Raw genomic sequence first — 103,790 nt, 5'->3', positions numbered from 1 at the left:
CGACCCCCACCTCGCTACAGCCTCCTTTCAGGTAGTTGTAGAGAGCGAGAAGGTCTCCCCTCAGCCTCCTCTTCTCCAAACTAAACAACCCGAGGTTGGACAACTCTGAGGGTGTGTTGGTATAAGCTATATTAAAACCACTGTGTGCAAACACTGTGGGATTCGCAAGCTTTCAGATTGTCCTTCACGTATAAGCAGCGGGACCTTTATGAATGAATTACCAGTGCTTTCTACCCAAGCTGCGTATGACCCCTCATGTGCTGCCGCCGCTGTGCCGGGGCGGGCAGACCCTCAGCCCACCTCCCCGCTCGGGGGCCCATCCTCCGGCGTCGCTGCCGGCGGGCGGGCAGGGCGGCCGCCACCGCGCCTCATGGCCTCCACCGCCAGCGGGCGGGCGGCAGCCAATGAATGGTGTCTTTCTTCTCCCGGAAGTAGAGGAGCGCCCTCCCGAAGAACTTCCGGCGGCGGTTGCCAGGGTGACGCGGTTGCCAGGGAGGCCGCGCCGGGCCCGTGGCGCCGCGCCGCCCTGAGGAGCGCTGTGGGCCGGCGCCCCTCGCCCGCCCGCCGCTCCGCGATGTTCATCTACCTGTGCAAGAAGGTGCTTCGGGGGCACGGAGGGAAGTCGGGGCGGCGGGGGCCCTCGGGGCTCCCTCCCGCTGCGTGCGGCTCTGCTGGCGCTGGTGGTGCGGCCGCGGGCTTGGTCCCTGCCCGGAGTGCTGCCCTGCTCTGTCCTGCCCGCCGCCTCTCGGCCTGGGCTCGGCCTTGGGGTTTCTTTGCTCTTCAGCTGTCTCCTAACCAACTGCTCCCCCGGGAGGGTTTGGACGTGGCTCTTCAGCTGGAGACCAGCTCCTGGCAAAGCCCATGCACTGCGTGATCCCGCTCGCCTCTTTTGGTGCTCATGGCGCCTTCTCTGCACACCTGTGAAGATGTCCTGTTATTATTTACTGCATATGTTAGATTTCCCTTTTCTCAGCTGTTGTGTTGCGCAGTTTCACTAGTGCCTGTAACTCTAATTGTCCTCCCTCTCTTTTTGCATGTACTGATCTGTTGATAGAAGTAAGTTTATCTTGTGTGCTATCACAGGTGTCTTTGAGGTGTTCAAATAGAGCATTTTAAAATAAAACATGATTCTTAGAACTATGTGGAGATACAAAATATTTCTTTTTCAGATTGCAATTCCTGGTAATGTTCGATTAAGATGTATTTCCTGGAATAAGGATCAAGGTTTCATAGCCTGTGGTGGAGAGGATGGATTACTGAAAGTTTTAAAATTAGAAACACAGACAGGTAAATGAGACTTTTTTTTTTTAAAGAACAAAATGCACCACGCTGTAGAATTCTGAAAGCATAACTCCTTTCACAAGTTACTTGACAATATTGCGTATGTTTTAAATCTGTACATAGATACTTATGTATTTGCATAAACATGAAATGTGCTGTCACTTTCTTTTGAACACTGTTTTCTTCCAGCTTGTCGTACATGGCACACATGTAATTTGTCTATCTGTTATACCTGCCGAAGTTTTCTTCAGTGCTGCTTTCTTTTCAGGACATACGTTTCATTCTTGTTCTTTTTGTACAGGCTTCCAGTTTATTTTGGAACTTATTTCATTATTTCTTGATTTTGTTTGAATGTTCTCTGCCATCTTTATTATTTTAGGGAGAAAGCTGTGTATTTTTTTTTAAATAAATAGGTTCCAAGAAAAGTAAAGTTTTCTGACTGTAAAGAAATGTGATAGCCATGTTTTTTGTTGTTGTTGTTGTGGGGTTTTGTTTGTTTTGTTGGTTTTTTTCCTGATAAACTGCTAGACAATAAAGAGTATGTGAATTTGGATGACAGATGTGAATAGCAAACACATTGCACCGAGGGGTGGAAAATCCACCCTGCAGTTACAATTTACATACTTTTAGGTGAAGTAATTTTATCTATGTAAATAGTGATCAGAGCTGCAGTATTGATAGAGACACAGTGTATGCTTTATTAGGTTTATTTTATAGCTATTTTTGTTGGTTTTAGATGAAGCAAAAATAAAGGGACTTGCAGCTCCAAGCAATCTTTCTGTGAATCAAACTCTTGAAGGTCATAGTGGTAAGTCTCTTTGGACATTTAATGTACTTTTGATTAGAATAAAAAAAAAAAATCACAAGATTTCATGAAGTTGATAGAATAATTTTGCCATAACTTTTTATTAAAAGCCTGAAATAAAGATTATCAGTATTCATCTCAGGTATGTAACAGCTTGGCTATCTATTTTTACCAAGTTATCTGATGAAAGACCTGCAGTCAATCTTTCATGATCTGTGAGTGAATTACTGGGTTGAGAATCAAACTGATCTAGCCTTACCTCAATTCTCCTGGCCGATACGGTCTGCGTGATGCAGAATGCATGCTGCACAAACCAAGCTCTGCTCTCCCTGTTATGATTTAAAGTTTGCTTATGGATTTTGCAAGGTTAAGTCTTTGACATTACAGCCTAGCTTGTGTTTTGTATTACATCAGGTTTTGCTTTTTCAAAATTGTTTGGTCCCCATTCATTATCCTGAGAAGGAAGTACTGATTTCTATTTAAGTGGATGATACTATTTTATGTGTTCTATTACAGAGGGATTTTTTTTTTTCTTTTTTGAAATTGTGCAGTGCTGCTGGTATAGGACTTGTTATCTCCGACTTTAACCTGGTTAATCTGGAAGTGCTAATTAGTTGCATGGGGCTGGAATGTGCTTTTAGGTATTTACATTTTTTACATTTGCTCCCATACATTTGTTCACATACTGCCTTGACAGAAAACAGACAAAGAATGCTTTATAGCAGAAGAGAAAAGCTAAATTGATGGGCAGTTGATACTGGAATTGCTAAGTTAAAGAAACAATTATGTTCTACTGTGGTTTAAAAAAAAAAAAAAAAACAACAATTTTCTTTTACACGGCATATATAAAGTTTTAACCTCTGTACGATAAGCTAAAATGAGAAATGAGACTAAAAGCCTTCTTAAGCATTTTTTCTAGCGACACACGTGGATAAGCCTGGTTTGTTTGATAGTGTCTATGAGATTTGCTTATGTGTTATGGTAGCTTTACATTATCTTCTGAAGAAATAGAAGTTAGTTCAGTAAACCTGATCTCTGTCTTAAATGTATCTTTATTTTCTCTTTATTGATAAACTGCAGAATGTGTACATATGTAGTCTGCAGTATAGAATACAGATGAAGTTTAGAGAGGTTAGAAAACAGGCTAGGGAACAATAGTGTGTGAAAGTGAAAATTGAATGTAGGGAAATTAGGCAGGGAGGAATTAAACTCTCATGTGATAAATGCTACATGGTCATCATCTGTGGACAACGGGATATGAAGAGAATGCTAAAATCCTCACATTATTTAAAGAAATGGTCTTTTTTATGAGGATTTGCAGTAGAAACCTGCCAACAGTCAGGTTATTTTAGGGGCCTGCTTAAATATGATAAAAAAATGAATTGTGAGGAATTGATACTGTTACCTTAAAAAATCGCTAACATTCAGGATATCTTTGATTGCATCTGTTGATAAAGTTCATGACTGAAATGCTGAAAAATGGAAAGGATACAGAGGAAACAGATGACTAGCAGTGAGGCCATGAAAGAGTGTGATGCCTGAATCGGCCAAGTTCATATCCAGTGTTGAACTGATGAAATAAGATGCTGCTTAGAAACAGTTTGAAAATGTTTCAAGTCAAGTCAAATATTTATGAGTAGGATCCCATGTGAGACTTGAGGGTCTGAAGGAATTGTGTGTAGTGTGCTCTTTTTGGTAATCGAGAGGGAGATTTTGTTTTAAAAGTGCAGCAGTACTGACGATCAAACTATTAGTTTGGAAAAAAAAGCGCAAAACTTCTTGTGACAGTCAAGTTTTGTCAGCCTCCCAGACTAACATGTCAGAGGCAGTCAGAAACCGCAAAACTATGATTTGGGTTTTGCATATTGAAGCAATATTCTGAGCAGACTTTGGAGAGGATGTTACTCAAGTGGGTGAATACAGAAGCAAAAAGAGCTGTTTAGCAGAATTTTGAAAGAGGAAATGAGAAAGAATGCCTAAATGAGAAAGAATGCCTAAAACTAAATCAAAGTCAGCAATGCAAATTTCTGAAAGGCTCCAGGTTGATTAAGTTGGATGTGGTGGTTTTTATTAACTTCTTTATATGGTGTAAATAAAAAAATTGTATAATTTTATAGGTTCTGTGCAAGTGGTGACATGGAATGAACAGTATCAAAAACTGACTACCAGTGATCAAAATGGACTCATCATTGTGTGGATGCTGTATAAAGGTATTCTACAGGACAAATTTGAGATGGGATAATATTCTGTGTTGTGAGAAATCTTTTTTTCTTGTCTTTTTTTTTTCCAGCAATTTTTACAATCCTTTTTCAGACTTTTTATTTTTTATTTTGCAGACTGTAAAGCTCAAAATAGATTTAAAACAATTTCCAAGTTTTTATTGTAATACTTGTCTACACTTTTCGTAGTGTAGTCATGTATAAAAAGGCATTTGTCCTGTAGAGCTACCTTAGGAGAAGAACTGTTAAGTTCTGATAGAACTGATAGTTCTTAGCCATATGCTTGGTAAACTGCTGTAAATTTCTTATTTTCTTATCTCTGTTACTTTATTCCCTTGGAGGAAAATAGTATATTGAACAAAAAAAAAAAGAAGCAGTGCTTCTTTGTGTAGGCTCTGTTCTGGGTGTCATTGTAATATTTAAATAGTTCCGCAAAGTACATCAAGCACAGACATACTGGTAGAACTACAAGAACTTAGCAACCCTGCTTAGAACATCAATTAAATACTTTCATAAAAACAATCTTTAGAAATGTTTAATTAAGGCAGTGAACTAATATGACTAACCAGTGTATTGCTGTAATTGGCTTTTATTGTTCTTGACCTTTTCACACATACATGTACTTCCCTGGTACACCTAAATTCATTTGAAAGCCAGCAAACCTCTCAGTCAAATTAACCACTTTCCAACACATGTGGGAAGGAAAAAGAAAATAAAGGGTTTTCTTTTTCTCTTGGGATTTTTGTTTAATGAAAAATGGAAAAAAAAATCTCAGCTCAGCTTCTCATTTCAGGAATAAAGAATATAACTTGATTAGTCTTTCTGCCTGATATGTGGTGGCTACTGTCACATAAATCATCTCTTAGTTTTGGAAATAAACAGTAAAATTCCTTAATACATGTTCCTATCAAAGGTGGTTGCTCCCTCCATTTATGGTTCCTTGTGTACTCTTGTCAGTTCTGAAGTTAGGTGAGCACAGATCTCTTCCTGTAGGGCCCCTCTTGGACTTTTGCTCCCCTCTCCAATTCCTCATTTGTCAGGTTCTTTTTGGGAATAAGTAGCTCACATCTGAACACTGGGTTTTGCAATAATTATGTCTGTGTAGTCTGGGGGACCCTATAGCGTAGTCTTTCTAGACTTTTACAGAAAGGGCAGAACAACTTTGTTTTTAATTCCTTTCCAAAATTCATTGCTTCTGTATTGTTTTGTTGTATATTATATTGCAGAGTCATATGTAACCTACTGTCTCATGTTTACTTATAAGCAGACCATTCTCAGGTTTCTCCATTTCATTGAACACTTAATTTGATTGTTTGGTAACTTTTATAAACTTTTTGTGTGTCTGTATTATGTGTTTTTTTTTTTTTTTGTTTTTTTTTTTTTTTTAACAACTTCAGGAATTCATATTGCTAAGAAATGTCATTATCATCCTGTTTGCACACCTTTTGAATTGAGAGTAATTTTACTCTTTGAATTCAGTGATTAGCGTGTATCTTGAATCCACTAGAGGATTACAAAATCAGAAGTATAACTCAGTTTTTCATTCACTGCTAATAGGTGCTTGGTATGAAGAGATGATTAACAATAGAAATAAATCTGTTGTTCGAAGTATGAGCTGGAATGCTGACGGACAAAAGATTTGTATTGTATATGAAGATGGAGCTGTGATTGTTGGATCAGTGGATGGTAAAATTTAAGCTCTACTAATTGTAGCTTTTGTTTTCAGTATTAGGTACATAGTGGCTCTGTTTCTCTAGATAAATACAATTAATAGTTACTTTCGAATTGTTGCATTGACTTTCTTGAGCTGTTTCAATTTTTACATTGGTAACTTGCATCCTGGTTTTGATTTTGTGGCATGTTTATTAAGTACAATCAATGTTCTGTTACAGGCAATCGCATTTGGGGAAAAGACTTGAAAGGTACCCACCTGTGCCACGTGGCCTGGTCCTCTGATAGCAAAGTTTTACTCTTTGGAATGGCAAATGGAGAGATTCACATTTATGACAATCAGGGAAATTTTATTGTAAGTTCATGGTGGTATAATAAAGGCATTAACTTCAACAGGCATGAAAACTTACTTCCTCTTAATTTATTTTGTGTTTGTTTGTTTAGTTGGTGGACTTCAGTACTGAGAACTGGACAAGGTCTTGTGCACAAAGTTTTTACTCAAGATTTATGCAGCTGTGGCTTTCTAATATAAATATGTCTTTCTTGCTAGCTAAATGAGTATCACATCAACTAATGGCATTTTGCCTTGCAATAGTTATTGAAAATGTAAAAATATGTATGGTAATACTAATTACATTAAATGAAGCTCATGTTAAAAGTACTAGCATGCTTTTGGAATAACACAGTAGTTTATTTTCCTATTGCTCCTGTCATTCTTTATTACATAAGGAATGCTACATGCTTCAGAGAAAACCTGGTAATAAGTGGAAAAATTAAAGGAAGTAACTATAATATTGCTGCATTCCTACAGCTTAGGTTTACTTATTTTTTTACTTATTTGGAATATTTGACTATGACAAAACGCTAAACAGAAGTAAAACACTGGCTTTGAAAAGAGCAATGTATTTGGAAGCATGTTCTTGACTTTTAGATGCCTATTATGGTGAATTTTCCCCTCCTTCCCTTTCCTTTTCTTCCCTAAGAAAGTATCTCTTACCCTTTCCATTTTCTTTTCTTTAACCCTCCACTGTATCTTTCTTTCTTCCCACTGTGTGAGTCATGGTGTTTCCAGCGTGTGCTGTAAATTACTGAAATTCTTTTAAATAAGTTGTTGTTGCTCCCCCTGCCCCCGTCCTTCCCCGACCTTTTATCAGCAGTGTGTGTGGTTGTGTGCACTCTCTCTTCCTCCCTCTCTCCTCCTCTCTCCCTCCCTCCTTTCCATAATTTACCTGGTAGCCCTCCTTGACGTGATGCAGGTGCATCTTTCAGAAGAAGCTTTTACCTGTGTTACCAGATGTACAGGGCTAATTATTACAAAAGTATACTTATCTTAATTGGTGTTCTAATTTGGACACATATTTTTTGCCATTATTTTTATATATTTTTCAAGAGAATTTTATCAAGAAAAAGCTGACAAAAGGTTTCTTTTTTAAAAAAAAAAAATCTTGTGGCCAGGAATGGTTTGAAATTATTTTTATTTTTTGCAAAGTTCCAGTGGGGCTCCTTGTGTGTGTGTGTCTTTCTCTGTGGTGTTTTTTTTTTTTCCTTTCTTTTTTTTCTTTTTTTCCTTTGTTTTTAAGTTACTTTTCAAACAATGAAAATGCCAACATTAAAGTACTTCTTTGTAGTTAAAATGTATGTGTTCATATGTCTGATCTGGCTTTGAATAAGGAAGTTTTTCAAACTCTTAAAATTTTGCAAATGTGAAAATTTTTCTTGGGACAGGAAAAAGAATTGCATAGACATCTGGTCTTTTGCAAGGTATCAGTAGAGATACAAGTTGTTCTTCTAAATAGCGTGTTGTATATGACTTTAAATAATTAACCATTCTTGTCTAGGTGAAAATGAAACTGAGTTGTTTGGTGAACTTAACTGGAGCATTCAGTATTGCTGGAATACATTGGTATCATGGTACAGAAGGCTACATCGAACCAGACTGTCCTTGTCTTGCTGTCTGTTATGACAATGGAAGATGCCAGATAATGAGAGATGAGAATGACCACAGTAGGTACAAAATGTGGGGTGCTAATTACTGAGCTACTCTTGACCCAAAACCTGTGTTTATATTCTTAATGTTTATTTCTTAAAAACTAGATCCTGTTTTGATTGACACTGGTATGAATGTAGTATGTATTCAGTGGAACCACTGTGGAAGCGTATTGGCGGTGGCAGGCTCCCTAAAAGCAACTACTCAAGAAAAAGATGTAAACATTGTGCAGTTCTATACTCCGTTTGGTGAGGTAAAAATATTTAATATAATTATATAACTTAAATATTTTTTAATCTTAGTATGTTTTGTCTATGTGGTCATTACTGGTGGAATTTGGATGCCAAAATGCAGGTGTTTAGTGCTCTAAGGTATCTAGGACACCCACCTGGATCTGGAAAGATGACGCAGGACCAGGTACCCTTTTAGAACAGCAAGCTAGTGGCCAGCGTGAAAATCCGAGTGCATCTCGTAAAACACTAAATGATGGGATATGTGTAGTGCCTAACTTTGAACACCTAATTCAGATACCTGAGTTCAGGCTGTAGTCAATAAGTGGTTTGGAACACTTACTTAGGCAGCAGTTAAGATGCTCACTTAACATCTGTGTATGAAATCTGGAAGTACTTTTCTTTCTCCACTGGCTGCGTAAGAGACCTAGGCATCTCTATATTAGGAATTCAAAATACGGCAGTGAATGCTCCCCTCTATTTTCATGGAATCAGTAAAACTGAGAAAATGGCATCTGGTTATCAGTAAAAGCAATGGCTCAGAAACCTCAGAAAAGGTAAACTGTTTCTAATCTTCATTTGTCTGTTGGGGATATTGCTTTGTAAATGTTTTTTGTACTTCCTGTCTTTTTTACAAGATGTTCAACTGTTGAGAGACAGCTTTCATATATATTTTTGTTCATGGTGCTACTCTTGCCTTGCAAGGTAATTTCAGGTAATTTCACTTTCCCTCCTAGTAATATATGTGGAAATCAGTAAGTTAGTGTTAGGTATCAGAGGGTGAGGATAGAGCTGTGAGCTGTGCTGTGAAAGGGGTTAAGATCCTACATCATCTGTAGGGGCTTCCTTGGTTGAAAGTATTAAATGGAACCAAAGGTTTTCGCAATAACGTTACATCTCTGGTCGCTGATGTCCTTCAGATTAACTGAAACAGGTGTTCCAGATTCTGTATCTAGTGTTGAGCAGTAAATTCTTTAGATTTTAGAATGGTTTTATACTAGTTCTGACATTCAGGTACAGACTTAACTTTTTGGAAGATGGTATCTTCTGTGAATAATATGTGACCAGTATTTGGACTTGGTATTTGCATTTGATCAAAGGCATGAAATAGGTACTAAGCTGTGTAAGTTCATTGAGAACAGTTTTACGCACAAAGTTATGCCCTCAAAATGATACTTATGCTTAGATCTAAGTTTCCGTGTTCTGCTCAGTAAAAAGTTGTATTTTTTTAAAGCCTAAGATTATTAAAAATCTTACAGTAAATAGTAGATTAATGTATCCTTTATTACATACATCTATATTATTTTCAAACAAAAATCTTCCCACATAAAAGTGATCTGTGGGACTAAGGTTATAGTTCTGAAAACATTTTTTTTCAATTGTTTCCTTCATTCAACTTCAAATTGTACAGTAAAATAAAGATATTAAAAAAAAGATGGAAAGTATATTTCTTTGCTCTCTCTTAAATTGTAAATGGATACATTACTGCCTTTCTTAGACTTTATTTGAAAGGGAATAGAGAAGAGGAGAATGTCCATTGCCTCACTGCAAATTGTGTACATCTGCAGCTGATTCATTGTATGCTCTTGACATAGATTAGCTATATGTTTTTATTTGTTTAAATTATCAGCTGTAGTTAAGGGTGTTGTATATCAACTAACTCATACACTTCCAGCATAAATGAAACTTCTGAGGCATGTCAGCTATCAGTACTATTGTTGTGTTTATTTTCGTAGTGACTGAAATTATAAGTGATTCAAATTATCAACCAAAGAAAAAATGTTTATACTGTCATTCTCCATCTATTATTTATTTTTTCTAAGTTTGAACTATCAGTGAATCCTGGTTTTTCTTTCTCTCTGTCAAAAATAATTGAGGCAAAAGAACACTTTATGGTAATGCGTGTTAAGTATCTCCCCCTTTGTTTGCATGTGTATTATAATTCGGGAGTCATTATGGGGTACTGTAAAGAAGATCTATGCTTGGTTTTTATCAACTATCAGAACTGTTGTTTATGTATTTTAGAGTCATTTTCCTATGATAACTTCAGAATCTTTTTCTTCCTTTGTTTTTAAAAAAGCATTTGCGCACACTGAAAGTTCCTGGCAAACAGATATCTGCCTTGTCTTGGGAGGGAAGTGGGCTGAAAATTGCACTAGCTGTTGATTCTTACATATATTTTGCAAACATTCGTCCAGATTACAAGGTATGTAGTAATGTGGCACTTAGCTGTATTAATAAGTTTCCTGTTACTTATTCTCTTTCTGAATGGATTGAAAAAGTAGATTTCTCTAATATATAAATCAGTGCTTAACATGATTACTGTTTGATCAACACTACTGACTTGAAGTTTTAGTGGAATGTGAGTGTCTGTCTTGATGATGGGATGACTTAGCCTTTGCTTTTATAATGAATTTGTGATTTTATTTTCATAATAAGGGAATGTATGCTTTGTTAATATTAACAGAATTGGGCACGATTCTAAATTTGGTAGTAATTGAAGCTGTCATATAGGTAAGGCTCCAGTGTTTTCACTGCTGTTTGGTTAAACTGAGTGGGCTAAGTGATACAATTGGAACTGTTTGAGCCTTACTTTTACTGTCATTTTTTTTGTTGGTGAGTTATTAGTTTGAACAGGAGAGTTGTGTAGAAACCTGAACAGTAGAAAAGAATGCAACCTGACACGTGTACTTCCTACTTATATTTCAGTTCCCAATATACTTTTTACAAGTGTGTATTCAGCTAATTCTAAATAATGTTTTTACCTTGTCTGCTATATGGGGTTTTTGTTTTTCTGTTTGTTTTAAAGAGTTAGGACTATTTCACTTAAATTCACAGTTCAACAAACAATAGCGATTACTGTCCAGTATGCACTAGTGCATACTTTTTTTTTCCAGCACAGGATATGGTCTTTAATCATCGGTGTGTAACCACTGTGATTAAAGAGAGAGCGAGTGTAATGTGAGGAACATACTGCAGCTATATTGAAATGTATTGTTCCACTCAGTTGTGAAAAATCATTGGTCAGGGGCTTATAAACACAAATCTGCTAGGAAGCAATCTCAAATAGTTTGTTGTAAATCTGCTGGAAAAGACTTTGGAAATTTGATCTGGAAATTAGTCTTGCAGGAAATGCTACCTAATGTTTATTCTGGGAAATGTGTAACAGCTGGAACACAGGCCTCTTGCTTTTTTTTAAACTCATCAGTGTCTATGAGACCATGTGTATTTCAAGATCTGGCACACTTTGGAAATGAATAATATTTTGAAACCTTAGTTTTGGAAACTGCATGTGTAAGCTTTTCTTTTTCTTTTTTTTTGCTTTTGCATATTTAAAGTTGAAAAAGATGTGCTCACATTAATTTATTTCTGCAGCAAATAAACTCCTAACCCATTGGTAGCATACTCGGTTTCACTGTTAAATATTTTTATGGTGAATGATATGTGTTGTCCTTCAGTAAATAATACACATTACTACCACTGTGTTCTTTCTGATTATATCAGTAACTCCGTTTCAGGAACTAGATATTCTAAAAGGTGACAGTAATTAAATGGTAGTGATTCAAAGCTGGCATTAACTTAGGCTGGATTGGAATTAATGACCTGGAGATGAAGTGTTAGTATCACATTAGCAATCTACTGTATTTTTCAGGTATTACCATAATTAGAGAAAGGGGGTTCTAAATTAATAGGACAGTAAAAACTATGAATTGAGCTGATAATTTTTAAACTATTCATAGTTTACATGGTATCTTTTTGGAGTTGTAATACTAATTTAGAATCTCTAGCTCTAGTTACATTTCTTCCGGTGTAGATTACCTTGTTCAAATCTGCATTGGATTTTACTTTATATCCTCTTCATCCAGCATCCTGGGGTCCTTTTCCACTTCTTGAAATCAGTTTTAGATTTGACAAACATGATCTACAGTTTACTGACTTGTTACATCATAACGTACTCCTTTCATATAAATTTTGAATGTTCAGAGTAGTATAAGTTCCAGTTTGCATCTCTGGGAAGGATCCTGTGGGTAGTGCTCTCAGTTGTCAAAAACTACCTTTATTCCAATCCTTTTATTTTTCTTCCTGTATCCAAAATGAGCTTGATTTTCTTGAAAATCCAAGTAGGTCATATCAGTTGAGTTATCTTCATTTGCAAGCCTGTTGCCTCTCTGAAAGACAATAAATAATAAATGAATGAGGTACAACTTCCAGGGCTAAAAACATGACTGTCCAATGTGTTGTATTTATCCATATCCATCTAATTCCGTTATTTATTATATCATTTTTTTTTTTACATCTCTGCCTTGTGTGAAAGCTGTATTTACTGATTTGTGCTTGTGAGAATCATAATGCTTTTTACATCTGCCCACTCCTGTTCCTCTGGCTGTACTCCACAGCATTGTGTTTAAATTCCTGTAGAACACTACTTGAGTGAAAACAATTGGGTTCTGACAATTTGTTACCATTCCTTTTATAGATCTATTCTAAAAGTTCTTTTGCTGATACTTTAGTTTATCATCTCAGTTTCATTCCCTGAGTGTGGGAACCCTTCTGGCCAGCTCTCTAACAAGCTTTCCCTCTCTCTCTCTAGTAAATGCGGTGCAGAGAATTCTATTAGTTTTTCTACAATTGCATCATCATCCTTAAGTGGTTTGCTTTATATCTCATTTGTTTGTCAGCTTCACCTCCTTTCTGAGATATTTTCTGATTCTGCTGTGTTAGAAAGGGTTTTCATTATTAATTTCTATAATTTAAATCAGTTGAATGCAATAAAATATATCTTCATGGCTTTTACAGCATTTGGATATTCTATTTCTTCTTTTGCCTTTCTGCCCTTTCTCCTACTTGTTACGTGAATACTTGTATTCTTCTAGGGGGAAGGGAGGGTTTTTCTCATGTTACTAATATGGAAGAGGTGATGTGAGCTATTATAGTACTCTAATATAATTGCTTATTTTTGTCCGCTTCAGGAATTGCACTGTTTGAGGTGTTTATTGTATTCCCCTTGGGGAATGAACTTTGGATTTCCAAATCAATAGCTATAGATCGAGCATTTTCATGGCAAAACCCATCATCATAGTGGGTATTTTGGTGTACCTGCCGAACAAGGAGGAAACAAGGGGAAGTGAGATCTTGGCACATTTTGAGGTTGATCCTGCAATTCTGGTTATGATAGGTTATTCTGCGTGATAGGAAGGCTTCTTTTGCCAGTTTAATACTATGCAAATAACTTACTATTGGAGCTGTGTTCACATACTTTTAATGAATCAGTTCATACTTGACAGGTAAAGAATATTGAATACTGGTTGTGTATATGAAATAAACACTTTCTTTCATAGCTGTGAACAATTTATTATTGAATTCTTGTAATTTCTGATAGGTCTTATCAAAATTGTCTCTCTTGGCAGTGGGGTTACTGCTCCAACACAGTTGTTTATGCATATACCCGACCTGATCGTCCAGAATACTGTGTAGTCTTTTGGGACACAAAAAACAATGAGAAGTATGTGAAATATGTCAAGAGCTTGATTTCCATAACAACTTATGGAGACTTCTGTGTTTTAGCAACTAAAGCAGATGAAAATCAACCTCAGGTAAAGTCTTTCTTTTAATTTTCACTTGAAATGCTCTGTTCCACACATCAGTGCTTTACAGACAGAATAAGATGAAATGTAAAATTCTGAATCTGTCTCAGAGCATGTTATTCAGTTGTCATTTGACAGAATGGCACTTGAATGGGATCAGTGTTTAAAAACAAAGAACCCCCAAAACCAACGAAGTAATGTGCAGAACTGATTAACTGCCTCTATATTTTAACTCCTTGTAGCCATTAGTAACTTCATGAAAACTGCAGCCTTCAAGATTAATGTTTCTTTAGAAACATCTAGAACAGTTCTCCAAAGAAAAGCTAAAAGCAGGAGAGCATCAGAATGGTAACAAATATTTAATCAGTCAGAAGTGGAAAAAAAGTGGAATTTTTTAGGTGATATAAATCACGTTACTACAAATTGCTTCGTTTGTTTGTTGGTTTATTTTAAATGTAGTGACAAATGATATGGCAAATGTATCCTTTGGTTAATGTATGTTTGGTTAGCGTGATGCTAACTGTTACAGTTTTTCTTACTGCCTTCACTTCTGAATTATTTTCTATATCACTTGTATATTGCTTGCAAAGGAGGAGCATGAGACGGAGTCAATTGGTGCAACGGTAAAAAAAATGCTTTAGTGCTGCTTTGCTTGATTGTGCAATAAATGGTGTACTGTCATATGGACTGAAAATAGGGTATACATGGCCAAAACCATTTTGTGAAATTGAGTGCAATAAAAAGAGATTTTTCTGGGTCGTATTTTTAAAATAGGAAACAAACAATGGAGGGATTTAGTGTAACTTTCTTGAACATAAATGAGAGATTTGATTTTAGCATGTGAAAATTACAGATAATAAGCATCTTTCAATTCTTTGAAACAGCTCCAGTGTAATTATTAACACTGTGGGGGGTCAGCTTTTAGGAAATGAAGTGAACAAAGCTAATCCTTTGGGTAGCCTTTCATTAGAGTTGCTTTCTGAAAAACAGATTTGTTCTGCAATAGATTTGGGTCGTTAGAATTGTGATTTCAAGACTGCAAAATGTACAGCAATAGTTGATGGGGCAAAAAAGACTAATTTCAGCAGGAACCGTTTAAAGGTATTGCAAGTGGATGTGAATATCAGTGAGTTACAAAGAACTTAATGTTGATACCCATAACAAGGCTTGAGCTTTCTGCTTTGATCAACTCAGACAGTGCGAACTCCCTTGTCCTGGCAGCACCCTGTGTAGCTCCTGCAGCCTCTGTCTTGGATACTGCTAGTCCGTCACCCCTTGGCAGTCTCCGAGCTACTGACTTAGAGTCTCAGAAATAAGTAAAAAGGGCATAAAAGCGAAATTGATAAAAGAGTGAATGTTGGAATAATTTACCAGAGAAGAATTAACATAAACTTAATGGAAACAAACAATAAATAGTTTAAAAAGCCAGGTGTGGTTTCCTACAGAGCTGGAGGCTCAACATATTTTTTAGAAAAGAGAAATTTGAGAATGCTGGTGGAAAGTTTAACTCATGAGCAAAAAAATAAAAATACTGGTTTTGAGAGGTGTTTATTGGTGGCAGAACCAGAAGAATAAATTATTTAATGAAAAGAAATCCTTGTTCAGATCTTTTTCTTTGAAAGAATGAAGTTCATACAGTAGCTGAAAACCTAAATTCTGCCATTCTCATGTGATTAATAAGCTATCAATCTGTCAGATTAAAGGGGTAATCTGTACAGTTGCTGTAGTCTGCTACCTCAATTGCATGAATTGTTCAGGAGGTGAAAGAGCTATGAAGAACTATCTTCCATGTCCTGGAGAGTCAGGGTAACAGCTCTTAGGTGATTCAAGTTTTGGCAGCCCTGTATTTTTTTTTTTTTTTTTTTTTTTTTTTCAAATCTCAAGACTTTACAGTAAAAGTTGCTGCTTAATTTCCAGACCTCATTCAAGACATTCTTATTTCCCTGTGCAGTCATCATAAACCTATTTAATGCTTGATTTAGGTCTGGAAAAATAAATATATCAGCAACAACAATGAAGCATTGGTGTCTAGGTCAATTTTTATTTATTTGCACTTCCTGAGTTTAACAGACCAATCTGAGGTATCTGTGCTATCAAAGCCTTCCCGAGCAGGGTTACAAGAAGGGCGAAACTAACAAAACTCATGAGTTATGCAGTATCTGCGATACTGCAGGGCGGAGGAATAGCCTTATTCACAGTTCTTACCACACTGTAGCCCTCTTGGAGGTTCAAGGAGATCGAGGTCTGCAAAGGACAGAACAAGGGTCCTAATTTCTGCGAGCTAGCGAGGGGGTCTGATGCAGTTTATTAGATTATTCCTCGTGTGAACAGCTAGGCGAGAGCCGACTCACTGAGAAACTGCTGGTGGATCATGCTGGTAAATAATCACAGTACGGTGTGTGCCCCACAGAGCAGGGGGTGAGACACTGGCTGTCTTGCCCGCATGTTACCTGTGGACCCTGCTGGTGGTACATCCTGCCTATTGTATTTTGTCTGGTAGATTTGCTCCTCCGCTTAAAACAGCTGTCGTTTTCCTGTTTTGTGCTTGGCTTCGTTTATAGTGCTAATGGGCAAATATCTCATTACTCTCATGCTTATGTTGCTTTATATTTACTGCAGTCATGGTCCCTCTGTTTTCTGTTGCTGATCAGCATTAGATGGTGTGAAATGTGGGTTATGAGATACACCTTCACAGAAAACCTTGTACAGCTTCTTAATTTACAAAAAATGCGGTAGTAATGACACTTGCTTTTATTTCCATACAGTATGTGCTGGTTCTCTGCAATTCTATTGGCACTCCCTTGGACCCAAAATATATTGATATTGGTAAGCAACTTGCAATAGTCTTATTCTGTTGGGTTTTTTTCTAGTCTTTATAATGAATTTCTTATGCAAGTCTGTTGTTCAATGAAATAATCACTGTGTGGTAACACTCCTTGCATCCAAATGTTGTGACCTTCTGTTCTACACATGGTTGTAACTGATTTTATGTTGGATTCTCACTTCTACTTGGACTCTCCCTAAATGTAATAAACATGTAATCAGGGGTTCCCATGTTGTGAACTGTAATTTATGTTGGAAATGACCTATTAATTACTCTGTTAATAAAAACAGTGGCTTATAAAACCAGTCCTATTCCTTGTAAAAATTGGCTATATTTAAACTGATTCTTCCAGTTAATACAAACTATTTACAACAAAATTTAAAAAAAAAATTGTTACTTTTCCTTTTTTTTTTTTTTTTTTTTAAATGGATGTTCTTGGTGATTCAGATTTTCCTTCACAACAGTGGTCATTCAACTCCTTCTTAAGCAAATGTACTTTTTGAAGAGGGTCCTGTTTCGCACAGCAATTGAAATAGTTTAATCTGGATTTCATTTAAAAATAACATGTTGCTGCTTCCCAAATATCTTAAAGATCAGTTTCTTATATTTCAGTGTTGACAATATCTTTTCCTTATCTTCCTCACAATTGTTTTATCTAAAGAGTTTCAGATTATAAATTAAAAATCAAATAAAAAAAATCAGTGGATTATAACAGAAGTACAAAAATACCCTCAAATCCTAAATAGATCTGAATTCCAGACTTTTCCTACTGCTTGTTTACTGCAGGTGTGGTACAGAACATTGCCAAGTAATTGCAAACCACTGTTTTCTGGGAGTTTTGCTAGAGAATAAAGATCATTGATTTTTCCCTTCAAACAGACGAGGGGAGTGTGGACAAACTGACAAATTAATCAGCTTTTTGATTAATTAATCCACTTTTGTTTGTTCTGTTTTTTGCTTTATTTTTGGTTTGTTATCCAAATAGATTTGAATTTGGATTCAGAATAGACACTGTGAACTCCATTTGCAGTTTTCTTTTTGAAGCTTAATTCTTTGATTAACCTTTCTGTTTTATTGAAAGGCTAAATCATTTGTAATGAAGTTTTAGCAAAAATATTTATTCGCGTTTGAATAAGGGAGGAGAGTATAGTTATTTAAATGAAAAGTACATACTTATTTTTAGAACCTCTTAGCTAAAATGATGCTAACTATCAGGTGTATTTGGCAGTAGACATCTAACGTGATTCCATTATGTTAGAAAGGTGGGATATGTTATACAACTGCTGTGCTCAGTGGTATAGCACTTTGAGAACAATAAAATACTTACGAGAAAAAGAATTCCGTGCATGGTTGATACAGCAGAGGAGCAGAGCCATATTGGAACAGGTTATGGATAAAACTAGATTGCTTATTGTAAACCTGGAAGAATTCCTCCCCACTTATTTTATTAATGAAAAGGTGTCTACTTAATTGTGTATAACTTTAGAACTTACATGCTCTGATTCTGCAGAAATTAGGTTTAATTTTTAAACAAACCAAACCAAAATCTTTTCCCTACCTGTGACAAAAAAGAGATGTAGCTATTATGACAAGAAACCTCATGAACTTTTTTCAATGTGAATTGCCTCCTAGAGCCATTGCTTTACCCTCTCTGCAAAGAGTAGCTCTTCTGTCTAAATTAATGTCATTAGAGAAGTTAGTTCCAAGCCATAGTGCTAGTGCTTGGTGTTAGTATTAAACGATAAACAAACAGCCATCCTGTCTGATAAAATAGATGGGAAAAGTATCTAGCAAAGTTTTGGTAAGATAGAAATCATGAGGAAAGTAAGGTGAAGAACTATAAGACTAGGAAGTAACAACAATTCACAGAAGAATATAGGTAGGAAGAAAAAAAACAAGAATAGACATAGTTGAGATCATAAAGATTATTATCCTCAACCAGTGCTACTAAACAGTTTTTTTATATATTAACTCAGTTTGAAAGTGTCATTTTCTAACATTGTTCAGTTTTTCAGTGGTAGCAGAAGGAAATCAGCTGTGAGTCAAATATATATTGTGAAATTCATGCCCTATATTGTAGGTCATAATCAAAATGAAGAGTATCCTGCTCTGATGAATGAGTTTGACTTCTTTGTCCTATGGAATGTGCATGAAATATTGTGGTACTTTTTAGTCTCATAATTTCTCTTTATGTCAATGTGATGCCTTCTTGCCACCTTTTACAACAGGAGTGGCACATCAGAATCTTAAGGAATAAAGTGCCCAGGAAATCCAATACCAAGAATTTTACAACGGATGGAGGGAAAAAAAAACAAAACAAAACCAAACCAAAAACTGAGCACTGAAGTAAGATGATGTGGTGGGTGGTAGTAGTGTGGGTGGGGTGTCTGTTGTGTCCCCTCTGTCCCATCCCTGCTCCTGATCAGATGTCTACACTATATGTGCCCAGTAGTCTCCTGGACTTAATTGACAGGTGGGATTGGGGTGGTGGGAGGAGGATTCAGGGACTTACAGGGAGTAGGTCATCTCATTTCTACAGTTGACATCTAAAATAAGTTCAGTGAATCATTCCTGAAAGGGGTCTTTTTGCTCTCCATTGGGTACAAAGAAGCCCAGGGCAACCAGCTCATCTCTGTCAGAGATGTCTAAAATTAGGTGAGATGAATCCCACTCAAACAGTCAAAATTAGCTTTGCATGTACACCTCTAACTCTGCATTTAAACTCTTTTCTTTGCATTTTTCTAGTGTTTTGTTTATGTGAGCTTTCTAAATCTATCTGTGATAGTTTCTTGATATTATAAACAAAGGTTTAAGTTTCTTTATGGTTCACCCATTACGACCCGTCTCCTACAGCTGTCTGTACACAAGAAAAGAATTTTCTCCAGTGACCGAAAACAGTTAAAGAGAAATGCTATTTAATTGAAAAACGCTGTTGTTGTTCCAACTGTATTTGAATTGTGCTGAAGAGATTAAACAATCTGGAAAAAGTTTCTCTTCCTTTAGCTTAAATAAGCCTTCTACAGTCTGCTTCCGTTCCCTCCAGTGTCAGAGGTTCAATTTAGTGCATAGATTTACAATGCTCTTTCCTACTGTGAGTTCATTTGTGAAAATGTTAGACTTCATAGCCTTTAGCCTCATAGATGGGCAAATACTTGAGGTTTGGAATATTTGCATTTTTGAGTTCTGAAAAATTTCTGTAGTCTCAGTAGTTCAAACATAACAAGCAAGTCTTTCATTGCTGTATAGTAAACACAGCCAAAGATTCAACCTTTTTTTTTTTTTTTTTTTTTTTAAAAATATATGCATCCTCTAAGACTCCTTTAAAGTTAGCCCACCAAACTTACAGAAGGGATTGAAGGTGAAAGTGAAAAGCAAACGCCTATAAATGAAACACTTTTGGAACACATTGCACTGGTTTTATCATAGTTGCTTTCCTTTTTTGTAACCTTTGAAGATACAGCTTTATAGAACAACTTGAAATATTTATAACATAAGGTCAATTTGTGCAAGGTGTAGACGCTTGTACAGAGTCAAGGTCTTAATATACAGTATATCATGCTGTTTATCACAGCTGGAGCTTCTTGGCCCTAGAAAGTATAATTGTTCCAGTTTGACAGGGTGCTGAACTTAAGCAGCTGGCTGGCCTTGCTGAGGTCAATAGAGAGAGAAGACCTTGTAAAACCTTAAAGGCAGAAGACCTTTCTGTAAGTTCTTTTAAGATTCCAGTGGGCGCATCATTTCTAACAAAATCATTATCCTTTTGTCCTGTTTATAATTGCTATAAAGCTGTTTTTTTCATTTATCAGGTGAGAGTAATAATTAATAGTTTAAGATATAAGCAGTACAAAAGTAAAATTAACATATCTCTTACACAAGATAATTGGAGGGGTGTTATTGACTTAGAAAAATATATTATTTGTCTGAAATTCTCTTCTTTCTACAAAAACAGTTTTTTTTTCAGGGTATTCTCTTTTAGTAAAGCGATAAATTGTTGCATTGAGTTCTGTCCAGAAAATAAGTTGCTTAGGTAATTTTTGTTTTGAACTCTTGTTCTTGTTTCAGACTTCTAAGTGCCATCTTTCAGAATGTTTTAAAAACACTTAGGTTGTTACTTTATTTGATTTTCATAAATACTTACAAAAAAAGCCTTCTCATATAGTAGGATGTTCCTCAACAGACCACTTGGTATCTGTGTGCTCCTGCCTATTCTTAAGTGGGCACTCTTGACTGCCATGAGTCTAAACTATATTTTTTGACTGGCTGTAATTACTGCAAATTGAATATCTTTTGTTTTTTTACCAGACTGCCCCTTGTTGGAATAGCAATCACCTGGCACTCTACTGAGCATAAAGATTTTACTCCTCCTTGACTTTGGTGCCCTGCAGGTCTCTTGGGCTTTGACCTGGTAGGAAATTGATAGTGGAGAAAAAAGATTGCTAATCTAGGGATGCTAAGTAGCTGATGGAGCATTTGAATAATGCATCTGAGAACATGTGTTAAGGCACAATTTGTACAAATTGTCAATTTATAACATTTTATAAAATTGTTTCAACAAAGTGCTATTAATCTCTTAATGACAAAGTAATTGTGACGGTGCACAATGTTTTATTCAGCCCCAGGAGATGCAAATCTTGCGTTGTTGGGCTCTAAGCCAATAGTTCAAGAAGGGCTTAAAAAAAAAGTGCTTATTTCCTTTATTCTGTTGAATTTTTAATTGTGTCATTTGTGTTCTAATGCTTGCCTCTGCTAACGATGGCAAAAAAGGATTAATCAGTCATTATCTAGTGAAAGGCCATCACTTCAACTTTCTTTAGACAATCATGGATGGTTACACCTTAAAGCTCTTCCTCATGTTGCTCTTTATTTTGTCCAAGGGCATTTTTCTTCCTGTGCCTTGTTTTTAGGGTCCTTCACAATCGCTAATGTTTGCTAGCCCATAAATTAGTCTTTTCTCCGTTGTCTAGCATTATTATGTTCCATCCTACTAAGGTACAAAAATTAACCCACACAGTTTCTTCTGTGCTCCTTTCACAGGCTTTCTGTCAAAGTCCTGTCATGAATAACTAAATATAAATTACAGAAGGTTAAATATCTTGTTATATAACATCTTTTTAATGGAAACACAACAGATGGTATCTGCTAAGAAAATGTTGCTCAGGATGGATTATATCATCTTCTTACATGCACTTAGGAGCAGTGACATAGTGAAGTGTTGAGTTATCTTTTGCATGTGTGTTAGCGCCCAGTGAAATGAATGCAACAGCCTGGTTAGCATACAGGTGGATTAAAGGCAGAGTGCTGGAGTCGTGCCTAGCTGTCTCGCCTCCCTCCTGGACACCTCAACAAGGATGACTGAACTGTATGTGAAGCAGCACTTGAATTGCTGTTACTTACAGTTGATAATTTTAAAGTAAACTATAACTGATTTTTAGTATTTCTTCGTATTCTGTAAACTGTGGTCATTCATGAGTTGTCCCATGTGCAGTTCAGTTGTCCCTGCTGCTGCCTGACGTTTTTTTCTATTTATGAGCTAACATTTCTAGAAACGTTTGAATCGAGCTCTAAAATTAGGTAGATGTTATTGATCAGACTGAGTTCGTCTCAGTTTCTCAGGGACAGCCTGTAACCGGCTTGTATGAAAACAACAGTTTAGTCTTGTGTCTGTCTGTCAGATTGCTTCCTTTCCATCAGACTTAGATGGGATTACTTGTCTCTCTTGTGTTTGTATATCCTATTTCATATACTAGAAAGTGTCTCAGCTTTTTCTGCAGCGAAGTAATATAGTCATGGATTAAGTTTGTTTTCAATCTACGATTTTTTTAAAGAAGATTAGACATGAAAGCAGGTGTTTTCTAACTGTTTTGAAGTGAGATGGAGTGAGTGTGGATGAAATACAGACATCACAGAAGGTTATTTGAGATTCCTGGATAGCTAAGAAATAAAGTTTCTCTCCTTCAGGGAGGAGGTTTTATGAAGGAACAGCGAAGAGAAATGAGGTGAGAAGAGAAAGAAAGGCCAGTGAAAACTTAAAGGGCAGTTGTTTCACATGTTGGCATTGTTTTGATGGGATGGTGTGTTTAATCCTTTTCAGTATTTGATCACTGAAAAGTAAAGCACCTGTTTAAATGTTTTCCATCCATATTTTCAAGATCTAAAAATTAAGAATGAAGACATTAATACTGAAGTCAGCTATCTGCAAAATCAGTGGGAAGAGCTAGACAATCTAAGAAGTCCACATGTTTAGCATGGAAAGCCGCAATGCAGTGGAAATGCTGAGCAGAGGAGCGTCCAAATCTCTTGCCTCCTTCTGACTTAAGGTGCTTGCTTTTCTGTCTGCTTAATAGTCAGAGAATGAATTCTTTGAAGGGCACTGATTTTACCACTTGCTCCTAAAATCAAGGCCACTGTATAAGATGATAATACTTCCCTACACTAAAGGAAACTAAGTAGTTAAACTAGCTGCCTAGAAAGAGATTCTAGATCTTCCTCAGCCTGAAGGGATTGAAATGAGCATCTTTCCTTTCCCAGGAAAGGACAAATCCCATTCCTTCCTTCTCTGCCCAGCAGCAGCCCAAAGTTGGAGTGGCTGGGGCATCCTTTCCTCGTGTTGAATCTGTCCCGTTACGCAGCCAAGAAGCATTTTAGGAGCCAAAGCATTTTAGGAGCAGAGCGTAGCCCAGTGATTAAGGCTCTGAGGAGAAAAGGGCGGGCAGAACAGAATAGAATATTTCAGTTGGAAGGGACCTACAACGATATCTAGTCCAACTGCCTGGCCACTTCAGGGCTGACCAAAAGTTAAAGCACGTTATTAAGGGCACTGTCCAAATGCCTCTTCAACACTGACAGGCTTGGGGCATCGACCATCTCTATAGGACGCCTGTTCCAGTGTTTGACTACCCTCTCTGTAAATAAATGTTTCCTAATGTCCAGTCGAGACTTGGATTTTAGTTTCTTTTTCCACAGATTTTTGTTTGCATTTTTTTTTGTTTGCTTGTTTAATGACTGTCCAGTATAAAATCCTGAAGCAATTCTAGAAAAAAAATCCCAAATGTCCTACTTTTATGCAATTGTTTAAGTTATACAGGCAATTTTGTAAAAGCATCAGTTTCCACATATAGATACTGCTCTTCCAGATGTGTTTTTGAACGGGTCTGATCCTGATGATTGTGTCTGTGTGCTGTGTATCCCTCTCCCTGCGATTTCATATTTGGCATGAATACAGTCATCGTCTAGCCTGCTGTTGCAAAGAAGGGAAGGCCCTGCCCTCCGTGCTGGCTGCTCATTCCTGCCCTCTCCAACATTTGTGATTTTCTCTTTAATCCAATTTATTTAATTTTGAGCTCAGTTAGATGAATGAACTGATCCTTACTCTGTGGTCAAGCTACTGCTAGAGCTGATATAAAAGAAGTGGCAGGAAAGTGTGTCAGGGGTTGGTGTAGGTTTTTTTTTTTTGACAGCAACAACCAGTTTAAGTCTTAGGCATGTTCATAAAATGCCTAATTGATTGTATTCCTCTGGATAAAGCATAGATGTGTTGCCATCTTGTTTCTGAATCACAACAGAACTTATGTGAACATCCTTTTTTCCCATATTGGGGTACTTTGAGGTGTGCACAAATGAGTAAGTTTAGGCTCCATGGAAGCTGTGGGTCAAATGGGGAGTCACGTGGTGAGTCCGAGGAATGCCCATGGCTTTCAGATGTGGGCTTGGTTTAGCATTGTCTTGGAGTAAAGTGTTTAAATGTTGACTAAACTGAGCCCAAATAGAGGCTTAGTACTAAAATTTTGTGACTTGAGCAAGAGGAAACTTTATTCCCTCACAGGTCAGGAGATTCTTGTGTTTCATTTCTAAAAGATAAAAACATTGATTGTTATGGCATGTCCATCTGCAAGGTAATAAAAACCAAGAGCAAATACATAGAATTTATTAATGTTGTTAATGAAACAGAGGAGACTGTATCCTTCAGCTGTATGTGACTAATTATTGAAATGAATGTGTTATAAGTATATGAAATACACTGAGTTGCATATAACGTAAACAACTGTACTGCTCACCTGTAAAGCGTCATCACTAACCCTTCTTATCCAATATTTACATTTATACTAGAAGGTATTCTAGAGCCATCAGGTAGCTTACATAATCCTCTTGGTTTCAAAGAAATAAAATCTGTTCAGTCTTCCCCCATCTGTCTCTTGTAGCACTGCTCTTCTTTATGGCAGGCTTATAGCTCCCTCCAGAGTTCTGTTCTGTGCTAAAATGCAGAAAAAAAAATGGAGATTCACTGTAAAAGAATCAGATTTTGTGCTCACAGCATGTTATCTGTATGACTCAGTGTTTCATTAACAGGCTGGGTTACACAGTTCTTTTGGATTTGCCTATTTTGTCTGATAGAATACTGATTTACTTGTAGCATTTGAAGACATTGTCGGATTTACTTAATAGGTTTCTACGTTCTTCCATGCCTTTTTATGTGCATTCAGTGGTTTTCAGAAAGATGAAACAAAGGATTGTAAAAGGTAAAAAAGAGCCACAATACAGTCAAGACAGTGTATTATAAAGAATAATGTAATGGTTTGAGTGCATATATATTTTTTTTTTTCTTCTTTGTTCACCGAACATTGACAGCAGGAATACTCAATTTATCCACATATTCTAAATGGGCTTAGGGCTAAAGTAAAGAAAATACTCTGCCATCCTACACTGTGATCTTTGGATGCAATAAAGACTAAGTGCATACTTTGCTAAATATTTAATTTGCTGTCATGCAGATAAAGAGTTGTTATTTGGCCCAGCTATTAACTAAGGTACAAACAGCATTTCTAGGTCTTGTCTAACTCAAAATTTGTTAACTGTTTTTAAGCAGTGCTAATCAAAGAATCTCTTCTAGATTGTCAACTTTTGAGTAGTATTCCTCTTATTTATATTTGAATAATTACAAATATGTCAGATATGGAGGTATTTTATAAATCTTGTTAGAGATTTGAGATATTCCTGAACTGGTCATTAACCTGAAAATTTGTCTATGTGTATTTGATGTCTTCTGCATTAGTGCATGGAAATTTGATGAAATAATAAGGAGAAAAGTGTTAATTTTAACATCAGAACTTGTAAAGAATTTCTCTGTTCTTCTGAACAAGGCCACAAGGCCCCAGTGAAATTTCTTAACAATTAATGAAAACTGCTGCTAGGTTGTGTATGGTGTGGGTTTTGTTTTGGTTTTTTGTTTGTTTTTTTGCTTTTAACCTATGGAGATGTGTTTTCATCCATCTGGGAAAAAGTTTACAAATTAGCAGCTAGTCCAATACTTGCCGCTCTAATTTTACAACCATTTGGGTTTCATAACAGGGCCGTTGTTTGTCACAATGACCAAAACGCATGTGATAGCAGCTTCAAAAGAAGCATTTTACATCTGGCAGTATCGTGTGGCCAAGAAGCTCACAGCAATGGAAATTAATCAGGTAGCACGGACCAGAAAAGAAGGCAGGGAGAGGTTTGTCTTCGGGCTTTGCCATTTTTCTTCCTTTGCATTGTTATCATTGATAAAGGTGGATTCTCCCATGCCTAAAATATGAACTGTCGTCTCATTTTTCTACTCAGACTTGCAGGCATGTGAGATTAAATACTAAAGAATAGTTTTTCGTAATAAATGTGTGTTTGTTGTCCAAATATCTTAGACTTTTGGATTAGTTTCTGTTCAGTGTCTCCATTTGCTGCATGCTTCCCTTACACAGCTGTGTATCTTGATGCTTTTTCCCCCTCCCCTTTTTCTCCTCCATACTCTTAGTTTCTAGGCAGCTATATTCCGTCTGATAACTTTAGCTGCTTCTTGTGTGTCAGTGGCTGTAAGGACATAGTCTATCCAGCTAGTTCTTCTTGTGTCTGATTGTATCTTTGACATCTAATCCTGCATGGACTTTTATCCTCTCGAACCAAACAAGCCAAAGTCAACATCATCGTGCCTCCAAAATATTTTCTTCCCAAGTGCTCGTTAGTGGCATTAACTTTTCTGTCACCTCCACAAGCTTGCAACTTTGTTATGATTTTCTTTTCTGTTATTTTATGTTTTCTTCCATGGAGACGCTATAGCATCTTTCTATAAATCTACCATCTCCTGTCACCATATATCCATAACAATGAGTAATTATTTGTACATGGTGTAATAACTTACATTTTTCTAGTACCTGAATGTCCTAGCCTTGGATAAGACTGTAAATTTGATAGAAATACTGAAAAAGTAAATAGTTGTAATTCAGTATAAACTATGATTTTAGCATCCTAAAATCTTTCCTAATGCTACTTTTTAAGGCCAAAGAGAAGTTATGGTGAAGTATTGAATACAGTAATATATAAGTTTTCTGGATATGAAGGTGTAGCTCTTCATAAGTATGGTGAAGAGCCTGAGGAAATACGAAGTGCACATTTGAAAAGAGACAGTTGGTGTGGTTGGTGGTTTGCAGGAAATTCTTGTTGCAGAATGAAAGTTTATAGATCGTACAGGAATAGACCATCAGGGGCTGTGAAAGTGAAAGCAAGTACTATATCTTTATATCAATACAAAGCAGGGTTATCAAAGGGGATACTACTGGAACATAAGAACAGGCATAGCTTTTATTCTGTTTTCCAATTGCAATGGTTTCTTCTCCAAGGATTGAAGATACCTATATGCTATCAAAAATGATAATTTCTTTGGACTCCCTTTTTCTTCTAACTTTCCTTCTCTACAGGATTTATCATATAGATGACACCCCTTCAGGATCTGCAGATGGACACCTTGATTACAGCAGAGCTATTGAAGTGAGTGATGTTTTTAACTAGTTTATTGTAGTGTCACTGGTGGCTTGAAAAAGAATTAGTATTGCTTTATTTATTTTCATAGATTTTCATTAGTAGAAGTGGTCATACTTAAATTTTCTTTTACCTTTTGTACATAAGTGTTATTTTTCTTCTGTCTGGTTAGTGTGTTGTTACTGTGTCATTATGTATTACTGGAAATATACACCAAACTGTAGGGAACAGAGGAAAAGTATATTCTGGGGTCCAGTAGGTAGATACCTGCTGTCTTCTTGGTGAGAAGCAGCTCCCCTTACTTCAACAAAGTATAAGCTTGTGGAAACTCAATAACTCTTGTAATCTTTTCTAGTATTTTCAGCCTTTTTCACTTTATATATGTGTGTGTTTGCACACTTGTGCTCGTTTTTGTACTTACCAATATACTTGAAGTTAATTACAGGCCCAACAGGTCAGGGATAGTTGCCTTCTTGTGTTTTCTGTTAACCACCTGCTACATTTTGAGTTTCTTATTTTTCTGGAGGAGGGGCGGGAGAAGAAAGGAAACAGTTAATATTATTATTGTCATGATTCCCATAACAAAGGCTACTAATATCATAAACCATCCATTTACTGTATACTGACAAGGTTTGATAGCCCCTTTTCATGTGGATACTTAGCAATGTTCCTGTATATTTAAATAAAACTTCTTTCTTTAGCAGTGCATTCTTACTGTTGCATTAAAACTGATATCAATATCGCTTGTATACTTTCAGGGAACAAGAGATCCAATTTGTGCAATAACAGCATCTGATAAGATACTACTTGTGGTAAGTTACGTGATTAAAATAACTCCTGATTGCCTCTTGTGCTTGTAGGCAGGAGATTCTTCTGCAACATGTTCATAAGCAGTCATAATTTCAAAGCATTTCTGAATTTAGAACTTACAGATGAAATCTCTTCCTAGATGTCCTCAAAGATAACTTTAAGAGGTTCTTCCATTAACCTGGACTCTTTCTTCAGGAGGGCTAATTCACTAAGTGCTTACAATTTAAGTACAGACTAGTTGCCTGAGTTAGTACTTACACATAGGGTTTGGTAAAGTCCAGGTCAGGACTTAATTCTGTAATCTGAGTTCTGGGAAGTCTCTTTGAGGCTGTATATAAATGCACGAAGATTTACAAAGTTTGTCTATTTACTTATTAATGGTATAATGTATGATGATAGATAATATTACTTGTATGTAGTATTCGATATACATATTAATACATTCATGGATTATACATATGTATTACATATGAGGTATTGTATCATGCCAAAGGGTGCATTTTTTTTTCTGATCTAAAAAGAGTGATCTCATTAGTTGAACAGACATATGGGTGGGCTTTAAAACAAACTAACTGAGCAGAACAAAGATAGAAAAAGAACACTGTTTCTTCATTTTATCCACCTTCCCAATAAAGATCTTGATGTTTTCCCATGTTCCTACTCCAGTGCCTTTTTTTTTTTTTTTTTTTTTTTGGTAATATCCTTTGACTGGATTTTACAAAATCAGTGAATCATCGGAAAAAACATGAATGAAAAAAGTGCGATGGTTAGTAGGTGACTATGCATTTCTGTTTGTGCTTGAAGAATAAGAGTGAGAAAATAAAATTAAGGGGATAATTAATCAGTGACTTTGGTTAAAAGGAAGGGAATGAGAGGAAATGCCTTTGAGACTAGATCTGGATAAATGTGCTGAAGATGAATGCATATTACAGGGGTTAGATTTTCTAACACTTCTGACCAAATCTGCTTTTCAGTTTATAGGGTATACAGCTGCGAAAAAGTCAAAGATGAAAGATGATTTATGCTGAGGATCTTAGGGGTGGCTTTGGGGGGAAAAAAAAAAAAAGGAATAAATTTTGGACTACCTTAAAGTCTAATATTGGCTTATTTCCAGCATAAGGGTTAAACAGCAGGTAAAACAAGCTGGATATGCTGTTCAGTGTACAGAAACACCATGAGAAAATAGTGGCAGTGATCATTTCAGTCCAGGGATGTCAAACTCATTTTAGACCGTTGGCCTGATACTGTCTTGACACAGGGCATGGGTGTGTCATTCGACAAAATAAAGACAAACCACACTGGTACTTAGATTTGTTTACTGTTACTCAGGCCTTTGAATAACCAGTGTATTTTAAAGCATTTACTTTTAAAGCTAGCTCAGGTCTTAAAGTAATTGGTGAGACTTGTTAGCATGCAGGCAGCACTACATGAACACAGCTGTACTACTTTCAGACCCAAGCTGGTACTGTCACAGGGCACTGTTTGAGTGGATTTACCAGCGTGGGACAGGGATCTTTTCACTGTTCTCTTTTTTTTTTTTTTTTTTTGTTATGTAGACCATGTCTGAAGGTTCATGGGGAATTGTCGGGCTCCTGAAACTGTTTTGTGGGCTGTATGTGGACTATGGCTGTTCGTTTTAACATCCCTGATTTAAGCAGATCTGTAAACTGTAGCATCCTAAGAAAGTATCTTGTTTAAATAGTAGAATTCAGAGCTTTTAGGGTGATGACATTCCCTCTCTCCACTTCTGCTCTGTCCCTTATCCAAAAACTCTTTTGTCCAGGACAGGATATAAATAAAACTTTTTTAAGGAGTTTATTGATAGAAAAATTCTCTCAATAAGCAAGCATTGCTTTTTTCTAGGGAAGAGAATCTGGCACTATTCAGAGATACAGTCTTCCTAGCGTTGGTATAGTACAGAAGTATACCCTGAACTGTCGTGCATATCAGCTGTCTTTGAATTGCAACTCCAGGTGAGTTACAGATCTGCTTCTAATGCAGGTATCCAATTTTAAAATAAACCACTACAATTTGTGAAAATACTAATTCTATGAGTCTATAATAATTATGTACTAATTTTACTTTAATAGAAACTATTTATTAATTTTAGTTGTTATTAATCATTGCCTAACCATTTATTTATTGCTAATTAATTACATCTGGCCAGTCATCAGATTGCTCTGAGAGACTGCGTTAGTAAAGCTTTCTTATGTTTTAAACTCTTTAGGGGGTATGTGTGGGAAGTTTAAGGAAGCATACATGAAAACATCTTTATTAGGTGAACTAAACATAAGCTTCCTGTGATCCTGACATGAATTGACGAAATTATGTCATAACCTCAAATTTTATATCTCTAAGGCTTCTTTCTATTTCTATGTCCTTCTAATGCCTGGAAACTTTGTTCATACCATGTTCATACCTTGTTAATTTTCCATTGTTACAAGCTGTAGCTGGTGGCAATGCTTCTAGCAAGACTGGTTTTCTGAAGCTTCAGCTGTGCCAATGCTGAAGTTGCTTTCTACTTAACAGCTATTTTTTTTGCAAGAGAGAGCACGAGGGTCCTGGCAGACAATTATAAGACTTAAAAGACAATTTTAATCACTTCAAAATAACTTTATAATTTCAAACAAAATTCATGATGTGTGTGTAAATCGCTCACCTCTTTAGGTATAGACCAAAAATAGATTGATTTGCTTAAAAGGCTATGTGATCTGGTCAGAACTGCATTCATTTTATTTTGACCCCAAGCTGTTTCCTCCCTAAATGACTTTGTGCTAGTGAAAAAGGCTCAGATCCATAAGCGTTTTGAAGTTAATTTTCTAAATTGCTTTTGAAATTTTAATAGGGATTAAGGGTGTCTAAATACCTTTCAATATTTAGAAATGCTTTTAAAATGGCATTGTAGTAAATACAGGCTACTATGATTCACTGAAGACCTATGTAACTGGAAATTTTCAAATGTAACCCCTTAGAAATTGTATTGTTCCCATCTTTTAAATGACTTCAAAGATTAATTGGATTATACTTCATATTGTCTGGAAAAATCCCACAGAATACCCTTTGTAGAAATACAAGAAATCCTGTTTTACAGGTTAACAGTCTGCATTGTCTTTTTAATTTAAGAATCGGTTTCATTGCCTCCTAGTAAATAATGAAAAACAATTCTGTTCAGTTGTTAATTTTGGGCTCTGTCAAGAAAAGTTTGGCAAGGGGCAGAACCTGCAATTTACTCAACTTGGTATCTGAAGTACTAAAGATCTTCAAAATGCTGGATGAAAAATGGGCATATTTCAGAACCTTTGCAGGGCTAGATCCTGTATGAGCAGATGAAAAACTTCTATCCATGTCTTTTATCTCTCTCTGCTGTGCAGATAAATGGAAATCACATGCATCTCACTGAATTATACTGGTATTAGATTAGAGGGGAAATTCGGCTTGAGTGTGCCAGTTTAGGGAACTATTTTAGATTTACGACCTTGAATAGTATTATTTAGCTGTCTTATTGTTTCTTCCTTTGTTTTTCTGTAGTCGTGTAGCTATCATAGACCTTTCAGGTGTTTTGACTTTCTTTGACTTGGATACACGGGTAGTGGACAGTACAGGACAGCAAGTGGTAGGCGAGCAGCTGAAATTGGAACGCAAAGATGTCTGGGATATGAAATGGGCCAAAGATAACCCAGATTTGTTTGCAATGATGGAGAAAACAAGAATGTATGTATTCAGAAACTTGGATCCAGAGGTAAATATTAACATGCGTAAATTACTCATTTTACAAATTTACTTGTAAGTTAATGGCTCTATGTTAACTAGTATTATTTTCGTGCTTACTGTTCAATTAGGCAAGTGTTTATATAAATAAGCTTGCTTCTGAATATCTCAAAATCTTGTCAGCTCTAATGTGGGAGTGTTGTTTAGGAACAAATAAGTAAAATGAACTCTCAGTCCTGGAAAGATAAAAATACTTGTCATATTTTTGTTAAATGTATGAGATATTTTCAGGAGCATATTTTCTGTATGCTTTGGAAAATACAGACACAACTTTACTAAAGATACTTGTAAAGCACAGTTCAGTTGAATCTAAATATTGGCAGATGTTCCTTTATCTCTTTCTCATAATTTAGTTATAGAAAACATGAGGATTTTTAATTATGTCTGTGTATATGGAATTGTCAATAATGTTAATGATTTTAGTATTTGTTTCCTGTTGGAAATGCAATTAAATCCTAGTTTGGAGAAGAAGAAAGTCTCTTTATATATACCTAACAGACTTGGTTAGGCTTTAATCAGACAGAATACAAGTTCATTCCTTTGTAACTTATTTAACTTTAAGGAACCTATACAAACTTCTGGATATATTTGCAACTTTGAAGATTTAGAAATCAAATCTGTTCTTCTGGATGAAATATTAAAGGTAAGTATAATTAATTTTATTTTGTAGGAAAAGTTGGTGTCTGTCTTAATGATTTGAACAGTAGATATCTATATTGGGTGAAAATAAAGATGACATGGAATAAAATTATGTTTCTTTATCTTTTATGCTAGAATCCTGAACATCCTAACAAAGATTACATCATCAATTTTGAGATTCGGTCATTGCGAGACAGTCGAGCATTGATTGAAAAAGTTGGCATTGAGGAATCTTCCCAGTTCATAGAAGACAATCCACATCCCAGACTTTGGTAAAATCTCTTTATAAGCCAACTTTGTTTAAATTTATGTTCTCTTGTATTCTTTTCCTGTTCAGACAGATCTAGCATTAAAGTACAAAACCTCAAATCAAAACCAGCCAAAGCAGTATACACTGTGAACAGAATTATTTAAGAAAAAGAAAAAGAAAAAAAAAAAAAAAAGAAAAAAGGTAACAGTTCTCAGCTGCAATCTGAGGGGCTGCTATTCTAACTGAGAATGTCTCTTCATTGGGCTGAATCACCTCCAAAGGAGTATTGCAGCATTGAGGGAAGGCCCAGAGAGCCTTGCAGTCCCCTGCCAGCCTGGCTCCCCACCTCTTTTGCAGTTGGCGTGTTTGGGCAGTTTCAAGCTGTGTGGCATTATGATTTCCCAGAATGCAAGAAAGTGAGGTTTTTGTTCCTGAGCATTTGAGAGTTCATGTTTCACGAGATGCTGAGCAAGTGTTCAAGACTCCTCAGCAGCTGTCTTGAAAAAGAATTTGGGGCCAGTGCCTCCCCAGGCTCCTAGTTCTTGAACCCCAAAAAGTGGGCTGTTATTAAATTGGAACTCTATGATTTTATGAATGTTGTAGTACCTAGAATGGAAGGCATGCTCTGTGTGTCATGGTAGTGGGTATGGGGTATAGGCTCAGGACACCTTTTTGCTCTATGCTGTGTAAGCCCCAAAATGCAGTGCTCCCTGCTTTTAGGGGCAAATCTAAAGGAAATGAAAAAGCTGGCAGAAAGGTAACTTTAAGTTGGTTAAATTAAAATTAAAATTGGTCATAAGTTGAGAGGGTATTTATTTATTTATATATTTTATATTGAACCTTGATGACAAACAGCTTAAAACCCAGTAAAGGGAACACCTTAGAATGATAACAAGATAAGAGCAGTTGACTAACCTTGTAGCATTTTGGACAGGCCACAAAGGACAGAAGTGAGAAGGGCTGGCTATGTATGTTAATCATGTTATGATGCAGTCTCTCAGAACTAATCTGAGAAAAGGAGATGTTGGCATGTTTAAACTAAACATGGACTTGGCTATTAAACTAAACTTGAAAAGCCTGCACAGCAAACACGTAAGAGTAAACCTGTGAAAACAGGAGTCCTGGAAATCTATTTAATATCCTTTGTTGTAAGGGCTGGAAGAGTAAATGCCTCAGTAATTTTATGAAAAGTCAGTAGCAGAAACTAAAATTTCATTGACAAGTTACTTGTTGAATGATGCCAGTTCTCCTTTACTTTCTGGAGATTGTTTCTCCCTCTGTACCTTTAGTAGTTTTGGCTCTGTTTTGAAGCTAACTGATTTCTTGCAGAATTGGATGTTTGGCTTGCATCAAGGTGGGGTGAGAGTTATCTGTTAATTCTGACAGTTCAGTGGGGAGTTTGGATTTGCTGAAAGACTGGCCAAGACAACTTGCTTTAAAAGTTTGTCCCAAAAAGCATTCCTTTCTATCCCAGTTGTGCTTTCGTCTCCACAATGTACATTCTGAAAAACAGGATTTGATACCTACATGTTGAAAGTTTCTGTAATAGTACTGTCATTTTATTAGTTTGAGTATGTCGGGTAAAATGTTAGTTTTGCAAATCTTCATTTTTACTAGTGTCTTGAACTAGCTGAAGATTTTTGAAGTCATTCGTGCTTTTTGCTAGTACCATCTATTTATTTAATATAAAATGACTATTAGTTTTGAAAGTCTGTGTCTCAGTAAAAATTTTATATCGTAAAATCACAAAATATATGTCAAATGCTGTTCACCTCACTCCAAAATTGCCATAAACTTAATTTTCATTATGCAAGGAAACACAATATGTCACATATTTATACAAAAGAGAGGGATTAGAAGTGCTGGATATAAAGCAAATATATTCTCGATCGGAACGGGACAGTGCCCTTACTGCTAGAACGCAACGAACAGGATGATGTGTGTCGCAGATCGATTAATTTTGCCATACTGTTTTTCTCTTGGTTTCATTGATGTCAGTGATGAGCACCTGAAGTGATACTAACCTTCTAAAATTGATTCAAAAATACTGAGTTGATACTGCCTAAGCATGGCTTAGGTCACTGAATACAGCAATAATATTGGTTTTGTTAGTGCCCTACTGCGCTGACTTTATTTCACAATGTCAATCAGCCGGTCTAAATTTACCTAGCCTTATTTTTGCAGAAAATTCTAGAGCTCATTCAAGCACCTGATGGATGTAGGTTGGCCTGAAGGTAGAAATTCTCTATTTGCCGAACTAGCCAATGGGGCAGTACCAGTACAAGGTTTCCCAGACTGCCCTGCTCTCCCAGACTGCTGTCCTAACTGGACAAAGAACATCCAGATGGATTAGAAGGATAACTTATTCTTCATGGCTAATTTAGTTGGAGGCCTTCAGACTGAGGCTGCCATCAAGGCTTAAAGTTATGATATATGCATAGGTAGAGATATTTAAATGGAACTGCATTGAGACCAGCAACACATTTCACATAGGACAACTGTAATACTCAAACTCTGCCCATTCCTCCCAAGCCAGTGTCCATTTGAACAGCTGAACAAAAGAATATTAGCAATTATTTGAACATCTTTCCCTCAGCAAGTACTGGATAGATCACAGAACGTACTGGGGACAAACATATGTCCTGGTTTCAGCTGGGATAGAGTTAATTTTCTTCTTAGTAGCTGGTAGAGTGCTCTGTTTTGGATTTAGGATGAGAATAATGTTGATAAGACACTGATGTTTTGGTTCTTGCTGAGTAGAGTTTACACCAGTCAAGGACTCTTTAGCTTCTTGTGCTCTGCCAGGTGCATAAGAAGCTGGGAGGGAGCATAGCTAGGACAGCTGACCCAGACTGGCCAAAGGGCTATTCCATACCATATGACATCATGCTCAGTATATAAACTGAGGAGAGCTGGCCGGAGAAAAAGGGGCGATTGCTGTTCAGGAACGGGCTGGGCATCGTCGGTGGGTGGTGAGAAATTGTGTCGTATATCACTTGCTTTACATTATTATTATTGTATTATATTATTATTATTACTACCATTCTATTTCATTTTACTTCAATTATTAAACTGTTATTATCTCAACCCACGAGCTTTTCTGACTTTCACCCTACCAATTTTCTCCCCTACCCCACGGGGGGGGGGGGGGAGTGAGCGAGCGGCTGTGTGGTGCATAGTTGCTGGCTGGGGTTAAACCACGACAGTCCTTTTTGGCGCCCAACGTGGGGCACGAAAGGTTTGAGATAATAACAGATCAATCAGAGTGTATTAAGGAATTTGTATCTGTTAACAGTTGGTCATAATATTGATTCATCTGCACCATGCTCTTGTTTTTGCAGTACGTGTTAAAGTTTGGTGCTGGGTGTTGCAGTTTGCTGTGCTCTGCCGTGATTAGTGGTGTTTTGCCTGGGAGATTTGTTATTAAAACACTGACCTTGAGCGCTATCTGGTATTTGGGTTCTGTACTGAAGCCATTACTGTACTGCGGGTACCACCTCATGGAGACAATTAGCAATTATACCTCTTCCTCTGAGAAGTTTTTTATGGAGGAAATACAGAATGGCACCTTCGCTGCCTTCTTCGATGATGTTTCCTCCTTCATTACAACAACTTTTTTCTATCTTGAACATCCTTGGGTAGTTAAGATATATCTATTGATAGTTCTTGGGAATATTGTTTCAGCTTTGTCTAAGGTTAATGAGCATTTTAAGAATATCATCCAGAGATCTGCCCCAAGGCTGGAAAGTTATGAGTGGCAGGGGGTGTGGGAGAGCATGGGCAAATGCCTAGGACGGTGGGCCCCTCCAGTGTTTTGGAATTTCACCCCTGAACAAGTGCAGAATCCTGAAAAATTAGTAGAACATTTAGAGAAAGTATGTTGTCATCTTGACAGTCCTAGGGAGACACAAATTACTACAATGTGCTGGGGCCTAGCCCATGCCTACCGAGCCCTATTCAACACTATTCAGAACCCTCAAGGGGAAGAGAAGGTCTCTGGATCTGACAACAAAACGACGGGCGCTGTGGTTATGCCAGCCCCAGCGACGAGCACTGCCGATACGCCAGCCCCTGTGACGGGCGCTGTGGTTATGCCAGTCCCGGTAACAGACGCTGTGGCTACACCAGAGAACCAATCTGTACCAGTATCAGTCGCCCCTATACAGAAGAAAAAATACACGAGAAAATCAACTCGTTTAGTAAGGGCTGATGATGAACCAGGGCCATCACAAGAACAGGAGGAGGAAGAGGCAGAACCCACAAATGAGATGGTAACAACCCGATCTCTGTCCCTGAGTGAGCTGCGAGATATGCGAAAGGATTTTAGTCGTCATCCAGGCGAGCACATCATCACTTGGCTGCTCCGATGCTGGGATAATGGGGCCAGTAGCCTGGAATTAGAGGGTAGGGAAGCCAAGCAGCTGGGATCCATTTCTAGGGAAGGGGGCATTGACAAAGCGATTGGAAAAGGGGCAAAAGTCCTCAGCCTCTGGAGGCGACTTCTGGCAGCTGTGAAGGAAAGGTATCCCTTCAAGGAAGATTTTTTATGTCAGCCAGGCAAGTGGACCACCATAGAGAGAGGTATCCAATACCTGAGAGAATTAGCCGTGCTAGAGGTGATGCATAATGACTTAAACAATGAGCAGTTATCCAAAGATCCAGATGAAGCCCAGTGCATACGATCCATGTGGCGGAAGTTTGTACGGGGCGCACCATCATCATATGCAAACTCTCTGGCAGTAATGACCTGGAAAGATGAAGAGGCACCAACAGTGGAAGAAGTGGCTGGCCAACTCCGCCAATACGAAGAAAGTCTCTCTTCCTCCCTACGGTCCTGCATCTCGGCTGTGGAGAAACTGCCTGATGTGATAGCTGAGAAATTATCCCGGGAGCTCCAGCGATTCAAAGAGGACATGTCCTACTCCTCACCTGTACGGACCAGTATCTCAGCCATCAGGAGTAAGCATCCCTCTCTTCAAGAGAGAAGATACAGTGAATACACACCACGGGCCACCCTGTGGTTTATTCTGCGTGACCATGGAGAGGACATGAGGAAGTGGGATGGAAAATCTACCTCGACCTTAGAGGCACGAGTACGTGAGTTGCAAGGAAAAACAATTACAAAAGGTGGTTCTTCCAGGAAAATTGCTGCTCCAGTTTCCAGTGACCAGTTCCCCAGACAGGGTAGAAGGGCTGATTTTGCTTCCGATCTTAATGCAGGGGTTTTTGATTCGCATTTACAAGAAGTGAGTAACGAACGCTATGACCAGGACTAGAGGGGCCCTGCCTCCAGCCAGGTGGAGGAAAGGGATAACCGGGTGTACTGGACTGTGTGGATTCGATGGCCTGGCACATCAGACCCACAGGAGTATAAGGCTTTAGTAGACACCGGTGCACAATGTACCCTAATGCCATCAAGCTATGAAGGGGCAGAACCCATCTGTATTTCTGGAGTGACAGGGGGATCCCAACAGCTGACTGTGTTGGAGGCTGAAGTGAGCTTAACCGGGAAGGAGTGGCAGAAGCACCCCATTGTGACTGGCCCAGAGGCACCGTGCATCCTTGGCATAGACTACCTCAGGAGAGGGTATTTCAAAGACCCAAAAGGGTACCGGTGGGCTTTTGGTATAGCTGCCTTGGAGACAGAGGAAATTAAACAGCTGTCTACCCTGCCTGGTCTCTCGAAAGACCCTTCTGTTGTGGGGTTGCTGAGAGTCAAAGAACAACAAGTGCCAATCGCTACCACAACAGTGCACCGGCGGCAATATCGCACCAGTAGAGACTCCCTGATTCCCATCCATAAGCTGATTTGCCAACTGGAGAGCCAAGGAGTGATCAGCAAGACTCGCTCACCCTTTAACAGTCCCATATGGCCAGTGCGAAAGTCTAATGGAGAGTGGAGACTAACAGTAGACTATCGGGGCCTGAATGAAGTCACGCCGCCACTGAGTGCTGCCGTGCCGGACATGCTAGAACTTCAATATGAACTGGAATCAAAGGCAGCCAAGTGGTATGCCACAATTGACATCGCTAATGCGTTTTTCTCAATCCCTTTGGCGGCCGAGTGCAGGCCACAGTTTGCTTTCACTTGGAGGGGGGTCCAGTACACCTGGAATCGACTGCCCCAGGGGTGGAAACACAGCCCCACCATTTGCCATGGACTGATCCAGACTGCACTGGAACAGGGTGGGGCTCCGGAACATCTGCAATACATTGATGACATCATCGTGTGGGGTAACACAGCAGAAGAGGTTTTTGAGAAAGGGAAGCAAATAGTCCAAATCCTTCTGGAGGCTGGCTTTGCCATAAAACAAAGTAAGGTCAAGGGACCTGCACAGGAGATCCAGTTTTTAGGAATAAAATGGCAAGATGGGCGTCGTCAGATCCCAATGGATGTGATCAACAAAATAACAGCCATGTCCCCACCAACCAGCAAAAAGGAAACACAGGCTTTCTTGGGTGTTGTGGGTTTTTGGAGAATGCATATTCCAAATTACAGTCTCATCGTAAGTCCTCTCTATCAAGTGACCCGGAAGAAGAACGATTTCAAATGGGGCCCTGAGCAACGACAAGCCTTTGAACAAATTAAACAGGAGATAGTCCATGCAGTAGCCCTTGGGCCAGTCCGGGCAGGACAAGATATTAAAAATGTGCTCTACACTGCAGCCGGGGAGAATGGTCCTACCTGGAGCCTCTGGCAGAAAGCACCAGGGGAGATTCGAGGTCGACCCCTAGGGTTTTGGAGTCGGGGATACAGAGGATCCGAGGATGGCTATACTCCAACTGAAAAAGAGATATTAGCAGCCTATGAAGGGGTTCGAGCCGCTTCAGAAGTGGTTGGTACTGAAGCACAGCTCCTCTTGGCACCCCGACTGCCAGTGTTGGGCTGGATGTTCAAAGGGAGAGTCCCCTGTACACATCATGCAACTGATGCTACATGGAGTAAGTGGGTCGCACTGATTACACAACGGGCTCGAATAGGAAACCCCAGTCACCCGGGAATCTTGGAAGTGATCATGGACTGGCCAGAAAGCAAAGATTTCCGAATATCACCAGAGGAGGAGGTGACGCGTGCTGAGGAGGCCCCACCATATAATAAACTATCAGAAAATGAGAAGCAATATGCCCTGTTCACTGATGGGTCCTGTCGTCTTGTGGGGAAACATCGGAGGTGGAAAGCTGCTGTATGGAGTCCTGTACGACAAGTTGCAGAAACTGCTGAAGGAGAAGGTGAATCAAGTCAGTTTGCAGAGGTGAAAGCCATCCAACTGGCTTTAGATATTGCCGAACGAGAAAAGTGGCCAATGCTCTATCTCTATACTGACTCATGGATGGTGGCAAATGCCCTGTGGGGATGGTTACAGCAATGGAAGCAGAGCAACTGGCAGCGCAGAGGCAAACCCATCTGGGCTGCTGCATTGTGGCAAGATATTGCTGCCCGGATAGAGAACCTGGTTGTAAAAGTACGTCATGTAGATGCTCACGTACCCAAGAGTCGGGCCACTGAAGAACATCAAAACAATCAGCAGGTGGATCAGGCTGCTAAGATTGAAGTGGCTCAAGTGGACCTGGACTGGCAACATAAGGGTGAATTATTTCTAGCTCGGTGGGCCCATGACACCTCAGGCCACCAAGGAAGAGATGCAACATATAGATGGGCTCGTGATCGAGGGGTGGACCTGACCATGGACACTATTGCACAGGTTATCCATGAATGCGAAACATGCGCTGCAATCAAGCAAGCCAAGCGGTTCAAGCCTCTCTGGTATGGAGGACGATGGCTGAAATATAAATATGGGGAGGCCTGGCAGATTGATTATATCACACTCCCACAAACCCGCCAAGGCAAGCGCCATGTGCTTACAATGGTGGAAGCAACCACTGGATGGCTGGAAACATATCCCGTGCCCCATGCCACCGCCCGGAACTCTATCCTGGGCCTTGAAAAGCAAGTCCTATGGCGACATGGCACCCCAGAAAGAATTGAGTCAGATAACGGAACTCATTTCCGAAACAGCCTCATAGACACCTGGGCCAAAGAGCATGGCATTGAGTGGGTATATCACATCCCCTATCACGCACCAGCCTCCGGGAAAATCGAACGATACAATGGACTGTTAAAGACTACACTAAAAGCAATGGGTGGTGGGACATTCAAACACTGGGATACACATTTAGCAAAGGCCACTTGGTTAGTCAACACTAGGGGATCTGCCAATCGAGCTGGCCCTGCCCAGTCAAGACTTTTACGTACTGTAGAGGGGGATAAAGTCCCTGTAATCCACCTAAAAAATATGACAGGGAAGACGGTCTGGGTTACTCCTGCTTCAGGCAGAGGTAAGCCCATTCGTGGAATTGCTTTTGCTCAAGGACCTGGATGTACTTGGTGGGTGATGCAGGACGATGGGGAAGTCCGATGTGTACCTCAAGGGCATTTGATTTTGGGTGAAAATAGCCAATGAACTGAATTGTATAATGTCAGTTGCTATATAATACTGGATGTCATCACTACTATGGTTGCTATATGCTATATCAACAGTATACAGTAAGAATCACTCAAATTAATTAAGAATGAACTTTGAGGAAACCGAGCAAAGTACAGCGGTGATGGAATCAGAACTGGCTTCAGCATGCAACAATCTAACACCACACACCATCTCTCCTGCCCTGAAAGACTGTTATGACAGATGAAGCCCAAAGTCACGGACTAAATGAACTCAATGGACATTATGTGGACATTTGTGGATGTTTATGGACATTTTACAGACATTTTACAGGAGTGGTCCATAGAATAAGTGGGGTGGTGGTTAATGAGGATGTATTGGATAATGTGGGACCTGAGCATGACGTAAATGGTATGGAATAAGGGGTGGATACTGTCCTGGTTTCAGCTGGGATAGAGTTAATTTTCTTCTTAGTAGCTGGTAGAGTGCTCTGTTTTGGATTTAGGATGAGAATAATGTTGATAAGACACTGATGTTTTGGTTCTTGCTGAGTAGAGTTTACACCAGTCAAGGACTTTTTAGCTTCTTGTGCTCTGCCAGGTGCATAAGAAGCTGGGAGGGAGCATAGCTAGGACAGCTGACCCAGACTGGCCAAAGGGCTATTCCATACCATATGACATCATGCTCAGTATATAAACTGAGGAGAGCTGGCCGGAGAAAAAGGGGCGATTGCTGTTCAGGAACGGGCTGGGCATCGTCGGTGGGTGGTGAGAAATTGTGTCGTATATCACTTGCTTTACATTATTATTATTGTATTATATTATTATTATTACTACCATTCTATTTCATTTTACTTCAATTATTAAACTGTTATTATCTCAACCCACGAGCTTTTCTGACTTTCACCCTACCAATTTTCTCCCCTACCCCACGGGGGGGGGGGGAGTGAGCGAGCGGCTGTGTGGTGCATAGTTGCTGGCTGGGGTTAAACCACGACAACATACAACTGAATTAAGATCAGTTAGTAAACAATACAATTGCAGTAACTTGAATGTCTTCTTTAAATAACGACTAGTTAAATGGATCCTCATTTAGTTTACTTTATAGCCACTTTTCCATCTATTGTGTTTGTTTTTCACACAGGCGTCTCTTGGCTGAAGCTGCTCTTCAGAAGCTGGATCTGCAGACTGCTGAACAAGCTTTTGTACGTTGCAAAGATTATCAAGGTATTAAATTTGTGAAGCGTCTAGGCAACCTGCAGAGCGAGTCAATGAAGCAAGCGGAAGTGGCAGCCTATTTTAGCAGATTTGAAGAAGCTGAAAGAATGTATCTGGATATGGACAGAAGGTAATTGCATGGAGTCATCTCAGCAGCAAATAAAGAAAAAGAATCTGAAAAAAGAATGCTTGCCTTAATTAAGGAATGGCTGTTTTAGCACTGAAGACTCTTTACCAGTTTCTGGAAAGACAGAAAAGGATCAGATGGAGAGAATTTTGTTGTATCCATAGATAACCAATTCTATATGTAAATCAGCGCATTCCAAACTGTTTGCAAAACCTCAGCTGCTCTAGGTAGTGCTGTGTTTCATAGATGTTTTTTCACAAGTTTTGTCAGTATTTCAACTGGGATTCCAAAAATACAAACAATCAATCTTAACTAATGTTTAATTTATGTACTGTGGCTCTTAGCTAGTAGCCAAGTACACATTCTTTCCAATTGCATATACAGAGTTTTTAATGAGCTGTAATCTCTGGAGAGACAGAAAGGACTCTGGATGAAATTGTGGACCAATCAATGGAATTTTAGCTCAGGAATGAAAAAAAAAAAAAAAAAACCACAAAGCAAAATTACAGTATTACTGGGAAATATAAATTAACGCTAAGTAATTAGCTAGACCACTGTCTTTACTGAAAAAAGATAATGAGAAATAATAAGCAGCAATTGTACGATGTAGCCTGTAGGTGGTGGTCAAACATGAAGAAGCATGAATCACTTATGCACATGTGAAATTTTTAAGCTTTGATTAATGGAGCCATGAAAAAATGTAGGGAATGATGGAGAAAAAACTATTTCTTCTTTCACACTGTAAGAATGAGAAACCTTCCTCTTCCCCGGTAAGGAGTGTGGGGGGACGGCAGGAGCTGGGGAGAGATGCACATTAGAGCCTGGTAAAGGAAAACTTTCTTGCACATAATACATCAGCCGATGGAAGTATGCTGGTTTGGAGAGGTGGATTGCCTCATAAGCACTTCAGCTGCACTCCAACACCGATTTTTAGATATGGCATATTGCTTTCCACGTGGCTGAAAAGAAATTTGGCCATTATAGGATTGCAGAAGTCAAAGACTTACTTTTCTTTACTCGTTTCTTCAACAGTAAAGCATCTTATTCTCCAGCTACAAGAATATGGGAATTCTGTATTGACCTTATGTGTCTCCCCACCACTAGAAATCATAAGGACCTACCATAAATCCGGGTGAAATAAATCTATTTTTCAAATACAATTTTAAATTTTTTAGACAGATGCTCTTATTTAGCTGACTGCATTGACTTGCTATTGCCTTCCTTAACTCACTTGTAAGTTTAGGGCATTTTTAAAAGAAGTGTATAGAACTCTCCCATTTACTTTCTATGCACCTGCAGAATTACTTCTATATGAAGTAATATAGAATTATTCTATATGGTGGAAAAAACGTGCCAGACACGGTGGGTCATATGTACACATGAATAATAAAAAAGACAGACTGCTTCTGAGTCCTTTCTCCTTCATCCAAAGTCATCTTGAATCTGAAAGAGAAGTCTCTGAAATCCATGTTATTACATCTCAGCTTTAGCCTCCGTTATTCATATTCCTTGCTCCTTGTCCCTTCCCCTAATCTCCCTTCTGCTTTTAGCTTTTTGCAGCTGCAGCCATCTATTGTAGCCATCAGCAGTGAAAGATAAAGAATGGTATACAGGATAAGAGGAAACCTGAAGTAGCATCAGCCCAACTGTCTCACCAGCTGCTCATTTAACTCCTCACAATGGAGTATGGCTAATTTGGAAGTGCATACGTGTGATGTAACCTGTGAGCTCTCTGAGTATTTCCTTTTATGGAATACTGTTTAAACTGTAAACAAGCTATCCGGGACCATTGTGATACCTGTGATGTAGGTTATGAACATGAAAGTACTTTTGGATGCTTTTCTCAAGATTTTTGTTAGCTATTTTATTGTCTTTGACTTTTTCCTCCTATTTTCTGTTTATATTAGGGATCTTGCCATTGGACTACGGATAAAACTGGGAGATTGGTTTCGAGTATTGCAGCTATTGAAAACTGGCTCAGGTGATTCAGATGATGCCCTTCTTGAACAAGCACACAATGCTATTGGAGATTATTTTGCAGACCGCCAGAAATGGTAGGTTCTGTAGAGGACCTAGTAAGAAGGAAATTACAAAGAAAATGATAAAACTGATAAAAAGACTTAAGTTATGAGGTGGGACAGATGTCAGGAAAGTCAGGATGCAATACATGGGATAATTTTGGAATGATGAGATTTAGCTCAGACCTTGATGGTTCCATCACTGCATGCACCTTTAAACAGAGCGCTGTTGATCAACTATCTAAAGAATGAAGGTGATAAAAATCTTGGTTTTGCTAGAAGTCTGTTTGCTTCAAAGGAGGGGGGAGAGGGGGGACAGAAATACCTATACAGTTGTATTAGGCTGGATATAGAAAGTATTAAAGAAAACAAAAAAAATCAGTTAAAAAAAAAAAGTAGGAGAGAATAATTAATTATCAGTAAATTTCAAAACTAACCACAAACCTTCTAGAATGCTTAAACCCAGAAATATTTGAAAAGGTCCAGAGTTCTCTCTGACCTGGATCTGTCTTCAGCTATTGCCCAAACTGGGCACCCAAGGAAGATTTTAAGAACAGTGCACGCATACAATGGTGTTTCTCCAGAACACATTTTGCAGTCAGGTACTTACTGAGCCAGAAGTGACGTCTTCATAGTTAATAACTTGAAGAGAAATTTTCTTTCATGAACATTTTTTTTTCTTGCCTTCTAAGCCCATGTAAACTTTCAGCATCCAGAACACTGTCTCATAGAGTTCCACAGCTCCACTATCTATTGCAATTACCCAAACTATATTATCACAAACAACTTGGGTCCCAAGGCAGTTGAAAACTTGTGATTAGATTTTGAAAGCTGATTTTTAGATGCTTCAGGTAACTTTGGAGAATGGTCTTGGAGATCTTAGTGCTTGTGTTTTAAAATACAGAGGCACAACAGTAAAGCCCTTTTCTGAAAGTTTAGCTGTAAGTTGTCCATTATCAGCCACGATCTGTGCAGATGTGGGAATACAGTTTTAAGATTCCTTGACTTCCTAACCTTATGCTAGTCAGAGAATCAATCTTGCTACTACTTCAATATAATTATCTCTAAAAAGTAAAACTTTCAGTGCATTTTAGAAAAACAGTGAAATTGTAGCTACAAAAGCTCTCTCGAGCAAAGGTACCTATTTAAAGTAATGTAATTTTAAATTTACAAATGCAAAAGGCTTACACAATGAGAAGCTTCACTTGTGTTTATGTATCAGAAGCCACCACATTTTTTTTTTTTCTAATTAGGTTAAATGCTGTACAGTATTATGTACAAGGACGAAACCAGGAACGTTTAGCTGAATGTTACTACATGCTAGAGGACTACCAAGGACTGGAGAATCTAGCTAACTCACTTCCGGAGAATAATAAATTGCTCCCTGTAAGCAAAAAGCACCTTTCTTTTTCATTGTCTTATGCTTAACTATTTATTTAAAATTTCCCATCTTGGGAGGGTTAAGACAGACAGAGAGAAAGAATGCAGTATATGGCCTACTCACTTAAGCACAATGGTGTTACTTTGGTATTGATCTCCAATATTACTGTTGTTTTCATACTCCATCATTCTTCCTTTCCTTTATTGTCCAGGTTCCCCGGAAAGACCTGATTATTCATCATGCTTTATGGCCACATGGCTAAGTCATAATTCACTGCTTCCCTCCCCAAATTGTGGCATTTCTCTCTAAAATAGATATGCTTCACTGAGAAGTCACTCCTCATGGCTGGACACTTGCTTTAGCTTTCATTTTGTCGTCTAGTCTACATTGGGATTTTTCTGCCCCAAATTCTTCCTGGTTGCTATTCCTGGTTTAACTTCTTACACGGTATCTCTGGTGGGAATGCTGAAGTACAATGAAAATTGAAGATACTCTGCTGAAAGGAGGGAAAGTAGGTGGCATAGCCTGAAATGACCTACGAAGCAATAGCTAATGTAAAACTATGATATGATTGATTAATCCAAAATGCTTGAAAAATGCAAACCATGCTCATTTAATGCCATTTTCAGTTGTCTGAACAAAGCAAGACATCGCACTTTCTTTTTAACCTCTTTCTAATACTGACATTTCATTAAATACTCTAAATAGCAAGAACACAGTCCTTCTGGTATGATTTGATTTGAAAGAAAAATTTATAAATAGCTTTTTTAATTTAGAAGCAGTGTGTGAAAGTAGCACACTGTTCTGAAGATTTACAACAGTGTGTGTTGTCTTCACAGAATCCATGAAGCAAACAACCCTTTTTCCCTAACTTCTTGCAATTAAACAAGAATATAATAATATTGCTGTTGCTACGCAATGTACTAAAAATCTGGAAGTGAATTTAACACGGTGCTGATGCTTTTTGCAGGACATAGCTTATATGTTTGTAAGAGTGGGAATGTGTGATCAAGCTGTGTCAGCCTTTCTGAAATGTAATCGACCAAAGGATGCGGTAGATACCTGTGTACATCTCAACCAGGTAACACAGCAGTAGATAATCTGCTTTACCGATACCAATTTAACCGTGAGATTTCTATCCTAATGCCCAGTTAAATACAAATCCTTGTTAAGTGTCTGATGATTCATCATGATTTCTGGAAAATTCATACTTCAGTGCTTAAGCCAGTTATCTGAAATTAGGATTAGACTATTGGAGGGACAAACTTCTGCGTGTGTGTGTGGTAAGCATGCTCAGCATACAGACATCTGTGGCCTTTGCAGAGCCAGGCTGTGCTGCCTCCTGATGGAATGGGAGGAAGACTGGAGAGCTTCTGGATGCTCATTTTCCACATCCCCCTCCTTCCTTGTACAGATGCAAATGTATCTGTGGCTGCGTTAGGATGTAGCTGGAAAAGAACTGATCTGAAAAATGATCTGTATGTTTACAGCTAGAGCTGTTCCCCAGTGTGACCTACCTGTGCAAATGTTTGTGTCAATACAAATAAGAGAGACACTGAGGATGCCTATGAGGAACTTGATGTATGGGAATGGCAGGACTGGCTAGCGCTGTCTTTATGTGAACAATTTCCTAGTTTATGGATCTGAAGAGCGGTTAGGTAATGAGATTGAGCTAAGTTTCTCAGTCCTGCCAAACTTTTGATCGGAGGCAAACACAGTAGCCAAACTGTTGGAAGATCAGGAAAATTCACAGACAAAATGAGGCATATAGAAGGATAAGTAAAGTGTTACTGTTTGTGCCTTAAGCTTATCGGCTGAAGTCCTCTTTTAGACATGCTTTTGAAAGTCTGGGTTTTAGTAATAGCAGAAGTGTTGAAATCCACATGTCCGGCTGTGAGCAGCAATGAAGTGATTTTGCAAAGCTTTTACCAAAGCAGAAGCAACTGCTTTGTATGTGGTTTTGGACAGAGGTCCAGCATTTGTTTCACAGGCCTGCCGTATCACATGATTGGCAATGATGTTAGCATTTGTATTCTCTTGCTTTTTACTTTAATTTTATAGTAGCCTGGTTCTAAATGGTGATGAAGTATTGCACAAAAATGCTGCAGACTATTCATGGATAACCAGCTTGTTCTGAGAATGTATGTGAAAAAATGAGGTTGATAATTGTCTGTTTTCATTTCTAGTGGAATAAAGCTGTGGAGCTGGCTAAAAATCACAATATGAAAGAGATTGGATCCTTGTTAGCCAGATATGCAAGTCATTTACTGGAAAAGAATAAAATCCTTGATGCTATAGAACTCTATCGTAAAGCCAATTATTTCTTTGAAGCTGCTAAGCTCATGTTCAAGGTATTGCAGGTTTTATTTTTATGTCAAATAACTGGGGTTATGGGCTAGCTCTTATTATTTCCATGCTACTTTTATTTTCTTGGGGTTATTTCAGTGTTAACAATGTCCAGGCAATAAGCAGATGTCATTATAGAGGATACTGCAGAGATGAATCCAACCCTTAAGTTCAGGTATCTCTATCTGAAATAGTTACCCTGATGTCCTCTGTAGCCACTGGAGAGGAGACTTTCAGGGCACAAGCCATCAGATTTATTTTGAGACTTTCACTTCAGAATGACATGAACTGCACCTCAGAAAAGGTCCTGTTGCCTTGCATTGCCTAGTAAAGGAGTACAGCAGACCGACCTGGGTGCAATGTCCACGTTATTTTATATGTTGGGTGGATTAGTTTTATCTCCTTTATTTTTAAAAATAGCAATGTATGTCATTAACTAGAAGTTAAATTTTGGTATTTCTTCAATTGGTACCTTCAATTACAAACTGCTGTGGTGTGCTTTTAAGACAAAGATGTTGCTTAAGAGTTGGTTTGGCTGCAGAGATTTCTGTACATAGCTTATAAAGTCTGTAAGAGCGATATGTAATTTTTAGAGCAAATATTTGTAGTAAAATATATATATACGTGTATGTATGTATGTATGTTACTTTCAAAAGCCATTCTTTTCTGGGAAAACAACCAGACCTTATTGAAAGCTATGTATTTCTTTAAACTTCAGTGTTTAAAAATCAGTATTTTTTAGTTTATTTTTACATTAAGTCAATAGACTTATACATGGTTACACTGATTTATCGTTTCTGAGAATCTGGCTTTATATACTTGTTAGCTAAATAAATACAGAATAATGTGCATTCTTCACTTCGACGTTTTCATTTATAGTTCTGTTTGCAGTCTAAATTATTACATTTAAATGCAGAATCGTTTTTTGGCATCATTTCCTAGGTTTGTAAAAGCATGCAATTGTCCAAGAGAATGAAGCGACTCTTCTAATTTTTTTTTTTTTTTAATCTACATTAAATTCCTTGGTTTTGTTTTTTAAGATTGCAGATGAAGAGGCAAAGAAAAGGACAAAGCCTTTGCGAGTTAAAAAGCTTTATGTATTATCAGCCTTACTTATAGAACAGTGCCATGAACAAATGCAAAATGCACAAAGGGGAAAAGTTAAAGGAAAAAGTTCAGAGGTAGAGTGTCTTTTTTTTTTTTTTTTTTTTTCTTTCAGAATTCTGGAATGTGCTACCTAGTCAGAATAAATAAAGCTATCTTCATGTGAGGCTATTATGTTCTTTTAATAACGCTTTTTCCTGCTAAGAACAAAGCTTTCCTTAAAGCAAGTCTTCCATGAAAACATACTGTTTAAAGTATTAATTTAAAACATTTAAATCATATGTATTAATAGGTATTTTTCTTCCTAACTTTAATGTGTTTTTCTTAATGTTTTCATTGTAACAATGAAAATCATACTAAGAAACTTCAGATTTTTTTTTTTTTTCCTGCGAGACTCTCACTTTCCTGTTATTTGGAAGTATGTATCAATCCCAAAGAGAGATCTGTGATTAGATTAAGCTATGTTGGCTATAATTTAGCAGGGAGACGGCTCCAGATATGGAAGAAGAAAATGGAAGAATTTTTTTTTTTTCTGCTCACACTTTCATCTTCATATGCACAAATGAAATTGTTTAAACAAAGTTTTAAGAGATCTGGTGTTGAAATGCAATATTAATCCAAACTATGAACCAGTCTGCAGATGTGCACAGAATATGTTTGTACACATGTATATATTTATCTTTGAAAATCTGCACCATATGTTCTGCCTATGCACTGTATAAAATACCTAACAATGTTCACTTTAGGTCCATGTATTTATATTTTCCCTAGTTAACACAGACAGTGGTGTAATCACCAAGTACAGAAAAGTTCTTTTCATATATCCCCATTTCCTGCCGTATCTGTTTCGTATAAAAATTACTTGTGATACTGCTTTGTTTTCAGACTGCTTCAGCTTTGGCTGGTTTGCTAGAAGAAGATGTTCTTTCTTCAACTAATCGCTTCGCAGACAATGCTTGGCGAGGAGCTGAGGCTTACCATTTTTTCATACTTGCACAAAGACAGCTCTATAAAGGTTCTGTAGATGCAGCACTTAAAACAGGTAGGACTTCATTTTTAACCCTGTAAAGAAACTGTTCTAATTTTACAGACCTGCACAGCACATAATTTCATTTACAGTTGGCACATATTTCTATTCTTGCTAGATCCATGGAATTTAAAACAAAACCATATAATGAATTGAATATGGCTGCAGTCAAGATACCTGGAAAGTATTTTCTCGGACACAATGCAAATCTAACTTACAAAATATTACCTGGTTAAATTGGAGAAACTCTGTAGATGTTTTGTTGACTGTTTTGTTTCTTTCTTTAAATTATAAGGCATGCCTGAATTCACATCAGACCTCCCTGTAGAGCTTCATAAAAAATATATGGGAGTTAGAGAAGCAAATAGCGCCCAAGTAATGAAGGTCGATTTCTAATATTTCTAACATGTTTAAAAAAACCGAAGTGTGTCAAGAAGACACTTTAATTTCCCAGCCAAATCCCCTTATTTTTATTTATTTTTAAAAAGTGTCGAACCACAGATGCTTCAGTCATGTCAATGAAAAGACTTTGGTTCATTGTGTCCAATTTGTAAGATTAATACTGCCTACTGGTAGCAAATATTTCATACAGATGCTGGCACTTCTCAGAAGACATGTAGTAATTTCCTTGTTTTTTTTTTTTTTTTCTCATTTCTTAGCTCTTCATTTGCGAGATTATGAAGACATTATCCCTGCAGTTGAAATCTATTCCCTTTTAGCACTCTGTGCATGTGCAAATAGGGCATTTGATATTTGTTCAAAAGCCTTTGTTAAACTAGAATCCTTGGAAACTCTTAAGCCAGAGCAGAGGCAACAGTATGAAGACCTTGCTCTAGAGATATTCACAAGACACTCTCCGAAGTATAACAAAAAATCTGATCTGGATGACGTTCTTGAGAGGTAGGTTTACATTTATATGATACTGCAATAGTAGTACCATTTTTTCCTGCTATTGTCTGTATTTTGGGTTTTAGCAGGTTTTGTGTGACCAAGTGAATTAGGTGCTTTGCTGCTTAAAGCAAATATTGGGCAAGAATGATGCAGGTGTTAGCCACTTTGCAGAAAGAGTAATACAACACTATTTTATTTGGGAGAATAGACACTGACTGTATTCGAAGAACTAGGCATAAAATATAACTTCATCTTAATTTGAAGTGCACGTGGACAGAGCACAGGAGTTTTAGGACCTTTGATAAGGTGTCACATGCCACTGAAGTAATAATGTTACCGTTTGCATCACCATTGTGGTGTGATGCAAATGTCAACATGTGAATGTTTAACCATTATTAACCAGTAAGTCTCCAGTGTTTTGTGAATTACCTAAGTCTCCATGGTGTGAGAAGATGAATACGCCAAGTGAAAGAATTAGAATTTGAAGGGCACGCTTAAAGGGAAAGTCCTTGGAGTGGCTGTACCCACAATGGCGTCTTAGACAGATGTTTTCAGCTAACAGCATGGAATTTGCAAGTATGGAAATTGACTGCGAATCACTTCTATTTATAATGAATAGGGTTTTACCCTGTCTTGTTTGATTTTATTGTGCAGATGTGCTGAATCTCACTAGTGACTTTCATGTTCTCTTCAGAGGAATAAATGTGATAGTAGTGCAGGTGTCTAATTGGACCTTACCTTTACATGGCCTTCACCACTCCTTTTCACTCAATCTTTTGGACCTGCTGGTCCCGATTTGTTGACTGTATGGTTCTGGGGGTGTACATTCTCTTCTGTGAAGATTTACATACTTGGCTATGTTAACGGTGAAGCATTACATGATTTAATAACTTCTAATCAAAAAGTGGTGCACATCTGAGTAGAGAAGCAGTATTTTACAGATGAGCATCAGAAGTTTTGTAACTAGCTGTAGGCACAGCATTAGGTACTTACGCTGTTCTGCAAATTTCTACAAAACAAGTCTTCGTTGCGATTTTAAAACCATGGTTTTATTCTTTCAGCTTTATTTACTCTTCTCTTTCTTTTTTAAATAGTGGAGATGGGAAACTTCCTGTATGTGTTGCAACAGGAGACCCTATCCTGGAGTATCGATTCTGGATGTGCAGTGTATGTAAGCATTGCATGAAAGCCAAAGAAGCAAGCAATTACAACTTCTGTCCTCTGTGCCACAGTACAGCATAGTAGAGGACAAAGGACTGTTTATCTTCATATCTGTTATGTCTCCTAAAAATACTCTCTAAAGGGTTAGCATGTACTATAATGTACTATATTTTAAAATGCAACTCAGGTGCTGTATTGTAATAGATAGTGCCACTATTAGAGAAACATTTAAAAAAACAAAAAACAAAAAACAAAAAAAACCACAAGAGAAACCTTTACTGGTTCCATTTATGTGAAGAAATGACTTGTGTTAATAGACTCAAATTTTTTTGTTAGCATTTTTTTACAAAGGTTTAACGTAAAAGCATTCTTTTCTAACTATAAATTGAGCGTAGTTTCAAAACCACGCGAGTTGAATGTACGTTAATCTTAACACATTTTACTCTGAGCAAGCTCCATTTTTTTTGTTTTTGTAATTACATATGAAATGATTGGGTTTTCTCAAAATTCAGTTTTTTGAAGGAAGTAATTCCTGAGTTGAAATAATGCCAGAGTAGTTGTGATAATATTATTGTATACGTTTTTCTACTGCTGTTTTACTAGAGCGATGGTACCAGCTTAGGCATACATCTGTGCTATTTTCTTTTGCCAAGTGTATTTAAACCCACCATAGCAATAAAGGGCTTGCAAACGTTTCGCCATCGGTGCCATTAGTCCGCGTCTGGGTTCCTGAGCTTTGGTGATGTCTTCAACCAGTTACGGAAACCTCTGTGAGCCTTCAAACTGGAATCTGGTCATGAGCTACTTTTTACATAGCTTGAAGCGAGCTGCTGACATCTGCTGAACAGATTTCAGGAGCTGACTCCTCATCCCTTGGTATGCAGGCAGGGTTACGGGACGCTGCTTTACCTAGAGGTTGTGTTTTATTGCTGGGTTTGAGCCTCCGCTCCGGAAGCGCTGCAGCTCCTCGCTCCGCATGATGAGCTTTCCGCAAGACCAGCCAGCGCCTGGCGGCAGCCGCCAGCCCCGTCGTTCGCGTTGCGCGGGAGGAGAGCGCGAGGCCTCTTCTGCGCCGTCTCCCACGGCAAGTGATGCCTTTTGGTTAAACCTGGGTAAGAACAAACGCTATTTTGTATATAAAATATTAAAGATTACTAAATATTTTTTTTCTGTCCCGCTATTTGAGCTTCTTTTTCCTTCGTAGAAATGTGTACTAGAGGGCTGTGCCAGTTACGTCATTCCGGGCTGTGCCAGTTACGTCATTCCGCGCTGCGCCAGCAGGACCCGCGGGGGGCCGGATACCAGGCCGAGCCCCCCGTCCGCCCCCTTCACGGATCTCCTCCCGGCCGCTGCCGTACGCGTGACGTAAGGGCGCGCCCGCCCCCCCTGACGTCGCCGGCGTGACGTCACGCGGCCGCCGGGCGGAAGCGCCGGCCGGGAGCGGGAGGCGGCGGCGGAGGGGTGCAGCTGCGCCGTTGCCCGGTGCCCCGCCGGTGCGGGCCGGGGCCGGGGCCGGGGCCCGGGCCCGCCGTAACGGCCGCTCTCCCTCTCTCCCCGCCCAGCGCCGGCCGCCGGCTCGCCACGGCCCTCAGCGACCGGCGCCAGACCGGGTGCTTTGGGGTGGAGGTCGCCGCCGCCGTGGAGGACGACACGGCCGCCAGCGAGTGCCAGCCCGACTTCGAGGTGCCCTGCTCCAGCCGGGGCCCGGGGCCCTGCCGGCGGGGTACGGGCCGGGCCGCGGGGCCCCCGCCGCGCAGTCGGTCACGCCAGCGCCGCCTGCCCCGGGGCCGTTCGCCCGGTGACCCGCGGCGGGGCAGGGCGACCCGGGCGTGCGGCCTGCGAGCCGAGCGGCGGTCCCTGACCGGCACGGCCCGCTCACGGCTTCCCGCCCCCGCCGCCCCGGTCCGCGGTGCAGGGGAGGGCAGGGAGCTCTCCCGAGAGCGCTGGTTTATCCCAGGGCTCTCCCGAAGCTGCGGACTGATTCCCGCCGTTTCGCAGACGGAGGGCCCGGCCTGGCAGCGGCAGGGGAAAGGCGTCGCGCCAGAAACAAACGGTGCAGCCGGAGACCCGTTTTTCTCACGTACTCGCAGGGCGTTTCAGCTACCGGTCTGCCCTGTGTATGCAGTTAGATAGCCCTAGCTGCGGGTGGGCTGCTGCGTCATTTGAAATGATACTATTCAGGGAAAAACGGGGGGGAAGTTGCCGTTTCAGTTTAGAAAAAATCTGCGTTGGGGTAAAACTAGCCAATTCCAAACATCACCATTAAACCTAAGACAAAGCACCTCTTAAGCGGGTGCAGCCATAGCGAGCACAGCCTCCTCAGCTTGCAGTGGGCTGTCCGCTCTCTCTGGGCAATTCGCTGCCCAAGTTTTGCATGTGCCATGAGAAAATGAGACCCCTGTGTCTTTTGTTGGAGCTTGGCCGTTGCAAAAGACCTGGAAGCTGAGGGACTGAGAGCACTGGGAGAGCGGAGCCTGACCAAGGGCATCAGCTGGGAAGCAGTATGCCGGTGTTCCAGCTTTAAGGCAGCCTGGCTGTTAGTTGCCTGGGCGTGTGCCTTTGGCTCCTTCTCTTGGAAGAAGCTGAATTAAGCCTTAAACCCATTTTAGGTTCGAAAATACGCACTTGGGTTCTTGCTCTGAAGATCTTTGACTCCCACTGTGTCCAGTAAGTACAGCTACTACTTAGTGAACATATTAGGAGTCGTTCTTCAGTTGTGGTTTGTGAGTTTGAGCGGCTACAGAGAGAGAATTCATTCTTTCTTTCTTTTTTGGAACAGGATGCTTTGATGAGGCCATGAAAGATTTCAGGAAAGCATTAGTTTGAAGATGCTGCATTGAGTCTAAACCAGACTATTCTTGATAAAGAAGACAAAGAAAAGCAGGGCTATTGAAAATGCAGCTAGTGGTGTGAAAATGTTTTGCTAAACGCTTACGTGGTTTTTGTCATTGATGGATGAAACACAAGATCATTTACATCTGTTATGACCTACTGAAGAAACCTCATTCTTGGGCAAATAAGTTAAAAATGGATTATACTTGCAAAAACTATTTTTGGATGTTGTTAGTGTTGAGGAAAAGCATAACATTAGATCTATGTGAGATACTTGCACAGAGTTTGTATAGAAGTACTTCATAAAGATGTTGGAAGCTCAGTAACAGCAAACGAAGTCTGTAGTTCTCTTAATAAAACTGTTGCTGTACTCTTTCCCAGATTGTTTTAAACTGTCTTTCATGGGGAAGAAAAATATCAAACTATATAAAACATTTAAATGCTTAAGATTGGAGCTTGTGAGAAGTACAGTGGTTTCAATAATGATGATGTTTGTCCACATTTAAATGTGAATTCGATTTAAGCTAAAAGTGCAGTGTCGTGGTTTAACCCCAGCCAGCAACTAAGCACCACGCAGCCGCTCGCTCACTCCCCACTGGTGGGACGGGGAGAGAATTGGAAGGGTAAAAGGGAGGAAACTCGTGGGTTGAGATAAGAACAGTTTAATAATTGAAGTAAAATAAATTAGAACAGTTAACAAGCAAAAACCGTGCACGCAAACAAAACAGAACAAGGAATTCATTCACTACTTCCCATCGGCAGGCAGGTGTTCAGCCATCTCCAGGAAAGCAGGGCTCCATCACGCGTAACGGTTACTTGGGAGGACAAACGCCATCTTGCCCCATGTCCCCCTCCTTCCTCCTTCTTCCCCCAGCTTATATACTGAGCATGATGTCATATGGTATGGAATAGCCCTTGGGCCAGCCTGGGTCAGCACTCCCCCTGGCTGTGCCCCCTCCCAGCTCCTTGTGCCCCCGGCAGAGCAGGGGAAGCTGAAAGAGTCCTTGACCGGTGTGAGCGCCACTTAGCACCTATTCAGAGACAGCTTAGCACTACTTAGCAAGAACCAAAGCATCAGTGTATCATCGACATTGTTCTCATCCTAAACCCAAAACACAGCCCCATACCGGCTACCAAGACGAAAATTAACTCTATCCCAGCTGAAACCAGGACATGCAGTTGTTAACTATAAGGTGGTGTCCTTGAGATGCTGTGGTAACTGATTTTCTTTTCGCCTCAGAGTGTTTCTGTATTAAGAAACACTTAATAAAAACAGGAAGATCTTTTTAGGTAACACCGTCTGTACCTTGCAGGAGGAATGTGGTATAAGCATTTAGTCCGTCCTAAGTTCATTCACTCCTAGATGTAGTTTTACATTTTGTAAACAGGTAGGAACAGCGCATGCCTATATTTTGTAATCCCATTGTAAAAGTATTGGACAGATTTAATAATTGAATAAAAACGAACATGTACTTTTTATCTCATGACTGTCTGTAGAGAGCTTATGGTAGAGAATGTAGTTGGGCTATTCACAGTAGGAATTGTGGCATTCTCCTTTTTACTGAAAAGGTTAATTGCTTGAAAAATGTAATGTGAAATCTGTCTGATGGAACTGGCTGTGGATACCCAGGCAGCTTCAGTTCTCCCATGATGGGAGGGACCATTGCTGAAATCTATAAATCATCAATAAGAAACACCCTCGCATGTGTATAGCAATACAGGTTCTAGTAAAAGAAATACCCTTTGACTGCCCGCGTGAGCAGTAGGATTTTTTTTTTAATAAATTATGCTAATGACAGTTCTGCTTCTTACGGTGACTTTCTCTGTGGGTGATCCTGGAGCCTGCACAAGCGCAGGGCTCACTGAAGATGGTGGGACCCTTTGGGGTAAGTCGTGAGGACAGACTGGAGCCTCTGAACATCTCCCCCAGCAGCCTTACTGAGGTCGCGCTCAGCTTTGGGATGAAGCTGCAGCAGCCGCAGTGAGCAGATTTGGAGCACGGGGCTGAGAAAATGCTGCGTTTACCTGTCTTGCTCCATGACGCTTGACAGCAGCAATTTTGAAGTTGCATAAATACGATTCATGGTAGCAGGATGTAACCATTTACAGTTTGGAAAGCAGGCTGTGATGTCATAGCAACGACCATTTTTTTCCAAAGTTTAATTTTGGACTTTTCTGGAAATACTAAGCGCATGCTTTGCTTCTATTTTTATACTGTAATGCTCTGTCTCCAAAACAACATTGATAATTTAAGGATTTGGCACGTTTCGTGCCACCTCGGTCTCAAAAATCAGGAGATCATACCAACTCTTGGTTGATGGTGAGAAGGTGAGCTAGAACTAAGCCTGTTCCTGACTTACCAGGCCAAGAAAATTAAAAAGACAGTATGAACAGTTGAATATGACCTATGAAGTTTTACTTTGCGAGGAGAGACCACAGATGCGGTTCTGCGCAGAATGCTGTTTGAATGACAGGATACAGATAATCCTTTGATTTTTAACAGCAAATAAGTATTTTAGAAAACAAAGATGCGAGTTATAGTATCCCTCTTGCTTCCCAGCTTGTGTTGTTTTGTCAGTGTTGCTCAGTTACTTCTAATGCATTCATTGCTGGCACAAAAATATTTCACTGGACTGGGAGCAATTTTATTACAGTATCACAGTGTTTCCTTCGCTCTCCTGTAAAAAGATGAACTGTTGTGGTGCATTTCGGCATAATTTGGAATTCTTTCAAGGTAATTTTGGCCAGTAATGTTAGCACACGCATCTTCCCCTTTCACGTGCACATGAGTCACTTAGTTCTTTGGCTTGATATCACAAGACTAATTGGGGTTTTCAGTCTGAAATTATGAAATAGTATTTTGTGGTGTTCTTTCACTCAGGCCTGTATAAACCACCATTGTTGATATAAAAAAACTTGAAGAAGAGGATGTGTTTAGTAACTCCTCTTGTCCCTCAAGGTTTCCCGTTCATAATCCTTTAAGAATTAAAAGTCTAACGGAGAGTAGTAAAATTCTTTTTATGTAGTGTTTCCGCATGAAATTCAGACAACCTCTCAGCTTGTAAAAGGAGCAGGGGTTGTGTGCTTTGGATGCCTCGCAATGCAGAGGTACTGTGGCTTTACACCTTCACCGGGCTTTAGGAGCTGTCTCTGCTTGAAAATTATAAACCTCGGTAGAGCGTCTGGGTCGATCCCGTCTGCCCGCCCCAGCGCCCTTGCGAAGCGCTTGCTAGTCAAAGTCGTGGCGCCGTACCAGTAAGTCCAACAGGTGGTTGCTGCTAATGTGCATTGACTGTCTCTTTACTCTGGCCAGAAATATTTCAGACGTGAATAATTCACAGCCATTTTCCCAAGGTTTCCTACCTATAAACGTACTCTCCAAACGCCCTTGACTCTTTCCTTCACACAGCCTTCCCTGGCAGCCCCTCCGCTTAGTTTGTTCCCATAGCTGGGATTAATTTGGCAACGAGTAACAGTGTTCTCACCTGGTGATTTACCTCTAAACTTGTAAAAAATATGTGATTTCCTCAATAATTACAGATTTTTTCTTCAGTATCTGGAACAACAGTGTCTAAGATCTTACTTGCTCAGAGAACAAGGCAAAGAATAACATCATCGCCTTACGCTTTTCCTTAGTACCCTATTTGTCCTACTGAACCACAGGAGGAGGAGTTGTCGCCCCGCTTGCAGTGTTGCAAGGCCTTTCCCTTGCTTTTGCAGAAAGGTAGGAAAAGATGACAAAATCCCAGGTTAGCAGGGCACAGAGCAGTACGAGAAGTGTTTCATATACTTTTAGCGTGAGATGCAGTGTGGGGAACAAGGAGAGCCGTTCCAAAGGGAAAGCTGCGGCACTTTGAGGGGAAAGGGCTGGGTCGTCAAGTGGCCGGAATATGTTCTTCTTCCATGTGCTTTCCCTCCGAGTGGAGAACAGAGGTAAGTCAGCATTAAAAACTTGAAAATCTGGGGCTGTTACAACTGAGGACTGCACTACGCACTGTCCTGTTTAGTAGGTAACCTTGGTAAAAAATAAATTAGTAGTGCAAAGGTGCACTAGTCAAATTTTGTGGGGAATGAATGCCTTTGTATCAATCAAGCTCAGCTATGCAGGTCATACTCTCCCCTGACTATCAGAAAGGGAAAGGTTCAGAAAGAGGCAAAAACAATGTTCAAAACTGAAGGTTGCTAGTAGAAGGATAATATTTTGTATTCTTTCGTGTTAGCAGATTATTGTCGGTCTGCCTGATCATTTTAATAGAGGCAGAGGCTGGAGCAGTAGAACAGATTCAACCTCAACCCATGGCTTTCATGCATGATGCAAGGGTTGGTTGCTTTTTAGGAAAAAAGTTTGCTGTGAGATCCGGTCAAGGTGGAGGCCCACCTAGCAGCATGTTGTGGTCGTTTGAGTTGAACTCTAGTCTGTTTCTGAAGATTAATTGTTTTCAAGATTTTCCTTGTAGGATCCCTGTAGTCGATGAGCAAGGAGGGATTGGATGCAGTCCACAGCATCGCTTCCTACAGCCCATGACCATCAGGTTTTTCATCATTAGTGTCTTTGTGTTGTACAATACGCATGTGAAATGGACCTGAAGGATAACTTCATCTCCCAGCAAGGAACAGCTAGTCCAACTCTGTCATAGACAGTGCAACAGTAGGTTTCGACCTAACTCCTATTGCTATGGAAAAGGCTGATCCAAAGTTTAGTGCTTTCCAGGCTTGTATGGGGACTCCTGTGTGCCTGTATCTGGGCATTTAATGTCTCTCTCGCACCGTCCTAATTCCTTTTCTCTGCATTGGCTGAATAATGAAGGCTTGTTCAACTATAGTGGTATGACCAGAATGGTTCCTGAAAGCCTAAGTCAAGAAAGAGTTTAAGCCCATAGGCCTGAAAACTGCAATCTAGGACATGAGTTAGGTGCTGAAGTTCCAGCTGCAACGCCTGAGAGGAGAGAGTAATCCCAGGAGAACCTAGATGCAGAGCAATACACCATGCAATAGCATGGCTGAATCACAGCTTGGGAAAGACACCCTCGAAGCTAAACAATGAGTGCCTAACCCTAACGCACGTGTGAAAAAACCATCATCTGCCATGAACAGCAGCCGAGGCAGGAGGAGGAAACCAAGGATGTGGAATTTCTCTGGCTTGTCTGTGAGAATGTAGGAACCTGAAATGCCTGTTGAAATGGGAATGCAGCTCTGTCTCACCTCCCTTTCCCTCCCAATGTATCTGGAAGAGAAAGGTCTCCCCATCTGCTGGGTGGTGGGTGGATGGGTATGGAATGCTGCTGGACCCCTTCCTGGCTTTCCAGGGAAAAAGGGAAAGATCTGGGATATCCCACTTGCTGCAGGCAAGTTTACCTGAATCTGCTCTGCAAGACTGCAGAGCGAGTGAACCTTAGCGATGCAACGCCAGACCTGATGCTCATCTGCGTGGAACTAGAGTGTGTCCTGTGAGCACCGGGAAAAGAAGAGCTAGCATTTAGTCATCATTATTTAACCTTGTCGTGGTTTAACCCCAGCCAGCAACTAAGCACCACGCAGCCGCTCGCTCACTCCCCACCAGTGGGATGGGGGAGAGAATCAGAAGGGTAAAAGGGAGGAAACTCGTGGGTTGAGATAAGAACAGTTTAATAATTGAAGTAAAATAAATTAGAACAGTTAAATAGGCAAAGCAAAAACCGTGCACGCAAACAAAACAGAACAAGGAATTCATTCACTACTTCCCATCGGCAGGCAGGTGTCCAGCCATCTCCAGGAAAGCAGGGCTCCATCACGCGTAATGGTTACTTGGGAAGACAAACGCCATCATGCCCAGTGTCCCCCTCCTTCCTTCTTCTTCCCCCAGCTTATATACTGAGCATGACGTCATATGGTATGGAATAGCCCCTTGGCCAGTCTGGGTCAGCTGTCCTGGCTGTGCCCCCTCCCAGCTTCTTGTGCACCTGGCAGAGCATGGGCAGTTGAAAAGTCCTTTACCACTGTGAGCGCCACTTAGCACCTATTCAGAGATAGCTTAGCACTACTTAGCAAGAACCAAAGCACCAGTGTATCATCGACATTGTTCTCATCCTAAACCCAAAACACAGCCCCCATACCGGCTACCAAGACGAAAATTAACTCTATCCCAGCTGAAACCAGGACAAACCTTCATCCCAGTTGGCAAACTTCAAAAGGACTGCTTTTTAGATTAGCAGAAAGTTAACCTAAACTGATGAGTTTGTTGCTGTTAACATTAAAAATGGGGAATGTGCTCTCTTGGAAAACGCGTGGGAGCAGTAAGCTTGCTTGACTCTGCAGTGTCAGCTCCGGACGGTAGAGTGCACTGCTCCTACAGCAGAGGGGAAGGCATCTCCCAGGCTGCTGCTGAAGGGGTCTTGGGATCCCAGAACCCTCCGATTCCTTTTTACAAAACTTAGTCCTTCAGTAGATACAGCTTTAAGACTACATTTATTCAGCAATCAGCACAGGCATGACTGCAGCTTTTGGGAAGCGTGCCACGTATATGCGCTAATCAGCGTGTGTAACCAGCCAGCCTGTGAAGACCGAGGCTGTACGAGCTGTGCAAACCCACTGGAGACTGCACACGTGTGCGCTGTTAGCCGGCATCGGCGCAACTGCCCCCTCTTCACTGCTGTTGAACAGCAGGCACACCTTCAGTTACGGTGTAGGCACCTCCCGAGAGTGATTACAGGTGGTCATGTGTCTGGTTTGTCCTTGATCTCTAGAAAATAATTAAAAAAAAAAAGTTTTCTGTGGGCACAGAAAACAAAATACCAGATAAGTTGTCCTTTTTACTCATGTTAGTATCTGTCTTCTCCCATTTTGTAGTTAGCCTTTTCCACACAGGGGCAGGTGAGAGGAAAGTGAGGAACTAACAGGTTTCCAAGGTGCTCAGGTCAATGCGATGTTATAGACAAAAATCCGCATTAATGGGAAAAAAAAACATATGCTGTTGCGTTGCACGTGGAAGAGGCCCTAAGTAGCAAATTGCTTGGCTCTTTGGAGCCAACATTGGTACACCAGATGGTTGCTGTTGCACATTAGCAAGGAGATGTTCTGCACTTACATTACTTTGAATGCATTTTTATTTGATTTTTCGGATTTGCGCTTTACATTCACATGGGAGGATTGGCAGTCACTTTATGAAATATTACAAGAAGCAGCCGTAATCAGGGCTGGAATAATTTTAGTGATCTGCAAGTCCGTATTTCAACAGCTGGAAGAAACAAGAACTGTTATTTTGCAGCCTTGGGTTATTTTCTGGTAAGTTTTCTTTTGTAGCCACTTCGGAGAGCCACAACAGAGGTTACAACATTTACTAATCCTGTTAGCAGACCCTAGCACTTTCCAGTGTTGTGGTGCTGTCCCGAGTCCCACCATCTGGTCTTTTCCCTTTAAGCAAGGTAGTTCTGGTGGTCACTGAAAGAGGTAGCTCCTGTGTCTGGTTACACCGTTTGGAAAGCAGCCAGGACAGCAGAGCCTTCAGGTGCTGTTGGAGACACACACACAGTGATGTGAGGAGTGAGGCTGGAGCACACGGATGAACAGCTCTGGTTCTCCAAGGGCAGATGAAGCTATAGGGTAAACCCTAACAGTCTGGAGGATTTGGGCCCTTCAAAAGAATTTGGAATATGGCAGTGATTTGTGCCTTAGTGTTTGTTTCTAAAATTTTGGATCCATTTTCTTCTGAACTGGGGGTAGTCCAGTTGAAAATCTGTTGAAATAATATCTGGTTCCAAAACTGCCTGCTACAGCCCAACTCCAACATGCCCTGCTCTACTGCTGGCATCTTCTCCAGAGCTATGCCACCTGTGTTTGGCTTGGCAGGTAGCTCTCCTTCTTCCCTCTCTTATGGGCTCAAGATTAGACCAGGAGACTGCAAACCCTGCCTGTTCCCTTGTTCATGTCCCAGAACTTAGAGTTCTAAGGTCTTGAAGGACAGGCTGTGCACCGCTTGTGCCACAAAGCGTGGTGACCTGTCTAGGTGAGTAAGCAGGGCCTGGTGTTCTTACCAAATTTAGTTTACATGTGTCATCTTAGATCTGGATCAACACTCTGGACTGGTCCAGCAAGTACGTAGCCCTGGAGAATGGCTGAGCAGTGACCTGCAAAGGCTGAGAATGATACACAGTGTATTTGTGTATTTTTTAAAGAATACATACATGCTGCACGTTAAGTGCTAATGTATTAAACTATGAACTAAAGGTAATGTTACACAGTCCATATTCAAGGCACTTCAGATGCCAAAACCAGAGGCCCTAAATCCCTTAAAAACATCAGGTCAGGAGTGCTTTGCAATGGCTCTTTTTCTCCTGAACACCTACCCTTCCTTTCCCTGCTTGTGCTGCTCTGTCCTCTGCAGGGGCTCCCAGGTGGTATGTTGGTGGGACGGCACGCTGCCACCAAACAGTGCACATACACCTGAGAGGAAGAAAAAGTACCACTTGATCCATATCACATCCTGCTTTGCAGATCATCGTTTTGTCTTTTGCAGAAGTTAGAGCTGATTAGACTTAGGCTTGTCTGACCACTTGCATGCAGCACCTTCTAGCTGAACCTGCCTTGAATTTCAAATATGGTGTCAAAGAAGCCCTTGGGCAGTTTGGTAACTGAGAGGCTGAGACAGGAGAAGTTAAAACCTCATGAGCTGCAGTGAGGCTATGCATCAAAGCTAGACAGAAACTCAATCTAGTGCTAGATGCAGCTGCGCACTTAGGCAGCAGCACAAGCCAGAATTGCATCATGTTCATTTCTAGCAAGTTCACGAGTTGAACTGCTTATGAAAGGCCAAGTCAAAAAATTATGTGGTTACTTAAGCTGCCCAGGCAGGGGTACTGCCATGGCTTGTAACAGTACATGTGCTAGAATCCATGCAACTGGGTGCACTAGAAGCAAAGCATCCTCAGGTGACTGTCCTGGGGTTTTCTTTGCTCTTCTTAGACCTGTTAGAGGGGCACAGAACCTCAAAAGTGTAAGACCAGACCCACATGCCTCTGCTTCCCTGCCCATTGGGCTGGCATCGGGGGAGATGGTTGACTGGCTGGGATGGGTGAGAGACAACAGAGCTGAACTTCATGTGGATATTATGGCATCTAACTTGACTTTTCTGTTCTAGACATTCTGAGCTGAAGTGCTATGAATCCGATCCTATAAAAAGTCAGAAACGCCATATAAAAATCATATTTACATACCAAACTCTTGTTTACTCTAGCTAGTCCAATCTCAAGTCACTGAAACTGTGTTGCAGAGCAGATTTGAGAAGAGAACTAAATTAAAGCTGCATACCTATCAGGCTACTTGGGTTGAATGCTGGCTAGGTCTTAAGTCCACAAGGTGTTTAAATTGGCTATTTTTAAACTGGTCTTAAGAAGCGTAGAGGATAGGGTCCATGCGTGGGAGGTGATCCGTTCACTTAATCTTACCTGTTCCGGTCGATGTGCCAGGGTCCTTACTGCTAGCCTTTTAAAATGAGAAGGGTGTCTCACCCTGGGGCTAACAGCTACTGGACAGAACTCTGCAACATACTCTCTGCCGTTAATCTCACACCTATTTGAAAGAACAGGTCAACAGATCTAGAAGAAATTAGGGCTTTGCTGATGAGCGCATTGATCATTCAATAACTACTTGCCCATCCACAGTGATGTTCCATCTTGGGGTGCTGTTGAAGTCCAGAGACCTGGTTACCCAGCAGTTTTCCAGGTATAACTCAGTGTCGGGGCTCTCGTCTTTCAGCTCCACCTCAAGAAACACAGGCTCCACAGGTCGCTTGAGTATTGCCACGTTAGGCTCGTAGAATTCCATGAAAGATTCATCTCGAGAAAACATCAGGGGATTTTATTGTTGTTTAATTTTATTTAAATTAGAACATATTTGGAAATTTTCTGATTTTCGTAGGAGAAGACTTACCTTTGGACACTCTTGAAACTACATTCAAGGCTTGTCTTATCCTTCTGTATACTGCAGAAAAGGAAATGTTGGTGAGGTTCTTTAGTAGGAAGCAGGGCATGTCTTAACAAGCAAACTTACAACTGAAAGAGTCACAGAAGTTTAAAAATGGAGGAAGAGAATTGCCTACCTGCAATATTTGATCTTGGTACCATCGTACCGGAGCCAAAGGGAGGTGATGTGGATGGATCACTAGCAAAGGCACCTAGCACTACGGTCTCTTTTGCTCGATAGTAGCACAAGACTGTTAGTCTATAATAGGAGAAAGGGTAATTTTTGTGTTCACTTTTACTTTCCAGCAGCTGTACCAAAGTGAGCAGTGTCAGTGAGCAGCAGCTCCTACCTGTAGTCTGGATCTCTTGTGATTATTGGTATGCTCTGTCCTGGAAGAGTCTCTTTCTCATAAGAGATTTCATTTTCATAAATAATGTGATCACCTTCAAACTGTGCATATGGGAAGCTCATTAAAAATCGAATCTTCTCAGGAGCTGGGGCAGGGGAACAAAAGAGAAAATGCAGGAGAGACAGAGACTTTCAGCAGATGTATCTGCTCCGGCCATGGGCTTACCCTTACTGAAGTGCCACAGGTAGTGACGTGGAACTTGAAGAAGGCATGTCCTTCATTATACTCTCTAGGCTTGCAAGAGCTATCCCTTAGTTTGGTTTTACTCATATCAATGGCAGGAACTGTCTTCATTTGGGCAGATATTGTTATGGTACCATCTGGGTGGCATACTGAGAAAATCAGAGTTGATTATAAACTCAAGGAAAGAATCACAGATCTTTTTATTGGTTGATCAGTTGTATGACTTACTTACTTATAAATGCTGAAGAATGAAAACTGCAGCTAACGGAGAACATCTGTAAGGTCTCCATAGTTCTCACTTTCCTTAGAGAAACATCAAACCTTGCTTTAATTTTCTGAAAGGACACTTCCTGTGAAAGAGGGGATGGAAGAGGTCTCCTGTTAAGGCACGTGATCCATGTGTACAAAGTTCTGCTCTTTAGTTTGTACTGCTTGAATACTAACAAGTCACAAGTGTTAAGTCAGTGTGAAGACTCAAGCCTGATGCAATACGGGGGCAGAAGTTTTCTTGTATGAATTAATTGGTCACTGTCACAGAGATAAATTTTGGGTGATTGTTGTAGAATAGTTCAGATGTTTATTACAGCATCAATTTTCCCCTGCGATGTCTTAACATTTCTACAAAATGCTCCTTTAAAAGAGCTTCTTTCATAAAAGCCATATTGAAATATTGTTTCTGGCTCAGTGCAGATGGGACATTTTGCCTCATCTTACTAAAAATACTGAGGAGTTTGTTTTTGAAGACTTGGTGCATATCTTTTAGAGACAACTTAGCACTGCAGATTACATAACACATGGCGTTACCAGAAGGGTCCATGTCCCATACCTCTTGTCCTACTTGCACTGGCTTAGAGTCCTTCCCTCTGGAGGTTTTCCAATATGTGTAATACTACAGCACTATAAGCTGTGACTGTAGGCCTGTGGCTGTATGAGCAAACAGTCCTATATGTGCTTTAAAGAAGGCTTTACTATACAGTTCATGTACCTCATAGATAACTCCCACAGCAAACAGAGGTATTTGCAAGATCAGGTGTGTAGAATTGGTAGCTGCAAGATGATACCCATTGGTAAGCGCAACATGCCGATTCAGGAGCTTGTTGCCAAGATACAGGTTCCAATACTGGTGCAAGCCAAAAGTAGGGATGGCTAGATACAGGTTTTCTTTATCACAGTAACCAGCTGCTTCTGGTAGTTCTGCGGGAAGAAGGTGGGATGAAGAGTTAGCAACGAAGGAAGGTTTGAGCGATGATGTTTGTCCCAGGCAGGAATTTCTATCATGGGTAAATTTTGCACTGGCACTGCAGCAGCGCCTTTACGTGCATACTGGCATCGTCGGCAGGGCTTTGGCTGTGTTGTGGATGTAGCAGCTTACAAGCGATGGGATTGGGAATCCTCATGCTTCAGCAGTGGCCTGCCAGCCTGCTTCCAGGACTACTCACTGTTTCAGTAAGGCAAGCTGAGCTATGTATGTAAATCTATTTTTTTGGTCTGCCTTCTTTGGGTTGAAGCCAGAGCTATTTCAAAGATAAAATAGGACAGTGAGGAGACTCTGTCACCTTCACGGCATCCAAAATCTAAGAAGTTTGAGAAAGTACCAATCAATCAGACCTCCTGACTGTTTCAGTAACCTGCTAAGTACATCACTTAGTGGATGATTTTCTCCTTACAGAAATGCTGTCTTTGGAGTTCACAGCAATTTATTTGAGTCAGTTGAGTTCTGCCCTGGACTCAGAGGCAGAATTGCATTTGAGGACAAACTGAAACTCATAGCAATGTCTGAAAGTTTTGCCAGTAGATGTATGTTCAAGTTATAAGGCATCTTGTTCACTGAGTTTGCAAGCCAACTTCTTCTACACACTAGTTTTTATTGCTCTCAGTGTCTCGAGGGCAGACTGTCTTGCCAGTATGCAGAAGACCTGCCATCAGAAAAGCAGCAAGTTGGCTATGTTACCAATAATGAGCTATTGAAGGGTGGGGTTTTCCCAAAAGCTCTCATCCTCAGTCTAATGCCGTTCTCACTGAATTCAATGAAAATCTGATCCATGCTGTTGATGCAAACCAGTTAATATCAGGGGAAAGCTTACCGATATCAGCAACCACACACTCCACCTCTGCTGAATGATAATAGAGTGTCATCTCCGGACCCACGCTCATAGTGTAGTTAACAAGGAGAGTATATCTTGTTTCATTTCTATTCACATACTGAAAGAGAGAGAAGTGTAAGGCTGCAGTAGCAATGGCTTCCAGCACAGACAGGCATGTATATGTTGAGCAGCACTAAACAATTATTCCAACACCCTCCTCTCCCCTGCAAATAGCTCAGTCTCCAAAAACATCGCTTCAGTTTGCCTAAAACTATTCAGAAATCTGGACTGGATTCAACAGCTCTTTCAGCCAAACATAAATGTGGAGAATGTAGTGCCTGTTCAGAAAATGGAGGCAGATGTGAACACAGTGGTGTTTCCTCTGTAGCCCACTGGTGAAAGCTCATAGAGGGAGATCCGGGTCCAAATCCTTATTCTTCTTTACTCAGAGTGTGGGCTGAACCCAGGAGAGTAAGTAATCAGTAAAGCAGAAGGTGTGAGGAGATGCTATGAGAGATCCATCTCAATGTCCTTCTTTACTTCACTAAAAGTGCTCCCAAAGCAAAACCTGCTGTTCAACCTGAAAGAAATACTTCTGAAAATTTTTGGCTTGCTTTGATCCTTAATGCAATTTAACTGTGGTTTGACTGCAGCCTGAAAACTATTTGCGCAAGACCTGATCCTGTGCGTTCACAGTGTTGTTCCTTGTAACAGAAAATAGCATTGCAGCTCTGTGTGATTTGGTTGAAACAGTGGTAGAGGACTTGCAGTTATGCATCCTCCCACTGAAATGAGGGGTTGAATTCCCTCTGTGAGTTTATACTTTTAACAAATATTTAGATTACAAATGGTCTGAAGCTTAACGAAGTTACATTTAGAATACCCTGAGCCTGCCTGTTCATGCTCGCACGTTGCATGGCCTGTGCCAGTGGTCAAATGGCTCTGCATAAACAGTAGGTTCAGGAATTACTGGATGTTGGTAACTGGTGTTTTCAGGATTGCAATAATTGATTTATTTTTCCAAGGAACTCCTATTTCAAGGGACAGCATTTAATAGAGCTTTGACAAACCTCTTCCTGCTGGGCGTGTGGACATTAGCCATGCTGACAGACACTAAAGGAAGTCATATTTCATACCATCTAATCACACTTGATGCTGCATGTCTCCCAGAGACCTAGGGAGAGTAAGGTGGGGACATAAAAGTCTCTAATCTTAATTCAGTTGAGCTCAGATTCATTGACACCTTTATGATCAAGGAATAGTTGTTGGTTAATAAAAGCCAGACTATGTTCTGAAAAGGGACTGCCCTACCTCCTCCACTCAGCTGCTGAAGTGACCTGCTATATCTTACCTCCTTTAGGACATACGGATCATCAAAAGAGACTTCCAGGATAAATCGTTTTGTTCTATTAAGAAAGAGAGTTTCATAAATCTTAAACCCATGGTGCTGTGCTTCCCTCAGGGTAAATGGCACATTTCCTATTGCGATTGCCACCAGAGAGACATCGGGAAGAAAGTGTCCAAATGCAACATTAAATAGCCTTTCCTCTGGCAGAGTATCTGCAGGGAGAGAACATCAAATTACTGCTGGTGTGGATCAAGTAACGAAGACGGTTGGGGTGGCCTCCCATTCAAGTTCCAGGAAACTTAGCCAACAGCCATCTCTTTAATGGCTCTGATTAATGAGTGTTTGTGTTCTAGTCAGATCTGAAATACCCTGAGTACATGAGAATTGCTTCAAGCTGCAGGAGATTAACAACAAATACATACAACTTGATAGAAAGTGGGTTCAGTAACTTTCTAGAGGTGCACTAAGATGTGCAATGACTTTCCTATAAAGAAATCTAGAATCTAGTTCAGCCACATAAAATATGGAAAAACTATCATAATGTATGCTGAGGCTCCTTTTTTTTTCTGTATCAGTTATCCAGACAGCTCCAAAGATGTTTAGTGTCTTAATGCACTGGAAAATACCATTAAAAAAACATTACTGCACCATTGGATGGCACAACGATTTCAGTATGCTCCCAAGATAACAAATGCTGGCAGTTTGGGGGAGAAAATGCCATCAACGAACACTGTCCTCAGACAGTTCTCCCCGATGTGGTAATTGCACAACACATCTTTATTCTAGGGTCCCAGTGCTCACTGGAACAATCTGGATGTTAGTGTGAGAGAAATGTTTACATTCTTATCAGCAACTTATAATTTTCATTTCATCCTATAATGACGGGTGATAAATGGTACGTCCGTTAAGGCTAAAGGTCTGGGATATTATATACCTTGAATCTTGACTTTGGCTAGCAAATTGGAAGTGGGAGTTGAGAACATTCTAGTGAATGTAAGTGTGTGGCAGAGGTCAAATGGAGCAATGTATAACACAGGAAAAGTGAGAGATTGGTAAAAGTCAATGAGAGGAATGACTTACTGTTGATAACAGTTGGTATTTGTGGCATGAAAGGTGTGGTGATGGATTTGATGACAGTATACTTTGTGGTTTGCCAATCTGCGTCTGTCCACGTGTGCTCCAAAAACAAGTCAATGCTGTAAATGACCCCATATATACCACCAGATATGGAGCTCTAGGAGGTAAAATTTGTGATTAAGTCTTAATTCTCAATAGCTAAATAGAAGAATGACTGAATATGGTTAAAGTTCTCACACTAGAAAGAGAAAATGGTATTCTAGTACAGTTTGAGATGGATTTTCCTAGGGGGGCTTGTTTGTTTGCTTGGCCCATTTTTCTGGTCCATGTTTGGCTCCAATACTGCTGAGATTCTCAGTAAAGAAGTATCAGGTTTGGGGAGGGGTCCTCATTAAGTTTAGTAAGTAATCATATTTGCATTTGTTTTTTTACAATCCCTGGATTACCAGTCATGTCCCTCATTCTGTCCCAGTTCACTCTGAAAGTTTGTCAGTGTTTCCAACAGTTCTTCAGACCAAGCCTGTCTGGTGTTACAATACACAGAGCGATGTAAGTGTCTACTGATACAGAATAAAGTGAACTTCTGAAGGGGATAAGTCAAAATCACTCCAATGTCATCTTCACAAATGGAACTGGTAAAGAGCCCCAAGTTTTCAAGGTCAGGTTGGATGGAATTTTGAGCAATCTGATCTAGTGAAAGATGTTCCTGCCCATGGCAGGGGGATTGAATTAGATTATCTTTAAAGGTTCCTTCTATCCCAAACCATTCTATTCTGTTCTACTGAACATTTCTTTCGACACTGTGTCTGTACCTGTAAATTATGGATTGACAAGGACTATACTATGTCCACAGCAGACGGCTGCACCCAGACTAGATGCTGGGAACCTGTGCCATGCTAACTCATGCTGTCTGCATGGGAACTGTCTGGGAAATTCCTCCCTGACCCAGGCCAGAATTTTACCAGGATTAGTTTCATAACATAACATCATAGCTAATTGAACTCAGAAATCCCTTCACTCTTAATTTATTAGTATGTATTTTAGATTATTAACAAAAGACAGTCTCTTGCTTCTATCATGTTTTGTAATCATAGATACTTAATTTCTGAGTAAGTGCTTTCAAAACACAGAAAAGGAGCATCTAGGTCTTCAAATATTTCTTATATCTGAGAATTTTAAGCAGCAATCAATCACTATTTGGAATGATTTGGAATGATCATGATTTAGAAACATCTTTCATGGTGCAGGCCCTCAAATGTGTCAGTGTGTGACAAGTTCATACTAACCTTTAGCTTGCCTCCTTCTGCTCCAATAGGGATAGTTACTCTGATGTGTGTCTCATTGTGCTCCAGTAAGTAGTTCTTCTCCTCTGGACTTACTACGACTCGATCGTCGACTCCCATTAAAATGTTTTTAGACAGAAAGGTGGATTCTTGAACCACTAATGTGGGGATAACACTTGGCACAGTCCATGTTAGTGTAGTATCAGTGAAACTGATGCCATCTGTTGAGTTAAATAGACAGTCCCAGAAGACCGGGTAATTGGTGTTACCAGTCAATCTTCACTCTGCAACGACTGTCTTTCCCTGAATCCTTTTCACCAGGATACCTTTACAGCTTTCACTAATGAAACACCGTGTAGGATATTAGCCTACTAATGGCTATTTTGTCACAGAAACCCTGGTGCTCGAAGTAGACTTGAATTACCAGTTTCAGGTGACTAATTAATTTATTCAGAAGAACTGACAGTCATGCTCCCAGCTACCTGCTCTGTTGTCCTTCTGGTCCCAGGAGTTTTGCCTTACTGGCAAAAGGAATAGGGCACAGAGCCACCTGTTTGGATCTTCTCCTTGAAATATTGGCTTCAAGATCATGACAACTTAAAACCTCCCGCTTCCTCATCAGTTGTTCACGTTAACACCGTTCTGTGAGAGACAGAAGGTGCAGCCACCACTGTTCTGCAAAAAGCCAGGCTAGTTCTGCCTCTCCAGAGAAAAGGACAAGGTAAGTCCCAAGGATGCAGAGTTGCATCCCCTGTGTGGACTTAGAATCATAGAATCATAGAATCATTAAGGTTGGAAAGACCCTTAAGATCATCGAGTCCAACCGTTAACCTAACACTGCCAAGTCCATCTATACCATGTCTTTGAGCACCGTATCTATCCGTTCTTTAAATAGCTCCAGGGATGGAGACTCAACCACTTCCCTGGGCAGCCTGTTAAATGACTAGACTTATATGACAGGGGAGAGCCAAGGCGATGGCATTAGCCCAGGGGAGGCTCCCTGGCCCTTCTGCAGCAGTTGTTTTACTTGTCTCCAGTTCCCTGCCTCTAACGTGGGGGTTGGAGAAACCAGAGACAAGGCATGACACTGGACTGGGAACACAAGTAATGTAGCATCACAGCAGGGAACATGTTTGTCCGGGACTAAAGCCATGGACTTTTGGCTCATGTTACTCTGAGGGCAGCTTGTAAACCTCTTGTCTTACAGAGTAGGTCACAGGGACGTGGGGAGACTGTGTTTTCTACTAGCTCCTTAGGCGGTTATTTTTGGTGAAAAAGGAAGAAATCCTTACCAACAGGACAGGAGACAGTCGTGTCGATCAGCAAAAGCAGCCACCGCTGCCTGTACATGGAAGTAGAAGTGACCATGTTCATATTTACGCCACTGACCTGTTGGGATGCAGGCAGAAAAAGAGAACTGATGTTCTAGAGAGGCAGTGGAAACAGCACAGTTTTGTGTCCGTTTGAGAGCAACAACTCACCACGCTGACGTCAGACTCGTTGCTGTGATACGGTGCACGGAGGTACACTCGGGACAGCGTATTATTGAAGCTGTAGCCCAGTTTTGCTGCATCGCTTACCGTTATTCTCTTTCTCCCTGATGGAGAAACAAACATCAGTTGCCATAGCTGGTATGCAACATTTTGAGTCTGTAAGAGAGAGATGAGCTGCATCAGATCTAAATCTATCAAAGTCTCTTAAAAAACTATGATATTGTAGCACCTATTTTCCTGTTAAAAGCTGGAGTAACTGAAGTGACACCGGACACTACTAGTTCACCCCAGGCAAGAAATACCCTTGATATATATAAAGATAAGGAATTCTATAGCTCTTTAAGGCGTCTTTAGAGATAGTCTTATAGCAGCCCTGGAAGAAACTTAGACTGGTGGCCTTGAACAAATCCCCTTGGACAAAATGTCTGTGCTGTTAATAAAATGATTGCCTTCATGTCTGTCCATTGCTGGAGCAGTCCAGAGGCCAAATGACAGGCTACCTTTTACAGTATGTAGCCATACTGTGTCAAAGATAAGAAGAGAGGAATGTCTGTACTGGTCTAGAACAGTCTCTCCTGAAATGCTAACCATGTGGGAGGATAGTCAAGAGGAAAAATGGGCATAAGGAGCAAGTAAGACATGAGAAAAATAGGACAAGCGTCTGTATTTCCCCTTAATACTTTCCAGCCTCAAATAATTTTTAGCGCAGGGACTCCTGAGCTATCTGTAGCTTCTTTTTGTTTTGCATGTCTTATTGGATTTCTCTTCAGTCAACTTTTCCAGACTCTCCTTGAGATCAAGCAAGCTTTTAGCAGCCATAACATCTTTTGGCAAGGAGTTTGACAGATTCACTACCCATTGTGTGAAGAACCACCTACCTTTGTTTGTCTTGAACTCAGTTTCCACTAATGTAACAAGCATATGGCTCTGTTCTCCCACCTGAATGTCTTTTTGTAGTCTAGAGCTCTAAGAAAACTTGAGAGGTTTTTCAATACTTGATGGCGTCTTTGCCATCTCCCTTTTTTCGACAGAGATGGAGCTATGCCCCAAGAATGACTCATGAGACTAGTGAGAAGAGGCAGGCTAGGAACTGTTAGGAAAGAGTCCCCTTCATACCTCTGGCAGTGCTGACATCCACGCTACGGTGTAGTCATTTGAAACGGCAGGAACATCGGTCTTCACTGACACCTGGGGACACAGAGGAGATTCTTTGGGAGCAAACAAATCTTCAGCATCATTACAGGGATGGGGAGCAGAGAGAGGGCTTTCAGATTTCTTCTCCAGTGACTGTCAGGATTTAGCAATTTACTTTCACTGGAGGTAATTAAAGTGTTTCCAAAGAGGTTCTTGATGGTGGTAATTTCTGTGGCTTTAAAATGAAAGTTAAAGCCATGGCATTTATCGGGGTGCATGTACAGCAGAGGCAATACTTTGTGTATAACCAGGTAAATCAAAAGTCCTGTTTCATATCTGGTAAGCTGTAAACTAGATCCCACTCTGGAGACTTTCAGGGGCATCTGGGTCTCTCCACCAGAGGTATAGGGAAGCAGGCTGTTGGCTTTAACAGGACTGGTTCCCTCTTCCCATGCAGGCTGAACACCTGAAAATGCTGGATCCCCAATACCTAAGGTAGGTGCTATGGTGTAAATCTTGCCAGCATGTGCTGCAGAGTGAGGCGAGTTCTGGACACTGAGTTGGGAGTCAGTGTTTGCCTCAGACGTCTGTACCATGGTTTAAGTGTGTTGCAGCACCCAGATATGACTGTACAGCCTTAAGTCCTAACAGAAGAAATATGCTTTCTTCGTCCTGCCTATAGTAGGTGCGTACAAAAGGCAGTGAAGTTTGTTTTGTTCAGTGCCTTATTCCTACCTTGGTGTGTAGATGCTGGTAGCAGGCTGGACAGCCAAACCGTACCACCCAGCGGGAGGCCAGTTCTGGCTCACGATGATGTCCTGTGAGTTATGTGATGCAGCAGGGGTGCAGCTCTGCAAACTCTAGGTTTTATTATTTCAATATAAGGATGACATCCTCACAGATGCTGCAGCACTTTATAACATAAAGGTACTCTCGTGAGCTAAACAGGTTGGCCTGCCTGTCTGCTGATTTGCTTGCTTGACTTACATCATCTGTACAGTTAACAGAATTTCACTGCATTCAAAATACCTATGACATGTAAATGTGTTACTAATAAGCATCTGCAATTACACCCTCTGCTGAATATCAGCAGGTCACTATTATGCTTGGTACATAGTGTAAAATCAGCTTCTGACAGGAATTTGTGGAGGTGGTTGTGCCTGGCAGGGAGCTTGGATGTAGCTTCACCTTCAGTGGGAAAGCTTTTACCTCCATGTAGTTTTCTTCACACACAATTTCTCTTGAAGCCCAGGAAGAATAGGAGCAGTACATAGGGTAGGTGTAGGTCACAGCTGCCCTCATGCTGGAAAATGAGGAGACCTTGATGTTCACAGTCAGTGAAAACAGCTCATCTGCCTGGGAAGAAAAACAGGCAATTCAGCAGATGATAGTGTGGAAAGTCCCAGGAGTGGCTGCACGGGACCATCCAGCCCAGTGTGCTGCTTCTGAGAGTACTTTATAATGATGAGAACAGGTTGAGAGCTGTAGTGACAGTTCCTCCAACATACCAACCCGTCTTGAGTGGTTTGTGTGCAGGGGCTTTCTGAGCCAGAGACATTGCCTCAGTACTTACAGCCTTTGCCTCAGATCACATCTCAGCACTATTCTTGCCACAGTATTAAGGAGCAGCTAGTCAGGGGACGAGCTGACCTGCCTCACCATGTGGTTCGTGTTCCTCCCATTCATGACTGCTATGTGCCTCCTTATGGAGAGAAAGTACTGGAGCTTTTAGTTTGGTGTAGGTAGTTCAGATCTATCTTACAAATGCTGTTTAGTGTCTGTCTTGACTAGCTTCAATAAGAGGTCCTTTTTGTCCTTTACCTCTCCAGGAGCCACACATGAAGCCATGGACTGTGCTTCTATCTGATATGGATGTGTATTTTTCTACAGAGAAAGGCAAAACCTTTCCAGAGAAATTTCCAGTCTGGAAATCTTGGTCGTTGCACAGCACACGGTACACCCCCTGTTCTTGTTAGCATAACCTCTGCCCGTAAAGTTTTACCTTATTTTTTCTGTGGGGCTTCCAGGGCCAACCAGACTAAACATGGACAAGCAATGAAGTTTCTACACTGATATATTCTGTTTCTAGGTACATTTCATCTCAGCTAACATTTAGAAATTAGAAATCCAGGCTACGCTTTTACACATATTTTAGGAAGGGGTGAATCACCTTCCGGAGATGCCTGTTTCTCTCCATTGACTATTGTGGAAGCGTAAACAACTAGTTTAGACTAGACATTATCTTTTAGATGGCTAAAGTTATGTGAGACAAATCTGGGTCTAATAGATGTGTGTGATCTACGTTCCTAGGCATGTGTTAACAGGCACATTACCACACAAATTAAGCCAGAAAATGATCTGCCAGGATCACACTGCAAATGTTGCTTTTTCAAGCAGATGCCTACTTCTTTCCAGAGAGGGTTTCAAGAAACTCTCTGGCAAATCAGCAGCTACAAGCATATGCTTGAGAACTGGCAGCTAGTCAGCAGCATTAGGCTAAGTGTCATTTCATGGAGAGAGGAAATCCCATGTCAGTCACGCTGAACAAACCGCATACTGGAGAGCCATTGCCTATTCATTTCTACACACCATCGACACTAACTCCTTGAGTTCACTATTTCTTGAGTTCTCAAAACATGCCATTAGGATGCCGTATAATATCTCAATCTTGTCTTTTTGGAGAGGATGTACTGTCTGAGTTGTTTCAAAGCCCGTCTCTGGGTCTTACCTCGTTGACCACATGACAGCCAAGCACTGATGCACGGAAGACGGGGTTGCCCCACACGTCTTCTGACAGGACATAGCCACAGCGAGATGCTAGTTTCTCATCCAGCAGAACGGGGCCAGCATAAGGATCTACAGAAAAAGGGAATGACGTGTGGGATGGAAAGCTCAGAGTAAGTCATGGGGCAGAGGGCTGCCACCTCACGCAGCTCTCCTCTGAAAAGAGGTCCAGCTGGGCTGGGTGCTCTCCAGCCATGTGTGCTGTTAAGGAGCTGGCAAAGCTGTGCTGGTATGTGTTAGAGTGCATAAGAGAGTCTGGCATGTCTCAAGCTCACCCACATTATGTTCACTTTAATGCCCGTTTCTTTCTGTCCAGAGGCTTGTGCCACAGCCACCTTGAAGTACTATTGTGGAGAGTTTCTCTGAGGCATCACATATATTTTTTCCTCCCTGATTTTACTCTCTAGAAAAGAGTTGTGGGCTGTTAAGCCCATCCATTTCTAAAAATCCTTGAGTCGTGATAATCTACTGCTCACTCTGGTCAAAGACTCACAGACTGCAGTCATGGACCTGTTTTGGATGGGCAGTTCTACAAATTGGTCAGGTTTGCTGCTCATCTCTGCTTGGCAAGGTGCTGTGTGCTGTTAAACCTATGGGGGAGCCACATAACAGGCACTATGGGAGCTGGCTGCGCTCAGCTCTTGATGCTGGTAGAGTTAATAACATCATATTTTGTTAATCATCTGCCCTCTGATTAAGGAACTATTTTAGTCTTGGGTTAGACACAAGAATCTGTACAAACAGATAGGGTTTAACTAGCTGCCATTGTAATTTCTAGATTTGTCTGTCATCTTTATATGTTGAACAGTACTAATAACTGCTGTTTCAGTAGATATGTTCTTGCAGCCAGGATAGACTAAGGAGATAAGTGAGAAGAATTTTGGAAGAGGGAATAACTTTTATGAGACCAACTGATAGAGCTGGAAGAAACAAACAACCTTTTTGTGCCTGAGGGCTGGTCTGTTTTTTCCAGCGATATCAGTTGCTCTCATAAATGCTATCACTTCTCCCCACACCCTTGCTGTACTTGACTTTTTCAGTTCTGCCTCCAAATCAATTGAAAAAACCCAAAACCCATGAAAAAATGAACTGATCTCAACAGAAAGAAATCTGGTTTGGGGTGAAATCACATACTTTTTTCAATCTGATGTGAACATTTTCTGGTTTTCATTTTGGTTAAGTAGACTTTTGTTTTCCTCAGCAAAATGGAAACCTTTTGTTCAATCTGAAATAGGGTATTTAACTGCCATTGTGGTGTTAAATAAAAAGGAAATTTAAAAAAAAAATCCTTTAATTGCTGCAGCACTCACTCAGCACTCGTTGAGAGTGTGTTTTCTGGGTATTTCCCAGCCTACACTGCCGTTGTCATTTGTGCTGTCCAGAACATATCCAAGCTGCAATGTCGCCTTTGTTTTCCTTGCTAGACATATGTAAGGGCTCAGCAGAAGAAAGAATGAAAGCCGAATGTCAGTCCTTCCTCCTGAGACCGTCCTTTCTCCTTTCCCCAACATGTTAGCTGTAAGGGGCAAAGGGGACTGTGACTGTAGACACAAGCTTTACTCATCTGTAGGGATATTGGTCAAATTGAGGTGCGAGAGGCCAGGTCTAGGTGGCAAGGATGTTCTGCAAGTTCTTTGGGGTCAGTTACCAATTACCACGTCGGTGGCAGCAGCATCCAGATCACAGACACCGTGATCACTTAGGTGATACCCCAGCCTTCCTCATACTCAGGGCAGCCACTTGTGACTCACCATTTATTTCCAGCTGGAAGAACTTTCCCTGGAGCAAGAGTTTATTCAGTTTCATCCAAAAAATCCTGGAGTGGCAACTGCTCTGTACAAAACCTGGTGGGAGCACACATAGAGCAGATGAGCCAGTGAGACTGGAGGGCAGAGAAGAGGCACATCTTGTTACAAGCAAAATAACCAAGTTCTCATCCTTGCCTCTCCCCACAATCCTTTTATGATGTTTCACCAACCTGGGGGAGCCATCTGCCTTCCTTGTCCCAGCCAGAACAGCAAGAAAAGCAGCCAGATCCTGCAGTATAAGTACATGAACAAATGGCGGGGTGAACAGAGAAAAAAACCATCATGATGGAACAAGGCAGCAACCGGTCTCATTACCTGCATAGCAAGTAACCCACAGCCTCCATCTGTCTCCAGAGACCTGTGCATGGGCAGCAAAGTCCTCCTCCCTTTGAAGTAAAGCTGACCCAGCTGCGGAGAGGGAACTTGGCCAGACACAGGAGGAGAGGTATAGCTGACCTTTTGCAACAGAGCTTGTGCTGTCTTCTCCAAACCTTGTGCGCGAATCGGGAGAGGCTGGTGCCTTCTGTCGTGGAGGGACGCCTGGGCTGAATCCTGCAGTGCCCTCCAACGTTATCTGAGCTCCTGGCAGTGGGACGCAGCCTCCTTCTTGCTGGGAGGGCAGAGCACCCTTCTGCCAGGTATTTACAAGGTCAGATGCTGCTGCTGAGCCTAATTTTAATGAGTGCACCAGAGGGTGCTCGGTGCTTTCCATCAACCCCTGGGAAGTAATCTCATTCCTTACAAGCCAGTTGGGTAGCTTTGGCTTCAGGTCTTAAGAGCACATGAAACATTTCTCTGCAGGTATTTTAATTGGGTCTACAGAGGAAATACATTTTTGTTTCTGTGAAATGTCCCAGTGACCCAGCCATGCCAGAGATAACAGCAGTTTTTTGGCAGCTACAGGTTTTGCTTTTGTGGATCCAGTTAGGTCGCCCTTTGATTTGTTTGATTATTGGAGAGTGTTTTGGTGAAAACATTTTGTTTTCAGAAGTAGTCCTCTATCTCTGGATCAGTCAGACCATGTGCAGGTCTGTAAATGGCCAAACATATTGCCTGGGAAGAGAAAGTGATTGTGCCTGGTGGGAGCTGTGGCTCTGGGACTACGAGTGGGGTGGGGTGAGAAGTACAGGACGTACAGGTTGACATTTTAGCCATTGAAACCCAGGGCTCAATCTCCTTTTGGTCCCTATTTTGGGGCATTACCCAACCATTCTTACCTTACTTTTGTTCACATGCATGAGCAGAGCTGTGCTGTAGAAAGGAGATTGTTTTTATAGTATACTTCACATTGCTTTGGGATAAACAAAAGCCAGTGGGCACATCCGCTCACAGAAGACAGTGCGATCAGTGTAATTTCCTCCTCTGTCCCCCTCTCTCAGAGGACCTCTACAGTAACAGCAGAACCCACACCACCGCCCTGCCAGACACTCTCACTTTATACAGCAGGGAGCCGGTGGCACGCTTGTGTGAGTGCTCTGGAGCGGAGCCCCGGGGCTTTAGCAATCTCCTAATTAATGTCCTTTGGCCACAAGACCCTTTCTCATTCAGCGGGAGCTGAAATTCAACTTCTGCAACAAACTTCTCATGAGCCCACGCAGGACTCGCTGCGTGATCCTGGCCTGTGTTAACTCTGCGTCCCCGGACTCAGCGTGACTCTTCATTGAATCCAGCTGGGGCTGAAATTCGGCTGGAAATGGCGGTACTCAGATACCACAGTGATGAGTGTGGTGTAACAATGAGATTTTTAATTTTGAGTGAAAACTTCAGTATATTTGGATAGCAAACGGTTCCAATTTTGATAAGCCACTTCCAAGAGCCATGTAGCATCTCTCTGAGATACTGACAGTCAAGGTCTGAGGGAGCCAGGTTTGAGAGAGCGTGATTGCAATTTATTAATGAACAGCCAACCATCAGGACAGGTACACGACTGCAATCAGCTGCCTTTGCACAACCAGTGAGGAAATTAATTTCCGGATCTTTGGACAACTCAGAGCATCGCAATTACTCTGTTTCTGGCATTAATTGTTGTTCTAAATGTGGCAGAAACAACTTTGGATGTGACATAGCAATTGTGGTCAGTGTGCAATAGCCAGCTCTTGGCCTCACTGTCAACCAAGCAAAGCAAAGCAAGTCCAGGTCAAATGCTTTTGGCTTCCAAGGATCACTTAAGTGCTGCGGAAAGCACTGTTAGCACTGGGCAGCTGGAAGCATCGGCTGCTTGTGGTCCCTAAAGTCCCTCTGGTACTCATTATAAAGGTAGGGAGGATAAGCTTGTGCATTCCAGGTTATTATATTTGTCTACTCGATTTTCCTTGCTGTTTTTGCTGCATAAGAGCACCCATCTTAATGTTCTTGTAGGGTAATAAACAGCTGCTGTGTTTCGACGTTGAGGTGATGGCATTCTGTGGTGGATAAGATGATTCATGCCTTGGGTTCTTTCGAGCTGAAAGGTACTGTATGAATGTAATGTTTTGCTTTCTCTTTTTTTCCTGCATGGGTCTGGAACTGGGTTTTGTATTATATAATGTGATTGAAAGTTTAAAACTGGCCACTTGGAGCAGCACGCATATAGCACTTCTCCCAGTGAGGCTTGCTTTTAGTGGTGGAAAAAGGCTCCAGCCCTTTGAGTCATGGTGTTTGTCTTTCTGTTGTTCTGTGGCACTGAAATCCCCAGATTACCTGAATGCTACAGAAAAAAACTTCATTTTTCTGTCCCAAGTCTTTTAATTATAACTTTATTTTTCCAACTGGTTAAAATGCAAGGGAGTTGTTTTTTTTTCCCATTAGGTCCCATGTGATGGTCTTAAGTAAACCTCATAGTTTGATACTTAGTCTGAGTGTGGGATAGAGTAAAATGGCACCCATTATTGGGCAAAAAAATAACTGGTGAACAATGGGAAAGGAAATGGGGTGAAGTCTTGTCTTAACATACCAAAAGCAGAATCTTTGCTTATATAGAGTAGGGAGAAGCCAAGATAAGGCATCCCTGCCCTCCTTGTCCTCTTGCAGCTGCAGGACTGGCAAATCTGAAATAGAGATAGAAATATTGGTATGTCAGTATTTCTAAACCTAGAAAAAGCTGCCCAAGAAGGTGACCTAAGATGTGGCAACCAACTAGAGAGAGCCACTAGGAAATCTTCAAGAAGGAGATGCTAGAGGAGATGCTTCTCCATGAGAAGAGCCATACCTTGGAGTAAGCTGAGAATTAGATATCCAGTCGTGGGTCCGGTGGGTGAGAAGTTGGAATGATGCTCAGCTTTATCTCTGAGAAACCTTTTCTCAGGGTGTGTGTCTGTGAGACACAGAGAGGTGCAAGCGATCTCCACCTGCAGGGTAGCACTCCTGTTCTGGAAAGGGCTTGATCAGCTTGGCATGGATGTGTGCCTGAGCTCTGCTCCCACCTGCATGTGCCAGGAGCTTCTAAGTACATTCAAATGGCTTTTAAATCCCCAGGGAAAAATAGTGTGTAAGGATAGTTCTGGTTTAACTTCATACCATACCATGAGATAACCTCACTGATGCAACTAAAATGCTCTGTTGGTTTTTGTATGCATACAACGTGTTTCAGAGGGCTGAGGCCTTACTGTTGTGTGCAGATGGTGCAGAGGAAAATACACCCTATAAGGAACAGCTATAGAATAATCAACTCAAAAAGGCAATTTCTTCCTGTCCCCATGAGCTAGTAGTTGGCTTATGCCCTTGACTGTGAGAGCTTACATTCCTCCTTTGTTATTATAAAACTATTATTATTATTATTATTATTATTAATTTTCTGTATAATGTGTGTTTAGGAAGTGTCCTTGTGTTTATGCCATTTTTATCTTTAAAATATGTCCCATGCAAATTCATATGAATTCCAAAAAGCAGCACTGACTATCATTGCATGCCACTAAATCGTTAATGTGGTGGAAAAGGCGCAAATAAGCAGACCTGTATAATGATGGGCTTTTAATTTTTTTTTAACGTGCTGTTGGTGTTAATTTCTGTGTGCCTGTAATGTTTGTGTTCACTGTAACCGAACAATAGAACTTTGTTTTTGTTCTTTGTGTAAATTAAAAACATCTGTTCTCTTTATACGAAAAGTTGTTTTTTAAAAGAAGCTGGTCTGATCTAACTAAATACCAATGCTGTGTCCACAATGAGTTACTATTAATATTTGGGAAAGGCAACCATCCAAAGCAAGTGTAATGTCAAATCACTGGCGGGAGTGCATATTTATTGCTCGAAGTGACAGATAAAAATGCAGAGGTTACAAAAACAAAATTCTTGTGGATGACTAATGATGCGTATACATGCCCCCAATGCCCCATCACCACATTTACAATTGGCAGGGTGTTCTTCATGGCCTCCTGCTCCCCAGGATTAATTGACAAGAGACTGGTAGCTTGGCACCCTCCCTGGAGGAGCGACGCTGCTCCCACCTTCCCTCCGGCAGACCCTGCATGGAGTGACCTTTGGGGCGTGCTGGAATCTGATCCATCTATTTAATTTGCCTGACTTTTCCCCCACCTCTCTCTGGTATTTGACTGCATGGGTTTATTTTCTGCCGAAGGCACGTGACTTTTTTTCAACGCAGGTGGAGGAGGTGGAGCATCCACTGCGCATTTCTGTGGTGCCTGTGATGCCGGCATGAAGGTGGTCTTCAGAGTTGTCTGTAAAGTCCTGGTATGAAGGAGTTGGCAGCCCAAGACGGGAGTCTGTCATCTTTCTCATGAGGAGCAGTCCTGCATTCAGCAGCAGTCTTGCTGAACTAGTTGGAGGTTATTTCAGAGGAAAAAATATACTATTTGTCATGAGCACTGGTGGCAGAACTGGGGTCTGAGAGGTTCAGTGCCCTCCGTGCCCAGGTGGCTATGTAGCCTTGTCACTAATGTACTTGAGCACCTCAGAGATGATGAAATTGTCCTCGCAGGCAGACATCTTGGGAAGGAAATACATCTGATTGATTAACATTTCTTGATGAAGGGCCTCATTCAAGAAAGCATTTCTATTGAGTGCAGTAGTTAAGCCTCTGCTTAAATCTCATTTATTTCAGTAAGATTTACACACAAGTAAACCCTTTCCAGACCCCGGGCATGCAGAGCCCAGACCTGCTTCTCCCCTTCCTGCTACCTGCGGTGTCCGGTGCCAAGGGTGCCCAGCCTTTCACTGGCAAGAACCAAGAAAAAAGCTTGGCTGTGTTAAAGAATTAGATGTTTTGTTGATGTGCTTGTTGTGGTCAGTGTCACAACAGATGTTGACCTATTATCAGTGTAACTTCCCTGCTCCCTTTTAAGATGCCCCATCATGATGTGTCCTTCCCCTCTCCTGTGCTCCTGCGGAGGAGCCCTGTGCTCCTTCCTTTCCTGTACCCTTTTCCCTGACTACCCCTAATACTCATATCATTCATCTCCATCTCTTTCCACAGCATCTCTGCTGTCTCTCTGCTTCGTACTGCAGCATTCCCCCATCCCGCTCCCAACAGGTACCCGCACCAGCGCTGGCTGCAGCCCGGGCGGGCGGGCGGCTGCCTCCCACGGAGGCCAGCTCTCATCAGCCAGCTGGTGGTATTTCGCCTCCATCTCAGACACCAATGGCCTCCTCCAAGATCCAGCTGAGTGCAGAACTTGCTGAGTCACATTTTCACCACAAAAACGCTCATGTGCTTCCCAAGAGTCGCGCAGTTATAGGCACGGCTTGGCCGGAGAGGAGCAGACAGCTCTCACCCTGAAGCGCATCCAGGAATGCTGGCAAGAAGTTGCTTTCTATTTCCTATCTCGGGTTACCGCAACACGGGTTAGGACTACAAAAGCTTGAAATCCCTGGCAAGCTAACGCTGTACATCTGTCTAAGATGACGGCCAGCATGGACAACCGTGGGCTTCAGCCCATGACCAGTGTGAAGCACTTTGTTCCTTGCTGAGCAGCTGTCATTAACAGTGATCTGTGAGGTTTCTTCCCGATTTCACTTGGTGGTTTGCATGGCTGCTCTCTTCTCTAGTGAGATCTCCACACTTGCTTGTTTGGCTGCAGAGGTGACCTACCGCTCGGCCTCACCGGCTGATTGTTCTCGTCGTCTCGCTGTCGGGGGCACGTGCTGTTTCCATCAGCCTGATGAGCTGCAGCCCCCGCATCCCCTCGGGGAATGTAAAATCTGTAAAATGGGAACAGCGCTTGCTCCTCGGGATGGTTACAAGGGATTAGCAGTGAATGTTTGCAGGGTGACTCGAGAGGAGCTATAACTCACCAGGCTCAGTCTCCCTGTAAGCGCAGGTCTGTTTGGGAAGATCATCTGTGGAGTCACAGCCTTATATTACTGGCAGCTTATGTGCCCTTTCTGTGGGCAGAAATTGGTGAACTAAATCGGTGCTGCACTAGAGGAACTGGGTCTTTTTCTGTGTTTCATGGGACCTGTTGGACTTCCCTTCCTCTCAGTAGGTCCTGGCCCTCGTGGTCCACAGCGAGGGGGAGAGCAAGGTGCAGTGTCCTCTTTTGTTCCCTTGAGAGTTTGGTTGCTGTCAGAAGTAATTTTGATGCTGATTGTCCCCGGTTATCCAGCTTGGTCTTATCCATAATACTGCTGTCACCTGCAGCCAGGACATTTTTGGTGCAGGGGTAGGACAACAGCTGCCTCAGCTGGCCATATTTCAAAGACTAGCGTTAAGAGCAATAGTTGCCCATGGCTTTGAAGGTCCTTTGTCCCCTCTTTGCTCTCCTGGCAGTGCAGCCATGGTGTGGCTGGGACGCTTGAGCAGAGCAGCAGTGCCATAGCAGCAGTGTTGCCCCTCAGCTGGCCGGGGCGGCCATCCATGGTGTGGGCTCAGACTGCCTGCAAGCCCCTTGCCCGTGTGCCCTGGGCCGCTCATCAGAGCAGTGCTGAGGAGCTGGGTGCAGGAGGGGTCACACGCAGAGTTTGGCTCCATGTGCGCAGCAGGTGAGGGGCAGCTTTGCTGCAGAAATAGCCCCTGCGCTGCCCACGGCCAGCCCTGCGCAGATGCTGCTCTCCAACCCCTTCCCAAATTCCTTTAGACCTCCCTGGGCCAGCAGAGACAAACATGCTGATTTTCACCTGTGCTTTCCCGTCCCTGGTGCACTTGTGCTGTGGGTGCTCTTTTTGCCTGTTCCCATTAGGTGTCTCCCTTTTCCTCCTTATGAACAAGCTGGAGCTGTGCATTTTCTGGCAGTGATCACCCCTCACGCACCGGTCTGAGTTGGGGTGCCCAGCCAGGCACAGGGCTCAGGGACCTCCTTTCCCTCTGCAGCTGAATTTCTGGCTCGGGCCACATTGCCGGATTTTTCTCCGGGATTTTTGCGCGGGAAATTTCCGTGGCAGGGCAAGGAAGCGGGATCCTGCTGCCAGCCCCACTGCACAGGGTTGTGTCCCCCCCTTTTCCCACCTCCCAGGCTGCTGCAGGAAGCTCCTCGGGGCTCTTCGCAGCTCGGGGCAGCGAGCATCCCTGCCCGAGGAGGTGGATATATTTGCAGGCAGTGGCAAACCGCTCAGTATCCATACAACTTATTTTGCAGCTCCATCAAACCCACCTCAATGGAGTTTCAGACTAAGCCCAGCTTTCCTGGTAGCAGGAAAGCAAGCCAGTGACATGGAAGAAGGGCTTAGAGGACTGTTGCCTTGTCACAGGTACTGTATGCTATCCCTGTTTGGGACCTAGGATGTTCCTCTGTGTTACAGATGCATGAAGAAAACAATGCAAAGAGGGATGCCTGATAGCAAGCTATGCACAACGGGGCCTGCACCCCTCCCCAAATCCTAATGTGAAATGATGGCAGTGACATTCCTGAGCCTGTATGTGGGGAGAAAAAGGCCCTTTTTAGCAATGGGATGGCTGTGAGGCTTTTGTCTCTCTTTCTACAGCTGATTTCTGACCCTACCTCTGCTCTGATCAGTTTGGGCCCCTGTGTAGCCCCTGTGACATCCCATGGAGCTGTCTAAAATTATTCAAGTTTTGTGCATCTTGACACTGGACATAAGTTTCTGCGGTTTCGATACTAATTGGTGCTCCAAATATAGCAGGTTGTGAAGGCAATAGCAATGCAGCACCCTGCATGCTGCATCATTCACAGAGATCATCCAGTTGCTATCATCTCTTGCTCCTCATCTGCAAATCACCTTGTATGGGGATTTACATGGCACTAAAAGTTTTACAGCTGATTGCATTATTTTATTCTTAGTTCACATGCAATGCTGAAGTGGCACCACTGGCACTCCTGCAGCATACAAATTTAGGTCATCTTGTCACCATTTTGTAGAGAGGAGGACTTAAGCTTGAGACTAAGACACTATCCTAAGACTTAGGTGCTGGAGTGGAACATCTTTACAGAAGTGTTTTTTAAAATTTTATTTTGATTTTTATTTATTTATTAATTCTGGGCATGGGCTCCTGTTGTTAGCAGTGCTGTTAGTTCAGCTGTCACACAAGCAAGGTTTTGTCCTAGATACAGATACATCTATAATCTTTGGGATAGGCTGACTTATTTAAACAACATGTAGCATCTGGTCTCTGTGGCTTGGGCGACTTACTGGAGGCCACTCAGCAAGACTGGGAAACAGCCCAGCTCTCCTGCCTCTGATCTCTGTGCTCAAACTTTTGCAACTGCTTCCTCCACCGCAGAGCAACATTAATGTCCCCAGGCAAGAGAAGTAGCATAGCTGTAGCCAGGCTGGGGAGATGTGGAATACAAAGTGACTGAAAAGCTGGCTGGACTGCTGGACTTGGAGGCGAGTGGAAAATGAGCCAAAGTCTGGCTGGTGGTCAGTGCTGAGTGGCGTTCCTCAGCTCTCGGTACTGGGGTGGATAGTGTTCAACATCTTCATCAGTGCCCCAGGCGACGGGATGGCGGGTACCTCAGTGCATGATGCCAAGCTGAGGGAAGCATTGAGTGTGCTGGAGATTTGACAGCCATTCAGAGAGACATGACAAGCTGAAGAAATGGGCCTATGGGAATCTCAGGAAGCTCAACAAAAAGGAATGCAAAGTCCTGCATCTGGGATAGAGTAACCCTATGCACCAGTACCAGCTGGGGACTGACTGCTAGGAAGTAGCTTTGCAGAAAAGGACCTAGGGATCCTGGTGGACACCAAATAGGACAGAAGTCCACAGTGTGCCAAGGTGGCAATGAGGCTAGTGTGCACTAGGCTGTATCAGCCAAAGTGTAGCCAGAAGGTTGAGGGAAACGATTATTCCTTTCTGTTTGTCACTTGCTGGAGTACTGTGTCCAGTTTTGGCCCCCTTGGTACAAGAATGACACGGACAAACTCAAATGAGTTCTGCCAAGGCCACTGAGCTGGCCAGGGGCTGGAGCACATGAGGTAGGAGGAGAGGCTGAGAGATCTGGGTTTGCTCAGCCTGAGGAACAGGGGTGGAAGGAATATCTTACTGTTGTGTCCAGCTACCTAAAGGAGGGTTGCAGAGAAGATGATAGAACTGAGCTCTTCTCAGATGTTCATAGCAAAAGGACAGGAGGCAATAGTCACAATCTACAGCAGGGAAAATCCTGACTGAATATAAAGAAAAAAAATTCACAATTGGTGGTTAACCACTGGTATAATTGCCCAGAGAGGCTGTGCAAGCTCTGTCCCTGAAGATTTTCAAAACATGACTGAACAAAGCCCTGAGCAACCTGACCTAACTTTGAAGCTCTGAGCACAAGTTTTGACGAGATGACTTCCAGAGGTCCCTTCCAACTTAATTTATCCCATGACTCTACAATAGCTGGATATCTTCAGTATAATTCCTGATGTATTCCCCAGCGAACAGAACTGAATCCTTTGTCAGTATTGTTTTCACAGGCACACTTTTCATAACCACCACATATATCACAAAAGAGAAAATAAAAAAAAAGTCCAACACTGAGAGGAAAAATTGAAGCAAAATAATGTGCAAGAGCTACACAAAAACTCCAGTGTCTGAAAGCTGCTGGTTGCTGCTAGTGTTGGCATGAGAGGAAGCGTAAAGTGGATTAAGTGCAAGGACAAACAATCTGAGGCATTCTGCTAGCAGTGTCTCCTGTCATCCTCCCGCTTCTCAACATGACGGTGCTCCAAGCTGTGCAAAGTCTTGGATGAGGCTCCAAGCGCTGAATCACTTTGACTCCCCTCCCTCCCCTGCAATGATCACACATAGAAAACAGACATGACTGAAAGAGACTCGGGCCAGTTTATAAAAGGAAAGTCACTTTTCAACACAACCCTCCATGAAAAAGGATTGTTTGATTTTTGTCACTTAACAAACACCCCGATGGCCTGATGAGAAACATACTTGTCAAGCTGAGTTTCCTTCCTCAAGCTTGAGGAAGGTGGGTTTAGGAAACTAGTCACTGCAAAAAGGTGGAGGTAGCCTTGAGATGGGATCTGTCCCTTGTTGGCCTTCCTCCCCCGTGGTCCCCAGTCATGTTCCAGTACCAAAATGCTGCAAACAAGTGACAAACATATCTTCCCTGCTGCCAGAAAAGTGCATTGACAGGTAATTTCTATACGGCATGAAATCTTTTTTATTAGAAGAATACTAAGGCTATAAAGTGAAACTCTCACAGTGATGTAATATTAACTTTATTCTCTCATTAGTACTAACAAGGATATACCTAACTGGCACTGGCTCCTGTGTACGTGGGAAATGGACCCTGCACTAGATCAATCTGGTAATAGAGCAAATGGTTAGTTAATGGGTGTTTGGGTGAAAAGTCTCTGGGCACATCTGTATTGGTATTTTAAACTGTGGCAGGGCAGAGGTGACTTGCACATTTCTGCTATGGACAAATTTGCTCTCTTCAAATTTCCCAGGTGTGGTCTGAGAGTTAACACAGGCAGGTAGGAGATCTGCAGTGAGAGCTAAGAGCAGTTAATGGTATGGATACAACAAGAGAAAGCTTAAGTTCACTAGCGTAAATGCATTTCTGTGCTTGGCTCCTAGCCCTACTCATCCCTATGCTTTAGTCCTCATCCTCAACTTTGGTCATGTCTTCCTTGACCTCTGCCTTCTCACCAGCCTGTTTCAGCTCTGCCTGCTCCCATCCCGCTATGTGTCCATTCTCTGTGCATTCTGCATTGATCCTGCTTTCCCTCCAATCCCCAGCTTTACCCTGTCCTCTCTCTTGGGTGTGGTTTAGATCATCTCCTTGACTTATAGGCTGTCCTTGTACTCTTCAATCTTGCTTCACCTCTTAACACACTCATGACTCCCGTGGTGTCTGACCTCATTTTGCCTTCATTTTCACCACTGAATCCAGACTGACCAAACTAGTAGGCAGATCCGTGTTGCTACAGTAAAGTTGTTTTCCTCAGGCTGCAAATCAGAGAAACACTTCAGTATGTCCTTAAATCTATTCCCCTCGGTGTGCTTAAGCACGTTTTCCTGTTGCCCTGAGCAAGGAGGATGCCTGCTGCTGAGCGAGGCGGGATTGCCTAGTGAGTTGATTTAGGCTCCTGAGCAATGTGGAACAGTTCAGAGCCTGGGCAGGACTAATGTTAAATCACAGATGAAAACAGCAATCTGTCAGCAGCGTTTTTCCTGTTGTTGTTGTGGCCCACACAGTTGTGCTGCTGAAAGGCCGAAAGTGACATATATGAAGAAAAGAGACCAATAAATAGAGGTCAAGGGGAATATTCAGTATACTGTAATTTAAGTGGTAAAACACAGGAAAAAAAGGGGGCAGGCTTTACCAGGGTGAGCCTAGTCTTTGCTCAGGGATAACTCACCCTAGAAATTGGTGATGTAGCATGACCTGGGGAAAATGGGTTTGGAGGCAGCCATGCCTAAAGCTGGAATTAACACTAGCTCAGTCAAGATTGCCCTTACTTGCACTTTTAGTATCTTACTGAATCCAAGATCTGCATCAAAACTGTTTCAGCTGTGTTGGCCAGACTTTGAGACCTTAATAATCATTGTTTCCTTCTTTGCACCTCTGGAGTTGGCCTTTTGTTGTTTGAGGTTGTTTTTCTTTGCTCTTGCATGATTTGCCCTTCCCCCTCCCACTAAAACCAGCATAAAAAAAATTCAAAGCAATTTTTTGAGAAGTTTGAGAATATTATCTCTGCTGGAGTGAGCCCATCTGAAGCTGCAGCAGCTCAGTTCCCTTGGCAAGGGAGAAATCACTATAATTACTGGCCATGGTCCCCCCATCTCTGGGATTCGGGCAGCTTCAGGCAATGGCAGGTAGGTAGCAGCATGGTTAGTAAGAACAGTTTGAAGCAGTAATTACAACCATTTCTCACTACTCTCACCTAGAGGAACCGAACTGCTACTGCCTCCTGCCTTGCTCCCTTCAAAGCCTTTGGCCTTTGCTTGAGCATCACCATTTTGAAGTTCTGCTCATTATACATGTGCCAAATGATCCCACTTTAACAAGCCAAGCCCGTTGACTCCAGAAAGACTGCTCGTGTGCTTCAACTTACGTGTGTTTACATGTAGTGCTTGACCGGGCTTTACCTTGGGTTACCACCATGGAGATTGATGGGAAATCTGTTCACAGGGTAAAAAAAATAATGAAGCATATGTCTAGCAGGATTTCATTCCAGGCTTAAATTATATAAACACTCTTATAATAAGCATCTTTGGCAAAATCCATGACCCAGCTGTGCCACTTTTCTTGCAGTACGTCTATTCCTGGATCCATCCTGCCGAGCTGTAGGAAATTTCTTGAAGTGCCTAAGTAAGCACCTCCTCAGGTCACACTTCCACAGCAGTCGATAAAGAGTGGTCAGTTCCTCCAGACATCGCATCCCATCTTAGCTCAGCTCAGCTCTGCTCTGGAAGTGGAGACAAAGCCTGTCTTTCTTCTGGGACCACACTGGGAATTTACAGTGACTGGGCTCTGACACTAGCCTTGGTTAAGTCCCTAAATCTGGGGGCAGAAGGGGATGCCCTCGAGTCTTAATGTCTAAGAACCACCTGTAAGATTATTACTAAAGCTCTTGCACCCGAAACTCCCCTTGACCTTGAGCTGGTTGTTCAAGGTTACTGAACTGGTCCTACTCCTACTGCAGCTCCTTGCGTGGGTCCTGAACCAGAGCCACGGGCTCGAGCGGGGCTGTGGGTGACTGCAGCCGTCTGTCCTCTGTGCCCAGAGCTGTGAGATCAGAGTCTGAGCATCCACATTCTCCACGCGGATGGTTTTGCACTACACGTACGAACCAGATTATTTTCAGTGAAGAATCATGTATCACGCAGCAAGTTAAAAAGGCAAAAATCTTGCCCTTCAGGAATTAATTTCTAGCTATGGAAAATAACAGATAACATGTATCCACAACAAAAAAGTAGAAAATAACCTCAAGAGTTAAATCTGATGAATACAAAATACTGCATGAACTATAACTCAAGATATTCACTACATTCGTTGAAATCTCTCTCACGCAGCATTTTAAAGGACATTAACATTTTTTAAAGTAATCTTTTCCCAGCTATTCTGTATTAATAACTATTTACATAATAAGTTATTGTAAAATATATATACATAACATACTTCTTTGAAGATATGCACTGGATAACTTGGAATGAATCCTACTTCATTTAATACAGATTTTCTGAGACGTGTAGAAAAATGAGAGTCCTGAAAAACCTGGAAAGAATTCAAATCTGATGAAAACCAAAAATATTATATATGATTAAATTTTCCAACCAGCTTTAATAAATACACCGATATTTAAAACAGAGCAAAACAGAATAGTGAGGTATGTCAACATTTTTCAGGGCTTCTAATAATTTTTCAGAACATGTATACTGTAAATTTACATCCTATTATTATTGTTCCTTTTTCTTCTAAAAATGTCTGTAAAGTAATTGAAAAGGTAAAACAGTAGTAGAACATGCTGTTAAAAGGTACTAGAACACCTAAATCCTTTCAACTACAAACAAAATAAAATGGACATCACTATAATGATCAAGTGATTTAAAAACTAAACTAAAGTTAACACAGCAAGAAAAATATTTTTTTATAGCAGGAAGTGAAAAGCTAAAAATAACAACATTTTCTATATGAGATTGAGGTTTATTAATAAGATCAATAATACTTTTAGGTCTGTATCACATGTAAAGTATTCTAAAATCCCCATTTTTTAAAATCCTGTTTTTTTCAGGCATTTCAACTTTTGAACATATTTTCTGTATGTAGAATTCAGTCCTTCGTTCAGTGAATGCAAGTTTTTAAGACGCAGTACCTGAGGTTCTGGAAATATTTCATTATCTATTTCAGAGCACTCTTTCTAGACTGTCACTCATACACTTTTAATTTAAAGAGAGTTGAAATAGGGAAATTAAAGCAAAACAGAAAAGAAACTGAAACATGAGTCTGTTCAGCTGTGGCACAGCCTGTCTGTTAAAGGAGATCTGAACACTAATCTTATTGTTGATTTACATCAGATTCCTTTAACTTTTGTCTGAATCTTTACTGAAGCTGTTTAAATCAGTTTGTAAATGTAGATTGAAGGAGCAATTTATACCATTATCTTGACAGGCAGCTCAATCAGGATAATTAATTGAAAATATCTATTTAAAACTCATCATAGAGGCAAGGCATTTAATGTTTTCCTTTTTCTATTAAGTAAGGATCATTTACTAAGGAAATGGGAAATTGAAACACTTTTTTTTTTTTAGTTTTATTTTCTAGAAAACAGATGTACTTCAGGTCTTGCTAGCTTTCTTTGCATTGATGTGATAATGCATGATGCTTTCCAAGTCATGAATGAGCCTTTTTAAGGAACCTATAAAAATTATTTGCAAATTGTAAAGTTCAAATTTTTAATAAATATTTACCAAGTTATAGTCAGAGAAACAATGTCCAGAAAAACAGAGATGTATTATTTAAAACACAGGCCTCAATTCAGCAAATCAATTTAGCATGTTAACAGATGAACAATTCCCTTAAATTAAACGTATAACAAACTCCGTCGCTGCAATGAAGCTCAGACATCTAAGCCAGGAATCTTTCCAGTGATTAATAAGTAAGGCACTCACTTTTAGAGACCTGCTTTCCCACATGCTTCAAATTTAGATCCTGGATAGGAGCGCAGGTTATCTGAACTGGCTCTTACCTATTAACTTCAGGGATAGATCTTTACTGATGATTTTACTGCTCAGGAGGCCTTATTTGCAATTCTCAGTCAGGTGGATCTTCTCATCACCCTGTAACATCAAGAAGGGCAAGCAGGCTTGCAACCTCTGATAGCATGGCAGGATCCCTAAACTTCGTGCAAACTGGACCTTTTGCAGGGATGCAGCTTTTGCCAGACTTTGAAGGCTGCTCTCTAGTCAAAATGTGAGGGGCTGGCAGTGAGATGCAGGAAGAATTTTTATGAAAGATGCTAGTGAAGAGCAGAAGGCTGCTAAAAGGGTCTTCTGTTTATTGGTATGAAGAGAAAATCCTGATTGTTTGGAAAACCTTGACTGACTAAGAGGATATAATTCTTCTTTACAGAAAGTGCCCCAATGTTTTGCAGACAAGAGTCCTATGAAGGAGTTAATGTGTTGTTATTTCACTAACAAAACTAAGGCACAGAAAACTTTATTTCCTAATATCACAGAGGCAGCCAGCGATAGACTCCTGATCCCTGGTTCCATACTGCTACCACCGGGACATGTTCTCATTGCTTCTTTTTTTCTTGTGGACTTATTAACCTATTTATACCTCGTAATAAATAGATACCTATGGTATTTTTAAATATACTAGGGAAGAAAATGGGAGCAGAGTATGTTAGTCTGAAACTGCCATTTCACTAAAAACAACTTAATCTTTTTGGTTTGCATGTAAAACCAGTGGAAAGGTTAATGAAAAAAGTGAAGGCACAGCAAAAATAATAAAGTTTTTAGTATTTATGAGAGTTGACTTTTTCATAAATGCGTAGACAGCTAGACAGATGGAAGAAGCAGAGGGTTTTGGGGGGCAAGAGGCTCTCCTCATGTCCAGTGGGACACCTGGCTCTAGCAGGTTTGCTTGGGGGTGCACAAATACCTTTACTCTGGAAGCTTAGCCTATTTTTGAAGAAAGTTTTAAGCAGATAAGAGCTGTTTAAATCTTTTCAATTTAAAGGGCTGCTATTCAGCACAGAATGAAAATGATGAGTTTTCCAAACAGTGAGATACAATGACAGAAATTGCACAGCAGCACTGGAGAATAAATACACACATTTCAGGCTGATAAGCATCGGGGTACAAACTGAGTATGAAGATAATTTATATTTGTTTTTCTTTGGCTATTATGAACTTTGATGATTTTCATCCTAATTTAATAGCACAATAAATCATTTTTATGAACGTCATTCTCTTTAATTACTTCCTTGTTAAAATGTGAGCTAATTGTCCTTGGTCTTGGAATAAAACTTCAGGGAAAATAAAATACTGTTCTGAATAACCTGAGTCTCTTAAGTTCAACAAAGTTGCAGCAAAGTGCAAATGTCAGGACAGCCTGCTGTTGTGTTCCTCTCTGGAAATGATAAGAACAAGAAACGCTGCTGTGTGTGAGTCGTGGCTGTTGGGTAAAGGGCTGTGGCTGAAGAAATTCTAGCACTAAGACTTAGCCTCTGCCCACCTCTGCCTTTTCTCACTGTAGCAATGACTAAAGCCGAAAGCCCACTTATCTAGGCAGGCCTGTACACCCATACTGAACATGGTAGTGCTACCCTCTCACAAATGTAGCACTTTCTGTAGAGAAAGAGCTCTGCTGCTCAAAAACTTGTATGCCTGCTCCTTGGGAATGACACCAAAGAATACCTTATAAATGAAGTATGCTTCCCATTAGGGATTACAGCATCATTTGATCAAAGTCCACTGGAAATAGCTCTTGGCAGCATAGTTGTTCTCTGTAACTCTTCACTCGCTTGAGTCTGATTGGCAAAGTTGGAAAAAGCAAAGCTGACTTGAGGGCTAGAGGAGAGAAGGACACAACAGGAGTTTTATTGTTGTTTTTGCTGTCTTTCTCCTTGTTTTAAGGAATGACTCTGTGAAATTGTTTTTTCGGATGCAAAGAAAACATTGGCAATGGGCTCATTCTTCTACAGAGTTGATCGTGCCCTACATGCTGGCTCAACTTGTAAAAAGTAATGCAATACAGGCATTGCTTAAAATTAAACAATTTTTTGGCAACTCTGGTGAAATATATTGTCATCGACTGTAGAGCACCGACACACTTGTTAGAGTTAAACAATGTTTGGAAGACTTCAAGCTCTTTCTGGTTTGAGTTTAATGAAATCTGGGCAATCAAAATGTCTACCTGGCAGCTCACAAGAGACACTTCATGTTCATTATTTTGTAGTTAAACTATCTATCTGCCCTGATGTGCAAGGCTACAAATTTGTATACATTTTCATATAGTCTATTTCCATTGTAAATTACCCATAAATTAGATACAGACTTCTAGGCACCTCTGAAGGGTTTTTTAATCTCTATTTTGGTATTAGGGATAGACGTTGTTGAGTTTTGTGCATTGGTTCCTCTCTTGAGAAGATCAGTGCTTGCAGTTGGGAGAGGAATACGTCACTCCACTGCCTCTTCTTCCCATTCTATGGGCTATAAATCATAACATTTAAAAAGATGAAATACTGGTGTGGTGCCTTTATTTATTGCTTTTTCTGAAGACTGCAGAGCATCTGACAAATGTAAATTGATCCTGACAAAACCTCAATGAGTTATTATGCAGCTAAACATGTTCTCCATAGAGATAGCAAAACATAAGTGATATGATTTATAAAAACCTCCATACCCCATAGTACCCCCTCCCCAAATACATTGTAAGCATAGTCCTAGTTAAATAGATTTGAGTCAGTTGCACATAAATCTACAATGCCTTTAAGACCAAAGGCAGAGACAGATGAAGAAGAGTGCAGATCCCTCTTTTCTGCCATATTGTGCCTGTCACTTCAATGTTCGCACTTCAATGCAAGAAGAATAAGAACCAGTTCACTGACTTTATTGGACTTTGTCTTGATCCCAGGTGATGGTACCTAGCTAGTTTGGACACAGAGATGCATACGTATCCAGTTTCCCCCATCAACGGAGAAGATGAAGTCCTGCTCCCAGCTTTCTTCCCTCTTTTGAAAATTGTTCCATTGTTAGTGTATGAAGCATTCAATTTTTAAAAAAAAAAAGATGTAAAAATATGGCTTCTACTGAGCACCGTAGAGAATGGAGGATAGGAGTACTTTCCCACCGAAGCAGGTCCTAGAAGAATTTCTCTGAGAGGTCTTCAGGCCTCTCTCACCCCTTTTTTCTCCAGACACACATGTTCCAGTTCATTTTACTTTTATTTCCTTTTTGTGAGTGTAATGTGAAGATTATGCAGCTGTCTTTTTGGTTATTAAATGGGGTTTTATAGTTTAAATATATCTCATGTCTGTGTATATAATGGTCCCAACAAGTTTATGACAGGTTATGTCATTGGTTCCCTTGTTAGGGAAACTAACAAAGCTTCTCCATTAGCTTAAGAGGCCTGGGAATTTTGTGTATCCTGTTCTTGTTGCTGTATGTCAGTGCTGGGCGGATTGCCATTATACCTCTGTGCATAATTCACTGGTTAAGAACATGCGAGTATGTCTCCCTCTAATGTGTGGCTCCAACAACAACCTGCTCATTCCCCAAAGCCAACCAAGGCAGTCTTGCCAATTCTTGTGATTTTATTGTGAGTCTCTTGACATTTGGTGTGTGCCTTAAAAAACACAGCTCCTGGAGTTAAGATGAATGCATAAGAACCGCAGCTTTCATTTGAAAAATAACATAAAATAACATATTCTGAGCCTTCCTGTTGCGAAAGTGTTTGGAAGTGGACCCCAGCGGTTAAAACCCTAGAAAGTAAATGCAATCAACCCCAAATGTGTTATTAAAGTCATATCTCGTGGTGTGATTTTTATTTAAAGACAAATTCATGAGTATGGGAACCTGTCTGTAACTTTTGGATGGCTCAAGCTGGCAATGTAAGAGACGCTGTTCCTGTAGTGCTGGGCTTTTGTAGTTTTGATGCTAAAATTCCCATGCTTGATACCCAATGACAAATATAGTGCTGATCTGGGATTTGTCTCATCTGAAGCCAGCAGCCTCGGGCCAGCTTGTGGAACTGAAATCAGGTATGTTGCACTTTTAGTCAAGGACAACTCTGCTTTAGTTTGCTCGCTTGGAAGAAAGACCAGACCTGTGCAGGTGCTAAGCAAATTCCTCCCTAGTTACATCTGTGTGGTTCAGAGAGACCTCAACTCCTTTGGTCTCAGCTCCAGAAGCCACACAGTCATGTTAACACAGCAATGCTCTCCAGTTAATATATCCTGCTTTTCAGCGTGGTAGTTAGTTTGGGCACTCTACTGCACTAATACAGCCATACAACTTCCAGACGGGAGCTGGGTTGCATCTGGCCAGCTTGGAATTTGGGGTAGAGTGCATTTGCCTGTCCGCACCATTGTAAGTAGACTCATCTTAACAGCTCTCAAGGAACTGTTTCTTCATGGTAAACTGCCAAAAAGAGGCCCTTTGCAACTGAAGCTGAAGGCTGTGCTATCTAGCACTCTGTGCCCACAAATGTTTGACAACTGCCATGTTCGTACATGTGCAAAAATGGAGCGTCCCAGGCTGGATTTGCAAGTTACATGTTGGACTTTTAAATATCTGCCCATGCATAGATATAAGCACCCTCTTACCTGGACTGGACTTTAAGAAGATCACAGTCCTTTCATCAGAAATTGGCACTTATAGCAAATTCAGCACTGGCTTGATGATACTTACTGCTCCAGTTCCTGATATTCTTCATCGTGCTGCCTTTTTCCATCCTTTTCCTCCTTGGGTTGAGCCAACACCTGTGGTCCCATATGGGCAAATTTGGCAGGTCCAGGGGATGGATAACAAGCTCTGGAATATATATTTCCAACTGTGTCATCTGGCTTAGAGGAGAACTCTGGCTTAGCTGTACTGCCAGTACTGGAACGACTCTGGAGTCGTCTCCTAGTCAAATGGTTGTAGAGCTGGCTGGCTTGCTTTGTTTTCCTGGACAGTGTATTGTCTTTTTTTTTAAATATATATATATATATATTTTATTCCCTTTTCACTGTGAGAAATGTGGTCTATATGAAACATCGGACATTAAAGCCTTGTTTTAAATTCCTTCTGCAGTCTGTGTGCTAGGTCTATTAAGATAAAGGAAAGTTTTTTTCCAGTGTCTGTGCATGTTCTCGTTGTAGCTGGGAAGGGAGTTCTAGGAACTACCTGTGTCTCTGCTTGAGAACATCCAAATCAGAGCTCTAAGAATGAGAGTAGATTTCCTTGCTTGCAAAACCACAGCTGTGGTTAACGACTGTAATGGAGATGAAGCAGCACATTTTCTTGTGAACATTAATAACTCCTGTGCACATTGTCCACATTTTGCAACCACATTTTCAAACCACTGCATGTTTTTCAGAGGACAGCTGCTCAAGGGAAGCCTCTCTTGCTACCAAATGCTGGCACTTTGTGGTAAAGGTCTGCACTTGATTTAAAGAGTAGAAATACAACAGGACTGGTGGCCCAGCTCTAGAAATATCAACAACTAAATAAATCAGCTAGCTGTTATTGATCTTGGTTTCCCCCAAAATGGTATCGGACTTCAGCATTCCTCAAGCTGAAGGGAATGAGAAGTTCATTTTTGAGTACTTGCCATAGTGCATATGTCAGTATTTGCCACTGACTTTCCCTCATCGCAGCCATCTGCAACCCTCCTGAACAAAATCACGTGCAGCATTGTGTTTAATGTTCCTGAAAGAAAAGGGAACATGTAATAATTATTTTAAAATAAACACCAAAGGGACAAGTACTGTGTTCTTTGGCTTAATTCATACATGGATGAAATCATTTTTCTAAACAGGCCTGCCAATGTCTTGTTTCAAAGTCTGAGCCTTGGAGGAGGCCGGCAATCACTGAATGAAGTGTTGGCCATCCCTCCCTCCTCCCACCGTGCTCCCCACTCCGCAGCAGCCCAGCGAGCCGCAAACCACAGCCACCACAGCACGATGTCCGTGGCTAGGAGGCATGAAATATCGGCTCAGGATAAAAATATAGCTTAGGCAATAAACGCGAGAGAGCGCCTGGGTGCTCTGCAGCAGCCGGTTCAGCTGCCCTTGTGCTGGCTGCAGACTTTGCCTCCGTTTTGATGTGGAGCAAACACACATGCTAAGCATACACCCTGGTGCATGGCCTCCCATGCGTGGCAAATGCTCCATCGCTGGCTCAAAGGCTCCAAGAACCTGTGGGGAATCAGCCTTTCCCTCAGGGAAGCCTGGGGACCTCTGGGTCCTCCCATGGGTCCCGTGCCAACCGGCTGGCCGAGGCGCTGCCCACGCTGCCCGGCACACGAACCACTGCTGGCTGCACCATCGGGGGGCTGCGCTGCAGGAAGGTGTATCTCATCGTTGTGTCTAACCTTCAGCTCCTGCCATGGGCAGCACTAGCCAACTGTGTAGATATAAAATTTGTTGTGTGTGCATTAGGTATGTGTGTCCATTCCTTCCTTCCTTCCTTCCTTCCTTCCTTCCTTCCTTCCTTCCTTCCTTCCTTCCTTCCTTCCTTCCTTCCTTCCTTCCTTCCTTCCTTCCTTCCTTCCTTTTTTCCCTCCCAGTCTGTCTCCCTTTTTGGCAGCATCTTCTGTGCACCCAGTGAGACATCCTCAAAGGCACCCAGACACCGCAGTGGCGGTGGCACGGAGAAGGGGCCCATGTTCAGCACGTAGCATACACTGTGCTGGAAATCGCACGAGTCTGCCTGGCTCTCAGCCCTCATGAGATGAGGCCATTAATGCTGAATATATGAAGATGCTGGGATGCCCATGGGTTGTTCATGGTCCTCTGAGGTCTGGCATGGTGAAGTCCAGGATAATGTCTAGCTTACATGTATTTCAAATGTATTTTTTCTTTTTTTTTTTAAAGCTGATGGGCACAGGAAGAATTGGCATTTGTGAGTGAGATTGTGTGCAGTCGCAGGAGTCCGGATGTGATGACCTCTGCAGTGTCCTGTCCAGGCCTGTGTTCCTGTGCTACCAACATTGGGGACAGAGGAACAGGGACTTGGCAAGGGTGTTTATCACTTCTTGGCAGTCACTGTCCAGTTTAATTTTTAATTACCTCCGAGGCCAATCTCAAGATATTACCAATGCCCTCAGAGGCAGTTGCATAAGCCTGCATTCAGAAATCACAGTGAAAACTCAAACTTTGCTTTGGCATTCGTTCTGAGGAACATTTTTAAACTTTAGTATAATTTAGATGAGACCCTGTAACTGACTTGTGGGGTTTTTTTATTTCGAAATCATTATTTGATTTCTCTGAAATGGCGACCATCTTGCCAAACAGAACATGGTACATACACTGTTTATTTATTGTTTGTAGGAAAATCAGTAAAGCGTTCTCCCATGCAGGGGACCCATGTAGGACTCCATAATTCCCACTTAGCAATAGATGAAAGAAATTGGCTTCACCTTGTCTGTCTGCACAAGGCTGGCTTTCCCCTATTAGCGCCATTGCTTTAGCACTGAACCAGAGTAATTCATGCTAACGAATGCTGCACAAGCACAAGGAATGTTCACAGACAAACCATCCTGCACTAGTAGACAGCACAGAGTTAGAATATAAATGCTTCAAAGACTTGCAGACATCTCAGTGAGAAGATACAAATCCAATGAGCAACATCCTGAACAGATGTCTGCTCTGTAATTGCTTGCGTGCATGTTAACACTAGCAGGTGATGATCTGACCACCGGGCTGAGCGTGCACGTATGTGTGTGGGTGTACGGGATTGTGTGTGAAAGAGGATGATTTTCTTGATGCTGACATTTTGATGTACAGTAGCGTTTGATGAAATGCATCTTTTCCCCTAAAGAGGGATCTGATCAATCACAACCAGTTGAGCTCTATCTACCTAGTCTTAGCCATGTTAGTCAGTGGCTAGGGAGGAAATTGTTACTCCCCAGCCTGAGTGAAATGAGTCATGAAAGAAGCCAAGATGCTGGCTAGAGATCCTGTGTGAGTTTGATACAATGTTCACTATGTCTTGGAAGAGCTATTTTAAGAAGAATTTGGCTGGAATCCTCGACTTTTGATTATTCTTTTTTCCTTCTCCTTGCACTTTACTGTTTCCCTGTAGCATGTTCTAAACGTTGTGTCTTGATTTATATCTGTAAATAAATTCTCCTTATTTATGAAGATGTAATGTCCCTGGGGTCCAGGAGGCCCCAGCCATTCCATGTAACTGAAAGAGACGTTACCTAAGTGGACCATGAATCAGAAGTGGGGCAGACAGGGAGAACTATTTTTACCAACCCGCTTGACTTGCGAGGAGGTCTGCCCAAAAGGCAAGTGGGGGCAGTCGGTTGGGGGGACTGGGAAGGTGCTAGGAATTATACCCTGGGGTATCATTTCTGAGCGTTACAAGGTGCTTGGGCTGTGCTGAATTATGGAGCAGGGGAAGGAAGCAGGAGAGACAGTGGGAAAGCTTTTTGTGTGCTATCTAAGCAATAGCCAGGGCATTCTTGACAGAGGAAGAAAGGTAGAAACTGGTGGCAGCTGCTAAAATGAATAAGTTTTACTTTTTGTTGCTTGCTTGCCAGCAGCAACCTGATTGATAGAAAATGTGTAGCAGCTTAAGTTAGGTTGGCCACGGTGGAATTACAATGCAGCTTTTCTCTGAAAAGCGTCTGCTCGTCAGCTTCACTTCCATTCTTCCACTGCCCCTCTGATGCCATGAAATAAAGCTTAGTGTTAATGATGCCACTTCTGGCTAGTGTCCAAGGAGACCTCACCTTTTCAGTCCTTATGTCTGGGTGGGAAGCTTATAGAAGATTTCTGCTTCTCTTGGGAGAAAAAGTCATCCCACCTTTTTCTGGACAGGTTCTGGTTGGAGAGGTGTGTTGCAATCTGCAGCAACTCCAGGTTGTGAGGAGTGCAAGTATCTGTAACCTGACCTTTCTCTTTATTTATGACCTTTTTTGGTAGGGTAGAAACCTTGTCCTAACATGAGTATAATTTCCATTGTCTTCACTGGGAGATTTCACAGGCTAGGGATCAAAAGTCTTTTCTTGCTTATTTGTTTTTTTTTTTTTTTTTTTAAATTGGGGTTTATTTTTCAGGAATTTGTTTTACTCATTTATCTTGGTAATAATACTCTGCTAGCTCTTCTCAGTGAACTGAAGATGAAGAATGGCTTTAACTACTTCTACAGATAGTTTTCAGAGCGTGTTGTTGTTGGTATGGTCCTGAACTATGGTTAGAATAGTAACTGTCTTGGAAATGCCATCTTCTCACTCAAAATATCTGCTCTGGGTTGTTTTTGAGTCTAAGTTATTACTGTCAGTGATTGCTAAAGAGAATGTGTTTATTTTAGTGAACTAACAGATGTTCTACTAGCATGTTCTGTTTGAAAACATTTTCATTGACATTTTCCTTAAAAGGCTCTAATTTCTGGGGAGGATTGGGTCTTCCATATGAAAAATGCAAAGATTTGAGTAGAACCAGGAAATATTGCAGGTGAAAAACATCATTAGAAAATGCCATTTCAGGCCACCCTCATGTCGTCACTTTCTCATATGGGCCTGACCCCCATCTCCATGTCCTGCTGTAGCCCCAGAGTTCCCACCTCGCACTGCTTCCCTTTGCCATGGGAGAACATCACTGTGTGTTGGGAGATGCAATCCAATCAACTATTACCATGAAGTAAGCAGCATAACTTTTCAAAATTAAAATATTTGTTTATAATTTTTTTTTCCCCAAAAAGGCAACACTTTTGCAAAAAGGGGGAAAAACACTGGCATAGGTAGGAGTCTGACTGAATTCCTTGACATGTCACTTCAACACACTTATCAGCTTAGTAATGATGACAATGTCTTATTACTAGTAGTGAGGTAAGTGGCAGAAAGCAGCCAATATGGT

The 103,790-nt window shown here is 41.1% G+C and overlaps 1 protein-coding gene across 2 annotated transcripts; it reads left to right on the top strand.

Moving 5' to 3' along the window:
• Positions 1–574: 574 nt before the first annotated feature.
• On the top strand, positions 575–53,008 carry WDR35 (WD repeat domain 35; the record flags this gene model as incomplete). 2 transcript variants are annotated; one of them, XM_082306697.1, is made up of 28 exons in its annotated part: positions 575–598; positions 1,170–1,287; positions 2,018–2,089; positions 4,204–4,296; positions 5,863–5,991; positions 6,198–6,331; positions 7,815–7,980; positions 8,071–8,216; positions 10,274–10,399; positions 13,602–13,787; positions 14,369–14,401; positions 16,544–16,604; positions 25,948–26,092; positions 27,327–27,396; positions 28,146–28,199; positions 30,061–30,170; positions 31,726–31,936; positions 32,528–32,608; positions 32,740–32,876; positions 42,442–42,645; positions 44,550–44,696; positions 45,914–46,046; positions 47,012–47,122; positions 48,228–48,392; positions 49,428–49,568; positions 50,377–50,533; positions 51,178–51,418; positions 52,504–53,008. In XM_082306697.1, 28 exons carry the CDS (start codon positions 575–577, stop codon positions 52,649–52,651), a joined length of 3,543 nt encoding a protein of 1,180 aa, XP_082162823.1. In that variant the 3' UTR covers positions 52,652–53,008. The 2 variants fall into 2 exon arrangements, with proteins under 2 accessions (XP_082162823.1, XP_082162822.1); XM_082306696.1 differs by lacking the exon at positions 14,369–14,401.
• Between the last annotated feature and the right edge of the window lie 50,782 nt (positions 53,009–103,790).

Source organism: Platalea leucorodia (genome assembly GCF_965183815.1).
Source record: "Platalea leucorodia genome assembly, chromosome: 3".
NCBI classification, from domain to species: Eukaryota; Metazoa; Chordata; class Aves; order Pelecaniformes; family Threskiornithidae; genus Platalea; species Platalea leucorodia.
Note: the sequence above shows the minus strand (reverse complement) of the source record. Positions and strands in the feature narration are given on the sequence as shown.